Genomic DNA, 144179 nt, shown 5'->3' with positions numbered 1-144179 from the left:
CATTAAACAGAGCTGAATCCGCAAATCTTGTCAGAAAATTGTTCCAACATCCAAACCCATATACGTCCCATGGCTGTACCGTGGGCCGTCGGTCACCAGATGAAAAGTTTTGTTGTCCTCAGGTACGATGTTCTAACTGATTCTTTCACATTGACCGCTCCAAGAATCTACCAATAACACAGATTTTGCTCCCTCACTGGGAAAGAAAAAGATTTTTCAAATATCTTTTGATCTGGTCAAACGTTTTTTTACCAAATTTCGATGCTGTCACAGTGACATTTGAGGGTTCAAAAATGTCCGCCCATACTCATCATTAATCTCTTCCGAAAGAAAGGCGTGTGGTCAATACGAAAACACCGTTCTGAAGACAGGAAAACTTGTTCATCCAGTGATCCCAAAGGGCTCTGTGGTACTTGCACAGTCGTGAGACGTATACGGCATTAGCTGTTGGAAGTAATTTGTGCGATAATTTTCATAGGTGGTGCACATGCTGGTAAAAACCTGGACTATGGTGCAATAGAAGGAAGTCATTCGGGTTCATGAGTCTTCTTTTACATTGTTTTCAACTTGTGGGCGAGATTGTGTCTCAAGAATGAAAAATGGCAGGGTAACAGCCATGATTTGGGAACCCAGGTCGTGGTAAACCAAGAGCCCCGTGGTTACTCCGTAAGATCCCATTACTGCCAGGGACTGTGTGACCATTTTGGCTGATCAGGTCCATACCACGGTATGACGCTTGTTCCCCAGTGGTGATGCTGTGTTCCAAGGCGACAGGACCCCTGTTCAGTCAGTTCACATCGTCCACATATGGTTTTGCGAGCACGAGGATGAACTGTCGCATGTCCACTGGTCACCACTGTCACCAGATAGCAACACTGAGCCTATGTGGCCTGGTTTCAAGAGAATGGTGCAGTGACCGCTATCCTCCTCCACCATCGCTGCCTCAACTTTCCACTTTCTCTGCTGGAAGTGTAGTATCAGTTCTGTATAAAAACATATAGGACGCACATCTTACCAGCTGAAGACGAATGGAGATGCTTTGAATACTAATGGTTTTCCTACACCGTATTAGACGTACTAATCTGTAGTGTTTTTTATTTTTCAAGTTTTGTCTACTCCCTGTTGAAGGTCCCCTTAGAAAAATTAATGAATTACTGTGCTGATAAACCTATTACGCTATTTGCTTTTCAAACAGCTGAGCAAAACTGAACGTTCTCAGACATTACTCTCTTTACTTATTCTGATCAACACTAAACTCAAACACAATATTTTTAGCGCAACGCAATCTGAGTTTCAAAAATCCCTACAAAAGAATGGCCCTGACTAACAATAATCTATACCTTTCATCAGTCACTTACAAAAATCTTCGTTACTCGAACTACTGCAATACAGCGAGCGCCACTACTGCCAGCTAAATAAAAGATTCCATCTACTGAAGGCACTAACTACTGATAGGCATAGTCAGCAAATGAAAGATTTTGATGGAGAACAAACAATGTATTTACCTTACTAGTGTTCAAAAGTCATAATGTATATAGAAGTTCATGACATCCAGTCTTACAAATGTACTGTCTCTGATGGACACACGTCCAGATCATCCGCTCTCAAAACTCCGCCATCTCTCTTCCCCACATCCACCACTGCTGGCGGCTCACCTCCAACTGCGCAACGCTACGCGCTGTTAACAGCCAACTGCCCAACACTACAATAGAGAATATTTCAAGAATGCCAACCAACCACAGACTGCACACAGCACAGCCAGTGACTTTCATACAGAGCGCTACGTGGCGGTGGCGTTACCAATATAAGAACCTAAACAGCCTACTTACATAGCTCCCATGCTCCCCACAAAAAATTTTACAAATTGGTTTGGGCACTGGCCAATACATATTTGTTAAAAAATTTTCACAATTACAATAACAAAGAAATCAAATGCACACACTTATTGATACACTGTTGGTCAAAAGCTAAAATTTTCTCACAGTCCATAAAGACAATCCTGATCATTCATCACAGTAGTAATTACATTGTACAAAGTCTGATCAGAAAAAGAAAGTGCACACGGAAGTAGTGGATTTCCATACAGTCTTGAAGAAGTAGTGTTGTCCTTCCAACGGAAAGACAGTGCTGACTCTTGACATCCTGACAGGTAATGGGCCACTACAGAGCAAACCCACAGCAGAATCAGTCGAAGTTTTGAGGAATATTGCTAAGTAGGTTATCACAGAGCAGACCACTGTAGTCTTGTTAGAGATTACGGTATTGGTGGGCCACCAGAGGTGCAGACCCACTGTAGTCCTTGTAGAGATAATGGTATTGGTGGGCCATCAAAGATGCAGACCCACTGCAGTCCTTGTAGAGATAATGGTATTGGTGGATCATCAAAGGTGCAGACCCACTTCAGTCCTTGTAGAGACGGCCAGCAGCCATCTGTTGCGACTGTGCAGGTGCACAATCACCATCGAAGAGTCTTGCGGACAATATAGCAAGTCCATGGACCACCACTTGTGCAGTTACAAAATTTTTTTTTTGAAATGTCCTTAGAACCAGCAATGCTGTTAACCAGTTCCTTGCTGAATTATTAACACACGTGCAAACACTAACAGTCCCAACTTCTCACATATTGTGCATATACTATGACCAACAGAAAGGTGTGCACTGAAATGAATGCTTACAAGTTACTTAATTTGCTGAACTGGTGTCCATTACAATTTTATAACATGAGAATACATTTACAAAGATACAGAAAACATCATTAAAACATAATAATACAGATAACATTTGTAGTAATACAGGCTTTACAAAACAATAGAAATAAACATATACATCAGTGTTACAGGAATTATGACATAAGTAAATATATAAAATAATGAGAATAGTTTTCGAAACATTAATTTCACACATGAGCATTGAAACAGAACAGATAAATAATGTCTAAACCTCTTTACAAAGTAAATAACATAGTATTAGAAAAATTCTACAACATAACTCTCATCAGCTAAACACATAAAGACAGGAAAAACACAAACACATAGCAGAATAACACAAGAGGAAAGGTCATGGTTTGTTTTCAGTGTAAAATTTGGTACTGCAGTCCAACCCAAAACTTCATTCCATAGATCTTTCGTCTTATTTCAACATTTGTTTCCACCAAAAAAATCCAATCCAAGCTTGCTTTCTGTATTTATATGTTCACTTATTTCTTACCTCATTATTTATTTTCCATTATCTTACTTCATTATTTATTTCCAAGAAAATCCTACCTAAACCTGTTGTCCCTAAACCCAACTTTTTTGTTCATATCCTCTTTCAAAATACTCTATTTGGCCAAACCATTTTCTTATAGCTTCTCAATGCATTTCTTCCAATTCATCACAACTCGTTCTCTTATATAGCCTACCCCATCTTAATCTAACTTAAATCTCAGATGCTAAACTAAGGGACGAGGCAATGCAGCAGCACAAAACAATTTCTAATATTTTTTGTGGGGAGCATGTGGGCTATGTAAGTAGGCTGTTTAGGTTTTTCTATTGGTAACGCCACGTAGCGCTCTGTATGAAAATCACTGGCTGTGCTGCGTGCAGTCTGTGGCTGGTTTTCATTGTTGTTGGCTATTGTAGTGTTGGGCAGTTGGTTGTGAACAGCGCATAGCGTTGCACAGTTGGAGGTGAGCCGCCAGCAGTGGTGGATGTGGGGAGAGAAATGGCGGAGTTTTGAAATTTGTAAGACTGGATGTCGTGAACTGCTATATATATTATGACTTTTGAACACTAGTAAGGTAAATACATTGTTTGTTCTCTATCAAAATCTTTCATTTGCTGACTATGCCTATAAGTAGTTAGTGCCTTCAGTAGATGGAATCTTTCATTTAGCTGGCAGTAGTGGCGCTCGCTGTATTGCAGTAGTTCGAGTAACGAAGATTTTTGTAAGTGACTGATGAAAGGTATAGATTATTGTTAGTCAGGGCCATTCTTTTGTAGGAATTTTTGCAAGTCAAATTGCGTTGCGCTAAAAATATTGTGTGTGAGTTTAGTGTTGATCAGAATAAGTAAAGAGCGAAATGTCTGAGAACGTTCAGTTTTGCTCAGCTGTTTGAAAAGCAAATAATGTAAGAGGTTTATCAGCACAGTAATTCATTAATTTTTCAAAGGGGACCTTTAACCTGTATCTATTAATGAGTAGATTATGATTGTAACAAGTCTACTAGCGTATTCGTTTTGTAAGTTTATATATACTACTGGCCATTAAAATAGCTTCATCTAGAAGATGACATGCTACAGACGCGAATTTTAACCCACAGGAAGAAGATGCTGTGATATGGAAATGATTATCTTTTCAGAGCATTCGCACAACGTACTGACATGAGGAGAATTTCCATCCGATTTCTCATGCCTCTACATCTACATGACTACTCTGCAATTCACATTTAAGTGCTTGGCAGAGGTTTCATCGAACCACAATCATACTATCTCTCTACCATTCCACTCCCGAACAGCGTGCGGGAAAAACGAACACCTAAACCTTTCTGTTCGAGCTCTGATTTCTCTTATTTTACTTCGATGATCATTCCTACCTATGTAGGTTGGGCTCAACAAAATATTTTCCCATTCGGAAGAGAAAGTTGGTGACTGAAATTTCGTAAATAGATCTCGCCGCTACGAAAAACCTCTTTGCTTTAATGACTTCCATCCCAACTCGAGTATCATATCTGCCACACTCTCTCCCCTATTACGTGATAATACAAAACGAGCTGCCCTTTTTTGCACCCTTTCGATGTCCTCCGTCAATCCCACCTGGTAAGGATCCCACACTGCGCAGCAATATTCTAACAGCGGACGAACGAGTGTAGTGTAAGCTCTCTTTAGTGGACTTGTTGCATCTTCTAAGTATCCTGCCAATGAAACGCAACCTTTGGCTCGCCTTCCCCACAATATTATCTATGTGATCTTTCCAACTGAAGTTGTTCGTAATTTTAACACCCAGGTACTTAGTTGATTTGACAGCCTTGAGAATTGTACTATTTATCGAGTAATCGAATTCAAACGGATTTCTTTTGGAACTCATGTGGATCACCTCACACTTTTCGTTATTTATCATCAACTGCCACCTGCCACACCATACAGCAATCTTTTCTAAATCGCTTTGCAACTGATACTGGTCTTCGGATGACCCTACTAGATGGTAAATTACAGCATCATATGCGAACAACCTAAGAGAACTGGTGATATTGTCACCCAGGTCATTTATATAGATCAGGAACAGCAGAGGTCCCAGGACGCTTCCCTGGGGAACACCTAATAGCACTTCAGTTTTACTTGATGATTTGCCGTCTATTACTAGGAACTACTACACAGACAGCAGTTGGGCGGCGTTGCCTGGTGAAACGTTGTTGTGTTGCCTCATCTAAGGAGAATAGCGTACCATGACGTTTCCGACTATGATAATGGTCGGATTGCATCCTATCGCGATTGCGGTTTATACGTAGTATCGCGACACTGCTGCTCGCTTTGGTCTAGATCCAGTGACTGCTAGCAGAGTATGGAATAGGTGGGTTTAGGAGGGTAATAAAGAACGCCGTGCTGGATTCCAACGGCCTCGTATCACTAGCAGTCGAGATGACACGCATCTTATCCGCATGGCTGTAACGGATCGTGCAGACACGTCTCGATCCCTGAGTCAACAGAAGGGGACGTTTGCAAGACAACAACCATCAGCACGAACAGATCGACGACGTTTGCAGCAGCATGGACTATCAACTCGGAGACCATGGCTGCGGTTACACTTGACGCTGCATCATAGACAGGAGCGCATGCGATGGTGTACTCAACGACGAACCTGGGTTCACGAATAGCAAAAGGTCATTTTTTTGGATTAATACAGGTTCTGTTTACAGCATCATGATGGTCGCATCCGTGTTTGGCGACATCGCGGTGAACGCACATTAGAAGCGTGTATTCGTCATCGCCATACTGGCGTATTACCCGACGTGATGGTACGTGGTGCCATTGGTTACACGTCTCTGTCACTTCTTGTTCGCATTGACAGCGCTTTGAACAGTGGACGTTACATTTCAGATGTGTTACGACCCGTGGTTCTACCCTTCATTCGATCCCTATGAAAACCTACATTTCAGCGGGATAAGGCACGACCGCATGTTGCAGATCCTGTACGGGCCTTTCTGGATACAGAAAATGTTTGATTGCGGCCCTGGACAGATCTTTCACCAATTGAAACGTCTGGTCAATGGTGACCGAGCAACTGGCTCGTCAAAATACGCCAGTCCCTACTCTTGGATGAACTATGGTATCGTGTTGTAGCTGCATGGGCAGCTGTACTTGTACACGCCATCCAAGCTTTGTTTGACTCAATGCTTAGGCGTATCAAGGCCGTTATTACGGCCACAGGTGGTTGTTCTGGGTACTGATTGCTCAGGATCTCTGCACCCAAATTGCGTGTAAATGTAATCACATGTCAGTTCTAGTATAATATATTTATCCAATGAATACCCGTTTATCATCTGCATTTCATCTTGGTGTAGCTATTTCAATGTCCAGTAGTGTATATTTAGTTACTCTTTGAGTACCGATATCTGTTTTAAACTCATGAAAAATTATATGAAATATTTAAAATAAAATTTGTGCTGTAAGCCATTAGATAGCTAACTACAAGTGGTGCTATGGCCGGGTTCGTCCAATAGATTTTAAAAACTGTGCTTACGTAAGCTAACGCTAGCACACCATGCAGTAAAGAGGTTGCGAGAAGAACGATAGACGCCAGACGCCAGATGCCCTCTTGGACACCAGTATTTAGATCGCCCCCGTGGAGCCGAGGGCCCAGTCAGTGCTAGTCGGTCATCCAGTCAGTCAACAAGTCGAGTTATCATTCGCAGCCCAGAGGGAGTCGCATCGTAATCACAGGCTCTGTTTCACACAGACATAGTAAATGGAGTAGTGTCCATAGCGGGACTCCTACTTCATGAGCAGTGTGGCTAATGTGGACGATTACTGAAGAGCTTGTACCACAGCAAATAGCTTAAGCAGATTTCTTTATAGAACAAAATTAATACTTGTGTGCAGGTTCTGTTATAGAAAGAGGATACTACCCACCAAACAGCATCATCTCCTTGCTTAGCATGGTACAAGCCTACAGTGACAACGAGATGACACAAAAACAAAACAGAGATGAAAAGATAGCACAGAGAACTACTCTATTCTCAAGGAATCCTTTCCTATCGATGTTTTTATGAATACGCTTTTCTAACGATATTACTCGTTAGTAATGTATCGATAACTGTCGGTCGAATCACGTCGCTGTATAGATTTCACAAACAGAACAGAAAGACAACGAAATTGAACATAACTGTGACGACGCTAAAGCAACTAAACCCAAGACCCCAGTTCGAAATTTATATCATCCCTCCATAAGGCGTGTCAGCTCCCTCACGTACATTCCTCGTTTCTTTGTATACACTTTGGAGGGCCCTTGCCGTCAGTGCAGCTCCGTGATGGCGCTCAGGGCGCTCCCTCAGTAATCTGCACTCAATCCCGTCTCAATTAAGGCCTTTGCACCGCCAGCGTTATGATTAGTTTAGTCTTTCTGGGTTCCCCCTTTGAGCGGCGAGCGTAGAAATATTGCCTGCACGACGGGTGGGGGTCCTCGCGCTTCGCCTGACGACGCCACGACGCTACCCGCCTCGCCGTAGTGCTGTGTGGGTTGCAGACGCGTCAGGCGCCGCTGCTCGTGTAGCGGGCCCTGACCTAGCCCTCTCACAATTTACAAGCGCTTTACCGAGAGGCTTGCTTTGTGAATGCCAAATCACAAAACATGCTCTACACACTGCATAATTCATACTACACTTTACCCTTGCTGAAGATACCGCATTAGCAGTTCATTTCCTTGCTGTTTCTTACGCATCTTTTATTTAGTTGCTGTCAGCAGCTGTTATGCACGGCAAGGAAAGCACTGTGATACCATTTCCTACATTCTGACGGAGCACCTCTCATACCACATACAAGAGTGAAGCTGACACTAAGTATTAGGAGATGGTTCTCGCTGATCTGAGTCTTTGGGAGAAAATTATACGTCCACTAAAGGGTTCCAAAATACGAATTAAGTCATCCGTTATTATGGTTATTGACTTCCGTTGCTGTAGACCCAATTACACGAATAACAGTAGCGACCCTCCAGTTTTGTATAGCATCGTTTACAGCAAGACAGGATTTGTGTTTTCATTTATTTTAAATTCGGTTTAGAAATATACAGGGTGATTCAAATGCATGCACAAACATTGGAGGAAATGATAGGGCAGATAGAATAACTATGGAGTAATTAATTCATGGCCTTGGAAGCTGTTCTGAGCCAGTCTATCCTGTGTATTATTTGAAGATACCTCTAGCCGAAATAGGCCTATCACAGTAAATAAATACAATTGAAGCAGGCTTGAAGATTATGTATAGATATATATGTATATACTATTGGCCATTAAAATTGATACACCAAGAAGAAATGCAGGCGATAAACGAGTATTCATTGGACAAATATATTATACTAGAACTGGCATGTGATTACATTTTCACGCAGTTTAGGTGCATAGATCCTGAGGAATCATTACCGAGGACAACCAGCTCTGCCCATAATAACGGCCTTGATACGCCTGGGCATTGAGTCAGACAGAGCTTGGATGGCGTGTACAGGTACAGCTGCCCATGCAGCTTCAACACGATACCACAGTTCATTAAGAGTAGTGAAATGCGTATTATGACGAACAAGTTGTTCGGGCACCATTGACCAGACGTTTTGAATTGGTGAAAGATCTGGAGAATGTGCCGGCCAGGGCAGCAGTCGAATATTGACTGTATCCAGAAAGGCCCGTAGAGGACCTGCAACATGCGGTCGTGCATTATCGTGCTAAAATGTAGGGTTTCGCAGGGATCGAATGAAGGGTAGAGCCACGGATCGTAACACATCTGAAATGTAACGTCCACTGTTCAAAGTGCCACCAATGCGAACAAGAGGTGACCGAGAGATGTAACCAATGGCACCCCATCACGCCGGGTGATACGCCAGTATGGCGATGACGAATACACGGTTCCACTGTGCGTTCACCGCGATGTCGCCAAACACGGATTCGACCATCGTGATGCTGTAAACAGAACCTGGATTAATCCAGAAAAATGTCATTTTGCCATCCGGGCATCCAGGTTCGTCGTTGAGTACACCATCGCAGGCGCTCCTGTCTGTGATGCAGCTTCAAGGGTAACCGCAACCATGGTCTCCGAGCTGATAATCCATGCTGCTTCAAAAGTCGTCGAACTGTTCGTGCAGATGGTTGTTGTCTTGCAAACGTCCCCATCTGTTGACTCAGGGATCGAGACGTGGCTGCACGATCCGATATATATATATTCTCAGCCTCATTCTGCAGGGGCAATGAAGATGTTCCTGCATCGTTTCAATTGGAAATGTTTGGTTACTCACAATACACCCGTAACTGTGTTCCACTGAGTTTCATCTCTGCTCAAACGTACCGCGGGCTATGAAGACTACATTTTGGCACAGACAACGAGCTTTATGCCAGCGTAGACAACTGGCGGAAAGCATTGGCGGCTGCCTTCTAGAGGGTATTGGAAAGTTGGTACAACGCTACGACGAATGTCTGAGTCAGAACGGCAAGTACGTAGAGAAGTAGCTGGAAGGTGTAGCTAACTGTTACAAATGAAACATTTCTGATTTTCACTGAGATTTTCATTTCGCGATCAATCGTAACTTACTTTCTGGACAGCGCTCGTATATATATATATATATATATATACTACACCTTGCCTCGGAAAATGTGAAGAAGCTGTTTCTGTCGACAGGGCGGAAACAGTGTTTAAAACGCAACCATAGTAACGTGGTATTGAAGAAGGTATACAGTAATGACCCAAAACATTACCACCACCATGTACCACGAGACTAGAACCTCCGTGCTGGTGTTGTGACCTTGTGTCATGATAAGAAAACTACATGGGCAACCACCTACGTTCGACCTCAACGTTCAACATACTATATCCACTCACAGACGGGCAGATGGCATCATCAGCAGTGAAGCGTATACAGAGCAAGTGGGGGGTTACAGAAAACAATGTGATCGTTACCGTAATGAAGAAACAGATCGATTTTTATTTATTTATTTATTTAACCTGATCAGATTAGGGCCATCAGGCCCTCTCTTACATTGGACCAGTGTTCCACACATGCAGCATTTCACACATCAGAGTTACATCATGACAATAGTTTAAATAAGAAAATTAGGTCACTCTAGTGACAATGTGAATAAAGAGTAATGACTAAGACCTGATAAAGTAAATGCTGGCAGTATTTTTACAACAGGTGCTATACATACAAATTATGATAAAAACAGTAATAATAATAATAGTAAAAAATCAAATAATAATGATAAACATGAGAAAAATTGGCAATACTAATGAAGATTTGTGCAGATGTACCTTAATATCTTGGTGTGTAAAGTAGATGTTTACTAGTATAGCGAGTTTTGGGGAAGGGAGATTTAAGGAGGGGGAAATAGGGAAGTAATGAGGTGAAGTGCATTCATATACAGAGGAAGGCATTACTGTTGCTTAAGTAGACACGCCATTGACTGTTTTCTGAAGCCGGACATGTTTTTAAGTTCTCTAACATAATCTGAGGCCAAAAAGGGCATGATCATTGGCTTTTGGATGAAGGTTGGAAGCATTTCCCAAGTGGCTGAGTTTGTATTCACCAGTCTCTGTGAGTAAAGAATGCTGTGCGTGACAAAACAAAGCTATCTAAACTGGCGCTGATGCAACTGTAGTGCAGCGTAAGCTGCAGACGACAGGGGGTGAACGACACCTCTGGAGATCTGTATGGATAAAGCCAGTGACCGCCCAGATGACACTTGGTTCATGCTGACTGTTGTTCATCGGCGATGAAGTCTGGAATTTTCACTCCATTACCGAAACTGTAGGTCCCTTGAGTGACAACAGGTGGCCTTTTCGGATGAATCACGTTTTATGCTGCATCGGGCACAAGGCTGTTGGCGTGTACGGCATGAAATTCTGAAAGCAAACACTCTGCCACATGGTCTGTGGAATGTTTTCGTGGCATTCACTGGGTGAACTCGTCATTCTGGAAGACACAATGAACGAGCAGAAGTATGCATCTATCCTCAGGAACCATATCCACAATTACATGCAGTTTGTTTTTCCTCAGCATGATGGCATCTACTAGCAGGACGACGTGTCACACTGTGGTTCTAAGAGCACCAGCATGGGTTTACCGTACTCCCCTGGCCAGCAGGCTCCCTGGATGTTAATCGAGAATATATGGGATCACCTCGAGCGGTCTGTGTACGCCATAAGTTACTCGAGAAGCTGGCCACGGCCCTGGAGGCCTTGTTCGCATTGACGGCACTTTGAACAGTGGACGTTACATTTCAGATGAGTTACGACCCGTGGCTCTACCCTCCATTCGATCCCTGAGAAACCCTACATTTCAGCAGGATAATGCACGACCGCATGTTGCAGGTCCTGTACGGGCCTTTCTGGATACAGAAAATGTTCGACTGCTGCCCTGGCCAGCACATTCTCCAGATCTCTCACCAATTGAAAACGTCTGGTCAATGGTGGACGAGCAACTGGCTCGTCACAATACGCCAGTCACTACTCTTGATGAACTGTGGTATCGTGTTGAAGCTGCATGGGCAGCTGTACCTGTACACGCCATCCAAGCCCTGATTGACTCAATGTCCAATCGTTTCAAGACCGTTATTACGGCCAGAGGTGGTTGTTCTGCGTACTGATTGCTCAGGATCTATGTACCCAAATTGCGTGAAAATGTAATCACATGTCAGTTCTAGTATAATATACACTCCTGGAAATGTAAAAAAGAACACATTGACACCGGTGTGTCAGACCCACCATATTTGCTCCGGACACTGCGAGAGGGCTGTACAAGCAATGATCACACGCACGGCACAGCGGACACACCAGGAACCGCGGTGTTGGCCGTCGAATGGCGCTAGCTGCACAGCATTTGTGCACCGCCGCCGTCAGTGTCAGCCAGTTTGCCGTGGCATACGGAGCTCCATCGCAGTCTTTAACACTGGTAGCATGCCGCGACAGCGTGGACGTTAACCGTATGTGCAGTTGACGGACTTTGAGCGAGGGCGTATAGTGGGCATGCGGGAGGCCGGGTGGACGTACCGCCGAATTGCTCAACACGTGGGGCGTGAGGTCTCCACAGTACATCGATGTTGTCGCCAGTGGTCGGCGGAAGGTGCACGTGCCCGTCGACCTGGGACCGGACCGCAGCGACGCACGGATGCACGCCAAGACCGTAGGATCCTACGCAGTGCCGCAGGGGACCGCACCGCCACTTCCCAGCAAATTAGGGACACTGTTGTTCCTGGGGTATCGGCGAGGACCATTCGCAACCGTCTCCATGAAGCTGGGCTACGGTCCCGCACACCGTTAGGCCGTCTTCCGCTCACGCCCCAACATCGTGCAGCCCGCCTCCAGTGGTGTCGCGACAGGCGAGAATGGAGGGACGAATGGAGACGTGTCGTGTTCAGCGATGAGAGTCGCTTCTGCCTTGGTGCCAGTGATGGTCGTATGCGTGTTTGGCGCCGTGCAGGTGAGCGCCACAATCAGGACTGCATACGACCGAGGCACACAGGGCCAACACCCGGCATCATGGTGTGGGGAGCGATCTCCTACACTGGCCGTACACCACTGGTGATCGTCGAGGGGACACTGAATAGTGCACGGTACATCCAAACCGTCATCGAAGCCATCGTTCTACCATTCCTAGACCGGCAAGGGAACTTACTGTTCCAACAGGACAATGCACGTCCGCATGTATCCCGTGCCACCCAACGTGCTCTAGAAGGTGTAAGTCAACTACCCTGGCCAGCAAGATCTCCGGATCTGTCCCCCATTGAGCATGTTTGGGACTGGATGAAGCGTCGTCTCACGCGGTCTGCACGTCCAGCACGAACGCTGGTCCAACTGAGGCGCCAGGTGGAAATGGCATGGCAAGCCGTTCCACAGGACTACATCCAGCATCTCTACGATCGTCTCCATGGGAGAATAGCAGCCTGCATTGCTGCGAAAGGTGGATATACACTGTACTAGTGCCGACATTGTGCATGCTCTGTTGCCTGTGTCTATGTGCCTGTGGTTCTGTCAGTGTGATCATGTGATGTATCTGACCCCAGGAATGTGTCAATAAAGTTTCCCCTTCCTGGGACAATGAATTCACGGTGTTCTTATTTCAATTTCCAGGAGTGTATTTGTCCAATGGATACCCGTTTACCACATGCATTTCTTCTTGGTGCAGCAATTTTAATGGCCAGTAGTGTATATGTGCTTCCATGGGATCAGTGGTGGTAATCGAAACCACTATGTCAGCTGAGGACTCAGTGAGCATTATTGCAGACCAACTCTATCCCTTCATGCCTGACGTCTTTCATGGCGACGATGACGTCTCCCAGTGCGGTAAATCTCCGTGTCACAAAACGAGAATCGTGCTGCTGAGTAACATGGTAGTGAACCCACGCTGGTGTCTTGGCTGTCAAATTTGCCAGATACGAATCTGACGGAACACATCTGGAATGATATCGGCTGCCTGCTCTGTATCCACAAACCACGCGCCTTTAAGGAACGGCATTTTCCTGTCCAGTACGTATAAATCTGGTCCCAAACGTCGCCGGAAACTTACTTTGGACTTGACCAATGTATTCAACAACCGATCACGACTGTATTGCTTTTCAAAGCTTAATGAAGACACTAAAAACACGTGGTCACAAAGTTTTGTCTCATCACTGTGGTTCTGCATGACATGCGTAGTGGATACATACAGGGCGGCAATCATTGAACTGAATGAAAAAACAAAAAAAGGAAATTTGTTGCAAACTACGGCGTGTACACACTTTATTCAACATGTAAACATCACTACAGATATTCAGATTTAGGTTATGACATTTTCGATATGCCTGCCATCATTGGCGATGATGTGGCGCAGACGAATAACGAAATTCTGCACGACCCGCTGAAGTGTCGGATCATCGATGCTGTCGACGACCTCCTGAATGGCTGTTTTCAGCTCTGCATTGATTTTGGAGCCATAGCCATACATCTTGTCTTCTTCAACACTGCCCCACAAAATGGAGTTGCATTTGTTCAGATCCGAAAAATATGGTGGCCAATCGAGGCCCATGCTAAAGGCCTCTGGGTCCCCAAAGTGCTCCTCCAGGATATGAACACCCTCATTATTCGACTGGGTCGAGCTGCGCCTCGCATGAACCACATCTTGTCGAATTCAGGGTCACTCTGGATAATGGGGATGCAATCATTTTTCAAAACCCGCACGCACCGTTCGGTAGTCACCATGTCATCAGACCACAGGTCGTGGTCTAGCGGCTAGCGTAGCTGCCTCCAGACCACGGTGTTCTGGCTTAGATTCCCGGTTGGGTTGGGGATTTTCTCTGCCTAGGGATTGGGTGTTTGTGTTATCCTTATCGTCTCATCATCACTTGTCAAATTGGCTAGATTGGACTGTGTAATGCTTGGGTCTGTAAAGGCGCTGATGACCGAGCAGTTGAGCGGTCCAAAAACTAAACATCATCATCACCATACCATCAAGGAATATCGCACTTATTATTCCGAGACCGGACATTGCACACCACTCAGTCATCCGCTGAGGGCTGAAGAGACTTCTCGATCATGAAAAGCTGATTCTCAGTCCCCCAAATGCACCAATTTTGCTTACTGACGAACCCATCCAAATGAACAACAACAGGGCGCATGCGTATACTAATTCCCATCATACACCGCGGCCAGTTGTGCAGTTTGAACGTCCTAACGCAAACTGTTCATAAATTATTAAAATTTTATTTCATATGGTTCAGTACTTGTCATCCTGTATTTGTTGTATGTGAGTGCCCAAATATAGAGGGTCGGAACTTTAATAGTGGCAATTATTTATTTACAACTCGTACAAAATAGATACATGTTTCAAAGTTTTACTGACCTTCAAAGTAGTCACCAGCATTGTGTTTAATCCGCTGCCAGCGATATGGAAGTCGTAGGATATTCTTAGCAGTGCCATTTGTGTTGACAGTTCGAGCGGCGCGGTATATTGCCCGACGAATTTGTAGCAATTCTGAAGCGAATACCGTGAAGTGTTTCCTTCAGTTAAAAACCGAGTGGAACTTACGAGGGCTTCAGTCAGGGGGGGTGCAGTAGGTGGTATAGCACTTAGCAGCCCCATCAGCACTGTACGTGCTTGAGCATTGCCCTGCAAAATGATGGTCAGGTCCTGCAGAAAGTGTCATCACTTCTGTCTCTAAGTTGGTTGTAGATTGTGATCCAAAAATGAGCAGCTTAGAGACAGAAGTGATGACACTTTTTGCAGGACCTAACCATAATTTTTCAGGACAATGCTCAAGCACGTACAGTGCTGATGGGGCTGCTAAGTGCTATACCACCTGCTGCACTCCCCTGACTTAAGCCCTCGCGAGTTCAACTCGATTCCAAAATTGAAGGAAACACTTCACGGCATTCGCTTCAGAACTGCTACAAATTCGTCGGGCAATATACCGCGCCGCTCGAACTGTCAACACAGCTGGCGCTGCTAAGAGTATCCTACGACTTCCACATCGCTGGCAACGGGTTATACACAATGCTGGTGACTACTCTGAAGGTCAGTAAAACTTTGAAACACTTATCTATTTCGTACGGGCTGTAAAGAAATAGATGCGGCTATTAAACTTCCACCCTCATGGCATATACGTTTCTGACTTACAGCACGGTGACTTCTCGAACACGCTGTACAGGACAGAGGATGGACAAAAATATGGAAATAGCAAAAATGAATCAGCGTGGCTAACACGGTGCAAAAGACCTGTTGTCATTCAAAACATCCTCTTTACGAAATGGAAAAATAAGGGGCCTGTACAGTTTTTGTGGGAGTCTCATTCGCCCTGCAAACCAGCCGGAAATTCAGGAACGACGATGGAGGAAGATAGCAGTCTCACACCCTTCTCTTCACAGTAGACCACAAAAAATCAGATATAGTGAAATACGGTGACAGTGATGGGCAGGGGGGGGGGGGGGGGTGAGGGGGAGAGGGGTGCGACAACCCATCCTCCTGCTCACAAATCAGTCCCACACGATGTGGGCTCTGGGAAAAGGGTCCTATCGTCTTGGATCGCAGCAACACCTCATAATCGTTGGCAGTAATGCTACTTTACAGAGCAGTCTGTACCCCATGGTCTAGTGGCTAGCATTGCTGCTTCTGGATCACGGGGTAACTCGGTGGGAGTCTCTAGAGGAAAGGAGGCGTTCTTTTCGTGAATCGCTACTGAGGAAATTTAGAGAACCAGCATTTGAGGCTGACTGCAGTACAATTTTACTGCCACCAACTCACATTTCGCGGAAAGACCACAAAGATAAGATAAGAGAGATTACGACTCGTACAGTGGCATATAGCTAGTGATTTTTCCCTCGTTCTGTTTGGGAGTGGTCGGCCGCGGTGGTCTAGCGGTTCAGGCGCTCAGTCCGGAACCGCGTGACTGCTACGGTCGCAGGTTCGAATCCTGCCTCGGGCGCCGGCCATAGTGGCCGAGCGGTTCTAGGCGCTCAGTCCGGAACCGCGCGACTGCTACGGTCACAGGTTCGAATCCTGCCTCGGGCATGGATGTGTGTGATGTCCTTAGGTTTGTTAGGTTTAAGTAGTTCTAGTTCTAGGGGACTGATGACCACAGCTGTTAAGTCCCATAGTGCTCAGAGCCATTTGAACCTGCCTCCGGCATGGATGTGTGTGATGTCCTTAGGTTAGTTAGGTTTAAGTAGTTCTAAGTTCTAGGGGACTGATGACCACAGATGTTAAGTCCCATAGTGCCCAGAGCCATTTGAACCATTTTTTTGTGTTTGGAAGTGGAACAGGGAGAGAAAATGCTAGTAGTGGTACGAGGCACCCTCCGCCACGCACCATGTGGTGGATTGCGGAGTATGTATGTAGATGAAGATGGGGTTCGATTCCAGGGCGAGTTGAGGATTTTCTCCGCCCGAGGACTGGGTGTTCGTGGTGTCATCATTTCATCACTATTCATGAAAGTGGCGAGATTGGACTCGGTAAGGATTGGGAATTTGTACAGGCACTGATAACCGTGCAGTTGAATGCCTCACAAACGAAACACCGTCATCATCACTTTGAGAATAACTATAGTGCCCATGGATCACCATGTTTTTACCTTTACGAAACCTCCGCCATGTTCCACTCTTGGGATGTAAACGCGGCTAGTGTTTCGAAATATGGCTGTAGCCCCAAGTTGTCCTGTTACGAGGATTTGCATCAGCGAAGTTTTGAAATTCCAGCTAGCCCTGAGATTCCCTGCTTATGGAGCTCCCTTTGCTTTGGTGCCGAGAGGGGTTCATGGCTGCGACGTTCAGCTCCGCAGTGACTTTTGCAGCTGTCGACGTCTTATATTTCGTCACAATCCTCTCAATACAACTTCTATTCCCATTGTGAATTAATCAGATCGCTTTCCCTGTATGTGGTAAAAGTCACCAATATGGTATCTCCTGAAGCACTAAACACTTCAGCTACCTGCGCTGTGGGTGCAGACACCATACGAGCACCAAATATTTGCCCATGCTCGACTTCACTTGGATCCGATATGACTACGCAGAACACTGTTCTGGCCACGGTTGACACTTGACACGTACTGAGGACACCGCTCAACTGCCGGTAGTAGTCTTACACACCCTTGGCCGAAAGTACTGAGCAGCCTAGGTAACTTTGAGTGCTGTAAAAAATAATAAAATAAAATAAACAGAAACAATTGGTTCGAGTTTACATATTTTGTGGGCCCACTTTTTGCCCTTATTACAACAGCAGTTCTCGTTGGTAGAGAGTACACTGCGAACGGCCTTGCTGCAGTGGTGACACCGAAGTTAAGCGCTGTCGGGCCGGGCTAGCACTTGGATGGGTGACCATCCAGTCTACAAAGCGCTGTTGGCAAGCGGGATGCACCCAGCCCTTGAGAAGCAAACTGAGGAGCTACTTGACTGAGAAGTAGCGGCTCCGGTCTCGTAAACTGACATACGGCCGGGAGAGCGGTGTGCTGTCCACATGCCCCTCCATATCCGCATCCAGTGACGCCTGTGATCTGAGGATGACACGGCGGCCGGTCGGTACCGTTGGGCCTTCGGAGGCCTGTTAGGACGGAGTTTTGTTTAGTTTTAGAGAGTACACTTGCTTTCTACAGCCTTCGCCACTTACGGCGTTCCAGTGAAGGTGCAAGCGGTCTTTTAAATCTTCTTTCTACTTGTGTAATGCCTGAATTTGCACTTCAGTAAAACGCGTAAATGCTCCCTATGTGCAGGTCCGGTGATTTATGAGGCCAGTCCAGAAGCTCGATGTTACTTCCCCGAAGGCAAGTCGCGGTGCGGACAGATTTATGACAGGTCTTGCGTTATCATGCTGGAATTTAACGCCATCCACGTTTGCATCGCCAAAAAGAGTAGTAAAAGAGGGCAGTACAGTAGATTTTAGGACGTGTAACGTCTTTCTTCGGATCTTCGGCCTTGGCTAACACTCAGCGGTAGAGCAGTGAGATTGTTATTTCTTATGTATCGGTATTGACGTTACAAACAGAACATTGATGAAGTGAACTCGCGACTTGTGCAATATATTTACTGCACCAAATGTCGTAATTAGATCGTTTATAATCGATGGTTTATCAGTTACCATTTAAATATTAATGATAGGTTCAAATTAGTTTCAGCGACACCAAATTCCCTATAGACTGGTTGTAACCTCAAATTTATAATCAGTCGTAACAGTGTTATTAATTCCTAATGTCAAGGAGTTCCAATATAAGCGCCGAGCGCTTCAGTCAGATAATATCGCAGCACGTTATCTCTATAAATAATATTGTAAAACTTGAATGCTGGTTTATTACACAATATTAGTCACTTCCTAGCAGAGCCGTGACGAAGAAGCTTTCCCAGGTGTTGGAGGGAATTATAAATTATATGCTTCGTAACTATCGCCAAGTTCCCTGGTCCATTGGTTATTACAAATGAAATAATCTATCTGTGTTCACTTCCTAAATAATGTTAACTTCAGGTTATCTAATTAAAAGTCACTTCTGTCTAATATGCAAGTCCTGTATCTGAATTCTAAATAACGTAATATTTGAAGTCGAAGTATCGTTTCACTGCGTCATAGTAGATCGCAATAATCAATTCTGAAAAAACAATCTAATTGCGCCTACATATACGAGCATTCAAAAGTATGACCCGCTTTGGCTAACTCTCCTAACGTAGAGACAATGGATTGAATTATCCTTAGCCGTTACTCACGTATCTCAAAGAGTACTCACACGGAGTATTCTTTGGGAACGTTGGTCCTACTTTGCGAATTTTAATTATAATGATTTTGCGATTTACTATGATTTTGAATTTTGAGTTTGATTTTACTGGAATCGTATCTTTCTTTCGTATGTTAATAAATTACTAAGTATTATATTCCTGATTCAATTACTGGTTAGTATCCAAATAATAGTGTTAACTGTAGGAATCAGCATGGGTTTCGAAAAAGACGGTCGTGTGAAAGCCAGCTCGCGATATTCGTCCACGAGACTCAGAGGCCATAGACACGGGTTCCCAGGTAGATGCTGTGTTTCTTGACTTCCGCAAGGCGTTCGATACAGTTCCCCACAGTCGTTTAATGAACAAAGTAAGAGCATATGGATTATCAGACCAATTGTGTGATTGGATTGAAGAGTTCCTAGATAACAGAACGCAGCATGTCATTCTCAATGGAGAGAAGTCTTCCGAAGTAAAAGTGATTTCAGGTGTGCCGCAGGGGAGTGTCGTAGGACCGTTGCTATTCACAATATACATAAATGACCTTGTGAATGACATCGGAAGTTCACTGAGGCTTTTTGCGGATGATTCTGTGGTATATCGAGAGGTTGTAAGAATGGAAAATTGTACTGAAATGCAGGAGGATCTGCAGCGAATTGACGCATGGTGCAGGGAATGGCAATTCAATCTCAATGTAGACAAGTGTAATGTGCTGCGAATACACAGGAAGAAAGATCCCTTATCATTTAGCTACAAAATAGCAGGTCAGCAACTGGAAGCAGTTAATTCCATAAATTATCTGGGAGTACGCGTTAGGAATGATTTAAAATGGAATGATCATATAAAGTTGATTGTTGGTGATGCAGATGCCAGACTGAGATTCATTGGAAGAATCCTAAGGAAATGCAATCCGAAAACAAAGGAAGTAGGTTACAGTACACTTGTTCGCCCACTACTTGAATACTGCTCAGCAGTGTGGGATCCGTACCAGATAGGGTTGATGGAAGAGCTAGAGAAGATCCAACGGAGAGCAGCGCGCTTCGTTACAGGATCATTTAGTAATCGCGAAAGCGTTACGGAGATGATAGATAAACTACAGTGGAAGACTCTGCAGGAGAGACGCTCAGTAGCTCGGTACGGGCTTTTGTTGAAGTTTCGAGAACATACCTTCCCGAGGAGTCAAGCAGTATATTGCTCCCTCCTACGTATATCTCGCGAAGACACCATGAGGATAAAATCAGAGAGATTAGAGCCCACACAGAAGCATACCGACAATCCTCCTTTCCACGAACAATACGAGACTGGAATAGAAGGGAGAACCGATAGAGGTACTCAAGGTACCCTCCCCCACACACCGTCAGGTGGCTTGCGGAGTATGGATGTAGATGTAGAACTGGAAATTTGTTTGCTTGTTCATTTCTCATGGTATTTGGAACTTGTTTTGGGGAAATCTTTGGGAATTTTGGAGCTAATTTTTGATTTTCATTTCTCGTCCGAGGAAGTGGCGTTACAGACGTTTGTGTAATTTGTGGCATCCATGCGGCCTTCACATGCGACCATTTGTCCCACTCCTCCGCCGCTCATGCAGCCCTATAGCACGACGCTCCCTCTGCCGTGTTTCACGTTAGGTACCACACATTCTAGGTTATATTCCTCACCCATCCGGCGACGGACGTAGGTCACATACTGTGTACCAAAAATCTGAAATATGAATAAATACTCTCATGAGTTTTTAAATTAATTTATCTTGGTTTCTACCCAAATTGGTGTGTGTTCAAAATATCCACGGGTGTACTGCCGGTCTACAGTGTCCAACGGGCACAATATTTCGGTGATCATACATGTCGCCATCATCAGGTGAACTGACGGACTGAGCTCCTGTGAACGTGCCGGCACGGAGATCCGTTCGCTATGGCTGCTCAGCGGGAACTGGGTTCGGTCGCGGCGGCGGCCGATTTAAATACCCTCCGCCCGCGGCGCGCTCACTCCGCCGTCCGCGCCCCGCGCCACGGTCGCGCGGTGGAACAGATTGCGACGGCGTCTGAGATGACGTCGGTGTGATGGCTCTGTCCGCCGTGGTCGTCACAACTATACGTTTGCTCGATTTACTCTCGATTAACCCAATCGCTGGTTCCCAAGCCTTGCTAAGATTATAGCCACAGTCACGGTTTATGAGGTGTGTTGTTAGAGCATCAGTTTGACAAACCTACCTCAACGTTTGCTTCGTCGTACCACACGACATTTGACAAATCTTGTTCGGTGAAAGTTTGGTGTTTTAGAGGTCACTCATACAGTTCCTTTCTGAGACCTGAGTTTCTCCTGGCGTATACAACTTTCAAATAACTTCCGGGAATTCAGCCAGGTAACACTTTCAGCGACCGCCGATGTTTCGGCGGGAGAACACCTCGCCATTTTCAAGGGAAACTGCAACGGACAGGCGACATAATGCAAATTTAAAACCTCGGTTCTCGGACTGAAGCAGGAAAGATAACACACACACTGAACACTAGTGCCACCAAAGTCAGAGCTATCGATAGTGAGACTACGAACTCGCAGGTGAGGTAGCATTGACTCTGCTTTTTGACAAGGGAGAGAGCCGGATTCCAAACAGAGTTTAAACAGAAACCTCCATACCTGTTAACGAGGTTGCTCGCTAATTTAATCTCAACTGTCTCCTTAATAACACTGTCCCAATAGCTGGACGTGCATGCCAATATCTCGGTGTTATATGCCATGCCGCAGCTACAAGGAATGCGATATACACCCGCCTTACGCAGACCAAGATCATCCTTGACAAAACTCAGAAGCGCTCTAATTTTAGATGGAGGTCGGAAAACACATTTCAAATCGTATTTCCGTAAAATACGACCGATCTTGTTGGACGTGTTTCCTACGTAAGGCAAAAAGGCAGTAGACTTAGGTGTTGACTCAGAAGTATCATCAATCACCCGATGTACAGTTGGTCGATAGCGCAACGCACGTTCAGTCTGTCTGCCTGTTGACATCCAGTTACTTTTTATTTAATGACCAGTATTACGAGCAGACGGATGGAGTTGCGATGGGTAGCCCGTTGTCTCCTGTGATCGCAAATTTGTTTATGGAGGACTTAGAGGAACGTGCATTGGAGTCAGCGCCTCTGAAACCCGCCTGTTTCTTTAGATATGTTGACGATTCCCTTGTTTTTTGGCCTCATTGTAGGGAGAATTTGAATGCCTTTCTAGAGCATGTGAACTCGAGCCACCCGAACATTCGTTTCACGATGGAGGTGGAAGAGGAGGGTTGTCTTCCATTTCTTGACGTGTTGGTTTCGAGGAAGGATGATGGATCATAGGGACATGCAGTCTACAGGAAACGTACTCACACCGACTTGTAATTACAGGCTAATAGTTGTCACCATCCGGCTCAGCGTGAAGGGGTACTTCGTACCTTGGTACACAGGGCACTTGTCGTTTCTGACGCTGCGACTTTGCCAGCTAGGATGTCCCATCTTGAAGTTACATTTCCCAAAATGGTTATAGTGATAGACAGATTGAACGTTCGTTGCGCTATCGACCAACTGTACATCGGGTGACTGATGATATTTCTGAGTCGACACCTAAGTCTGCGGCCTTTTTGCCTCACACTTCGAACAAGACCGGTCGTATTTTACGGAAATACGATGTGATATGTGTTTTCTTCCTCCATCTAAAATTAGAGCGCTTTTGAGTTCTGTTAAGGTTGATCTTTGTCTGCATAAGGCGGGTGTATATCGCATTCCTTGTAGTTGCGGCATGGCATATGTTGGTCAAACCATCAGGACCGTGGAGGACCGATGTACTGAGCATAAACGGCACACACGATTACAGCAACCAAGTAGATCTGCTATTGCCGAACATTGCCTTGATACTGGTCACCCCATGTTACACAAAAACGCCGAAATATTGACATACACGTGCAGCTATTGGGACAGTGTTATTAAGGAGACAGTTGAGATTAATTTAGCGAGCAACGTCGTTAACAGGGACGGAAGTTCCTGCTTAAACTCTGTTTGGAATCCGGCTCTCTCCCTTGTCAAAAAACAGAGTCAATGCTACCTCACCTGCGAATTCGTAGTCTCACTATCGATACCTCTGACTTTGGTGGCACTAGTGTTCAGTGTGTGTGTTATCTTTCCTGCTTCAGTCCGAGAACCGAGGTTTTAAATTTGCATGTACGTCGCCTGTCCGTTGCAGTTTGCCTTGAAAATGGCGAGGTGTTCTCCCGCCGAAACATCGGCGGTCGCTGAAAGTGTTACCTGGCTGAATTCTCGGAAGTTATTTGAAAGTTCCTTTCTATTCTTGTCAGAGAGCCACGGCTTCTTCCCGGCTTTACAGCCCTTTAGGCCGCTTCTTGAAATCGTCTACAACTGGTCAGAGCAGATATTATTTTGTTAAAACTTTCAGACAATTCAATAGTGAGGCCTAAAGAGGTTTTCTTCCCATTTTTAATGGCTCTGTTGTTACAGTCATTCGCTCTTCACAGTCTCCTGTGATGTGCGAGCACCTGGTCCCGGGCGTATTAACTTGAGACCCGATCATGGCGAATATCTCAATAGCGTATTGTAGTATTCTCTTGCTCATGCCAAAGCTTTATCTGCACTTGTTTTTCTAAACTAAGTTCGTTTCTTCGAGCGTAACGGAGCATTATCACTGCTGTCACAGATCTCAACACAAAAATATTACTAGATTAGTAGTATGTGTCCACAACGAGCGAATGTTGCGGACTGATTGGTACACAGAAAAACATCCATACTATACTACACCAGATGTTTTATCGGTGGTTTTGAGTTGGATTATTGTTTTTGGTCTTCTTCGATGCCGACAAACAACTTTTTAAACCAAAGTGTTCATTTATTGTTATGTATGTAGCACACCTGAAAAATTTCTGCGGTGCTCAATACTTTCTGCCAGGGGTGTACAAGAGCGCTACTTGCAAGCTTGGTTAGTGTCTGAATTTATGCTCACTCACGCACTTCTAACAGTGCTTGTGTATTTGTTTTTCAGACACAGTGTACGCGGAGATGTGTGACGTAGGGCAGACAGCAAACTCTCACTAAATAGCCGCCAGTGGTCGTAGCGGTATGTTAAGTATAGGGCGCCCCACACAGGGGTGGCATACTGTTGAGCTACCTGCCGCTCCAGTCCCCCAGCCTGGAATAAATCAGGGGGGTGCCAGTAGCAGGAGCAGCCTCAGCCACTGTTGGGGGTGGAAGGGGTGGTGGTCGGCAGTTAACGGCTGTTGGGGGAATAGAGGGGTGGTTGTCGTAATTTAGTGGCGGGCTCCCTCACTCGGCCCCACTCGCGCAGTGTTTCAGGGCTGATGGAGCCCCAGCCGGCTGGACCCTCCAGCAGACTCCAGCGAACCCTCTGGCCTTGCCAGCCGCTCGTCTGGAACGCCGCTGGAGTCCAGCTGAGCGCGAAGCGATAATACGCCGCTCCGGCCAGTGCCTGCATTTCTACCCAGGCTGGCGACTTGAGGGGGTCGCTAATCGTTCGTGTTGCTCGTGGACTGGCGAGGAGGTTCTGCAGAGCGCAATGGAAATGCTTATGGAACACCCTGTGCTTCAGTGCTACAGGGTGGCGCAAAAACTGGTACCTACAAATTCTGCAGTAGCCTGCGTGCAATTGACAGCAACTCGTTATAGAGACTGTGATCTACAACAAATGGTTCAAATGGCTCTGAGCACTATGGGACTTAACTTCTGAGATCATCAGTCCCCTGGATCTTAGAACTACTTAAACCTAACTGCCCTAAGGACATCACACACATCCATGCCCGAGGCAGGATTCGAACCTGCGACAGTAGCTGTCACGCAGTTCCAGACTGTAGCGCCTAGAATCGCTAGACCACCGCGGCCGGCGATCTACAACAGGTATGTTTCTTAGAGAAAGAGACTGCCTTGATGCGGCCTCTGTGCTAATTTCTTCATTTCAGTATAGGGGCAACACTCAGGGTCCTCAGTATTTGTTGCCTATATTACAATTCATGTCTTCCCATACAGTTTCACCTACGTGTACATCTGTACTCCGAAAACCACTTTGCTGTGTGTGGCGGTGGTTATTTCGGGTACCAATGTGATTTTCTCGCTTTCCTGTTCCAGTCGCGAGTAGTTCTCAGGAAGAACGATTGCTGCTGATCCTCCATATGGGCTTGAATCTGTATAACTTTATCTTCATGGCCTCTTCGCGAGATATATGCAGCAGGAGGCAATATAGAGTTCAAGACAAAAAAAATGACGCACCAAGAAGTTTTTCAAAAACAGACATAATGTCTTATGGGATAAGTGCAATAACTAATTTTTCCAATGTTACTTATATTCAGTCTTGATTGCATAAAATGTTTATTCAAATTACCGGTTTCGCTTCCTCTAGAACAATCTTCAGATCTGTAACAATAACGATACTAATTTAGTATTTCACAAATGCAAATCTTTTTATCCTGTCCAGTCAACATCAAATGCACCAGAACGTACCTGCATTTTCGGTTACAAGACTAACCCCTCCGCACACAGCAACCTTCACACGCTGCGTCATATAAAATTGGTTGGCAGAATGCACGTCATTTATGTTAATTATAAATCTCTTACCGACATTTGGCGACTGCTACATTTCTTACATTACATATCCACATACTGTATTTAGTAGATTTTTGTAATTTACTTTTATCCCAAAAAATACTTCATTAAACTCTGCGAGCGGTCTGAGGCGCTGCAGTCTTGGACTCTGCGGCTGGTCCCGGCGGAGGTTCGAGTCCTCCCTCGGGCATGGGTGTGTATGTTTGTCCTTAGGATAATTTAAGTGAAGTAGTGTGTAAGCTTAGGGACTGATGACCTTAGCAGTTAAGATCTATAAGATATCACACACATTTGAAAATTTGAATTTAAATATGCAGATATCGAGGTTAAAATTTGTGCTTGTCAATATTAAAATACATTTTATATACGATATACAAACAAAGGGCTATTTCTATATCCATGACGCTGGTGTAGACTTGTTTTCCTCCATGGTCTGTCTCCGTGGTTCCCACCATTTCGGTGTTGTGCCGCGATCATCCCAGTTGTCTGATGTGCATCGCCGTGGGCAAGAGGGCCGCGCAGGAGGGCCCTGTCAACGACGCCAGGCGCTGCACGCGTCTTCCAGCTTCTCCATCACGCATTATCTCTCATCCCTCGAAAAATGGTTCAAATGGCTCTGAGCACTATGGGACTTAACATCTGAGGTCATCAGTCCCCTAGAACTTAGAACTACTTAAACCTAACTAACCTAAGGACATCACACACATCCATGCCCGAGGCAGGATTCGAACCTGCGACCGTAGCAGTCTCGCGGTTCCGGACTGAGCGCCTAGAACCGCTAGACCACCGCGGCCGGCTCTCATCCCTCGGCCTGGACCTCCACACGTAACAGTTGTCATCACACTAAGTCGTCATAAATACTAAAATAGGCGTTATGATTGAATTCGCTTTGCTCGTTGAGGATTAAATCCAGATCTTTCCTTTTATGGGTGTATATTTCAATTTCTTCCAAAATGTTAAGCTCTATGTCTAAATTTTGTTCAATGCTCGCGGCTGAGTGCCTTAAGGCAGCCATATGCGCCCCAAATGCTGTTTGATATCCTTCCTCCGTCCGTCAATGGTTATTTTGCTCCCCAAATAGCAAAACTCATTTACTACTTTAAGCATCTCATTTCCTAATCTAATTCCCCCAGCACCACCCTATTTAATTCGACTACTTTCCATTATCCTCATGGACTATGTGCTGGCCGGCCGGTGTGGCCTAGTGGTTCTAGGCGCTTCAGTCTGGAACCGCGCGACCGCTACGGTCGCAGGTTCGGCCTCGGCCATTGATGTGCGTGATGTCCTTAGGTTAGTTAGGTTTAGGTAGTCTAAATTCTAGGGGACTGATGACCTCAGATGTTAAGTCCTATAGCGCTCAGAGCCATTTGAATAATTTTTTAACTATGTGCTCGAAATAATTTTCAGAATCTCTTTGCATTTTGTGCTAGGTTTCGAGACAAAGTTTCGTTGTGGCAACTGTTATAGGCATCTTGCATTGAACTCCGCGCTAAGGTTCGAGCTTCTGTAAAAGATCGCCAATCTTGGGGATTTTGCGTCTGTTTAAATTTGGCATGTTTGTGTCGTTGTTTCTCCAACAGTGTTCTAACCCGTTTTATGTACTAAGGAGGATCAGCTCTGTCGTTTGTTAGTTTATTTGGCATAAATCTTTGAATTGTTGCCGATACTATTTCTTTGAATCCAAGCGACATCTTGTCTACACTTATATTATTAACTTGGAATGATTGGAGATTGTCTCTGAGGAAGGCGCCAAGTGAATTTTTATCTGCTTTTTCGAATAAGTATAATTTTCGTTTATTTTTCGAGGATTTGGTGATTACAATATTCAATCTCACTACGACAACCCTGTGTTCACTAATCCCTATATCGGTTTTCATGCTCGTTATTAACTCAGAATTATTTGTTGCTAAGAGGTCAAGTGTGTTTTCACAACTGTTTACTATTCGTGTGGGCTCATGAACTAACTGCTCGAAATAATTTTCAGAGAATGCGTTTAGCACAATTTCGGATGATGTTTTACGGGTACCTCAGGAATTAAACATGTATTTTCGCCAACATATCGAGTGTAAATTAAGGTCATCATGAGCTATAATTGTATGTGCGGAGTACGTGTTCGAGATCAAACTCAAGTTTTCTTTGAACCTTTCAGCAATTGTAGCATCTAAATTGGGAGGTCGGTAAAAGAACCCAATTTTTATTTTATTCCGGTTGCCCATATTGACTGTAATGCGTGTTATGGAAAATACCTCAATATTGATAGGACTATGGAAACAGTAATGGGTCTCCCAGAACTTCATAAGGTTGTATTGGAATCACAGGGAGCGAAACGGCACGATAAACTCAGGTAGGATGAAGGCGACAGTGGGCTAAGACCACTATTGTCTCCCTACGTTTATCAAATCAAATCATAAAATCGAAGGAGAACAGGCGGCGATCAGTTGCAAGTCTGACGACATGAGACGAGTTCTCTGTGTTCCAATGTTCACCCGACAGTATCTTCGGTATTACGATTGCAGTGCACCGTGGATCAACAGAGGCGTGTTGCCTTGTTGGACAAGGTACGTTTCCTGTTCCACCAGGTCAATACTACAGATCTGGAGACATCCAGGCGAACGCCTGCTGGAAACATGTACAGTGCCCCTACCCCCCGCCTCCTCATCGCTTCCACACACATACGGAGCAGAACACTTCGTGACATTCGTTGCTCCCACTCAGCGAATATTCGTACCACGCGACCTGAAGTTTAGAAGTTCGGTTTTGGAATAAACTGCCAGTTTATGACGACGGAGCTCTGCTAGCTGTGAGGATACGCATCGGGCGAGTTACAGTTGGAAACGCGTTCGGAAAAGCTCCTACGCGTGTGCTCGGGCGGCTAAACGAATACTGCCACAGACTGGAAATCTCGCACTGGTCGTCCGTAAATAGAGAGTCTGTTTTAACCGTTTCGTGGTTGGTGGGCTACACATCTCCTACTAAAGTAGTACGCAGTCCTGAGCGCTAGGACGTCTTCTGTCTATCTGTCATCTCACTAGTGACAGCATGTTGCGAGATGCTTTCGGAGCTTGAAGAAAAATACTACGGACCACGGGGTAGATATACGAAAGGCTGTGAGCGATGAAATGGGGAGAGGTGTGTTTATAGCTGGCACAGTGCATCCGTCTCACGAAAATCATATCACCACCATTCCAACGATGTCGAAAGTATCGAAGTGCGTTTCCTTATAAATCGTAGACATCGTTTTGAAACGTTACTATGTATTGTTCTTACTGTTATTACACTGAAGAACCAGAGAAGCTGATACACCTGCATGATATCGCGTAGGGTCCCCTCTAGCACGCGTAGGTGCGACAGCACGCCACGTGGGATTAGCCGAGCCGTCTAAGGTGCTGCAGTCATGGACTGTGAGGAGGTTCGAGTCCTCCCTCGGGCATGGGTGTGTGTGTCTGTCCTTAGGATAATTTAGGTTAGGTAGTGTGTAAGCTTAGGGACTGATGACCTAAGCAGTTAAGTCCCATAAGATTTCACACACATTTGAACATTTTTTGCCGCAGCACGAGGTGGAATGGACTCGACTAATGTCTGAAATAGTGCTGAAGGGAACTGACACCATCAATCTTGGAGGGCTGTCCATGAATCCGTAAGAGTACGAGGGGATGGAGATCTCTTCTGAACAGCACATTGCAAGGCATCCTAGATATTCTCAATAATGTTTATGTTTGGTGACCATCGGAAGTGTTTAAACTCAGAAGAATGTTCTTGGAGCCACTCTGTAGCAATTCTGGGCGTGTGGGGTATCGCATTGTCCAGCTGGAGTTGCCCAATTTCGTCAGACTGCACAGTGGACATGAATGGATGCAGGTGATCAGGCAGGATGCTTACGTACGTGTCACCTGTCAGAGTCGTATCTAGACGTGTCAGGGGCCCCACATCCCTCCAACTGCACACGCCCCACACCATTACAGAGCCTCCAACAGCCTGAACAATCCTCTGCTAACATGCAGGGTCCATGGATTCATGAGGCTGTCTCTGTATCCCATCCGCACGATACAATTTGAAACGAGACTCATCCGACCAGGCAACATGTTTCCACTCATCAACAGTCGAAAGTCGGTGCTGACGGGCCCAGGAGAGGTGTGAGGTGTGCAGTCATCAAGGTTACACGACTGGGCCTTTGCCTCCGAAAGTCCATATCGATGATGTTTCGTTGAATGGTTCACGCGCTGACACTTGTTGATGGCCCAACATTGAATTCTGCGGTAATTTGCAGAAGAGTTGCACTTTCGTCAAGTTGAACGATTCTCTTCAGTCGTCGTTGGTCCCGTTCTTGCAGAATCTTTTTCCCGTCGGAGCGACGTCGAAGATGTGATGTTTTACCGGATTCTTGATGTTCGCAGAACACTCTTGAAGTGGTCGTGCGGAGAAATCCGCACTTCGGGGCTACCTCGGAGATGCTGTGGCCCATCGCTCGTGCACCGACTATAACTGCACGTTCAAACTGACTTAAATCTTGATAACCTGCCACTGTAGCAGCAGTAACTGATCCAAGAACTGCGCCAGACAATTGTTGTCTTCATAGGCGTTGCCGACCGCAGCGCCGTATTCTGCCTGTTTACATATCTCTGTATTTCAATACGAATGCTTACACCAGTTTCTTTGGCGCTTCTCTGTAGTGTGAAGTTTGTAATTGCATGTCTGTGTACTGATGTGTAACACAGTACATTTACTATGTACTCGATAATTGTGATCATCTAACTGTATGCAGAAAGTCTCTCTAGTGCAAAATTATCTCGATAAATAATGTTGTATGTTGTGCATAAGTTTTTACACACACATACAGTACAATCACACAGCCAAATTCTACTTGATCTAAACTGATACTTTAGATTTCTCGACAAAATAAATTTCAGAATGTCGTAGTTAATTCCTGTCGTGACTGCTAAAGTAATAAAGCATATATAAATGGTTCAAATGGCTCTGAGCACTATGGGACTTAACATCTGAGGTCATCAGTCCCCTAGAACGTAGAACTACTTAAACCTAACTAACCTAAGGACATCACGCACATCCACGCCCGTGGCAGGATTCGAACCCGCGACCGTAACGGTACGCGGTTCCAGACTGTAGCGCCTAGAACCGCTCGCCCACCCCGGCCTTTTAAAGCATATGTAAGCAATCCAAGGAACCCTCAGGAAGCTAAAGTAAACTGTACATATTCAATCATTCGACACACACCAGTAATTACACAATTACATCTAATTCTGGTCACCTCCAGGAAAATCAACAATCTGAAAAAGTAATCTGATCGTCGCGCTTTCATATGGACAACCGATAATCACTCATTTTGCATGGGGGCTTAATTATTATTAATGAAAATCATCTTTATTTTCCGTAACTGTATGTCCGATTACGCTGTTTCGTAAACGGTTGGCCCTGACTAGTCTTAGTACGCAATCTGACTGCATAGAACAACAACAAAGAATGAAAGAAAATTTTCGTTAACACAATTAATTAATTAAGTACCCAGCAACTATAAAACCTACGAAACCAAAGCACAAGTATAACTGTTCTGTGTGTGGAAGTATGACTCAACGTACACATCTGGCACGGTTCTTCTTCAATAAGACAAGAAATTTCAAATACCATTTATACTGACGTGATAAAAAAATTAGAAATACTGTAATTGTGCAAGAAAACCAGAATTACACTCTAATACAAGAACACAAGCCAGATGCTTTGTTGACTGAACCTGTAATGACGCATTATTTAAGACATTGAGATAATAAAAAGAAAAGGAAAAATTTTTTTCTTTTACCTTCATATATTGACGAAAATCACTCTAAACATTACAATATATCTCCACACCGACTCTCTACTACCACATCTCAACAAGAACTCTCCACCACGACCTCTCGACAAGCACTCTTCACTACCACATCTCAGCAAGCACTGACTACTACGAGTTCTCAGCAAGCACTTTTCACTAGCACATCTCAACAAGCACTGACTACTACGAGTTCTCCCCAAGCACTGCCAGTGGAGGCAGCTGAATAATACTCTTTGGCGCAATCTCTGGCGCTGTGGCTCAGTGTAGCCACCTTTCAACTTGTGGTAGATCCCTCTCTGAAAGTTCGGCTAATCCTGCAATGTTCTATTATTTCTTTTGTTTTATGATAATTATTAACAATATGGCGTGCATGAACCTGCGCGGATCGTGATACTGCAGAGACAAACTGCTGTGCAGGCGTAGTCGAGTGAACTGAAAACTCTTACAAACTTACGAACTCAACATTCAACTTCGGACTGCGTAATTATTTACACGCACTGCCACCTCACCGAAGCATAAACAACTGAAACTTAATGGCAGATTAAAACTGTGTGCCGGACCGAGACTCGAACTCGGGACCTTTGCCTTTCGCTACCTCTACCAACTGAGCTACCCAAACACGACTCACGCCCCGTCCTCACAGCTTTACTTCTGCCAGTACCTCGTCTCCTACCTTCCAAACTTCACAGAAGCTCTCCTGCGAACCTTGCAGAACAAGCACTGCTGGAAGAAAGGATATTGCGCAGACATGGCTGATCAACAGCCTGGAGGATGTTTCTAGAATGAAATTTTCACTCTACAGCGGAGTGTGCGCTGATATGAAACTTCCTGGCAGATTAAAACTGTGTGCCGGACCGAGACTCGAACTCGGGACCATTGCCTTTCGCGAGCAAGTGCTCTACCCGAATTCGAGTCTCGGTCCGGCACACAGTTTTAATCTGCCAGGAAGTTTCATATCAGCGCACACTCCGCTGTAGAGTGAAAATTTCATTTTAGGAACACTTTTACTGCCGTAAAATGGCAATACGTAATACAGTTAGGTGAAGTGTATAAAACGATTGAGTATAATTTCAGACTTCATTCAGTGATCCATAAACAGTATACTCTTGACTTCAAATTGAGTATGTCTTAGCAATTGCTTCAGATCAGGAATTCTCTTACAGCGATAGCCAGCTTTTGTGGACTGGCAAGACAGCCAATCCACTAGGACGGGAGGCCGAAGGGCACGCGTTTAAGCTCACGCAGGCTGGCGTGAGGTCTGGAATAGGTCAAGGTCTTATAGTAGCAAAAATAGTACGTAGCTTCTGGAATACTTAACTTTAATCCATAATTGGTGAACATCGGTCTGACGGTACATGCATCACAAGATAAATAGCAGTTGATAATGGCGCCTTGGTAGGTCGTAGCAAATGACGTAGCTGAAGGCTATGCTAACTATCGTCTCGGCAAATGAGAGCGTAATTTGTCAGTGAACCATCGCTAGCAAAGTCGGCTGTACAACTGGGGCGAGTGCTAGGAAGTCCCTCTAGACCTGCCGTGTGGCGGGGTTCGGTCTGCAATCACTGATAGTGGCGACACGCGGGTCCGACGTAAACTACCGGACCGCGGCCGATTTAAAGGCTACCACCTAGCAAGTGTGGTGTCTGGCGGTGACACCACACCAGCAACGCGCTTAAAATATTCCGAAATTCCGCACATGTCTTGCTGTTACTAAGCTTCACACCATCGTGACTAAAGTTCAGTCACAAAGTACACATATTACATTTAACTCAAAATAATAATTATTCTGTCAGACAATTGAGCGTCTATCTCGTCTAACACATTGTTAGACTGGCAGTACCATATCCAGTATAACTGGTGTCACACACGCCACCACTTACAATCGCAATTTGGCGGTAAGGGCAGAGGACGTGTAAACGGGTGTTAATTTACTGACAAAAGAGTCGTAAGAAATGGGGACAAACTGAGTAAAGTCCATTACATCTACTGTTTTGACATAATGGTCAATACATGCGTCGTGTTTGGATTTAATTTTACGCAGAGCATACGGAAGGTACAAGGAAAGAAACATGGAACACGCCCCGATCCCATCTGCGTGTGTGAGAGATACACGCAAATTCTCCATGAGGTCAGAAAATCATTTGATACCGTCTCGACTGCCATATACCTACCCAACATCAGAGCAGATTTGTGACCGGATTCAAGACTTTGTAACACTGCGCTATTGCACACGATACTTTTTAAAGCCTGTACTATGGGAAGTTGACGGGCTTCACCTTAAGAGAAAGGATTTTTGTATAGATTTTGACCGCGTGTACCTGAATGGAGGCTAATCAGACTTACACCCACTCAGTAATAACAATGATACGTCAAGCAATTCCGGAGTGCAACCGCACGTTAGAACGGACAGGAAACAACACAGCAGGTGCTACCAAATTGTTAATAATATGGTCGCCAGCCTAATTAGGCATTAACTGAGTTTCTTCCCTGTACAAGTTGATGTAATTTCATACAAAACAGCACGTAATAACACTGCATAATATGGTAAATTTTAGAACCAGAAAATCTACTGAACTAATAATTTCACTTTCTGTACTAATATGGACAAGCCATAAATACACAACAATACACTATAATGTTTACTACAAACTTCGTGCTGTCTATTGATCTGATTAAAATCGGGCATAGGTTACCCTAGAAATAGCACTTTCGAAACACACATACAATGTCAATTTTGAAAAAGGTAAAACACTGATAAATTTTGGTTTTATATTGACTTTAACTTTGCTGGTCAAATCAGTTCAGTACACTGCAGAAGTCAAATGAATAGAAAAGAAAAGAAAAGGGGGGGGGGGACCCTGAAACTGTTATGATCACTGTATTGAAATTTTGATTATTGAAATCATTAAGCACTCAAGATTTCCAATGTATGAGTTACTACTCTTTTTGTATTATTTCCTGCTCATTTAACTACCATTATTTTTGTCTCAAATTAATTAAACTTCATTACTAAACCAATTTCAACATTATCCTCCAACTTTGTCAGACCTTTGTTATTTACCTATATATTCATTAACAACAAAGTTCTTTAAACATCATTCTAACATAGCTAGGTCTGCAGGTAATTATTATTAACATAAAATTTGAATCTTCATTTCAGGACACTCGGATTGCACAACATGTGGAAAGGACCCTGTCTAGGTTAGTTGTATAATTAAATGACAGGACAGTTCTGGCAAAATTTAAGTTGTTATTGAACAGTCAGGAACAAAAGTAACACTGGTCCACACGAATACAGTACTAAAAGTTTCAACCTGTTCGTATCGATGCGGCGGTCGGCAGGCGCCGAGATGGCGAGGCACAGAGCACACATACAATCACAGCAATGGCTCTTGAAGTATCGCCACTTTGCTTCTTCTTAGCATCGCAATACTTTTCCTTTTAGTGCCTATGGAATATTGCCATGCTGTATAGGCGTCGGAAACGGCACATCCGAGGCTCAACGAAATCACGTTTTCCAGGAGAGCCTCCTCGATCCAGAACGTGTTTCTCAGACCGATGCCCAACTCCGACTACTACTGCTGAGCCCTTTATGCCGTGCCGCGCCCGTGTGCATTTTCCCGCGCTCGCCTGCCATCCACCTTTTACCGCTCCCCTACAGAGAGGGTATTCACCCGAGGTTTTGCATTCTACTTATCCTAATACATTACCTACGTATGCATCAGGCGCACAATTACAATTTTAAACATGTTACAATAGATTCAACGTTTGTTACACTTCAATTCTATTACAATATTGCTTGAAATTTGACATAAACATTAATATTCACATCGAAAGTTGTTTATAGTTTCTTTAACACAATGGCAAGAAAAGAAAAAGAAATGAAATCAGAACATCGATTACACTAATTTATCGAAAATCAGAAGAAAAAATTATTATATATACAATAGTATAGCGTTGGTGTTGCTACAACTTCCATTCATCGCTCTTAACGGAACAAGGTTAAAGGATGTGAAGATAAGTTCCGGAGTACCCAAAGGATTAGTGATAGGACCATTACTCTTTATAATGCATATACACTGATAAGCAAAAAGATTATGACCACCTGCCTCATAGCTTGTTTGTCCGTCTTTAGTACGAAATACATTACTGACTGCGTATCAGGGATCCGACAAGTTGTTGGTTGGTTTGTGGAGATACAGAGTGTTTCAAAAATGACCGGTATATTTGAAACGGCAATAAAAACTAAACGAGCAGCGATAGAAATACACCGTTTGTTGCAATATGCTTGGGACAACAGTACATTTTCAGGCAGACAAACTTTCGAAATTACAGTAGTTACAATTTTCAACAACAGATGGCGCTGCGGTCTGGGAAACTCTATAGTACGATATTTTCCACATATCCACCACGCGTAGCAATAATATGGCGTAGTCTCTGAATGAAATTACCCGAAACCTTTGACAACGTGTCTGGCGGAATGGCTTCAGATGCAGATGAGATGTACTGCTTCAGCTGTTCAATTGTTTCTGGATTCTGGCGGTACACCTGGTCTTTCAAGTGTCCCCACAGAAAGAAGTCACAGGGGTTCATGTCTGGCGAATAGGGAGGCCAATCCACGCCGCCTCCTGTATGTTTCGGATAGCCCAAAGCAATCACACGATCATCGAAATATTCATTCAGGAAATTAAAGACGTCGGCCGTGCGATGTGGCCGGGCACCATCTTGCATCAACCACGAGGTGTTCGCAGTGTCGTCTAAGGCAGTTTGTACCGCCACAAATTCACGAAGAATGTCCAGATAGCGTGATGCAGTAATCGTTTCGGATCTGAAAAATGGGCCAATGATTCCTTTGGAAGAAATGGCGGCCCAAACCAGTACTTTTTGAGGATGCAGGGACGATGGGACTGCAACATGGGGCTTTTCGGTTCCCCATATGCGCCAGTTCTGTTTATTGACGAAGCTGTCCAGGTAAAAATAAGCTTCGTCAGTAAACCAAATGCTGCCCACATGCATATCGCCGTCATCAATCCTGTGCACTATATCGTTAGCGAATGTCTCTCGTGCAGCAATGGTAGCGGCGCTGAGGGGTTGCCGCGTATGAATTTTGTATGGATAGAGGTGTAAACTCTGGCGCACGAGATGATACGTGGTCGTTGGTGTCATTTGGACCGCAGCTACAACACGGCGAACGGAAACCCGAGGCCGCTGTTGGATCACCTGCTGCACTAGCTGCGCGTTGCCCTCTGTGGTTGCTGTACGCGGTCGCCCTACCTTTCCAGCACGTTCATCCGTCACGTTCCCAGTCCGTTGAAATTTTTCAAACAGATCCTTTATTGTATCGCTTTTCGGTCCTTTGGTTACATTAAACCTCCGTTGAAAACTTCGTCTTGTTGCAACAACACTGTGTTCTAGGCGGTGGAATTCCAACACCAGAAAAATCCTCTGTTCTAAGGAATAAACCGTGTTGTCTACAGCACACTTGCACGTTGTGAACAGCACACGCTTACAGCAGAAAGACGACGTACAGAATGGCGCACCCACAGACTGCGTTGTCTTCTATATCTTTCACATCACTTGCAGCGCCATCTGTTGTTGAAAATTGTAACTACTGTACTTTCGAAAGTTTGTCTGCCTGAAAATGTACTGTTGTCCCAGCATATTGCAACAAACGGTGTATTTCTATCGCTGCTCGTTTAGTTTTTATTGCCGTTTCAAATATACCGGTCATTTTTGAAACACCCTATATGTGTCATTAGATGTATACATACTAGTCATGTAATTCGTGTAAATAACGGTACACTGATTTGAGTACTCAGTGATGGCGCCCGATAGCGACCCAAACGGGTTCCATGGGATTTGTTTCAGGCGAATTTGTCGCTTGGACATCAACGTGAGTTCACTACAACGCTCCTGAAACCAATGTATCACGGTTTTGTCTCCGAGACATGGGCAGTTACGCTGCTGATAGATGACTTCGCCGTCAGGGAAGACATCAAGTATGGAGGGATTCAGGTGGTTCGCAGTTGCCGGCGTGTCTTCGACAACTACCACTGGTCCCATGCAAGTACCCGATGACAGTATGACACAAGGCTTTACAACTTGCCTGGGCCCATCGACACTGACTGGTCGGAAGAGCCTCGTTTCAAATTGTATGGAGCGGATGGACGTGTACGGGTATGTAGACAACCTCTGCGGACCCTGTGAATGGACTATTCAAGCTGGTGGAGGCTCTGTAATGGTGTAGGGCGTGTGCAGTTGGAGTTATATCGGACCCCTGACATGTCTAGATACGACTGTGACAGGGGACCATTCATATCCATTGTGCATTCTGACAAGCTTGGACAATTCCAGCAGGATAATGCGACTGCACGTAAGTCTAGAATTGCTACACAGAGCCTCCAGGAATACTCTTCTGCATTTAAACGCGCTGTCAACCAACTTCCCCAGAAATCAATGTTACTGACAAGGGACCCTCCCCATCGCACCCCCCTCAGATTTAGTTATAAGTTGGCACAGGGATAGGCCTTGAAAAACTGAACACAGATCAATCGATAAAATAGGAAGAACTTGTGTGGAACTATGAAAAAAATAAGAAAAATATACAAACTGAGTAGTCCATGCGCAAGGTATGCAACATCAAGTAGAGTGTGAGCTTACGAGCGCCGTGGTCCCGTGGTTAGCGTGAGCAGCTGCGGAACGAAAGGTTCTCGGTTCAAGTCTTCTCTCGAGTGAAAAGTTTAACTCTTTATTTTCAGACAATTATCAAAGTTCAGGCACTCACACATAATCAACTTCGCTTTCCAAAATTGCAGAACATGTTCAGATTTGCTTGGACATGTGCAGGATTTGACGGTCTACAAACGGAAACATATGTTTTGACAGAGCACAGGGAAAACTGTGCGATTGTGAAACTCTTGCATTCATTTGTTGCAGTTTATGTGACAAACTCTTATGTTTTCATCACTTTTTTAGGAGTGATTATCACATCCACAAGAAAACCTAAATCGGGCAAGGTAGAAGAATCTTTTTACCCACTCGTCAGGTGTGCAAGTTGGGTGGGTCGACAACATATTCCTGTCATGTGACCCACATGCCGCCACCAGTGTCGTATAGAATATATCAGACGTGTTTTCCTGTGGAGGAATCGGTTGACCTATGACCTTGACATCAAATGTTTTCGGTTCCCGTTGGAGAGGCACGTCCTTTCGTCTACTAATCGCACGGTTTTGGGGTGGGGTCGCAAAACACAGACACTAAACTTTTTATAGTGAACAGAGACGTCAATGAATGAACGGACAGATCGCAAATTTGCGAAAATAAAACTTAAACTTTTCACTCGAGGGAAGACTTGAACAAAGGACCTCTCGTTCCGCAGCTGCTTACTCTAACCACGAGATCACGGCACACCTCAGCTTACATTGTCCTTGTTGCCTATCTTACGCATGGACTACTCAGTTTGTATATTTTGCTTATTTTTTCGTAGTTCCACAAACCTTCTTCCTGTTTTATCGATTGATCTGTGTTCAGTTTTTCAAGGCCTATCCACTGTGTCAATTTATAACTAAATCCGAGGGGGGTGCGATGGGGAGGTTCCCTTGTGAGCATATTTGGGACACTTTGCAACATGCTGTTCAGAAGACATTTTCACCCTCTCTTACTGTTACGGGTTTATGGACAGCCCTGCAGGATTCATAGAGTCAGTTCCATCCACTTATGTGTGCTCTTGCGGGCCCTACACTATATTAGGCAGGTGTACCAGTTTCTTTAACTTTTGAGTGTAGTAAGCAAGTAACATTTCCTGCTACAGTTATATACCAACAATACTGGTATCAATCGTACCATATTGTATTCTGTATAGTGAAGCTAGATGCATTATTGGTGATACAGTTTGGGCCCAGTAAGATCAGTTTGGATTCCATAGAAATGTTGCAACACGTGAGGCAATACTGACCTTACGACTTATCTTAGAAGAAAGATTAAGGAAAGGCAATCCTACATTTCTAGCATTTGTAGGCTTAGACAAAGCTTTTGACAATGTTGATTGGAATACTCTATTTCAAATTCTGAAGGTGGCAGGCGTAAAATACAGGGAGCGAAAGGCTATTTACAATTTGTACAGAAAGCAGATGGCAGTTATAAGAGTCGAGGGGTATGAAAGGGAAGCAGTGGTTGGGAAGGGAGTGAGACAGGGTTGTAGCCTATCAACAATGTACATTGAGCAAGCAGTAAAGGAAACAAAAGAAAAGTTCGGAGTAGGTATTAAAAATCCATGGAGAAGAAATAAAAACTTTGAGGTTCGTCGATGACATTGTAATTGTGTCAGAAACAGCAAAGGACTTGGAAGAACAGTTGAACGGAATTGACAGTGTCTGGAAAGGAGGATATAAGATGAACATCAATAAAAGCAAAACGAGGATAATGAAATGTAGTCGAATTAAGTTGGGTGATGCTGAGGGAATTAGATTAGGAAATGAGGCACTTAAAGTAGTAAAGGAGTTTTGCTGTTTGGGGAGCAAAATAACTGATCATGGTCGAAGTACAGAGGATATAAAATGTAGACTGGCAATGGAAAGGAAAGCGTTTCTGAAGAAGAAAAATTTGTTTACACCGAGTATAGATCTAAATGTAAGGAAGTAGTTTCTGAAAGTATTTATATGGAGTGTAGCCATGTATGGAAGTGAAATGTGGACGATAAATAGTTTGGACAGGAAGAGAATAGAAGCTTTCGAAATATGGTGCTACAGAAGAATGCTGAAGATTAGATGGGTAGATCACATAACTAATGAGGAGGTATTGAATAGAATTAGGGATAAGAGGAGCTTGTGGCACAACTTGACTAGAAGAAGGGATCGGTTAGTAGGACATGTTCTGAGACATGGAGGGATCACCAAGTTAATATTGGAGGGCAGTGTGGAGGGTAAAAATCGAAGAGGGAGACCAAGAGATGAATACACTAAGCAGATTCAGAAGGATGTAGGTTGCAGTAGGTACTGGGAGATGAAGAAGCTTGCAGAGGATAGAGTAGCATGGAGAGCTGCATCAAACCAGTCTCTGGACTGAAGACCACAACAACAACAACTTCACTACTGACTTCGGAGTTACTGTGCATAGACTCCACCTTGAAGGACGCGACGTTGGCAGGCACTTCTGCACAGTTGAGTGTGCTGCAGGAATTCAGTGTGGCAGTGGTGGGGGAGCGGACAGAGGTAGAGATTCACGCCCAACCCCTGCCGAGTAACAAACGGGAATTACGGCGGTCGCTGGCACCTCCCCAGCAGAAGGAGGGGCTGCTGCTGCTAACCCTTAGCCACCCGCACCCCCACCTCCATGTAAATTGGCAGCGACTGGCGTTCCCTAACCTTCCCTGGCTCCTGCGAGGGTCGCCATAATTGGTGACTCAGCACGCCGCGAGGGGGTGTCGTATCTGATCAGCAGCGGTAGCGTCTTCCTGCAGAGCTGTGGAGGGTGGTGCTGTCCCAAGGGCCGTCATGGCACGGGCGTACGTGCTGCAAGGGTAGTGCGGACTGCACTTCCTGTGTTCTGCTGATGTATCTAGCGGGAAGGTAAGTTTTCATTACTTTCGACGATCACACGTTTATAAAAGCTCTCTGTCCTAACATACATCCGAAATATGCAATATATGTCAGCACATAAAAGCAGTTATTTAATTTAGCATGTGTCTTACATACAATCAAAATAATTAGATCTGCTACGTATGTTATGTATGTTTAACATACAGTAATAAACCTTGGTCTCCCGTCATTTATTTTAATATAAAGAAATTAATTAAAAACTGAAACTACTGATCCAAATAATACTTTGTTTCTCTAAAATACTATTACACTACGGCCATTATAATTGCTACACCACGAAGATGACGTGCTACAGACGCGAAATTTAACCGACGGGAAGAAGATACTGTGATATGCAAATTATTAGCTTTTCAGAGCATTCACACAAGGTTGGCGCCGGTGGCGACACCTACAACGTGCTGACATGAGGAAAGTTTAACAACCGATTTCTCATACACAAACAGCAGTTGACCGGCGTTGCCTGATGAAACGTTATTGTGATGCCTCGTTTAAGGAGGATAAGTGCGTACCATCACGTTTCCGACTTTGATAAAGATCGGATTGTAGCCCATCGCGATTGCGGTTTATCGTATAGCGACATTGCTGCTCGCGTTGGTCGAGATTCAATGACTGTTAGCAGAATATGGAATCGGTGAGTTCAGGACAGTAACACGGAACGCAGTGCTGGACCCCAACGGCCTCGTATCACTAGCAGTTGAGATGACAGGCATCATATCCACATGGCTGTAACGGATCGTACAGCCACGTCTCGATCCCTGAGTCAACAGATGGGGACGTTTGCAAGACAACAACCATCTGCACGAACAGTTCGACGACGTTTGCAGCAACATGGACTATCAGCTCGGAGACTGCGGCTGGGGTTACCCTTGACGCTGCATCACAGACATGAGCGCCTGCGATGGTGTACTCAACGACGAACCTGGGTGCACGAATGGCAAAACGTCAATTTTTTGGATTAATCCAGGTTCTGTTTACAGCATCCTGATGGTCGCATCCGTGTTTGGCGACATCTCGGTGAACGCACATTGGAAGCGTGTATTCGTCATGGTATGGGGTGCCATTGGGTGCAAGTCTCGGTCACCTCTTGTTCGCATTGACGTCACTTTGAACAGTGGACGTTACATTTCAGATGTGTTACGACCCGTGGCTCTACCCTTCATTCGACCCTGCGAAACCCTACATTTCGCAGGATAATGCACGACAGCATGTTGCAGGTCCTGTACGGGCCCTTCTGGATACAGAAAATGTTCGACTGCTGCCCTTGCCAGCACATTCTCCAGATCTCTCACCAACTGAAAACGTCTGGCCAATGGTAGCCGAGCAACTGGCTCGTCACAATACGCCAGTCACTACTCCTGATGAAGTGTGGTATCGTGTTGAAGCTGCATGGGCAGCTGTACCAGTACACGCCATTCAAGCTCTGTTTAACTCAATGCCCAGACGTATCAAGGCCGTTATTACTGCCAGAGGTGGTTGTTCTGGGTACTGATTCTCAGGAGCTATGCACCCAATTTGCGTGATAATGTAACCACATGTCAGTTCTAGTATAATATATTTGTCCAGTGAATACCCGTTTATCATCTGCATTGCCTTTTGGTGTAGCAATTTTAATGACCAGTAGTGTAGTAATAAAGCTTAGTCTCATGTCATGTATTTTAATATAAAGAAAATAATTAAGAACAGAGCGTAACTACTGATGCTAATAATACTTCGTTTCTCTATTATACTGTCTATTAGGTGAGTATTGTGTAATCATTGTATTCCAGGTATTATCAGAACTTTATTACAGATGTTTTGCATTAGAATTTATTATTCAGCATATAGTTGGCAGTCTCCAGATTGTATCTGGGTGGCTAGTTCCACTACGAACATTTTATTTCGCAAATGTGTTAATAATAGTCTCGTATACGTCTATGGACTGTTTCAAATCTTTCAGTGCGACATCTGTTTTACAGATTGCATATCTTCGAGCCAACAGCACCTGACGTTTCGAGGTGGTCAACCGTCCAGGCACTAGTCCAGTCTGTCTGCAATTATCAAATGGTGCAAATGGCTCTGAGCACTACGGGACTTAACATCTATGGTCATCAGTCCCCTAGAACTTAGAACTACTTAAACCTAACTAACCTAAGGACAGCACACAACACCCAGCCATCACGAGGCAGAGAAAATCCCTGACCCCGCCGGGAATCGAACCCGGGAACTGCAATTATCAGGCTAGATCCATTTCATCCAACATGGTGACGGTTTTGGCAAGAAATGTGATGAATTGGCGATATTTAGACAGTATGTGTTGCTTAAAATTTCTGCACAGATAGAAGTTATGTGTATTAGGATCGTGTAGGGGTGCTGAGTGGAGACACCACAGCATTCACAGGATGGTTGGTGCTGTGGAACCTGTACAGCGTCTTTCAACTATAATAAAACATGGTTAGCAAGGTAATAGTCATTCATTCAGATTTTCAGTTCGGTGTCTTCCTGTGAGCGTCAGCTGGCGTTTCATACCAATCATACCAATCAATGACCCATAGGGATTCCACAGACTCGTATTACCTCACCTGTATTGACTGGTTGTTTGATTGATTTGAAGAAGTTGGCCATGCCCTTCCAAAGGAACCATCCTGGTGTTTGCCTGAAGCAATTTAGGGAAATCACAGAAAACCTAAATTGGGATAGCCGGATGTGGGTTTCAAAAAAATGGTTCAAATGGCTCTGAGCACTATGGGACTCAACTTCTGAGGTCATTAGTTCCCTAGAACTTAGAACTAGTTAAACCTAACTAACCTAAGGACATCACACACATCCATGCCCGAGGCAGGATCCGAACCTGCGACCGTAGCGGTGTCGCGGTTCCAGACTGCAGCGCCTAGAACCGCACGGCCAGTTCGGCCGGCATGTGGGTTTCGAATCATCGTCCTTCCGAATACAAGTCCGCTATGCTAACAACTGAGCTACCTCGCTCGATGACTGTTGCTGGTAAAGACGACCACACCAGCAGTTCAGCATAAAGTCTTGCCGGATGCCATTTGGCAGGTGAAGACATAGCATGAGATTACGTCCCCACAGAGGTGCCTCTATCAGGTTCGAAAGGATGGTGATGATCCATGGTGCCCCAATGGGCAGTATTGCACTGTCAGAAGTCGTTGGCTGATACTAGCCCCACAAGACAGGTGGGACCTGGTACCCACAAGTACATGGGACCTGCTAGCCATAAGTTCCTTTGACCATGGTCGGCTACAGAGCCACCAGATGGCACTCTTACCCGGGAATGACGATGATGTTAGTATGATAAGCATCAGGAGATGTACTGGAGTAAGGACATCCTCTGGCTCTCCATTGTTAATGTGGTATGTGACCAATGGTAAGCCCAATAAGTGGCAGGTTGTGGTTATCAAGCTGTTCTCATTTCGGTAACACCGAGAAGGGTGTTCATGAGAAGTGCTGGAACATCTAATACATGGGTATCATTAGACCACAATAATAATCGAATCGACTCTGTCAGTATGAACATGAACTATCCTAATGATGAACTGAATCCATATCTAGAGAACTACTGTATTTATGGACACAGGCAGGAGGCAATGACATGAGGCTCTCTTTTTTAGGACCAAATGTCGCCTGCTTCTTTACTGCTGGCCTGCATTTGTCGCTCCACTCTATTTGTTCAACAATTTGTTATAGGCTGTTAAATGCACTGTGAATTCTCTGCCAGGTGTTATTGAGTCTGAGGACTAGTGTCACATGCAGGCCGAGCGGTTCTAGGCGCTTCAGTCTGGAACTGCGCGACCGCTATGGTCGCAGGTTCGAATCCTGCCTCGGGCATGGATGTATGTGATGTCCTTAGGTTAGTTAGGTTTAACTAGTTCTAAGTTCTAGGGGACTGATGACCTCAGAAGTTAAGTCCCATAGTGCTCAGAGCCATTTGTCACATGCAGCTGTGCTAGAGCGAACTTACAAAAATTTTAATTTATTCCCTTTTTCTACTCTGTCACCAAAAAATTGGACTATCTCAGCTGAAACTCCCTTCTAAATACTTTTGATAGAGCACTTTTCTTTTCCAAAATGTATTTGGTTGAAAGGTCCGTGACAGCTGAAAAATTTGAATCCGAGAATATTGTTGTGTAAAATCAAAATCATCTACATACTATATTCTTATAATCCTAATACAGTTAACCATAAACCACTCTTCTGGGAAATACCTAGTAGCAAGTACATTGGTAGTACTTCTGTCGGTAATGCAAATTTATAAATTATCTATTTCTGTAGTGCATACCTTCCATTACTGTTTTATCTCTGTTTGTTTTACTCTCAACTTGTATTAATTGTATCTCGTCATTTACTTAAGTGAATATCTTGTATCTGATCAAAATTAAACAGTTCACTGTAAGAATTGAGTAATAAATACCAAAATATATCTGTAGATGGTTGTATTGATAGAAACTTAAAGGCAATAAAAATGGATCTATTCCACAATCTGTAAATATCATTCTAGCCTTAAAGAGGCGAAAAGACTACCGTTGTCGTTTTATACAACCCGCAATGCTATATCTGGCCTGCAAAAACCACGCGTGAGATTTTCATGTTCTGTCGCTCGCTAAGAGCAAACTGTTAGTCCTACAGAAGAAAATGTCTACATTTTTTACTGGGATATGTTTTCGCTGAAGGCATTAGTTTTAGACTTCTTCAAGAAAGACGTACAAATGTGACCTTTAAATCGCCCCCGCCACTCCCACACCCATCCTTTACCAGCCAGGTTTTCTAGTATGCTATTAAAAAATTTCAGGTTACACAAACAACTCCCTATATTCGACATGTTTTGGCCTCTACTGATTGGGCTATTACGCCAGAGCTCTGCGAGGCGTTTACAATTTCTAACACTCTAGGTTTTATAATATCCCTTCCCCAAGTTAATTGCAAAAGCGTACTACTTCTCTCTTGAATGAATGTGTAGTGTAGTGAGCGACAGTGCAGATAAAAAATGAAAAAAAGAAATAAGAAAATTATGAATGTTTGTGTAGTTAATTGCAGGACTTATACTAATAAAAATCTTGAAGCTTCTCTGGAAATAATAATAATTCTTAATATTATTTTTGTATCTTCAGCAATAGAGATTCGATGCAGGAGGAATTCTTCTTCTGAATCTCGGCGATGGCGATCCCGGGACTCCACAGCTGCGGCGATCGACGATTTAGTATTGGTGGTTCTGCACAGTGTCCAAGAAAAACGGGAGGGGAATGAAAATGGCAGCAGATCCTTAATCATTGCAGCGAGAATAAATCCCCGTTCGGGCTATTGAATGTTACTTTTGAGAAAAGACGGCAATGTCGCTCGTTACTGGTTTTGATCCGTGTTGTTATAAATTCGATGCATGCCCTTGAAATTATTTTTGCTACAGGATGTATATCTTGCTGGTAGAATTTGCCCTTCGTCATCTTCTCTTCAGGTATTGGGCAGGAATTGCCTGTTACGGTATCCATCTCTGTAGGGGTCTTACTCTGTAGTGGAACAGAGAGAGAATATGCTAGGTGTGGTACGAGGTACCCTCCGCCACGCACCATATGGTGGATTGCGGAGTATGTATGTAGATGTAGATGTCTCTTCTCCCATGGCACTTACGATTTCTTGCCTTTAAGGGATGTCTATCATTCTCCGTAGATGTTCGTTCCATTTTCTTCTGTAATGTCGAATTTTATCATTGAGGCTAAAGATTTGCAGTTCTTCTCTAATATCTTGGTTTCTTATCCTGTCTTCTCTTGTGCAACCTTTAAACCTCTAAGGAATTTCTTTTCTTCTGCCTGAATCCGGCTTTCTTGCTTCCTGGTAAATCACCCTGGTCTCACATCCATAGAGCAGTGTGGGAACTGCAACAGTTTTGTAAAATTTAATTTGAGTGTCTTTCCTGGTTTTGTTATCTAGGTTTCTGTTGATTGTTCCACATATATGGCAGAATTTTTTAAGCTAAGTTTCAAAGTCTCTGCTGTAGCCATACGTCATTTCACATCCGAGATAACTGAAATGGTTTACTTGCTCTGAAATCTTCTGATCTATCACTATTTTGTTTCTAATTGGCGAAACTTAAAAATATATAATGTCCAATGTGAAGTGTCGGGTTTTTAAAAGAATGAAATACCCTTTCCTGTTTCGTTGTCTTTGACGCTGATTATATTCGCCGTTTATTCATCATGAGCTTTTTCGGAGTACAATGGTTTTTTAATCCTTACACATTTTCTATATAGACACCAAACCTAAAAGTCACAATTCTGATTGCAATGGCGGACTATTCCTTACCTCTCTCTCCTGCCGCTAGGAAGACAACACAAAAAAATTAGAAATTACATCCAAGTCGGCTAACAAAGCAAGAGATACAATGTACAACAGTCTCTTTTCAGCATCGCTGCTGCCTCTCGCAGCCACTATATCTTTGAGTGTCAATATGACCTTCGTAGGTTCTATCGCACCAAATAACGATTACAGCTTAATTAGATTGTGTACGTGGGACGCAAACATTATCTCTTAGCGTGGCAGTTCAAATCCGGTTACGAAGTAAGTATTTGTTCACTATCAAATTAGTATGAAATATAACACTCTCTCGATACGATATTACATCGTGCTGAAGCCACCTCTCACTCTGGGAATTTCCCTATGTACCGTGAAAAGCATATAAAACACAAACTGATCAAGCCAAGGCAATTTTCTTTGTTAAAAGAAATTCATTTTCGGTTCGTATGCGAAATAATTGCTTGGCAATATATTAGAAGTAATTTTTTGAAATATTTGCTACTAAAATGTACACATACAGTTGCTAATACATCTCTGTAGATACACTTGTTTACGCTTTGAATATCTTCATTTTAAGGAAAATGACGGGCTATATTCGCATAGATTTCTCTGCCATTAGACGCGTAAATTAAGTATCCACGCATACAGAACCGAATTCGAAATCTGACTGATTAGTACAACGAAATACACTACTGGCCATTAAAACTGCTACACCAACAAGAAATGCAGATGATAAACGGGTATTCATTTGACAAATATATTATACTAGAACTGAAATGTGATTACATTTTCACGCAAATTGCGTGCATAGATCATGAGAAATCAGTACCATGAACAACCACCTCTGGCCGTAATAACGGCCCTGACACTCCTGGGCATTGAGTCAAACAGAGCTTGGATGGCGTGTACAGGTACAGCTGCCCATGCAGCTTAAACCCGATACCACAGTTCATCAAGAGTAGTGACTGGCGTATTGTGACGAGCCAGTTGCTCGGCCACCATTGACCAATTGGAGAGAGATCAGGAGAATGTGCTGGCCATTTGCTGTATCCAGAAAGGCCCGTGCATGACCTGCAACATGCGGTCGTGAATTATCCTGCGGAAATGTAGGGTTTCGCAGAGATCGAATGAAGAGTAGAACCACAGGCAGTAACACATCTGAAATATAACATCCACTGTTCAAAGTGTCTTCAATGCGAATAAGAGGTGACCGCGACGTGTAACCAATGGCACCCCATACCGTCACGCCGGGCGATACGCCTGTGTGGCGATGACGAATACACGCTTCCAATGTGCGTTCACCGCGATGTCGCCAAACACGGATGCGACCATCATGATTTTGTAAATAGATACCGGATTCATCGGAAAAAATAACGTTTTGCCATTCGTGCACCCAGGTTCGTCGTCGAGTACACCATCGCAGGCGCTCCTGTCAGTGATGCAGCGTCAAGGGTAACCGCAGCCGTGGTCTCCGAGCTGATAGTCCATGCTGCTGCAAACGTCGTCGAACTGTTCGTGCAGATGGTTGTTGCCTCGCAAACGTCCCCATCTGTTAACTCAGGGATCGAGACATGGCTGCACGATCCGTTACAGCCATGCGGATAAGATGCCTCTCATCTCGACTGCTAGTGATCCGAGGCCGTTGGGATCCAGCACGGCGTTTCGTATTACCCTCCTGAGCCCACCGATTCCGTATTCTGTTAACAGTCATTGGATCTCGACCAAAGCGAGGAGCAATGTCGCGAAACGATAAAGAGAAATCGCGATAGGCTACAATCCGACTTTTATCAAAGTCGGAAACGTGATGGTACGCATTTCTCCTGCTTACACGTGGCATCACAACAATGTTTCACCAGGCAACGCCAGTCAACTGCTGTTTGTGTATGAGAAATCGATTGGAAATTTTCCTCATGTCAGCACGTTGTAGGTGTCGCCACCGCCGCCAGCCTTGTGTGAAAAAGTAATCAGTTGCATCTCAGAGCATCTTCTTCCTGTCGGTTAAATTTCGCCTCTGTAGCACGAGATCTTCGTGGTGTAGCAATTTTAATGGCCAGTAGTATATTCTGACGCTGGTAGTACCGGAATCTGCCCAAAAACAGCATTATTTATTCCGCTCGTTCTAACAAATAAACAAAAATAAGAACGAAGTATCTAATTTTACTGACATGAGAAGTGGATTATTGTCATCTGCTGTCATTGCCATTACACCTCGTATATAACGTGAGTCTTTAACGCAAGGTAATCATCATTGATGACTTCTATAAGCTTGAATCATGATGCATATTTATTGGATAACAATTCTTAACCTTTAGTTCCTTTAGTTTACCAACATAATAATTTTGTGAAATACATTTCTCATTTTGATAAATGCCAGAGGCAGTTGCCTGAGTCACACTTAAATCTGGATGATACTTCTTCTTTCGTGATATACAGCTAAGAACGTTTGAAAACGACGCAGAACTTTTGTACGTAGCTGGCCAGCACCCGCTACGGCGCTGATTTATGTAACATCGGGTGTGCGATAAAACGCGGACCGGAGGGTTCGCACGCAGCGGACAAATGGTGATTAATGCCCCCAATAATTGGACGCAGATCACGTGTACTCACAACCTGGAACAAATGATGCCGCCGTAATGAAGTTTCTGGAAATGAGATCTCTCCGCTCCATTAGCCGTTATCCGAACGCATTTGCCGCGACATCCTTTCTAATGGAGGATTACAAACGGAGTTCCGGACGCAGGCAAGCTGTCCGCATCGGCAGGAGAGAAGAGACTTTAAACAACCCCTTCGCATTCTTTAGTTTATCAGTATTCGAAAATAAATCGTCGGATGACTGTGGGGCGTTTTTCTAAAACTTTTCGTAGATGCGTCAGCGATCAGGGACCTCTCCAGGAGACAGTTGCGTAAACAAAGATGCCGTCATTGAGGATAGTTCATCGTGCTGTTTCTCGTTATTCATGCTGCTCTGTTTCGTCTTCAGCTATATCAGTGCAAATTAATAATTCCTTCAGCAAAGGCGCTACATGAACTACAGCGCAGAGTTCCAAATTGAAAAGTGGGGATCACAGCTCCTGTCGCAACGACGAAAACAAAAACAGCTTCGGCCTAGATGGATACGACAAGAGGGTTTTGGATAAAGGTATTACTCGCTGAATATTTATAGGCATCTGGTAGAAAGAAATCTCGTAGCGCCACATATCGTATGCTCCTACTTAGCCTGCAAACGAAAATGAGCTGATGATGATGATGATGTTGGGGTTGTGGGGCGCTCAACGGCGTGGTTATCAGCGCCCGGAAAATGAGCTCACAACGTTCTTAACACAGGAAAAGAAAACGTTCTTTGTTATGAAATTTACGTGAGGTGCATTTTACATGGTTTTTTTTTTGGGGGGGGGGGGGAGGCCCCAGATTGCAGATTGTAGATCTGATTTAAAACTTCTGCTACTGCCCACTTTCATCACAAAATGACTTAGATATGAACTAGAAAATAAATTAGATAGAAGAATGCAACTGGAATGAGGGTTAAATTAATTTATTTCCAGTTTATCGTGGTATAAAAAAAGAAATTTTTTCAGTTCGTCAGTAGTCATTATGTTGTGGCGTAACAAGACAGCCACGCCACTCGGAAGTAGCCGAAAGGCACGCGCTAACTCAAGCAGTCTAGAGATAGGTCTGAAACAGGATACGTAATGAATGCTATAAAGAAAAGTACGTAGCTGCTGGAATACTTAACTTTAATCCATCATTGTTGTACATCGCTCTTGACGATACAAGTGAGACTCTGTAGATACAAGCAATGTTACTAATGGCACCTTGCTAGGTCGCAGCCATTGACTTAGCTGAAGGCTATTCTAACTGCAAATGAGCGAGGCTTCGTCAGTGTGCATCGCTAGCGAAGTCGTCCGTACAACTGGGGCGAGTGCTAGTACGTCTCTCTAGACCTGCCGTGTAGTGGCGCTCGGTCTGCGATCACTGACAGTGGCGACAAGCGGGTCCGACATGTACTAATGGACCGCGGCCGATTTAAAGCTACCACCTAGCAAGTGTGGTGTCTGGCGGTGACAGCACACATTAGACGTCGTGAGAGAGCAGAATGGGGCGCTCCGCGGAACTCACGGACTTCGAACGTGGTGGGGGATTCGGTGTCATTTGTGTCATACGTCTGTACGCGAGATTTCCACGCTCCTAACCATCCCTAGGTCCACTGTTTCCGATGTGATACTGAAGTGCAAACGTGTAGGGACACGTACAGCACAAAAGCTTACAGGCCAACCTCGCCTGTTAACTGACAGATGAAGAGAGTCGTAATGTGTAATTGGCAGACATCTACCCAGACCACCTCACAGGAATTCCAGACTGGATCAGGATCCATTGCAGGTACTATGACAGTTAGGCGGCGGGTGAGTAAACTTGGGTTTCCTAGTCGAGCGGCTACTCGTGAGCCACACTTCACGCTGGTAAATGCCAAACAACGCCTCGCTTGGTGTAAGGAGCGTAAACATTGGACAACTGAACTCTGGGAAAACGTCGTGTGGAGTGACGAATCACGGTACACAATGTGGCGATCCGATGGCAGGGTGTGGGTACGGCGAATGTCTGGTGAACGTCATCTGTCAGCGTGTGTAGTGCCAACAGTGCCTTCCATGGAAGAGCGTTGCACTCCTTGTTGTTTTGCGTGCCACTAACACAGCACAGGACTACATTGATGTTTTAAGCACCTTATTGCTTCCCACTGTTGAAGAGCAATTCGGGGATGACGATTGCATCTTTCAATGCGATTGAGTATCTGTTCATAATTCACAGCCTGAGGCGGAGTAATTGCATGACAATAACATCCCTGTAATGGACTGGCCTGCACAGAGTCTTAACCTGAACCCTGTAGAACACCCTTGGGACGTTTTGGAACACCGTGCCAGGCCTCACCGATCGACATCGATACCTCTCCTCAGTGCAGCACTCCGTGAAGAATGGGACGCCATTCTCCAAGAAACCTTCCAGCACCTGATGAAACGTATGCCTGCGAGTGTGGAAGCTGTCATCAAGGCTAAGGGTGGGTCAACTCCATATTGAATTCCAGCATTACTGACGGATGCGCCACGAACTTCTATGTCATTTTCAGGGAGGTGTCTGGATACTTTTGATCACATAGTGTATATGGGGTTGGTGCATAAGTATGTAGTGTTTGTCCATTAATTTAGTAAACACATCAGATCACGTATAACAGAGAATTTAGTCATCATTAATATATTCTTCTTCACAATGTACAGCAGTCTGTCAACTTTGGTGTAACTTTTCGGTTCCGCCACTGTAGAAATCACGTGATTCCGACGCGAAGGACTCTTCGAGTCACTTTCGTAGTGCATTTTCATCTGGGAAGGAAATTCAAATATGGCTCTAAGCACTATGAGACAACAGCTGAGGTCATCAGTCCCCTAAATTTGTTGTTGTTGTTGTTGTGTTGTCTTCAGTCCTGAGACTGGTTTGATGCAGCTCTCCATGCTACTCTATCCTGTGCAAGCTTCTTCATCTCCCAGTACCTACTGCAACCCACATCCTTCTGAATCTGCTTAGTGTACTCATCTCTTGGTCTCCCTCTACTACTTTTACCCTCCACGCTGCCCTCCAATACTAAATTTGTTATCCTTGATGCCTCAGAACATGTCCTACCAACCGGTCCCTTCTTCTTGTCAAGTTGCGCCACAAACTCCTCTTCTTCCCAATTCTATTCAATACCTACTCATTAGTTAAGGAGCGGAAAAAGTGGAAATCTGAGGGCTCAAGATCAGATGAATAAGGTGTGTAGGGAATATTCCTGAAAAATATTTTTTGTTAACCTAGCAGAATGCTAGTGGGCGTTATCGTGGACTAGCGTCACTTAACACAGTCTTCTTAGTCAGAAATAGACTGCCTCTGCAAGGTGTCTTAATTTTTTAAATTTGAGCAGTGATACTTACACCTCGGGGGAACAATTCGTAGTACACCACACCGTCACTGTTCCACCAGACGCATAACATTATCGGGGACTGATGACCTTAGCTGTTTAGTCCCCCTTAAACATCCCAACAACCACCACCACCACCATAACATTATCTTTCGTGGATGCGCGCAAGTCTTTCTGTGGGGATTTGCTGCTTTATTTGGCTCGATCATTGTTTTATTTCCGTTATTTTAGCGTAAAGGTACCATTTATCGTCATCAGTAACGGTACCGGATAATTCTGGTGGAGTTGTTCCCGAAACAATTGACGACGAGTAAGCAGAGATGCAGAGGGTGATCAAAAAGTCAGTATAAATTTGAAAACGTACTAAACCACGGAATAATGTAGATAGATAGGTAAATATTGACACACATGCTTGGAATGACATGGGGTTCTATTAGAAGAAAGAAAAAAACAAAGTTCACAAAATGTCCGACAGATGGCGCTAGACAGCAAAACTGCTACCATGGCGGGTAGCCGATATGTTACAGAATCGCATCATCCCCAGCCTGGTTGATAAACACCTGCTGGAACGTACGATGTTTATGCAGGATGGCGCTCCACCCCATATTGCTAGAAGCGTGAAAGATCTCTTGCGCGCGTCGTTTGGTGATGACCGTGTGTTCAGCCGCCACTTTCGTCATGCTTGGCCTCCCAAGTACCCAGACTTCAGTCCGTGCGATTATTGGCTTTGGCGTTACCTGAAGTCGCAAGTGTATCGTGATCGACCGACATCTCTAGGGATGCTTAAAGACAACATCCGACGCCAATGCCTCACCATAACTCCGGATATGCTTTACAGTGCTGTTCACAACATTATTCCTCGACTACAGCTATTGTTGAGGAATGATGGTGGAGATATTGAGAATTTTCTGTAAAGAACATCATCTTTGCCTTGTCTTACTTTGTTATGCTAATTAATGCTATTCTGATCAGATGAAGCGCCATCTGTCGGACATTTTTTGAACGTTTGTATATTTTTGGTTCTAATAAAACCCCATGTCATTCCAAGCGTGAGTGTCAATTTTTACCTCTCTATCTACATTATTCCGCGATTTATTCAGTTTTCAAATTTATACTGACATTTTGATCACCCGGTACATACGGCTTATGATTTTGGGTTAGCGCATGTACTACCCGTATACTCGAAGTCTGAACCTTGCCCACTGCATGCAACTGTCGCACGATGGTTCAGTGATCACAGTTCATCACATATGCCAGTTCTCGACTACAGTGACGTGGATCATTGCGGGTTAATGGGTCTAAACGATTTTAATCAAATCCCGAAGGTATTCCTGAACGTGGAGAGACACTAGTGTCAAACCGATATTCCTCAAAAGCAGGAAGCCATTTTCTTGCCATGCTCTATTCAATGGAAATGTCTCCATATACGATGCAAATATTTGTAGCTACCTCCGCTACTATAAGCCTCAACTGAAGACAAACAGAAAAATATGTCGGAAACGTCCCGATTTCTCCACTTGGCACTCCATGTTCTAGCCTCCACAGCTCCACTCACTACCTCCAAATGACAAAATGACAATGTTGTTGTTGTGGTCTTCAGTCAGAGGATCCGTTTAATGCAGCTGTCCACCCTACCCTAGCCAGCCGCTGTGGCCGAGCGGTTCTAGGCTCTTCAGTCTGGAACTACGCGACCGCTACGGTGCAGGTTCGCATCCTGCCTCGGGCATGGATGTGTGTGATGTCCTTAGCTTAGTTAGGTTTAAGTACGTCTAAGTTTGATGACCTCAGATGTTGAGTTCCATAGGGCTCAGAGCCATTTGAACCATTTTGAACCACCCTACTCTATCCTGTGCAAACCTTTATAACTACTTTCATTTATATCTTTCTGGATCTCTTTGTCTCTTTCTAAGATTTTTAACACCCCCCCACCGCCCCCCCCCCAACCACAAAACCACTCCCCTTCAATACCAAACTGGTGATCCCTTGATGTGTCAGAATGTATCCTCTTTACTGATCCCCCTTCTAGTCAAGTTTTGCCAAAAACTTCTTGTCTCACCAATTTTGTTCAGTACCTCCTCACTTGTTAGCTGTGAAACGTCCCCTTGGAAAAATTTATGAATTACTGTGCTGATAAAACTCTTACACTATTTGATTTTGAAACAGCTGAGCAAAACTGAACGTACTCAGACATTTCGCTCTTTACTTATTCTGATCAACGCTAAACTGACACACAATATTTTTAGCGCAACGCAATCTGACTTTCAATAATCCCTACAAAAGAATGACCCTGACTAACATTAACCTATACCTTTCACAAATCACATACCTCACAAAAATCTTCGATACTCGAACTACTGCAATACAGCGAGCGCTAATACTGCCAGCTAAATAAAAGATTCTAACTACTGAAGGCACTAACTACTGATAGGCATAGTTAGCAAATGGAAGATTTTGACAGAGAACAAACAATGTATTTACCTTAATAGTGTTCAAAAGTCATAATATATATAGCAGTTCATGACATCCAGTCTTACAAATTTACTGTCTCTGTCCAGATCATCCGCTGTCAAAACTCCGCCATCTCTCTCCCCACATCCACCACCGCTGGCGGCTCACCTCCAACTGCGCAACGTTACGCGCTGTTAAGAGCCAACTGTCCAGCACTACAATAGCATATACTCCAACAATGCAAACCAACCACAGCCTTCACACAGCACAGTGAGTGATTTTCATACAGAGCGCTACGTTGCCTTACCAATATAAAAACCTAAACAGCCTACTTACAGCTGATATAACCATCTGATCTTTAACATTCGCCAGTAGCACCACATTTCGAAAGCTTGCATTGTCTTATTCTCTCACTGCTCCGCCGCGACTGCACTACTGGTGCGCCTACCACCCACTGACTACCTGACACAAGACGACCCGGAGATACCATTAGTCGCTCCAGAGATGGTATGACAGCTCGCTTATCGATACGCGCTGCTGCTGCCACTCACAGACAAGTAAGGAAGGAAGCTAGTCACGCCAGTAAATGGAATAAGAAAACGAGGTGGCATAAGCTTAATAAAAAATGACAAACAATTAATGGGATGAACACGAGCCGTGCACAGCTCAAACATCAGATCAGTATTTACATCATTTGCAAACTAAAAATTGTCGCTATTACAAGACGGATGTATTTAGGTTAGTAGTTTCAGGTACGTGTGGCAAGAGCAAGTTTATTTTCCCCTGTGCAGCAGGTGTTGAAGTGCGGAAGCATGGATGCAAAACGGTTGCTCAATGCTGTCAGGCGTAGTTCGGTTAGTGGTGCAGTTACAACCATGCACAAAATATGAGGCCGTATAGTTTGTCACGTGTTTGTGGGAAGACTTGACGACTCAGTGTTCAAAACAACTAAGACAGTGATCTGTGTGCGTATTAATAAAAATATCTGCTCTCATTCCCATTACACCTTGTATATAAAGCGAGTCTTTAACGCAAGGTAATTATCATTGATGACTTCTATAAGCTTGAATCATGATGTATATTAATTGGATAACAATTCTTAACTTTTAGTTTACTAACATAATATGTTGTTGTGAACTTCAGTCCAGAGACTGGTTTGATGCAGCTCAACATGCTACTCTATCCTGTTCAAGCTTCTTCACCTCCCAGTACCTACTGCAACCTACATCCTTCTGAATGTGCTTAGTGTATTCATCTCCAGGTCTCCCTCTATGATTTTTACCCTCCACGCTGCCCTCCAGTACTAAATTGGTGATCCCTTGATGCCTCAGAACATGCCCTACCAACCGATCCCTTCTTCTAGTCAAGTTGTGCCACAAATTTCTCTTCTCTCCAGTTCTGTTCAGTGCCTCCTCATTAATTATATGAACTATCCATCTAATCTTCAGCATTCTTCTGTACCATCACATTTCGAAACCTTCTATTCTCTTCTTGTCTTAACTATTTATCGTCAACATTTCACTTCCATACGTGGCTACATTGCATGCAAATACTTTCAGAAAAGGCTTCCTGACACTTAAATCTATACTCGATGTTAACAAATTTCTCTTCTTCAGAAACGCTTTCCTTGCCATAGCCAGTTTACATTTTGTATCCTCTCCACTTCGACCATCATCAGTTATTTTGCTGGCCGAATAGCAAAACTCATCTCCTGCTTTAAGTGTCTCGTTTCCTAATCTAATTCCCTCAGAATCACCTGATGTAATTCAGTTTCAGTCCATTGTTCTTATTTTTCATTTGTTATTACTCATCTTAAATCCTTCTTTCAAGACACTGAATATTCCGTTCAACTGCTCTTCCAAGTACTTTGCTACCTCTGACAGAATTGCAGTGCCATCAGCAAATCTCGAAATTTTAATGCGTTTCTCTGACCTTTAATTCCTACTCCAAATTTTTCTTTAGTATCCTTTACTGTCTCACTCCATTCTCAACTATTCCTTCCCTTTCCTGTCCCTCGACGACTTATAACTGTCGCCTGTTTTCTGTACAAGTTGTAAACAGCCTTTTTCTCCCCGTATTTTCTCCTGCTACCTTCAGAATTTCAAAGAGAGTAATCCAGTCAACATTGTCAAGAGCTTTCTCTAAGTCTACAGACGCTATAAACGTAGGTTTGCCCTTCCTTAACCTAAGATGAATCGTAGTGTCAATATTTCCTCACGTGTTCCTACATTCCCTCAGAATCCAAACTGATATTGTCCGAGGTCAGCTTCTACCAGTTTTTTCATTCTTCTGTAAGGAATTCGTATTGGTACTCTGCAACCAAGATTTATTAAACGGACTGATCGGCTACATTCACACCTATCAGCACCTGCTTTCATTGGAACTGGAAATATTACATTCTTCTTGAAGACGGTATTTCTCCTGTCTTGCACACCAGATAGAAGAGTTTTGTCAGGGTTGGCTCTCCCAAGGCTATCAGTAGTTCTGACGAAGTGTCGTCTGCTCCTGGCATCTTGTTTCGGTTCAGATCGTTCAGAGCTTTGTACCAAATTCTTCTCGCAATATCACCTCCATCTATGTGCTCTTCCCTTTGTACAATATTGCTTTCAATTTCATCTCCCTTAAATGGACCTTCTACATACTCCTTCGACCTTTCAGTTTTCCCTTCTTCGCTTAGGACTGCTTTACCATCTCATTTGCTGATATTCATACAGCTGATTCTCTTTTCCCCAAGGGTCTCCTTAATTTTCCTGTAGACTGTATCTATCTTTCCCCTAGTGAAATATGCTTCTAAATCCTTATATTTGCCCCCTAGCCATCCCTGCTTTGCAATTTTGCCCTTTTTGTCCATTTCATTTTTTCCACTTCTGTATTCCCTTTCGACTGCTTGATTTTCTGCATTTTAGATCTTTACTTTTAATGAATTAAATTCAATATCTCTTGTGTTATCGAAAGATTTCTACTACGCCTTGTCTTTTTATCTGTTTGCACCACTGCTGCTTTCACTATCTCATCTCTTAAAGCTACTAATTCATCTTCTACTATATTCATTTCCCGTGTTTTAGTCTATCGTTGCGTTATATTCTCTCTGAAACTCCCATCATTCTCTGGTTCTATCAACTTATCTAGGTCTCATCTCCATAATTTTCCACCTTTCTGCGATTTCTTCAATCTTAATCTACAGTTCATCCCTATAAAATGTGGCCAGAGACCATATATGCAACTGAAAAAGTCTTACAATTTAAAATCTGGTACCTAAGTCTCTGTCTAACAATTATATAATCAATCTGAAACCTTCCAGTATCTATAGGTTTCTTCCTGGTACACAGCCTTCTTGTATGCTTCTTAAACCAAGTGTTGGCGATGATTAATTTATGCTCTGTGCAAAATTCTACCAGGCAGCTTCCTCTTTTATTACTCTCTCCTAGTCTATATTCACCTACTACTTTTCCTTCTCTTCCTTTTCCTTCTATTGAATTACAACTAAATTTTCGTTTCTTTTAACTCTGTTCATAATTTCTTTTACCTTATTATACATTTCTTCAATCTCTTCATCAACTGTGGAGCTAGTTAGCATGTAAACTTTAACTACTGTGGTAGGCGTGGGGTTCGTGGCTATCTTGCCTACGATAATGTGTTCACTATGCTGTTCATAGTTGCCTTATCGAAATTCCTTTTTTCTTATTTATCATTAAACCCACTTCTACATTACTAGTACTTGATTTTCGTTTATAACTCTATTCTGCCGACCAGAAGTCCTGTCCCTCCTGCCACCGAATTTCACTAATTGCAACTATATCTAATGTTAACATATGCATATCCTTTTCTAAATTTTCTAACTTATCTACCCGATTTAGGAATCTGACGTTGCATGCTGTAATACGTAGAATGCCAGTTTTATTGTTCCCGGTGACAACATCCTTGTGAGTAGTCCCCCCCCCCCCCTTCCCCGGGGATCCGAATGGAGAACTATTTCACGTCCGGAATATTTTATCCGAGAGGATGTTATTATCATTTCAGCTGTTTGCATCACTTGCACTGCAAGGTAGTTTTGGTTGGTTCGTTCGTTGGATGGAGGGGTCCAAACAGTGAGGTAATCGGTCCCATCGGATTGGGGAAGGGTGGAGAAGGACGTCGGCGATGTCCTCTCAATGGAACCAACCCGGCATGTGACTGAAGCGATTTAGGGAAATCGTGGAAGATCTAAATGAGAATGGCCAAATGTGGGTTTGAACCGTTGACCTCCCGAATGCGAGTCCACAGTGCTAAATAATGAGCCACCTCACTCCGATTCGCAGAACGCCAGTTATCTTTCTCCTGATTGGCTGACTTTACAAGGCCAGATCCGTTTGTCATGCAAATTGTTGCCGTCGCCACTGCTGAAAAGGCTGCTGCCCCTCTTCAGGAACCACACGTTCGTCTGGCCTCTCAACAGATACCTCTCCGTTGTGGTTGCACCTACGGTACGGCTATCTGTATTGCTGAGGCACGCAAGCCTCCCCACGAACTGCGAGGTCATTATTCATGGGGGATATGACAATAAGTAAACTCAAATAGCAACAATGAACCCGCCAGGGTAGCCGAGCGGTCTATGCGCGTAGGCGCGCCGGCCAGTGATCGACGAGGGCCAGTATGCCAGCCAACCTCGATGGGGTTTTTAGGCGGTTTTCCACATCCCGCTAGGTGAATACTGGGCTGGTGCTCACGTTCCGCCTCAGTTACACGACTCGCAGACATTTGAACACGTTCTCACTTTTCCATGAAATACACTAGTCGCAGACAGCAGGGGTACCCTAATTCCGTCCCAGGGGGTACGGGGTGGCGGCAGGAAGGGCATTTGGCCAGCTCTTTCCACTAACCTTGCCAAATCCGTTCCTAACAATACCGACCCTGCGTCAGCGCGGGACATGGCACCAGTGAAGGAAAGAAAGAAAGAAAGAAATAGCAACAATGAACTACAAATTAAAAGTGATAATCGATAAATTAAGCCACAGCAACCGGAATACCAACATGCAAAACAAACGCTTTACGACGTTATTCACCAACCTAAAAACGAACCGACTGTAGTTACCTTTGAGTACATTCTGTATAAAATCTCATAGGATCCCATCAGACAATGGAGCCTTCTTTAGTTTTAGCTGTTACGGTACATCATTAAAATTAATATCCCTATCAGGTTTGTGGTGGTTCGACAAGTAACCTGGAGCATAATGTCTTTATCTTTCTGAGTAAAGAGCCATTGAATACGGTGTTCAGTATTTCTGCTTTTACTTTGCTACTGTTGAAACCTTCCCGTCTCCTCTATATCTCTTTTGTTACACAACCTTCGCTTCTACAATAACTTATGAAACCATCCCTTAGTATACCTATCTCTTGCTTAATAATAACAAATGAAATCTTCCCTTTAAATTTAATTCCCTTTCTCAATAATAATATGTGCAATCTTCGCATACAAATTTAAATGCTGCTTATTAAAAGTGATTTGCTGATTATTTCGAAGAAAACATAGAATGTGTCGTCGTCGTGGCCCTCAGTCGTTATCTGCAATAACCCAAAACTGTTCCTTACCTTTTTTACTGTTACTGGATCGCCATCTGACTGCTACATCAAACTGCGACATGAATATACTTACTCTGGTTTACTACACTCTATTAACTGCTGGTGGGCTGTCATCATAAGTGGCTGTATTTATTACCAAAGCTGACGTTATTCTTTATTAGCAAAGCTGGCGTTATTCTTTAATTAATTTGACTGAAGTTACGTAATTCATAGTTAAACTTTTTCTTCACAACAATAAAATTTTGCAAAGTTTTACGTTGATGGTTTTTGGGATGGATTATAATCAGTAATGCAATATTGTTGGCAAAAATTAATTGTATTCTGAAAACGATTCTTCAAATATTTACTGTCGGTAATGAAATGATTTTAGAAACGTTCAAATGCGTCTTACTTTTTACAATAATCTTACAACTAGCATTGTGCAAACATACCTTCAGTAGTCTTGAGTTTCTAAAAGAAAAAAATAATTCAATAATATTAGTTCCTCTTATGATAATAGTTAGCTGATGTCTCTGTACATCCGTTTATAATCTCTTGTAAATCATAGCTGGTGGCTGGCAGGCACACCGCTCCTCTCAACCTCTCGCTTCAGACCTGCTACCGACTCGCCTCACTTCTTGCTTACTGCCAGAGTTGTAGCGATTCGTGAATGAGTCGTTCATTTGAACGACTTTAAATAAAGAATCGTAAGAATCGAATCGTGATACGGACGAATCGTCGTTCAAAAGAATCGTAAGAACGATTGCGTGTTTCCGATTCGTAACGATTCCAAGTTCCAACGATTCATTGATTCTTAGTACGCTATGCTTCGAAGGCAACTTCCGAATCATGCCGAGTCGTGCCGAATGATTACGACCGCCAGATGGCAGTCAAGTGGAGGATGCGTGTGAACAGAGGAAGCTCGGAACGAACAAACGAATTTCGTGGGCGGTAATATTACTCGTGAAACTGAAAACCTTGCTGACACTTGACGGTGGCTGACGGGAACCAGCGTAAAGGCATTTCCCATTTACTATCGCTACCATCAGCCAGATTCATATTAAATTTTAGTGAAGTAATGTCGCTGTATACGATTGAATCCTACTGTTTAGAAGTATGTCGTCTTCTTACGTAAATAGTAGTGATAGCGTCAAGTTCACAGACAAATTAAAAGCAAAGTATCTATGCTATGTATTTAGAAGAAATGAAAATTAAGCTAAATTTGCTGTGTGGGAGGGCTGTCAGCTGCGTTATGAATTACAAGGCTGATGTGGACTTGGAAAGACATCTTAGCACAGAAAAACAAAGGATGATATGAGCCAAACCACGTCTGCCTCACTGCCAGATTTTGTTACTATAGAACAGACGTCTGTAGTTAAATACGTTCAAGCCACACAACCAAACTGGCATACCACGTAAATTTGCACCACCTTTCGCACAAATCGACTCATCTTTCCTGGCATACTGAAATAAAACAATAGATGCAATCAAATCAGACGTGACCTTTCATGAATTAAGGCATTACACGTATAAATCGAGAATCACACTTGTAACGTCATATGCATGTTTACCCATAAATCAACTATTTCTGGCATATCTTATCATGACACATTTCGATTCTAACCCCATTGACAATTTCAGACATGTCCTGCCATCTGTGAGTAAGATGTAGAACTTTTTGCATTCCGCAAGAATCGTGCCATCGCAGACTAGAATGAATCGTGAACGAATCGTAGGAATCGATTCGCAATGTGGGATTGAATCGTAGGAATCGAATCGGGAAAAAGAATCGTGTTGCCCAACTCTACTTACTACTGACTTTCTGCGAACGATAAAGTGCGGTCTCTCTCCCGCCAACAATGTTTTCTGGTGCAGACAATCCCTGCTACCACTACAAAATGTATCAATGCGCGCTCTTTCCCGCTCTTTTCTTAAAATGTACCCATACGCGGTCTCTCCCGAACTTTTTAAAATTATATCAATGTGCGGTCACTCCCGCCAACAATACTTTGGTGCGGACATACCGTGCTACCACAATTATTTCCAAAGTGACAAATATTAATTATTCCTACTTAATCCTATTAATAAAATATAAATATCTTTCATAGATTATGGTTTGACAATAGACTGTCAATTTCTGTTCCTGTGTCAGGCGTGCCTGTTTGGAGTCTGACTCTGGTACAACTCAGATCTCGGTTGTGGACGTAGAAACAACTTCGCCGGAGCTGCAGCGGCGCTGTTTACGATGCTGACCTCGCAGGCCCGGCCCGACTGACCTGGATATCGACGGACCGCGCCACTCCGCCTCTCCGCGCCGACCCCCCTGCCGCCGCGCACACGTCGCCGCCTTTTCCAGCGGCCGGGCTCCAGTTCTTCTTCTCCGGCACCGCTGGAACCACCCCCTCCGGCTAGGGCGATATTGGCGCATTCCGGGCCGGAATCTGCGCCGGCGAGGGAATTCCGCTCGGCCAAACTTTGCGTTCCGTCCGGTCAGCGACTGCTGCAGCGCGGCCGCTGCAGCCCGGCTGCTGCACGCCAAAGGCCAGAAAGGCGGCAGTGGGGGCGGCAGCGGGGGCGGAGGAAGGCTCTTTGAGAGGAAAGAATCTCGCAGCACCGGCGGCTGAAAGGCGCGTTAATAAGCTGGCCGGCGCAAGACTGCGAGCCGGCAAGGCGGGAAGAAATTCTGTGCTCCGAGTGAACAAGTTGTAGCGCCTTGTAACGCACTAGCCGCGCGACCTGTGGTTAGTTACTGCCTGTTTCCTAATCACTAATCTGTTTCGTTGGGGAAAGTGACATCAAAACGACTATTCACGTTAGTATATAGAACGTATGAGTCTGGCGAAACACCATCTGACTTCCGGGAAAATGTGGTTCAAATGGCTCTGAGCACTATGGGACTTAACATCTGTGGTCATCAGTCCCCTAGAAGTTAGAACTACTTAAACCTAACCAACCTAAGGACATCACACACATCCATGCCCGAGACGGGATTCGAACCTGCGACCGTAGCGGTTGCTCGGGTCCACATTGTAGCGCCTAGAACCGCTCGGCCACTCCGGCCGGCGGAAAAATATCATCCACACAATTCCGAAAACTCCAAGAGCTGATCGATGGAAAAAGGAAGTACAAAAATGTCGAGGAAATTCAGGAATACAGTCGCTGAGGATTGAAATAAAAAGGAAGTGCAGGGAAGCCAAGGCGAAATGGCTGCATGAAAACTGTGAAGAAATCTAAAAAGAAATGATAGTCGAATGGACTGACTCAGCAGTAGGATATTAAAAACAAACTTCGGTAGGAAATTAAAAGCAAGGGTGGTAAGATTAGGAGTACGACGAGAATTCCACTGTTACATACACAGAAGAGACTGGGTAGGTGGAAAGAGTACATTGAAGGCCTGTATGAGGAGGAAGGTTTGTCTGATGTGATAGAAGAAGAAACATGAGGCAATATAAAAAGAGAGGAGATCCAACATTAGAATCAGAATATAAGGGGGCTTTGGAGGACTTAAGATTAACTAAGGCAGAAGGGATAGATAATATTTCATCACAATTTCTAAAATCATTGGAGGCAGTGACAATGAAACGATTATCCACGTTGGTGTGTAGAATGTATGAGTCTGGCGACATAAGATCTGACTTTCGGAAAAATATCATCCACACAATTCCGAAGACTGCAAGAGCTGATCGATGGAAGAAGGAAGTACAAAAATGTTCTGGGAAATTCAGGAATACAGTCGCTGAGGTATGAAATAAAAAGGAACTTCAGGGAAGCTAAGGTGAAATGGCTGCATAAAAATTGTGAAAAAACGGAAAGAGAAATGACTGTCGGAAGGACTGACTCAGCATGTAGGAAAGTCAAAACACCCTTCGGTAAGAAATAAATCAAGGGTGGTAACATTAAGAGTCCGACGACAATTCCATTGTTACATACACAGGAGAGAGTGGGTAGATGGAAAGACTACATTGAAGGCCAGTATGAGGGGGAAAATTTGTCTGATGTGATAGAAGAAGAAACAGGAATCGATATAGAATAGAGAGGGGATCCAGTATTATAAACTGAATTTAAAAGAGCTTTGGAGTACTTCTGCATCTACATCTACATACATACTCCGCAATCCACCATACGGTGCGCGGCGGAGGGTACCTCGTACCACAACTAGCGTCTTTTCTCCCTGTTCCACTGCCAAACAGAACGAGGGAAAAATGACTGTCCATATGCCTCTGTACGAGCCCTAATCTCTCTTATCTTATCTTTGTCATCTTTCCGCGAAATGTAAGTTGGCGGCAGTAAAATTGTACTGCAGGCAGCCTCAAATGCTGGTTCTCTAAATTTCCTCAGTAGCGATTCACGAAAAGAACGCCTCCTTTCCTCTAGAGACTCCCACCCGAGTTCCCGAAGCATTTCCGTTACACTCGCATGATGATCAAACCTGCCAGTAACAAATCTAGCAGCCCGCCTCTTAAGATCCAATAAGGCAGAAGGGATAGATGATATTTCATCACAATTTCTAAAATGATTGGGGGAAGTGGCAACAAAACGACTATTCACGTTGGTGTGTAGAATGTATGAGTCTGGCGACATACCATCTGACTTTCGGAAAAATATTATCCACATAATTCCGAAGACTGCAAGGGCTGATCGATGGAAGAAGGAAGTACAAAAATGTTCAGGGAAATTCAGGAATACAGAAATGCAGGTTGCTGAGGGATGAAATAATTAGGAAGTGGAGGGAAGCTAAGGCTAATTGGCTGCATGGAAATTGTGAAGGAATCGCAAAAGAAATGACTGTCGGAAGGACTGACTCAGAATGTAGGAAAGTCAAAACAGCCTTTGGCAGGAAATTAAAAGCAACGGTGGTAACGTTAAAAGTCCGAGGATAATTCCAGTGTTAAATACGGAAGAGAGAACGGATAGCTGGAAAGAGTACATTGAAGACCTCTATTAGGGAGCAGATTTGTCTGATGTGATAGAAGAAGAAACATGAGTCCATTTACAAGAGACAGGGGAACCAACATTAGAATCAGAGTTTAAAAGAGCTTTGGAGGACTTAAGATCAAGTAAGCCAGAAGGGATAGATAATATTTCATCACAATTTCTAAAATCATTGGAGGAAGTGGTAACGAAACGATTATTCACATTGGTGTGAAGAATGTATGAGTTTGGCGACATATCACCTGACTTTCGGAAAAGCATCATCCACACAATTCCGAACACGACAAGAGCTGACGAGTGCAAGGATTATCGCACAATCAGCTTAACAGCTCATGCATCCAAGTTGCTTACAAGAAAAATACACAGAAGAATGGAAAAGAAAATTGAGGATGCGCTAGATGACGATCTGTTTGGCTTTAGGATAGGTAAAGGCACGAGAGAGGCAATTCTAACATTGCGGATAGCAATGGAACAATACTAAAGGAAAATCAAGACACGTTCATAGGATTTGACGACCTGGAAAAAGCGTTCGACAATGTAAAATGGTGCAAAATGTTCGAAATTCTGAAAAAAAGTGGGATGAGCTATAGGGAGAGGCGGGTAATATACAATATGTACAATAGCCAAGGGGGAATAATAATAAGAGTGCATGATCAAGAACGAAGTGCTGGTATTAAAAAGGGTGTAAGACAAGGATGTAGCCTTTCGCCCCTACTCTTCGGCCTGCACATCGAGGAAGCAATGAGGGAAAGGTTCAGGAGTGGAATTAAAATTCAAGGTAAAAGAATTGGGGTGATGCGATTCGCTGATGACATTGCGATTCTGAGTGCAAATGAAGAAGTATTACTTGATCTCCTGAATGGAATGAACTGTCTGATAAGAACAGAATATGGACTGACAAGTAAAGCGAAGAAATATTAAATTAATGAGAAGTAGCAGAAATGAGAACAGCGAGAAACTTAATGTCAGGACTGATGGTCACAAAGTAGATGAAGTTAAGGAATTGTACTACCTAAGCAGGAAAATAGGCAAAGACCGATGAATCAAGGAGAACATTCAAAGCAGACTAGCAGTGGTAAAAAGGGCATTTCTGGCCAAGAGAAGTTTACTAGTATCAAAGATAGGCCTTAATTTGAGGAAGAAATTTCTGAGGAAGTACGTTTGGGTCACAGCATTGTATGGTAGTGAAACGTGGACTGTGGGGAAACGGAAACAGAAGAGAATCGAAGTATTTGAGGTGTGGTGTTACAGACCAATTTTGAAAATTAGGTGGACTGATAAGCTAAGGAATGAGGAGGTTCTGCGCGGAATCGGAGAAGAAAGAAATATGTGTGCAACACTAACAAGAAGAAGATCAGTATGACAGGACACCTCTTAAGACATCCGGGAATGATTTCCAAGGTACTAGAGGGAGCTGTTGAGCCCAAAATCTGTAGAGGAAGACAGAGATTGGAATACATCCAGCAGATAATTGAGGATGTCTGTTGCTCAGAAAACGGTTCAAATGGCTCTGAGCACTATGGGACTTAATATCTGAGGTCATCAGTCGCCTAGAATTTAGAACTAATTAAACCTAACTAACCTAAGGACATCAGACAAGTCCATGCCCGAGGCAGGATTCGAACCTGCGACCGTAGCAGTCGCGAGGTTCGGATGTCTGTTGCAAGTGCTACTCTGAGCCGAAGAGGTTGTCACGAAGAGGAATTCGTAGCAGGTCGCATAAAACCAGTCAGAATATTTTGAGGTATGTTATGTAAGACGCGTATATTTCTATTGTCTATTGTCAAACCACAATTTATGAAAGATGCTTATAATTTATTAATAGGATTAAGTAGGAATTATTAATTTTGTCATGTTGGAAATAATTGTGATAGCAGGGAATGTCTGTGCCAATGTATTGTTGGCAGGAGAGACTGCACACTGAAATAATTTTCAAAAGTCCTGGAGAAACCGCGTATGGATATATTTTAAGAAAAGAGCGGGAAAGACCGCGTATTGATACATTTTGTAATGGTAGCAGGGACTGTCTGCACCAGAAAGCATTGTTGGCGGGAGAGACCGCACTTCAGCGTTCGTAGGAAGTCAGTAGTAAGCGAAATGTGAAGCGAGTCGGTAGCAGGTCTGAAGCGAGAGGTTGAGAGGAGCGGTGTGCCTGCCAGCCACCAGCTATGATTTACAAGAGATTATAAACTGGTGTACAGAGACATCAGCTAACTATTATAATAAGAGGAACTAATATTATTGAATTATTATTATTGATTTTTTTTTTTTGTTGTTGAGAAATTTAAGACTACTGAAGGTATGTTTGCGCAATGCTAGTTGTAAGATTATTGTAAAAAGTAAGTCCCATTTGAACGTTTCTAAAATCATTTCATTACCAACAGTAAATATTTGAAGACTCGTTTTCAGAACATAATTAATTTTAGCCAGCAATATTGCATTACTGATTAGAATCTATCCCAAAAACCATCAACTTAAAACTCTGTAAAATTTTATTGTTGCCAAGAAAAAGTTTAACTACGAATTACGTAACTTCAGTGAAATTAATTAAAGAATAACGTCAGCTTTGCTACTAAAGAATAACGTCTGCTTTGGTAATAAATACAGCCACTTATTATGACAGCCCACCAGCAGCTAATATAGTAAAACAGAGTAAGTATATTCATGTCGCAGTTCAATGTAGCAGTCAGATGGCGATCCAGTAACAGCAAAAAAAGTAAGGAACAGTTTTGGGTTATTTCAGGTAACGACTGAGGGCCACGACGACGACATATTCAAAGTTTCGTCGAAATAATCAGCAAATCACTTTTAATAACCAGCGTTTAAACTTGTATGCAAAGATTGCTCTTATTATTATTGAGAAAGAGAATCAATTTCAAAGGGAAGATTTCATTTGTTATTATTAAGCAAGAGATAGGTATCCTAAGGGATGGTTTCATAGGTTATTGTAGAAGGGAAGGTTGCGTAACAAAAGAGATATAGAGGAGATGGGAAGGTTTCAACATTACGTTTCTTTTATTGTTGTTGTTGAAGGTATGCGAAATGCTACGCAGGCAGCGGAACTGTACAGAGAACGATATCCTGACAAGAACCCATCTTCCCAACGGATGTTTTCTCGTCTTGTTGCGACGCTTCAGTAAATGGGAAGTTTCAATCCGCGACAACGCAGTCGTCGTAGCACTTGCACAGACGAAGCTGCCGAAGTTACTGTTCTCGCGTCCGTTGCTATGAATCCACATGTAAGCACACCACAGCTCGAACACGAGATTGGCTTTCCTGCAATCAGTGTACATCGTGTTCTTACACGTCACCGGTCCATCCCCACCATGTACACCTACATCAAGAATTGCATGGGAATGATTTCTAAAATGGTGTACAGTTCTGTCAGTGGGCACAGCAGCAAATCCTCGCCAACCTGGACTTGTTCTCCAGTGTTCTATTTACCGATGAACGTTCCTTCTCAAACAAAGGACAGGTAAATACAAGGAACATGCGTTATTGGTCCAGCGACAACCCACGATGGCTTAGACAGGTGGAACATCAGCGTCAATGGAGAGTTAACGTCTGGTGTGGGATGCTAGGTACTACAATTATTGGCCCGTATTTCATCAATGGTAGTCTAAACGACACAGCTTATGCCAACTTACGGAGACGAATTCTTCCTCCTCTTGTGGGTGAAGTGCCGCTAAGAAACAGAATGCTTATGTGGTATCAACACGATGGATGCCCAGCACATAATGTCTTGGGTGCACGTCGTGTTCTGAACCGAAGGTATCCCGCCAGATGGATTGGTCGAGAATGAACAGTTACTTGACCTGTTAGTAGTCCTGATTTAAATCCTCTGCACTTTTTTCTTTCGGGATGCATGAAAGACGTTGTCCATCGCGATATTCCAACAAATTCAGAGGACATGCAGGAACGTATCGTGCTTGCTACTGATTCTCTTCAGCAGGCAACATTGGAAGCAGTAAATAATTCTTTCATTCAACAAGTGCACCAGTGTATGCTTGTGCAGGGTCACCACTTTGCCCACCTTTGAATGTTCTACTCCTGGGCAATGGTACAGGAGAGTCAAGGTCAATTTTGTGTTATGTTTTTACTTGGTTTTTCATTTGTTTTCTGACACCTCGAGCAAGTGGACGAGTTTGTGATCCTGGGCTCAAAGTCAATGTTGTATTATGTAATTAATAACGTTGTGCTACAGTGAATGGTACACTGTGATACATTTTTGAATAGGTATTTAGGAGAGGAACTGAATTACCGAATAAAAAACTACAGGGTGCCATTTAAAAAAGTCATACCGCTGTTCATATCATTGTAAAAAAGAATGTCACAATGAAGGGAATCATGCAGATTGATGTCCCCCTGACGACTAAAGAACATTTGCTTGAAACATTTTTTAATTTGCATCTGGACAAACAGTTGTTTATGGTGGTCAAGATATACTACTGGCCATTAAAATTGCTGCACCACGAAGATGACGTGCTACAGACGCGAAATTTAACCGTTAGGAAGAAGATTCTGTGATATGCAAATGATTAGCGTTTCAGAGCATTCACACAAGGTTTGCGCCGGTGGCGACACCTACAATGTGCTGACATTAGGAAAGTTTCCAACCGATTTCTCATACGCAAACAGCAGTTGACCGGCGTTGCCTGGTGAAACGTTGTTGTGATGCCTCGTGTAAGGAGGAGAAATGCGTACCACCACGTTTCCGACTTTGATAAAGGTCGGATTGTGGCCTATCGCGATTACAGTTTATCGTATCGCGACATTCCTGCTCGCGTTGGTCGAGATCCAATGACTGTTAGCAGAATATAGAATCGGTGGGTTCAGGAGGTTAATACGGAACGCCGTGTGGGATCCCAACGGCCTCGTATCACTAGCAGACGAGATGGCAGGCATCTTATCCACTTGGCTGTAACGGATCGTGCAGCCACGTCTCGATCCCTGAGTCAACAGATGGGGACGTTTGGAAGACAACAACCATCTGCACGAGCAGTTCGACGACGTTTGCAGCAGCATGGAGCATGAACTCGGAGACCATGGCTATGGTTACACTTGACTCTGACTCACAGACAGGAGCGCCTGGGTGCACGAATGGAAAAACGTCATTTTTTCGGATGAATCCAGGTTCTGTTTACAGCATCATGATGGTAGCATCCGTGTTTGGCAACATCGCGGTGAACGCACATTGGAAGCGTGTACTCGTCATCGCCATACTGGCGTATCACCCGGCGTGATGGTATGGGGTGCCATTGGTTACACGTCTCGGTCACCTCTTGTTCGCATTGACGGCACTTTGAACAGTGGACGTTACATTTCAGATGTGTTACGACCCGTGGCTCTACCCTTCATTCGATCCCTGCGAAACCCTACAGTTCAGCAGGATAATGTACGACAGCATGTTGCAGATCCTGTACGGGCCTTTCTGGATACAGAAAATGTTCGACTGCTGCCCTGGCCAGCACATTCTCCGGATCGCTCAGCAACTGAAAACGCCTGGTCAATGGTGGCCGAGCAACTGGCTCGTCACAATACGCCAGTCACTACCCTTGATGAACTGTAGTATCGTGTTGAAGCTGCATGGGCAGCTGTAGCTGTACACGCCATCCAAGCTCTGTTTGACTCAATGCCCAGGCGTATCAAGGCTCTTATTACGGCCAGATGTGGTTGTGCTGGGTACTCATTTGTCGGGATCTATGCACCCAAATTATGTGCAAATGTAATCATATGTCGGTTCTAGTATAATATATTTGTCCAATGAATACCCGTTTATCATCTGCATTTCTTCTTGGTGTAGCAATTTTAATGGCCAGTAGTGTAGATGGGACACCTTGTAAATGAGGGGCGTTAAATAAGAAATGCAACACTCTGTTTTCTCTGTCAGTTTCGATTTGAAAAAAAAAATGAGAAAGCGGAATTTATTGTGGGACACCGTGGGATATTGCCGCTTCATCCCCCATAGTTTCTCGATGCTCCCATAGAAGTCCGCGCTATACCTAGTCTTGAATGCGGCATCTGTAATGGAGGAGGAGGAGCAGGAGATTAGTGTTTAACGTCCCGTCGACAACGAGGTCATAGAGACGGAGAACAAGCTCGGATTAGGGAAGGATGGGGAAGGAAATCGACCGTGCCCTTTCGAAGGAACCATCCCGGCATTTGGCTGAAGTGATCTAGGAAAAAGCCCGCATCTCGTGGTCGTGCGGTAGCGTTCTCGCTTCCCACGCCCGGGTTCCCGGGTTCGATTCCCGGCGGGGTCAGGGATTTTCTCTGCCTCGTGATGGCTGGCTGTTGTGTGCTGTCCTTAGGTTAGTTAGGTTTAAGTAGTTCTAAGTTCTAGGGGACTGATGACCATAGATGTTAAGTCCCATAGTGCTCAGAGCCGTTTGAACCATTTTTTGATCTAGGAAAATCACGGAAAACCTAAATCAGGATGGCCGGACGCGGGATTGAACCGTCGTCCTCCCGAATGCGAGTCCAGTGTGCTAACCACTGCGCCACCTCGCTCGGTATCTGTAATGGAGGTGGGTTCGAAGCAGAGAAGTGTCATTTTCTGTTGGCGGAAAACCAGAACATCGCAGACATTCGTAGGTGATTGCAGAACATCTACAGAGACCTGGAAGTGAACAAAAGCAAGGTGAATCGTTTTGCGAGGGACTGTCATCATCGCATCAAGGTCGCGCAAAATTGTCCGATCTCCCGTGTGCTGGCCAGATGCACATAGCTGTGACTCCTGCCATTTTGGTACGTGCGGACACTCTCCTGAGAGGTCACTGACGGATCACAACCGGACACCTTGCTACTTAACTGGACGTCTCTGTTGGTAGTGCCGACCCACAGGTCTACCAGTTGGGATACTCAAAGGCGTGTGTCTGCTGGATTGCTCGCCGCCTAATAGAAGACCATAAATTTCAACGAAGGACCATCTGAGAGAAGTTGCTCGCTCTTTACGAGGCTGACCGTGAGAATCTTTTGTCAGACATTGTCACAGGTGGTGAAACATGAGCGCCAATTTCAATTACTAGCCACATAAGTCTCCAGACCAAGGCTTACAATGCTTAAACACAGCCCATAATTCCTCTACATCCATATTACTGGTACTAAGTAACGCCAGTTCACTGTATAAGGGAGATATTAACAACTGTTCGTCTGCTCTGCCTATCAGAAACACTTTCCTAGCCATCTTGACTGATTTATTAACTTTCGTAATCATGGTTGCTATAACGACATCATGATCGCTAATCTCCGTCTCTATACGGAAGATGTCGATAAGGTCCGGCCTGTTGCAGCTATGAGGTCTAAGATATTTCCACGGCGTATGGGCTTCAGATCAAGCTGCTCTAGACAATTTTCAGAAAACGTGCTCACAAGTATTTTGAAAGACTGTCTGTTTGTACCACCCAGAATGAATCCACAGACATGCCGGCAGGTTGAAGTAGCCTCCAACTAGTACTGCATAATATGAGTATTTACCAGCTATTGCCAATAGACTTTCTTTGAACGACTCTACAACTATCGCAGCGAAATCAGGAGGCCGGTAACCCGGGTTCCCGGGTTCGATTCCCGGCGGGGTCGGGGATTTTCTCTGCCTCGTAATGACTGGGTGTTGTGGTGATGTCCTTAGGTTAGTTAAGTAGTTCTAAGTTCTAGGGGACATGACCATAGCTGTTAAGTCCCATAGAGCTCAGAGCCATTGGAACCATTTTGGAGGCCGGTAAAAACATCCAACAATTTAGTCTCACCTACACCTGTAATACGTGACCAGATGAATTCACTGTCACAGTCAGCTTCGACCTCAATAGAGAGAATGTTTTTGTCAACTGCAATGAAAACTCCCCCTCTGCCTTCCTGATGTATGATCCACGACTCGCAAAATGCCGGACGTTGTGACCGAGCGGTTCTAGGCGCTTCAAAAAATAGTTCAAATGGCTCTGAGCACTATGCGACTTAACTTCTGAGGTCATCAGTCGCCTAGAACTTAGAACTACTTATACCTAACTAACGTAAGGAGATCACACACATCCATGCCCGTGGCAGGATCCGAACCTGCGACCGTAGCGGCCGCGCGGTTCCAGACTGTGGCGCCTAGAACCGCTCGGCCATCCCGGCCGGCGATGCAGCAGCTCCAAAGTGATTGACCATAGCCAACAGCACATTCAGCTGTTCGCAAACTGCGGCCGGATCCTCTTGCGTCCGCACACAGCACGCACACATCCTACCCATCTTCGCAAGACTAATTGAAGAAGTGAACTATTAAAGCAGAAAATCCTAGACATGCTACTTGCTAACCTAGTAATGTGTCACCAACGAACGATAATGCGTTGAAGTGCTACACAGTTGGTTGTTCAGTGAGCAACTTCTGCGCTATAGACTGAATGAATTTATGCTAAAAAAAAAGCGACATGGTCCCTTGATAGTGACCGGGCCAAATACTTCACGAAATAAGCATCAAACGAGAAAACTACAAAGAACGAAACACGTCTAGCTTGAAGCGGGAAACCAGATGGCGCTATGCTTGGCCCGCTAGATGGCGCTGCCATAGGTAAAACGGATATCCAACTGCGTTTTTTTAAATAGGAACCCTCATTTTCTATTACATATTCGTGAACTACGTAAAGAAATATGAATGTTTTAGTTGGACCACTTTTTTCGCTGTGTGATAGATGGCGTTGTAATAGTCACAAACGTATAAGTACGTGGTATCACGTAAGATTCCGCCAGTGCGGACGATATTTGCTACGTGATACATTAAACGTGTTAAAATGGACAGTTTACCAATAGCGGAAAAGTTCGATGTCGTGTTGACGAATGGCTATTGTTATCAAAATGCGCAACGGGCGTGTGCTATGTATGCTGCTCGGTATCCTGGACGACATCATCCAAGTTTCCGAACAGTTGGCCGGGTAGTTACGTTATTTAAGAAAACACGAAGTGTTCAGCCACTTGTGAAACGTCAACCACGACCTGCAACAAATGATGATGCCCAAGTAGGTGTTTTAGCAGCTGTCGCGATTAATCCGCACATCAGTAGCAGGCAAATTGCGCGAGAATCGGGAATCTCAACAACTTCCATGTTGAGAATGCTACATCAACATCGATTGCACCCGTACCATATTTCTATGCACCAGCAATTGCATGGCGACGACTTTGAACGTCGTGTACAGTTCTGCCACTGGGCACAAGAGAAATTACGGGACGATGACAGATTTTTTGCACGCGTTCTATTTAGCGACGAAGCGTCATTCACCAACAGCGGTAACGTAAAGCAGCATAATATGCACTGTTGGGCAACGGAAAATCCACGATGGCTGCGCCAAGTGGAACATCAGCGACCTTGGCGGATTAATGTATAGTGCGGCATTATGCGAGGAAGGATAATTGGCCCCCATTTTACCGATGGCAATGTAAATCGTGCAATGTATGGTTTCCTACGTAATATTCTACCGATATTACTACAAGATGTTTCACTGCATGACAGAATGGCGATGTACTTCTAACATGGATGACGGGCACATAGCTCGCGTGCGATTGAAGCGGTATTGAATAGCATGTTTCATGACTGGTGGATTGGTCGTCGAAGCACCGTACCATGGACCGAACATTCACCGGATCTGACGTTCCCGGATTTCTTCCTGTGGGGAAAGTTGAAGGATATTTGCTATCGTGATCTACCGACAACGCCTGACAACATGCGTCAGCGCATTGTCAATGCATGTGCGAACATTACGGAAGGCGAACTACTCGCTGTTGAGAGGAATGCCGTTACACGTATTGCCAAATGCATTGAGGTTGACGGTCATCATTTTGAGCATTTATTGCATTAATGTGGTATTTACAGGTAATCACGCTGTAACAACATGCATCCTCAGGAATGACAATTTCACAAAGGTACACGTATCACATTGGAACAACCGAAATAAAATGTTCAAACGTACCTACGTCCTGTATTTTAATTTAAAAAACCTACCTGTTACCAACTGTCCGTCTAAAATTGTGAGCCATATGGAATGTAGTCGAAGTAAACTGGATGATGCTGTGGGAATTAGATTAGGAAATGAGACACTTAAAGTAGTACTTTAGTTCTCCTATTTGGGGAGCAAAATAACTGATGATGGTCGAAGTAGGGAGGACATAAGATCTAGACTAGCAATGGAAAGGAAAGCGTTTATGAAGAAGAGAAATTTTTTAACATCGAGTATATATTTAAGTGTCAGGAAGTCGTTTCTGAAAGTATTTGTGTGGAGTGTGGCCATGTAAGGAAGTGAAACGTGGACGATAAAAAGTTTAGACAAGAAGAGAATCGAAGCTTTCGAAATGTGGTGCTACAGAAGAATGCTGAATATTAGATGGGTAGATGACATAACTAATGAGGAGGTACTGAAAAAAAATTGGAGAAAAGAGAAATTTGTGGCACAACTTGACTAGAAGAAGAGATCGGTTGGTAGGACATGTTCTGAGGCATCGAGGGATCACCAATTTAGTATTGGAGGGCAGCGAGGAGTGTAAAAATCGTTGAGGGATATCAGGAGATAAATACACTAAGTAGATTCAGAAGGATGTAGGTTGCAGTAGTTACTTGGAGATGAAGAAATGCACAGGATAGAGTAGCATGGAGAGCTGCATCAAACCAGTCTGTGGACTGAAGACCACAATAACAACATGCCATGTGTTTGCGAGACAAGTCCTAGACAAATTTGCAATAATGTTTCAGTAAACTGCCAGTCCATGTGTAATGCAGGTCCACAAATCCTTTAGTATCTATTTCTCCTTGAGTCAGCTTGCTGTACTTTGTTACTTAGAACGTATTCGACAATATGAATCAGTGCAATAGAAAGCCTAAACCAAGAAGTGGAGTTGGCAGTCACTACTTTTACTACTCCAAAATTCGGGCATTGATCTAGTATTTTTATTTTCATTTATTTATTTGTGCGCTGTGTATAGTTTTACTTTTCTGATGACATAGCGAAAAATTGCTATAGATATTTTACTTGTATATAAAAAGCAGCGCGCATCTCGTAGTCGCGCGGTAGCGTTCTCGCTTCCCGCGCCCGGGTTCCCGGGTTCGATTCCCGAAGGGGTCAGGGATTTTCTCTGCCTCGTGATGGCTGGGTGTTGTGTGATGTCCTTATGTTAGTTAGGTTTAAGTAGCTCTAAGTTCTAGGGGACTGATGACCATAGATGTTAAGTCCCATAGTGCTCAGAGCCATTTGAACCATTTTTTTTATAAAAAGCAAAAGAGTAAATACACAAAAATTGAAAATAATGATGGACAAGCAAATGGTGCAAATCGGTCGCCGTATGTACTGTAAAAATTTCATAGTTTTAAATGCGTTACTTTTTCGCGACAGTTAGGCGCCATCTGTAGAGTCATTGTAACTTAATTAGGCAGAACACATATTCGACAATATCAATAGGTGCAATAGTAAGCGCCAAAACTATAGTTTGGCAGCTCGTGGTCGTGCGGTAGCGTTCTCACTTCCCGCGCCCGGGTTCCCGGGCTCGATTCCCGAAGGGGTCAGGGATTTTCTCTGCTTCGTGATTACTCGGTGTTGTGTGATGTCCTTAGGTTAGTTAGGTTTAAGTAGTTGTAAGTTCTAGGGGACTGATGACCATGGATGTTAAGTCCCATAGTGGCGGCCAAAGTGGCCGTGCGGTTCTAGGCGCTGCAGTCTGGAACCGCGAGACCGCTACGGTCGCAGGTTCGAATCCTGCCTCGGGCATGGATGTGTGTGTTGTCTTAGGTTAGTTAGGTTTAAGTAGTTCTAAGTTCTAGGGGACTGATGACCTCAGAAGTCGAGTCCCATATTGCTCAGAGCCATTTGACCCATTTTTTAAGTCCCATAGTGCTCAGAGCCAACTATAGTTTGGCAAATCTTATTCTGTCCTCGAAAAAAACATAAATAAAGTGGAATCTGAGCAATGAAACCGTGGCGAGAAAGCAGACTACTATTGGCCTTCACTTCTGTAAGCCTATTTCAGTTTCTGGTATCAAATTGTAGAGATGTCTGTAAAACACATAAGCAATGTTTCGTGATATTTCTGAAGGTGATCTGTCTGTAGCAGCGAAATAACAACACATAAAGACACTGAGCACTGTACAGGCTAAAATGCGTGACTGAGCAATCGGATATGTTGCGGACAGATTTATCGTTCTGAGCACCCGAGTTCTCACTTAATAGGTGTTTTTACTCTGTGGTTTCAATGAGTGAATCAAGACCCATGAGGTAGAATACCATAGACAGGCAACACTGTGACCAGAGTAAGCAAACTGAACAATCCAGAATGAGATTTTCACTCTGCAGCGGAGTGTGCGCTGATCTCATTCTGGAAACCTCCCCCAGGCTGTGGCTAAGCCATGTCTCCGCAATATCCTTTCTTTCAGGAGTGCTACTTCTGCAAGGTTCGCAGGAGAGCTTCTGTAAAGGAGACGAGATACTGGCAGAAGTAAAGCTGTGAGTACCGCGCGTGAGTCGTGCTTCGGTAGCTCAGATGGTAGAGCACTTGCCCGCGAAAGGCAAAGGTCCCGGGTTCGAGTCTCGGTCGGGCACACAGTTTTAATCTGCCAGGAAGTTTCAAACTGAACAATCCTCCTGCTATATTTTCGAAAATCAAAGTGAAGGGGCAAGGTGGATGGTACTGCGTAAGTAAATTACGAAACCTTGGGCGAACCAATAAATTTACGTATTCAGGTAAAGTTAAACACGTAAAAGTTCTTTCTGCGTTTGAATCTACATCCATACTGCACTAACTACCTTTTGGTGCGCGGCAGAGGGTACCCTGTACCACTTTCTTTGCTCGTCTATAACACAAATGTTAAAAATATTAACAGGTAATATTTTTAAACAATACTCACTTAAAACAAGATATATTTGTAGTGTTATTGCTTTTGTACGTAGGGTTATACACTACTGGCATTAAAATTGCTACGCCAAGAAGAAATGCAGATGATAAACTGGTATTCATTGGACAACTATGTTATACTAGAACTGACATGTGATTACATTTTCACGCAATTTGGGTGCATAGATCCTAAGAAATCAGTACCCACAACAACCACCTCAGGCCGTAATAACGGCATTGATAGGCCTGGGCATTGAGTCAAACAGAGCTTGGATGGCGCGTACAGGTACAGCTGCCCATGCAGCTTCAACACGATACCACAGTTCATCAACAGTAGTGACTGGAATATTGTGACGAGCCAGTTGTTCGGACACCGTTGACCACCCGTTTTCAATTGGTGAGAGGTCTGGAGATTGTGCTGGGCAGGGCAGCAGTCGAACATTTTCTGTATTCAGAAAGGCCCGTACAGGACCTGCAACATGCGGTCATGCATTATCCTGCAGGGTATCGCAGGGATCGAATGAAGGGTAGTGCCAAGGTCGTAACACATCTGAAATGTAACGTCGATTGTTCAAAGTACCATCAATGCACGGAAGAGGTGACCGAGACGTGTAACCAATGGCACCCCATACCATCACTCCGGGTGATAATGAATACACGCTTCCAATGTGTGTTCACCGCGATGTCGCCAAACACGGATGCGATCATCCAAAAAAAAAAAATGACGTTTTGACATTCGTGCACCCAGGTTCATCGTTGAGTACACCATCGCAGGCGCTCCTGTGTGTGATGCAGCGTCAAGGGTAACCGCAGCCACGGTACGCATTTCTCCTCCTTACACGAGGCATCACAACAACGTTTCACCAGGCAACGCCGGTCAACTGCTGTTTGTTATGAGAAATCGGTTGGAAACTTTCCTCATGTCAGCACGTTGCAGGTGTCGCCACCGGCTCCAACCTTGTATGAATGCTCTGAATAGCTAATCATTTGCATATCACAGCATCTTCTTCCTGTCGGTTAAATTTCGAGTCTGTAGCACGTCATCTTCGTCGTGTAGCAATTTTAATGGCCAGTAGTGTACATTGCGCAGTCGTTAGGAATGATATCGAAAAGATATTCGGCTGATCTTACAAGATCCGACATGTAACATTTCGCTTCCAAAACGACCACAGAATGAGTTACGAAATTGATGCATAATACTGCAGCGTGACACAATTCCCAAATACTATCAGTGAAGTGCAAATGTCTGTTTGAATACCTTCACTAGAAATAAAACTTTATCGTCAAATACTTTGTCGGAGTAAATCAATTGTATCTTTACTACACAATGTTCATCAGGTTAGTTGTCCGCCCCGATAGCTCAGTGGTCAGCGTGATGGATCGCCGTCCTGCAGCCCAGGTTCGATTCCCGGCTGGGTCGGGGATTTTCTCCGCTCAGGGACTGGGTGTTGTGTTGTATTCATCATCATTTCATCCCCATCCGGCGCGCAGGTCGCCCAGTGTGGCGCCGAATGTAATAAGACCTGCACCAAGGCGGCCAACCTGCCCCTGCCAATGACGCCAAAGGCTCAATTCCTTCAGGTTAGTTGCCTTGCCGTATCTTTTACTCTGACGGACCCACACAATGCTCTGGTTAATCTAAGTCTTCGTAGCAGTTTTTCACCACAGCCCCATGGTAACAAAGCAATATTTTCTTGACTTTTTATTATTTTTCTGTTACACAAAAAGGAATACCGTTTGGTGAAGCTCAGTGGGACACGCATATATGTTTCTAATTCGCTCAGCAGGTTTACTGAATTTCAATGATTTGTTTCGTCACTCTTTAAAATATTTGTCTCTGGAACTCGAGGGAGAATGTTTACTTTTATTCTGGTCTCTCGCTATTCTAATTAATCTCTGCTTATCGAACATACACGCAGGAGGGAAAAAAAAAAAAAAAAGAAACTGTCGAATGTTTCGATGTGTCCCGATTTCCATAGCCCCGCTACGCGCGTTGTATTATTTTTTCCTGTTTTTAGTATTTGTATTCCACTTTTAGCCCAAAACAGCAGTACTCTATTTCTCCTCTGCCCCCACGGACACCCCTACCCTGCTTCCCCTTATATTACTGTTTCATTAAAAAGAAATTGCGTTACCGAGCGCAGTTTTAAATTTTTAAACGGGGCTCCTCGCTCGAAAAATAATTGACTGCGCGGCCCCGTTACTTAGCGAACGCGGGGTGACGCTTTTGGCATTGCGAAAGGGGGGAGGGTTGTTTCTGGCGCGAGCGGAGACAAACAACACAGCACCGGGGGCGGATCTGTCGCTCGGTAAACACATTAGCAATCACCGATAATCACGTACTGGTCCCTCTCACCCCCTCGCTTCCGGTTATGAATTGTTACAGCGCCTGTCTTTAATTATTTCTATTTGCACGCCGTAATGCGCTTATAAATAACGCGATACAGAAGCGGGCTACAACAGAATGCCGGTGTCGGGCAGTGGGGGGGGGGGGGGGGGGGCAGAAGAGGGGGATGGGAGCAGGGTACATACTTCATTGTACCGCTCCCCTCTCTCATAATCCGGACAACACGGCCAGCAGAATATGTACCACGTGAACGACACGTCCGTTGCACCTCACGTTGCGGAACTGTACTCGGCGCGTGACGTGGCATAATTTATTCACGCGGCTGTATTTTCGGCCGGTGCGTAAATCAGACAGGGCAGCTGTGCTTACGGTACCGCGTGCGTACACGACGTATGTGTGTGCGTGGCTCGGTATGGCTGACTTTTTTGTACCACGCCCTGGGAATAAACTCCTACGCACATGTGTTCAATAGGAGTGAACGAAGGCGGGTTTCGAACAGAAACCCATTCAGTCAGTCACTTCCTAACAAGTACTGTTTCGCTTTTACGCTTCCGGATGAATCTTAACTCACAAATCACAGTAATTTGTCATTTTTATTTTTCTTCTGTTTCTGAAGCACTGAATACCCAAATATAAAATACACTACTGTCCATTAAAACAGCTACACCACGAATATAACGTGCTACAGACGCGAGATTAAGCCGACAGGAAGAGGATGCTGTGACATGCAAATGATTAGCTTTTCAGTGCATTCACACAAGGTTGGCGCCGCTGGCAACACCTACAACGTGCTGACATGAGGAAAGTTTCGACCGATTTCTCATACACAAACAGCAGTTGACCGGCGTTGCCTGGTGAAAGGTTGCTGTGATGCCTCGTGTAAGGAGGAGAAATGCGTACCATCACGTTTCCGACTTTGATAAACGTCGGATTGTAGCCTATCGCGACTGCGGTTTATCATATCGCGACATTGCTGCTCGCGTTGGTCGACAACCAATGGCTGTTAGCAGAATATGGACTCGGTGGGTTCAGGAGGGTAATACGGGACGCTGTGCTGGATTCCACCGGCCTCGTATCACTAGCAGTCGAGATGACAGGCATCTTAGCCGCATGGCTGTAACCGATCGTGCAGCCACGTCTCGATCCCTGAGTCAACAGATGGGGACGTTTCCAAGACGACAACCATCTACACGAACAGTTCGACGACGTTTGCAGCAGCATGGACTATCAGCTCGGAGACCTTGGCTGCGGTTACCCTTGACGCTGCATCACAGAGAGGAGCGCCTGCGATAGTATACTCAACGACGAACCTGGGTGGAAGAATGGCAAAACGTCATTTTTTCGGATTAATCGAGGTTCTGTTTACAGCATCATGATGGTCGCATCAGTGTTTGGCGACATCGCGGTGAACGCACATGGGAAGCATGTATTCGTCATCGCCATACTGGCGTATCACCCGGCGTGATGGTATGGGGTGCCATTGATTACACGTCTCGGTGACCTCTTGTTCGCATTGACGTCACTTTGAACAGTGGACGTTACATTTCAGATGTGTTACGACCCGTGGATCTACCCTTCATTCGATTCCTGCGAAACCCTACATTTAAGCAGGATAATGCACGACTGCATGTTGCAGGTCCTATACGGGCCTTTCTGGATACAGAAAATGTTCGACTGCTGCCATGGCCAGCACATTCTCCAGATCTCTCACCAATTGAAAACGTCTGGTCAATGGTGGGCGAGCAACTGCCTCGTCACAATACTCGTGATGAACTGTGGTATGTTGTTGAAGCTGCATGGGCAGCTGTACCTGTACGCGCCATCCAAGCTCTCTTTGACTCAATGGCCAGGCGTATCAAGGCCGTTATAATGGCCAGAGGTGGTGGTTCGGGGTACTGAATTCTCAGCATTCTCCGCGCAGTGCTGCACTGAGGAGAGGTATCGATGTCGGTCGGTGAGGCCTAGCACGAAGTCGGCGTTCCAAAACATCCCAAAGGTGTTCTGTAGGATCCAGGTCAGGACTCTCTGCAGGCCAGTCCATTACAGGGATGTTATTGTGGTTTAACCTCTCCGCCACAGGCCGTGCGTTATGAACAGGTGCTCGATCGTGTTGAACGAAACAACTGCCATCCCCGAATCGCTCTTAACATTGGGAAGCAAGAAGGTGCTTAAAACATCAATGTAGGCCTGTGCTGTGATGGTGCCACACTAAACAACAAGGGGTGCAAGTCCCCTCCATGAAAAACATGACAAAACCACAACACCACCAGCCAAAGCTGCTTAATGTTTTTCAAATACTGTCCTAATCCTGTTCTTTGGAAATGTCTTTAACAGATACAGAAATAAATTTTTCAAACGCTACTTGTTGTATGTGCGACATACTGTAGTTAGTTTGGCAGAAATGTGTGCAATGTCTTGTTGTCTGGTAGTAAGGGAAGGAGTTAAAGCATCTGCTACCACGTTTTGAGGGCCGGTAATATGGATTACAGTATTGTCAAATTGCTGTAAAGATAACTTCCATCGTCCAAGGCGGTAGTGAGAAAATTTTGCGGAAAGCATAAATTGAATGGCACGGTGGTCAGTACAAACACTGGTATGTCTTACAGACAAAAAGTGCCTAATTTAGTAAAAGCCCTAACGACAGACGAGGTTTCCAGCTCTGCAATCGAATAGTTGCGTTCTGCAGCAGACAGAATGCGGCCTCCAAATGCAATGCTTTTAATAACAATAATTCCATCTTCTTCTATCTCTTGGATAATGTATACGCCAAGGGCTGTTTCGGAACTGACAATGGCGATCGAGAACTTGTTAGTGGGATCAGGGTATGATAGTTATTGAGCATTCAAGAGTGCATACTAAGATTCAAGAATTCGGAAAGATAGTATTGTTGCCTGTTAATTGACATAATCTCAGGGTATCCAGTTCAGAAAAATGAAAGAGACGACGAAATAAGTTGATCAGTCCTAGGAAGCTAACAAGTTGCTTTGTTGAAGTAGGATTCGTAATATCTCTAATTGCTTGAAGTTTCTCTGGATGGGCCACTCTGCTGTCAGCAGAAAGGACATGACGTAGAAATTTAATGGAAGATTTACCAAAGATTAATTTACACAGATTAACTGTGACGCCTTTCTGAAGAAATATTTGAAGTAAAGCTTGAAGAGTATTGTTATGGTCAGACCATGTGGTTTCTGCAGGTAAAATGTCAACAACACACGTGGTTGTTCTGTCTTTCAGTTCAGTCGGTATTACCGTGTTCACGCCTAGTATGTAAGCAGCAGAAGATATCGTTAACAAATGGTGGTTTACAAAACTGATAGCAATTGGAAAATTTTTGAAATTTGTGGTACAGGTCATCGGTCCCTAAGCCTACACACTACTTAATATATTTGTCCAATGAATACCCGTTTATCATCTGCATTTCTTATTGGTGTAGCAATTTTAATGGGCAGTAGTGTAAATCTCTTATTACATCTGTTATTAAAATTTCCTGATAAGATGTGGTATCCATGCGAGTTATTACTGTTACTCTTTCGGGAGAAATGTGTATTGACAAAAGGAAAGTCAGAATGTTGAACTTCAAATAGTTGTAAGAGATCTCGAAATGCAGGAATGCTTTCTTTTTTATGCCCTGTTAATGGGGAGACTCGTGATGAACGCTGCAATTTAGATATGTATAGCTGTATTAATGGTGGTAGACTATATGGGTGGGTAAGGAGCTGATTTTCTTGAACCATGAGTTCAAAAAATTGGGTACTGTTTGGAAATTTGGAATTTTGAAAGAATGGTAAACTGATTAACTGATCTTTAATGCCTGGTTGTGAAGTTTCCGACAAATAAGGTGACAAAAAGACATTTTGATATTCTGCTAATGAGTAGCATTGTCTTGCAATGAGGTGTTTTCTGGTGGCGGGCACGCCACCCAAAAACTGCAAATGAGTTCCAATTTATGAGTAGCAATTAGGTGGTAACGAGAATGAAAACAGTTATACCCAGTTTAAGGGATGGAGATCTGTTTTGCTATTGCGGAAGACTTTGAACTTACGTAGTGACAACAAACCATCGAGTCGGAAATGTTGAGTCGGTTCACTACTGTGAAAAAATGGGTTTTGCGGATGTTGTTCCTCGATTAATTATGGAAAAAACTACATTTTGTCAATGGAATGAGTGATGGTTTATATTGTAAAAAATTTTTTGTTTATTTATAGACGCAATGACATAACCGGTTTCGGCCACACAGTGACCATCTTCACATTCTAAAGGCGGCATGCAATGAACACACATTCATGCGTTTGACAACGCGAGTCTGAAGATGGGCATTGTATGGCCGAAACCGGTTATGGCTGTGCCATAAGAATGTGACCGTGTCTAATTCTCTGGCTCGTAGTAACCTGCCAGGATGGTGTTCTATCAGTGTAGCTTCAAATTGTTCTGCCTCGTTATATTCGATTGCATGATGTCTAATCTTTTAACGTGGCAATTTCATGGTGCAAACTGTTAACTTTGCCATTCAGTGCATTGCTATGTGAGTTCAGCTCATTAACAGCACGGTTCATAAACTGAAATCGTTCACACTGAGTGAAAGGAGAAGGCAATTTGACTTTAGATTTAGTATCGGTATTACTTTGTAGAATTTCTACTCTGTTAGAAACGTCATCAAGTTTTTCTGCACGTGGTGAAATTGGAGCAGTATTGTGCGTGTCACTTTCGTCGATGTGTTCCTGCAGTTTCATTGTGCACTTGTTATGTTTGCGTATGTCAGATCTGACTACATCTACATCTAAATACATACTCCGCAATCCACCATACGGTGCGTGGCGGAGGGTACCTCGTACCACAACTATCATCTTCTCTCCCTGTTCCACTCCCAAATAGAGCGAGGTAAAAACGACCGCCTATATGCCTCTGTACGAGCCCTAATCTCTCTTATCTTTTTGGTCCTTCCACGAAATGTAAGTTGGCGGCAATAAAATTGTACTGCAGTCAACCTCAAATGCTGGTTCTCTAAATTTCCTCAGTAGCGGTTCACGAAAAGAACGCCTCCTTTCCTCCAGAGACTCCCACCCGAGTTCCTGAAGCATTTCCGTAACACTCGCGTGATGATCAAACCTACCAGTAACAAATATAGCAGCCCGCCTCTGAATTGCTTCTATGTCCTCCGTCAATCCGACCTGATAGGGATCCCAAATGCTCTAGCAGTACTCAAGAATAGGTCGTATTAGTGTTTTATAAGCGGTCTCCTTTACAGCTGAACCACATCTTCCCAAAATTCTACCAGTCAACCGAAGACGACTATCCGCCTTCCCCACAACTGCCATTACATGCTTGCCCCACTTCATATCGCTCTGCAATGTTACGCCCAAATATTTAAGCGACGTGACTGTGTCAAGCGCTACACTACTAATGGAGTATTCCAACATTACGGGATTCTTTTTCCTATTCATCTGCATTAATTTACATTTATCTATATTTAGAGTTAGCTGCCACTCTTTACACCAATCACAAATGCTGTCCAAGTCATCTTGTATCCTCCTACAGTCACTCAACGACGACACCTTCCCGTACACCACGCCATCATCAGCAAACAGCCGCACATTGCTATCCACCCTATCCAAAAGATTATTTATGTAGATATAAAACAACAGCGGACCTACCACACTTCTCTGGGGCACTCCAGATGATACCCTCACCTCCGATGATCGCTCACTATCGAGGACTACTACGATAGAATCAGTATCATGCTCTAATTTTTCAAGACCACTGGTGACAGTTTGTCTGTCTCCTTGGTGATTTTCGTGTTGTTGTCTCAAACGAGTTTCTACTTGTGTTTTATGCTCTGTAAAATCGCTTTGAAACTGTGTGTTCGTATCACCGGAAACCTAACTGTAGCAATTGCCTATGTATTTTTCTACGTGAGCTACTATGTTTTGCTGATTTCATGTTGTTCGTTAACGAGAGTTTCGCGAATCTGTTCAGTCTTTTTGTTTTGTTGGTGAATGGTCTCATTCTGTGCTTGGACTGCAAGTGTAACTTGCTCTTGAAACTGATTACACGCCTCTGCGTTCATTAAGTCGCGTACCTTGTTGCTCAAAACATTCATAATTTGTTGTTCTATACTGTTTGTCAGTTCCTCTTATTTTTATGAGACCTTATTAACTTCGTCACTGAGTTTTTGTGTCTGTTGGTTCATCGCGTCACTAATTTGAGTGAAACGTTCGTCTTGTTTCTGCTATGACGTCTATTGCCATCGATGATTTGTTGAAACATCATCATAAAGGCATTATTCGATCACTGACCATCAGTGTCAGCATTTGACATGTCTGTTGAGGTTTCGGTATTGTCATTTTGACTGGATTCAAAAGGTAAATGATCGGAAAGCAAATTTTATACATGGGTAGTATGTGTATTGGCGGGTTCCGCATTTGTGGACTGTGCCGTCTGATTAATTCCGACAAGCGTAGGTAAAGCAAAATTCAAGGTAGTTTGACTGTTAGGCATTGAAGATGCAACTTTCATTGACTGTCGTGTGATGCACTGTTGTCAAAACAGTATTGCCGGAACTGGTATTCACTGCAACAGAGTTCTTTGGCACATGAGTATTTTCGGCATTGTCTATGACTGAGCTACGCGTAGTATTATTAATCATTTTACGCGGCATGATAGACAGATCAATAAAAGAACAAACAAATAGAGAAGAAATAAAGAGCAATTTGCATTTAACCAGTCAGGAATAATTGATACAGATTATTAAATTTCTAGCTACACTTACTACCAAAGTAACAAAGAGCAGAGCATATGCCTGACTGAATTTTATTAAAAGATTCTAAAAGGAATTTTGATCTGCACAAAGTAGTCGCTAAGTGAGACACGTACGTTTGAAGTATGATTGAAATTACTTATCAGACAGTAGTCTGTTAGAATGGGAATGGGATGTGAACGTGTATTTTATCTCGTCGCTTCCGCGCTTTGCCCTGTACTGAACTTTTCTGGCTGCGAGCATGTAAATTTAATTTAGCTGCGAGAATGTAAACTGTCAAAAACTTTAAACCAAACCGAAACCGCACGAATTTACGTCACAAAAACTGAATCTGATGCAACACTTCTGATTTGAAATTGGCCCTGGTAATAAAGCGAAACTTGATCAATTTGAAAATAATAGTCCCTGTATTTAACGAACGCTATCTCTGAAATAATAAAATTTCATACCTTCAACTGCGCAATGGTAAAGCTCTTCGCACTGCTCTCTGTTAGTACTTTAAATTGTATAGTTAGCAAACAGCTATTGCGCAAGGCTGTTGCTTAGCAAACATTTTAATTAAATCGAGTATGACTGAGAAAACCAGTTAATCAAAAATGACATGGATCTGAGAACTAGTATTGACTTGGGGCAAGTAACAATAAGCCACTAACTTTAAAACTTGTATTTTGACTATTTGAAAATTAATAATGCTCACATTTAACAAGCTCAATAAACTGATTATACATTAACAATTAGCTTTACAAAATCTTTGAGTGTGAGTGCTATACATTGTCTCAATCATCACTTATAAATAGACTTATTTCAACCACTTTCTTTACCTTAATTATTTCCAACTTCCGTTGAGATTCCTTTTACAGTTAGTATCTTGGAAATAAAAATCATGACTGCCTGTAGCGAGAAAGTATATATCCAGCACACATCAGATACAATACGTCTTGACGCTTGAGAGTCCTTCATACATCTCCCGATCTAAATTTACTCTAACACTTTCCCCATAACAATCAACACTACATTTGATCATCTCTGGGTCAATCTAATATTTTCTTCAAAAACTTGAATTAATTTACCTTTCAACGAAATTAAGAAAATACAATTTAATGAATTAATTGAATAAAGATATAAAAATAAAAAAAATACTGCAACTGATGAAATTCGAACCCACAACTTCTACCCATTATACCAAGCAGAAAATACAGTATGAGTCACTAACTACTGCCACCAAGAATAACTCCGAAAGTGAGATAGGAACTGAAAAGTTTGTGGAACAAAAGTTGCATGGGACAATGGGGGTCCATACTATGACGTTTCGTTTCTTGTTGCTAGGTGGGATCGCGTCAGAGATATGAAGGTCAACTTTTTTTTATGGGGTGCTATGATTTCGTACTTATTTTCTAGTAGCGGCTATAGAGACCAATCGAGGTCTTTGAAGGTCAACGTAGGTCAAAAAGTTGGCATGAACTTCCATCTACGAAGTGATGACCATTGGTATCAATGCAGTGCTGCGATCTTCTTATCGTAGATTGAGTGGTTCAAAAATGGCTCTGAGCACTATGCAACTTAAATTCTGAGGTCATCAGTCACCTAGAACTTAGAACTAATTAAACCTAACTAACCTAAGGACATCACACACATCCATGCCCGAGGCACGATTGAGACCGTAGCAGTCGCGCGGCTACAGACTGTAACGCCTAGGACCGCGCGGCCACTCCGGCTGGTTCTTCCTTGTTCCTAAATGTATTTCTTCCAGTAACTGACCTAATGTTTCTTGCAGAAATGTGGTGTACTTCCTACCACGAAGATTTCCTTTGATGAAATAGGGGCCTATAAATCTGTCCTCTAGAATCCCACACCATACATTCAGCGACCACTGTTTTTGGTATGCAACTTCCCGCAGGCAACATGGACTTTCAGTTGCCCAATAATGCATGTTATGCAAATTAACATTTCCACGGTTCGTGAATGTAGCATCGTCAGTAAATAAAATCATACTAATAAATGTGTTAATCCCTCTGAATCTGAAGTTGAGCCCATGGGCAGAATTCAATGCGACGCATACGATCCGTACCAGTTACTTGTTGCTGGAGACTGATATGGTAAGGATGACATTGATGGCGATGCAGAACACGAACAACACTACTCTGGCTCATGTCAGATTCCTTTGCGATTTGACGCGAACTAACAGTAGGACCTCGAACCACTGTGGCATGAGTACAAATTTATGTTAGTACCTTTCTTTTGCCGGATATGTTTCCGATGCGTTAAAGATCTAGTTGTTCTCAATTTATCATACCCGTATTTAAATGTACGACCTGTAGGGTGAGTACGTTGGGGATATATTTCAGCCTATAAGTCTTTAACGCTTAGACCGACCGCATAGGAGAATGGCGCGGCAAGAAGGCCAGCCATAGATGCCATTATTTAAAGCGTCACTAGCACATGTGTAATTGACATATCTTCAAGAGTAATACATACTAAAAAGAGGACCAAGCCTCAAGATTTGTTTTTCATTTTTATTTCACTTCTTTGGTAGAGTACAAGTTTTAGAACATTGAAGGTATAGAAAAAGATAAAGGTGAATTACTTTACTATGCAATTTCTACTTCATTAGCTTCCAAAATTTTTGTTCTTCCTTAGCAAACGTGACGTATTTATAGCAGAACTACAGCCAACTGCGAAACCTAACGAGTATATGCACGAAATTACATCAGTGCGATGACATACTGACTCAGCCATTCACGACAGCAGTTCTTACATTCAGTTATGACTCTTTCGAAATAATCTGAAATTTGGAACAGTAAGCAGAACCTGTCAAGGGACACATACTGAGACGTCCGTACATTGTTCTCCAGCTTTCGGGAGACAGGTGGCTCTTGCGCCGAGAAAATCGCAGCCGAACTATATTCGGGCGCGGTCTTTTGAACACAGTAATGTGGCCAGAGCTTTGCTCGGTCCTGGTCTCCAAAGTGAATTTCGCTGGCATTCTCCACATATGAGAAGTATATCGACTTGTTCTTCGAAGAAATACATAATTCACATTCGCTTGATTCGACGATACTTGTCTTACCGTTCCTATTAGTGTTGTATTGCGATACCGTCGAATAGTATTTACCTGTCGATGGCACGTTAGAGGGATACACGGCGTTCGGCGAAATTTTACTATCTCCACTATACAGTGTGGTCCAATGATCGTGACCGGGCCAAATATCTCACGAAATAAGCGTCAAACGAAAAAAAAACTACATAGAACGAAACTTGTCTAGCTTGAAAGAGGAAACCAGATGCCGCTATGGTTGCCCCGCTAGATGGCGATGCCATAGGTCAAAAGGATATCAACTGCGTTTTTTTAAATAGGAACAGGAACCCCAATTTTTATTACATATTCGTGTAGTACGTAAAGAAATATGAATTTTGTAGTTGGACCACTTTTTTCGCTTTGTGATAGATGGCGCTGTAGTAGTCACAAACATATGGCTCACAATTTTAGACAAACAGTTAGTAACAGGTAGGTTTTTTAAATTAAAATACAGAACACAGGTACGTTGTTCCAATGTGATACATGTACCTCTGTGAACTTATCATTTCTGAGAACGAATGCTATTACAGCATGATTACCCGTAAATACCACGGTAGTTCGCCTTCCGTAATGTCCGCACATGCATTGACAATGCACCGACGCATGTTGTCAGGCGTTGTCGGGGGATCACGATAGCAAATGTCCTTCAACTTTCCCCACAGAAAGAAATCCCGGAACGTCAGATCCGGAGAACGTGCGGGCATGGTATTGTGCTTCGACGACCAATCCACCTGTCATTCAAGATGCTATTCAATACCGCTTCAACCGCACGCGAGCTGTGTGCCGGACATCCATCATGTGGGAAGTACATCGCCATTCTGTCATGGAGTGAAACATCTTGTAGTAACATCGGTAGAACATTACGTAGGAAATCAGCATACATTGCACCATTTAGATCGCCATCGATAAAATGGGTGCCAATTATCCTTCCTCCCATAATGCCGCACCGAACATTAACCCGCCAAGGTAGCTAATGTTCCACTTGTCGCAGCCATCGTGGATTTTCCGTTGCCCAATAGTGCATATTATGCTGCTTTACGTTACCGCTGTTGGTGAATAACGCTTCGTCGCTAAATAGAACGCGTGCTAAAAATCTGTCATCGTTCCATAATTTCTCTTGTGCCCAGTGGCAGAACTGTACACGATGTTCAAAGTCGTCGCCATGCAGTTCCTGGCGCATAGAAATATGGTACGGGTGCAATCGATGTTGATGTAGCATTCTCAACACCGACGTTTTTGAGATTCCCGATTCTCGCGCAATTTGTCTGCTACTGATGTGCGGATTAGTCGCGACAGCAGCTAAAACACCTACTTGGGCATCATCATTTGTTGCAGGTCGTGGTTGACGTTTCAGAAGTGGCTGAACACTTCCTGTTTTCTTAAATAACGTAACTATCCGGCGAACGGTCCGGACACTTGGATGATGTCATCCAGGATACCGAGCAGCATACATAGCACACGCCCGTCGGGCATTTTGATCACAATAGCTATACATCAACACGATATCGACCTTTTCCGCAATTGGTAAACGGTCAATTTTAACACGAGTAATGTATTACGAAGCAAATACCGTCCGCACTGGCGGAATGTTACGTGTACCACGTACTTGTACGTTTGTGAGTATTACAGCGCCATCTATCACAAAGAGAATATGTAGTAAAAAATGGGGGTTCCTATTTAAAAAAAACCTTGTTGATATCCGTTTGACCTATGGCAGCCCAATCTAGCGGGCCAACCATAGCGCCATCTGGTTTCCCCCTTCAAGCTATACGAGTTTCGTTCTTTGTAGTTTTTTCGTTTGACGCTTGTTTCGTGAGATATTTGGCCCGACCACTATCAATGGTCCACCCTGCATACGAGAGAGAATTGCCAGAGTATGTTTGTCGGTAAGTGCCGATGTGATAAGGAATACCACTCAATCCGTGATAAGAAGATTGCAGCACTGCATTGATACCAATGGTCATCACTTCGAACACTTTCTGTAAATGGAAGTTCATGCCACATTTGTGACCTTCATTGACCTTACTTTTACACATCATTGGATTCGTCTCGATAGCCGCTATTACAAAACAAGTACCAAACTATAGGATCCCGTTTGAAAAAACAAATTTGACCTTCATATCTCTGACGCGATCCCACCTAGCAACAGAAAAACCCCCTTTTGTCCCATGCAATATTTGTCCCACAAACTGTTCAGCTACTATCAGTGCTTTTTTTCTGAAAAAACGTTTGAGGGTACTCCGACATTAGATATAATGCAGCGAACTTATATCTGAAGCATGGGATACCATCCCTCTGCTTTTAGCCATGACGTAATCAACCTGTCGAACTACGCAAAAATAAAAAAAAATGGTATCGGGCTCTTCAGTTGACTCCATTTCGAAGCTGCGGCAACCGTTCTTGACAACTGAATCGCTGGCAGGCAGTTCGACAAGCGTGTAGTGCCCTCGCCCGATAGCAGTGGGCGATGGTAGTGATAAACGGATATGCGATATGATACAGTTTAAAATATGCGTTGGGTAATATTTCCTTGTATTGTTTTGTATGTCGGAGGGTTGGTTGGACTCACCTGTTTCATTTGAGGTGTATTATAGGTCAATTGAAGTGTACGATACCATTATCTTTTATTGTTCAGGGGTTGATGGGAATCGCATGCTTCATTTGAGGTAATGTAAACTGAAGCGTTCATTACCACATTCTGTTGTTTGGGTGTTTCTTGGTATCGCCCGCTTCATTTGAGCTTCTAAATGCTTGAAACAGTGAATAAACATCGCTTTTCCCACCAAAAACTGCACTGGTATCGTTCGTATTGCAATCACCAACACGAAAAAATGGAATAAAAGATTTACGTCCGTGAAAGAAATCTTTGGCACTCTTCCAAGTTCTGAACATCGTAAAAAAATTACTTTGACGACGAAAAAGTTTAGGGGTACGCAACCCCCAGCGTTCCTCCAGAAAAACAGCATTGGCTACTATCGTACTTTCGGAGTTTTTCTAGGTGGCAATAATTAGTGACTTACCCTGTATAGCTCAAGTTTTTAACGCTATTGACTGTCACAAAAAATTGTGAATTTGTTTCGCCAGTTACTCACAAACAACTGCCCACGATGGTTAATGCCTGCAGTGACTGATACCTGGGATCTTAACCTACATCACCGTACAGATAGTTTCAAAAAGTCGATCGCACCGCTGACGACCTCTCCTTGTTAATACAGCAGCCTGCCAAGGTGTTAAAACTTTCTGAGCTAAGACTTCAGAGTTAAAGTTTCTGAAGCATTCAGCAGACAGCTCAAGTCGTCTGCATCCCACCTCTGTACGCTGCAACGCTGTGTGGGAAAGGAGGCGGCTACAGTCACGTGTTTCCCCGTGAACCTTGGAGAAACACTCGAGGTTTTCTGCGCTTTGTGACCGCTGCTGAAAAAATGCCACACTGACAGATGACTGTCAGTGATAAAGCTTTAACAATGGTTTGTGACGTAGATAAACTTGCGGGTAATCAATGCACGTCATTATTTTAACACTCTGGTGCTTAGACAGTGCTGGAATAGCTTTCCCATTTCTGTTTTTATTTTCGCATTTTCTGCAACAAGGCCTATTGCATAACCAGAGCTACCATAATAAACACAGACAAAATAGGTGATGAAACAAAACAGTTAATGAAAGTGATTACACGGGTACAGACAAACATTCTGAGCGGTTCAAAAATGGTTCAAATGGCTCTGAGCACTATGGGACTGAACATATTGACTCATATTTACTATTCCTCTGGGGTCCAGTTAACTTCAACAATTGCTTTATCTTGAATCTCTGTTAAAACGGTGTACCTCAATGCTGAGCTCACTACGGCATGAAAACGTTTACTTGATAATGTTGTATAGCACTATAATAATTAACGAAAATGGTTCAAAAAATGGCTCTGAGCACTATGGGACTCAATTGCTGTGGTCATCAGTCCCCTAGACGTAAAACTACTTAAACCTAACTAACCTAATGACATCACACACATCCATGCCGAGGCAGGATTCGAGCCTGCGACCGTAGCGGTCGCGATGTTCCAGACTGAAGCGCCTAAAGCCGCTTGGCCACCCCGGCCGGCTCATGTTGAGTGGTATAGACAAGTAAGTATACAATTTTCGTTAATTAGTCGGCCGCGGTGGTCTCGCGGTTCTAGGCGCGCAGTCCGGAACCGTGCGACTGCTACGGTCGCAGGTTCGAATCCTGCCTTGGGCATGGATGTGTGTGATGACCTTAGGTTAGTTGGGTTTAAGTAGGTCTAAGTTCTAGGGGACTGATGACCACAACAGTTGAGTCCCATAGTGCTCAGAGCCATTTTTTGAACCATTTTCGTTAATTATTATAGTGCTATAAAACATTATCAAGTAAACGTTTTCATGCCGTAGTGAGCTCAGCATAGAGGTACACCGTTTTAACAGAGATTCAAGATAAAGCAATTGTTGAAGTTAACTGGACCCCAGAGGAATAGTAAATATGAGTCAATATGGTATATTGCTGTACATATATGAAACAACCACGGCGAGGAACACTCCCAGGAAAATACACTCAACGCAAGCTGATTCCACATGCTCACTTACACGCAATACTAGAACCTGAGCGTGGCCCATCTTGTAAAAAACCGGAGGGAAGAGTGGGGGGAAGGAATGGGAGAAGAAACACCGAACCTCATGACAACGTGTTCCGTTCGCAATATGGACTACGAATATATAGCAGAATCAAAAATGCTCGTCTCATAGCGGAAAAGAGTGGCAGTGTTAGGTATGTGAAAAGAGGGGAAATAGCACATCAACATTTCTGGCACCTTCAAAGACATTGAAGTCAAAACTTCAAAGACATTACAGTCAAAACCTTCTGCGTGCTCGCGGGAGCCCTACACAATATTTGGCAGGGGTGCCAATTTCTTTGGCTTTTTAGTGTATGTTGTTTGTTATAACCGGCCAACCTCGGGGCATAGGATTTCGGACATAGGATCAGTGACTTTAGTCAATAAATTGAATGATGCAAGTGTGCCAACGCCTTGCAGTTAAGGGAGTTCACTGCGTTTATAAATAATCGTGAAGATATCAAGACGTTTCGATTTAAAAGTCTTTAAGCTGCCAGGAAATTCGAAAAGTTAGTTACCCTCCTTTGAATCCCTAACAGTGTCCAGGATATATTGGGCTTTTTTTTTTGTGCTATGCTTCCCAGGTTTTACTCTGCCGCGAAATGTTACGACAACCAATCCCAGTTATGTGTGAGTATGTTAGGCTGAAATACGCTGAAATGTGAAACAAAGTACGCACAACAAAATATTATCAACTTTTCCATTCTGTGCGTAAAATGACGAACGTCAGTTTGTTTTGTCCGAAAATAAACTTCGTACAAGGTAGCATAGTAGTTTTTCAAAATTTTACATGCATTTAATCTGTAACTTTAGATCACTGTATCATGACCTCCATAGAGGTTTCACAAAATAATAGGACAACTATTAATTAAACGTATTTGCCTATCTCCTTAGAAAATTTCAACCGATTCACAGAAGTCTGAAACACAAAAGCGGCGCGTGAAAAACGAAAGACGTGTTTTTTAAACAAAGGTTTTAATTTAATAGCAAGAATGCATTTTTTATATTTATTTGATTCACTTTAAATGGATTCCGTGCATTCAGTTCACGTAAGAATGAATTTTACGTGCCATACTTAGCTCGACTTTAGGCCATCATATCTCTAAAATGAATAAAGAATACTCGATAAAAAATTTCGTTTCGACTTTATCCATTTATCTATCTTCTTGCGAAGTTTGGATCGATTGGGCCAAGTTTAAGTTATAGAAGTGGGGCGCTTCAGATGCCTTCCAGAAAAACATGGCCGGCCGAAGTGGCCGTGAGGTTAAAGGCGCTGCAGTCTGGAACCGCAAGACCGCTACGGTCGCAGGTTCGAATCCTGCCTCGGGCATGGATGTTTGTGATGTCCTTAGGTTAGTTAGGTTTAACTAGTTCTAAGTTCTAGGGGACTAATGACCTCAGCAGTTGAGTCCCATAGTGCTCAGAGCCATTTGAACCATTTTTGAACCAGAAAAACATGGTTTTTGCGAGCCTTCGCGCGTGCATTCCGAATGGTGCATAAAAATGGTTTAACTAACCTAAGGACATCACACACATCGATGCCCGAGGCAGGATTCGAACCTGCGACCGTAGCGGTCACGCGGTTCCGGACTGAAGCGCCTAGAACCGCTCGGTCGCAGAGGCCGGCAACGGTGCACATACAAACGGTGTCACTAGCAGAGCGTTAATTTCAGTCCATTTAACAATCTTTTGCCAAACGAATTAATCGATTCGTCCTATTTGCCTGGGCGCAAACCTCGGTTCGTTGTACAAACCTCGCTTAATATAGGAGGGTAACTCAGTTATTACCCCAATTTAGTTATATCTTTGTTTATTTCGGTAGTACTGTCACTTTACGTTGATGACGTGTGCTTTGTTTATTTGTTGTTATATCTTTACAATTTTCAAGCTCCTAGGTTAGTTTCGTTATCGGTGCCGTGCTGTTAAACATTGACGTTGCATTGTCTATTTGCGCCAAAGATCAGCAACGTTCAGTAATCCGTTTTCTCTCTCTTTTTTTTCTTTTTTGTGGTCGGAATGCGTATCAGGGGCCGAAATTCATTGAAGACTTTCGGTACAGTACGGGAACAGTGTTTTGCCACAACGGAGTTGAGATCTGGTTTCGCACAACAGAGCGAATAAAGTTGAGGAAAAGGCCCAAGATCAGTTAGTGTTAGTTACACAAGAACACGCAACTTTATTGCTCGAAAACCAATGCACAGTTTTCTCTTTAAAACAACCAGGCTCAATTCACGGCTGAGGGCCCAAGTAACTTCTCAGTAATAAAGTTTCAATAGTTCCTTTTAAAACACAAGGATTTAGAGAAACGGCTGAAGGCCTTTAAAATTAAAATATTGTAAGAGGTCCATGATTAAGAAATTTGTTGCTAGCGCACTCGAGCAGATGTAATTTCGATGGATTGCTCACGCGCTGCCTGCGATATGTAAGGTATAAGAGAATCTCAGACCAAAGAGCAGTGTTGTATGCAGTAGGAACTGTGTGTTAGTAGCAGTAAGTAGTAGCTATCAGTCTGGTGTATCGTGTTGGCTGGGCCGGTCGTGGGGAGCGATGGTGGAGCCTGAGCGTTATTGTATAAGGTAAAAGCAGCCTCGCGCATATGTACTATTGTTATATCAAGTCCTAAGTAACTGTTTAAAAAAAAGATCTCTTAATAATAATCTTTCTCACAAAAAGTAACTTTTGACAACCATTCATTTCAATTTAAAGAATTTACTAATTTCTCCAATCCATGATCATCCCGATTATTGTAAAGAAGAATCAGTTGTTTCCTTTTATATAAGACAAATCTATCCGCCAGCATTGCACTGAGCTGCGGGAGAAAATTTTCTTATAGGAGCAGATATACACGCGTTATCCAGCGACCTAATTGAGGTAAGAGTTTTCAATTTATTCAGAATGAATTTTCAGTGCCATAACGCAGCACTGCTGACCTTCTAAATTTACCAGTTTAGATTCACAGTCCATTATTGAAAGGTTATAAGTGAGCGACAATTTTTTATTGAGAGATTAGTCACATTTTTATTATTGATAGGTTACGCAATTTTCCTGTTGGTAGGTTATACTGAATGTGAACGACATAATTATATTTTTAATTTTTTGTGGGGAGGTTACAATATCTTCTTTGATAAAAGTCCAAATAATATTTCAGGTCAGCAAAGTAAATTCTTTAAAAGGCAAGCATTTACAAATTTCGGCTAAAAGCCATATTGAAAATTTAAATTAATTCCTCGGCTGAAAGCCCAATAATATTTCAACATGATAAAAGGCAACCTTTAAAGACAAGCATTTACACAGTACAACAGAAAACCATCTTAAGACCCAAACAATTATTCAAAATAATTAAAGACAAACCTTAAGGCAAGCATTTACACAGTACTGTTGAAGGCCATTTTAAGAATTCAAGATACTTAAAGAGAAACCTTACAGACAGGAATTTACACATTACAGCTGAAAGCCACAGATTTGGAAACAAACGCAGCTGAAGGCCTCACCCTAAAATACTTCACATAGAGTTCGGCTGAAGGCCATATACTGAACATAGAACAGGCAAAATTAATACACGGCTGAAGGCCTGGCACAGCACTTGCGACAAAAAAAAAAATCACAAACACAAACAGCAGAATAGTGGTGCTCAGAAGTGTTCCAAGGGTCGGCCTGTGGAGGAAACTCTAACAACGGTTTAGGTGAGACAGGCAGCCAGGCGTAACACTAAATAATCAGGTGGCAGCATGACCTAGAGACGGCTGAAAAACCAACCCACAAACTAATTAATTCCCTTCCACCTGACTAATGGGACGACAACCAAAAATAACAGCGAGGACGAGGATCGCAGCAGGACTATGTCTTAATAACTGGTGTCTAAACACAAGTGCTGGCGTAAGCTGTCGCCATATATATATATATATATATATATATGACCGGTATATTTGAAACGGCAATAAAAACTAAACGAGCAGCGATAGAAATACACCGTTTGTTGCAATATGCGTGGGACAACAGTAAATTTTGAGGCAGACAAACTTTCGAAATTACAGTAGTTACAATTTTCAACAACAGATGGCGCTGCGGTCTGGGAAACTCTATAGCACGATATTTTCCACATATCCACCATGCGTAGCAATAATATGGCGTAGTCTCTGAATGAAATTACCCGAAACCTTTGACAACGTGTCTGGCGGAATGGCTTCACATGCAGATGAGATGTACTGCTTCAGCTGTTCAATTGTTTCTGGATTCTGGCGGTACACCTGGTCTTTCAAGTGTCCCCACAGAAAGAAGTCACAGGGGTTCATGTTTGGCGAATAGGGAGGCCAATCCACGCCGCCTCCTGTTTGTTTCGGATAGCCCAAAGCAATCACACGGTCATCGAAATATTCATTCAGGAAATTAAAGACGTCGGCCGTGCGATGTGGCCGGGCACCATCTTGCATAAACCACGAGGTGTTCGCAGTGTCGTCTAAGGCAGTTTGTACCGCCACAAATTCACGAAGAATGTCCAGATAGCGTGATGCAGTAATCGTTTCGGATCTGAAAAATGGGCCAATGATTCCTTTGGAAGAAATGGCGGCCCAGACCAGAACTTTTTGAGGATGCAGGGACGATGGGACTGCAACATGGGGCTTTTCGGTTCCCCATATGCGCCAGTTCTGTTTATTGACGAAGCCGTCCAGGTAAAAATAAGCTTCGTCAGTAAACCAAATGCTGCCCACATGCATATCGCCGTCATCAACCCTGTGCACTATATCGTTAGCGAATGTCTCTTGTGCAGCAATGGTAGCGACGCTGAGGGGTTGCCGCGTTTGAATTTTGTATGGATAAAGGTGTAAACTCTGGCGCATGAGACGATACGTGGACGTTGGCGACATTTGGACCACAGCTGCAACACGGCGAACGGAAACCCGAGGCCGCTGTTGGATCACCTGCTGCACTAGCTGCACGTTGCCCTCTGTGGTTGCCGTACGCGGTCGCCCTACCTTTCCAGCACGTTCATCCGTCACGTTCCCAGACCGTTGAAATTTTTCAAACAGATCCTTTATTGTATCGCTTTTCGGTCCTTTGGTTACATTAAACCTCCGTTGAAAACTTCGTCTTGTTGCAACAACACTGTGTTCTAGGCGGTGGAATTTCAACACCAGAAAAATCCTGTGTTCTAAGGAATAAACCATGTTGTCTACAGCACACTTGCACGTTGTGAACAGCACACGCTTACAGCAGAAAGACGACGTACAGAATGGCGCACCCACAGACTGCGTTGTCTTCTATATCTTTCACATCACTTACAGCGCCATCTGTTGTTGAAAATTGTAACTACTGTAATTTCGAAAGTTTGTCCGCCTGAAAATGTACTGTTGTCCCAAGCATATTGCAACAAACGGTGTATTTCTATCGCTGCTCGTTTAGTTTTTATTGCCGTTTCAAATATACCGGTCATTTTTGAAACACCCTGTATATACAGGGTGAGTCACCTAACGTTACCGCTGGATATATATCGTAAACCACATCAAATACTGACGAACCGATTCCACAGACCGAACGTGAGGAGAGGGGCTAGTGTAATTGTTTAATACAAACCATACAAAAATTCACGGAAGCATGTTTTTTAAGACAAACCTACGTTTTTTTAAATGGAACCACGTTAGTTTTGTTTGCACATCTGAACATATAAACAAATACGTAATCAGTGCCGTTTGTTGCATTGTAAAATGTTAATTACATCCGGAGGTATTGTAACCTAAAGTTGACGCTTGAGTACCACTCCTCCGCTGTTCGATCGTGTGTATCGGAGAGCACCGAATTACGTAGGGATCCAAACGGAACGGTGATGGACCTTAGGTAAAGAAGAGACTGGAACAGCATATTACGTCTGCATGCTAACACCTTTTTGTTGGTCTTTTTCACTGACGCAGATGTGCATTACCATGAGGGGTGAGATAACGTACACACGTGGTTTCCGTTTTCAATTACGAAGGGGAATAGAGTGTGTCCCACTGGAAACGCGTCGACGTATGTGGTATCAGCATGATGGTGCACCTGCACATTCCGCAATTAACACTAGGCTGACCCTTGACAGGATGTTCGACGGGCGTTTCATAGGACGTGGAGGACGCATAAATTGGCCATCCCGTTCTCCTGATCTTACACCTCTGGACTTCTTTCTGTGGGGTCCGTTAAAGGAGAATGTGTACCGTGATGTGCCTACAAGCCCAGAGGATATGGAACAACGTATAGTGGCAGCCTGCGGCGACATTACAACAGATGTACTGCGGCGTGTACGACATTCATTACGCCAGAGATTGCAATTGTGTGCAGCAAATGATGGCCACCACATTGAACATCTATAGGCCTGACATGTCGGGACACACTCTATTCCACTCCGTAATTGAAAACGGAAACCACGTGTGTACGTGTACCTCACCCCTCATGGTAATGTACATGTGCGTCAGTGAAAAAGACCAACAAAAAGGTGTTAGCATGCAGACGTAATGTGCTGTTCCAGTCTCTTCCGTGCCTAAGGTCCATCACCGATCCCTTTGGATCCCTACGTAATTCGGTGCTCTCCGATACACACGATCGAACAGCGGAGGAGTGGTACTCAAGCGTCAACTTTAGGTTACAATATCTCCGGATATAATTAACATTTTACAATGCAACAAACCGCACTGATTACGTATTTGTTTATATGTTCAGATGTGCTAACAAAACTAACGGGGTTCCATTTAAAAAAACGTAGGTTTGTGTTAAAAAACATACTTCCGTGCATTTTTGTATGGTTTGTATTAACCAATTACACTAGCCCCTCTCCTCACGTTCGGTCTGTGGAATCGATTCGTCAGTATTTGATGTGGTTTACGTGGAACTTTACATGCCACGATTACTGCATGCGATTAATGATGACAACCCTGATCGCCGAATTGCGAATGGTATCAGCAAATGGTACCAGCAAATGGTACCTAATGGCGAACAATTTGTGGCGAAGGAAGTCGGAGTAATGAGGCACAATTTAAACTTATGGAAACGTGAATCGGCATAAGAGTGTGTACTAGGTACCGGAAAATCCGCATGTTTATGTGGATAAAGCGGTCAGTGTACCAGGGGTTGATGTGTGGTGTGGAATATCATCTAGGGACTTAGTAGGACCCTTTTTCTTTGATGCTACTATCACTGGAGAAGCGTACCTGGAAATTTCACGCACATCAATTTTTCCAGGTATACGTGCGCTTTATGGAGCTGACGAAGAGGTCTTCTACCAACAGGATGGGGCACCACCACACTACCACAGTAGTACGATCTTTCCCGGATGACAACTTTACGGGGCACCGGATTCGGCGAAGAGGGCCCATTGAGTTCCCTCCACAGTCGCCATATCTACCACCTATGGACTTTTACTTATGGGGAACTGTGAAAGATAACGTCTATCGACGTGAGCCACGCACGCTGGAGCAACTTTGCCAGGAGATTACAGCGACGTCTACAGCGATCTCTACTGTAACACTGACTGACGTAGTTGTGGCGACCGCTTGTCGTTCTGTTATGTGTACAGACGCCAACGGTGAACATTTTGAACATTTAAAGTAACCATGCGCCAAACTGGAGGTTGTACAACATCTGTGATCAATTATCAAATGTAAAATAAATACATAAGTAATACTTTTCGTTCCTTAAAGTGTGTATTCCTATTTATGACGGACTCTGTAGCTCATAAACAGTGAGACGCGTGAAAAAAATGCTGCATCATACACGACGTTTATATTTATAAACGAACCGACTTCTATGTAATGTTGGTAAAGAGATAACTTGAATTCTGAGGAAGACCAATAGCTGCTTTAGAAAGTGTGTAGAACAAGATTCTTATTGGCTTGAAGAATATTACATGAAGAAGGGAAAAATACACTGCTGGCCATTAAAATTGCTACACCAAGAAATTGACGTGCTACAGACTGGAAATTTAACCGACAAGAAGAAGATACTGTGATGTGCAAATGATTAGCTTTTCAGAGCATTCACACAAGGATGGCGACGGTGGCGACACCTACAACGTGCTGACATGAGGAAAGTTTCCTCCCGATTTCTCATACACAAACAGCAGTTGGCCGGCGTTGCCTAGTGAAACGTTGTCGTGATGCCTCGTGTAAGGAGGAGGAATGCGTACCATCACGTTTCCGACTTTTATAATGGTCGGATTGTAGCCTATCGCGATTGCGGTTTATCGTATCGCGACATTGCTGCTCGCATTGGTCGAGATCCAATGACTGTTAGCAGAATATGGAATCGGTGGGTTCAGGAGGGTAATACGGAACGTCGTGCTGGAACCCAACGGCCTCGTATCACTAGCAGTCGAGATGATAGGCATCTTATCCGCATGGCTATAACGGATCGTGCAGCCACGTCTCGATCCCTGAGTCAACAGATGGAGACGTTTCAAGACAACAACCATCTGCACGAACAGTTTGACGACGTTTGCAGCAGCACGGACTATCAGATCGGAGACCATGGCTGCAGTTACCCTTGACGCTGCATCACAGACAGGAGCGCCTGCGGTGGTGTACTCAACGACGAATCTGGGTGCACGAATGATAAAACGCCATTTTTCGGATGAATCCCGGTTCTCTTTACACCATCATGATGGTCGCATCCGCGTTTGGTGGCATCGCGGTGAACACACATTGGAAGCGTGTATACGTCATTGCCATACTAGCGTATCACCCGGCGTTGATGGTATGGGGTGGCATTGGTTACACGTCTCGGTCACCTCTTGCTCGCATTGATGGCATTTTGAACAGTGGACGTTACATTTCAGATGTATTACGACGTGTGGCTCTATCCTACATTCGGTCCCTGCGAAACCTTACATTTCAGCAGGATAATGCACGACCGCATGTTGCGGGTCCTGTACGGGCCTTTCTGGATACAGAATATGTTCGACTGCTGCCCTGGCCAACACATTCTCCAGATCTCTCACCAATTGAAAACGTCTAGTCAATGGTGGCCGAGCAACTGCATCGCCACAATACCCCAGTCACTGCTCTTGATGAACTGTGGTATCGTGTTGAAGCTGCATGGGCAGCTGTACCCTAACACGTCATCCAAGCTGTGTTTGACTTAATGCCCAGGCGTATCAAGGCCGTTATTACTGCCTGAGGTGATTCTGTGTACTGATTTCTCAGGATCTATGCACCCAAACTGCGTGAAAATGTAATCACATGTCAGTTCTAGTATAATATATTTGTCCAATCAATACCCGTTAATCATCTGCATTTCTTCTTGGTGTAGCAGTTTTAATGGCCAGTAGTGTATTTGCTGTGTTAGAAGTTATTTACTTTTCCATTTTGTGCTTTATCACATGTGCCACAATGCTTTCCTTCGTTGATATGAGCTACGTGATACTATTCAAAGTAATGATTACGTTGTTTATGCAATTCTGAATGTGTTTTTTTCCGTATTTCCACACTGTGTGTTGCGCAATTTAAGCGTTCCATAATGTATTGCTACTCCTCGCACTATGCAGTATTTGAGAACGAGTGAACACTTGCTACAAAACTTTAAACCTTTGTCAAACTTTTCCTCGCTAACAATCCTCACACAATTATCAAAGGGAAACCGTTTATCGCTTACTGCATTTTCGCTTTTCAGGCACCGAAAATGTCGCACCAGGCATGAGGCGATGACGTTTACAGTTACTGCTTATTTTATACAAACTCTGTTCGCTACCATTTCGCAGACAATATGCACACATAATGCTGAACGTATGTGCAAAATTATATCATTGTGTCACACGTACTTCAGGAGGTAAGAGGGTAAGAGGAGACGAACAAAGCAAAGGGGTGGAGGAGATGGACAGAGAGAGAATCGCAGAAAGACAGAGAGAGCGGCATGGGGAGATGAACAGAGAGTGGGGGCGGAGGACGTCAGAGAAGGGGGGAGGGAGATGGACAGACAGAGGTGAAATTTGGAGGTCGACTAGTAGAGCTCAAATAAATACGAGGTCTGTTCAAAAAACCAGGAACATTCATATTTCGCCCCAGTGGTGTCCTGGAGCGAAACACGGTTGGCACCCCTGCACACGCCCCTGTTTAATGTGTAACTGGCAGAAGTTTCATTATTCTACGTCTATCTGTTACTTTTCAGATCTGTATTGGGTAGAACGTTGTGTCGCACAGTGTGCGAAAATCGAGACGGGAGAGCAGCAACGCATCTGCATTAAATTTTACGTGAAACTCAAGAAAATCTTTACAGAGACACACCAAATGATATAGGAAACCTACGGTGTTGAGTGCTGAAGCCGTACTCAGTGTTACAAATGGTTCACTCAGTTCAAATGTGAACCGACGGAAAGATGACCATCGATCAGGACGTTCAAATGGTTCAAATGGCTCTGAGCACTGTGGGACTTAACATCTGACGACATCAGTCGCCTAGAACTTAGAACTACTTAAACCTAACTAACCTAAGGACATCACACACATCCATGCCCGAGGCAGGATTCAAACCTGCGACCGCAGCGGTCGCGCGGTTCCAGATTGAAGCGCCTAGAACCACTCGGCCACACCGGCCGGTATTCAGTCCTGAGATTTTCACTCTGCAGCGGAGAGGAGACGAGACTCTGGCAGAAGTAAAGCTGTGAGTTCCGGGCGCGAGTCGTGCTTCGGTAGGTCAGATGGTAGAGCAGTTGCCCGTGAAAGACAAAGGTCCCGAGTTCGAGTATCGGTCGGGCACACAGTTTTAATCTGCCAGGAAGTTTCACATGACGTTGAGACCATGATTCAATCTTCACAATGGGTCGGAAAACATTCTCCACAACCAAAGATCGTCACGTCAGGTCAAATGCCAAAATTATGCTGATAGTTTTCTTTGAAGGATTAGTTCATCATGAAATCGTGCGACAGGGACACTGATAATCGACGGTACTGTCGGGAAGTGTTGCAATGCCTGCGAGAAAATGTGAGAAGGAAACGGACTGAAATATGGCGGGCTGTTCATGGCTCTTGCATCACGATAACGCACCCGCACATTCATCCTTGTTGGTGCGTGACTGTTGCACAGGAAACAAAATCACTGTGCTACCTCATCCTACGTACTCTCCAGACTTCGTCCCCGCAGAGTTGAAAACCCGGGCGAAGATTTGCAAAGATAGACGAGATAAAGGAAAATTCGTAGACGACGCTTCGCGCAATCCAGCAAGAGGCCTACCAAAACTGCTTCCGGAAGTGGATACGTCATCGTGAGCAGTGTAGCAACTGTGAAGAAGAGTATTTCGAAGGAGACCATACGCCCGCCGCAATAGACGAACGGTTCTACATCTACATCTACATCCATACTCCGCAAGCTACCTGACGGTGTGTGGCGGAGGGTACCCTGAGTACGTCTATCGGTTCTCCCTTCTATTCCAGTCTCGTACTGTTCGTGGAAAGAAGGATTGTCTGTATGCTTCTGCGTGGCCTCTAATCTCTCTGATTTTATCCTCATCGTCTCTTCGCGAGATATACGTAGGAGGGAGCAATATACTGCTTGACTCTTCGGTGAAGGTATGTTCTTGAAACTTTAACAAAAGCCCGTACCGAGCTACTGAGCGTCTCTCCTGTAGAGTCTTCCACTGGAGTTTATGTATCATCTCCGTAACGCTTTCGCGATTACTAAATGATCCTGTAACGAAGCGCGCTGCTCTCCGTTGGATCTTCTCTATCTCTTCTATCAACCCTATTTGGTACGGATCCAACACCGCTGAGCAGTATTCAAGCAGTGGGCGAATGAGTGTACTGTAACCTACTTCTCTTGATTTCGGATTGCATTTCCTTAGGATTCTTCCAATGAATCTCAGTCTGGCATCTGCTTTACCGACGGTCAACTTTGTATGATCATTCCATTTCAAATCACTCCTAATTTATGGAATTAACTGCTTCCAGTTGCTGACCTGCTATTTTGTAACTAAATGATAAGGGATCTATCTTTCTATGTATTCGCAGCACATTACACTTGTCTACATTGAGATTCAATTTCAATTCCCTGCACCATGCGTCAATTCGCTGCAGATCCTCCTGCATTTCATTACAATTTTCCATTGTTACAACCTCTCGGTACACCACAGCATCACCCGCAAAAAGCCTCAGTGAACTTCCGATGTCATCCACAAGGTCATTTATGTATATTGTGAACAGCAACGGTCCCATGACACTCCCCTGTGGCACACCTGAAATCACACTTGCTTCGGAAGACTTCTCTCCATTGAGAATGACATGCTGCGTCCTGTTATCTAGGAACTCCTTAATCCAATCACACAATTGGTCTGATAGTCCATATGCTCTTACTTTGTTCATTAAACGACTGTGGGGAACTGTATCGAACGCCTTGCGGAAGTCAAGAAACACGGCATCTACCTGGGAACCAGTGTTCTAGGAGCTTCTACATCTACATCTCCATTTATACTCCGCAAGCCACCCAACGGTGTGTGGCGGAGTGCACTTAACGTGCCACTGTACCTACCTTTCCTGTCCCACTCGCGTATGGTTTGCTGGAAGAACGACTGCGGGAAAACCTCCGTGCGCGCTCGAATCTCTCTAATTTTACATTCGTGATCTCCTCGGCAGGTATAAGTAGGGGGAAGCAATATATTCGATACCTCATCCAGAAACGCAAACTCTCGAAACCTGGATAGCAAGCTACACCGCGATGCAGAGCGCCTCTCTTGCAGAGTCTGTCACTTGAGTTTGCTAAACATCTCCGTAACGCTATCACGCTTACCAAATAACCCTGTGACGAAACGCGCCGCTCTTCTTTGGATCTTCTCTATCTCCTCTGTCAACCCGACCTGGTACGGATCCCACACTGATGAGCAATACTCAAGTATAGGTCGAACGAGTGTTTTGTAAGCCACCTCCTTTGTTGATGGACTACAGTTTCTAAGGACTCTCCCAATGAATATCGACCTGGCACCCACCTTACCAACAATTAATTTTATATGATCATTCCACTTCAAATCGTACCGTACGCATACTCCTAGATATTTTACAGAAATAACTGCTACCAGTGTTTGTTCCGCTATCATATAATCATACAATAAGGGATCCTTCTTTCTATGGATTCGCAATACATTACATTTGTCTATGTTAAGGGTCAGTTGCCACTCCCTGCACCAAGTGCCTATCCGCTGCAGATCTTCCTGCATTTCGCTGCAATTTTCTAATGCTGCAACTTCTCTGTATACTATAGCATCATCCGCGAAAAGGCGTATGGAACTTCCGACACTGAGTCATTTATAAATATTGTGAAACGCAATGGTCCCATAACACTCCCCTGTGGTACGCCAGAGGTTACTTTAACGTCTGTAGACGTCTCTCCAATGAGAACAACATGCTGTGTTCTGTTTGCTAAAAACTATTCAATCCAGCCACACAGCTAGTCTGATATTCCGTAGGCTTTTACTTTGTTTATCAGGCGACAGTACCGAACTGTATCAAAGACCTACCGGAAGTCAAGGAAACTGGCATCTACCTGGGAGCCTGTATCTAACATTCAGACTGGAACCGCGCTGCTGCTACGGCCGCAGGTTCGAATCCTGCCTCGGGCATGGATGTGTGTGATGTAATTAGGTTGGTTAGGTTTAAGTAGTTCTAAGTCTAGGGGACTGATGACCTCAGATGTTAAGTCCCATCGTGCTGAGAGCCATTTGAACCAATTTTTTGGACACAATGTACAATAGGTGGAAGGTAAGCGTAGAAAAATTTTGTGGATAAAGTTCCAGAATTCTTTCAACCGTCCTCTTATATACCAGGTCAGTGCCGGGTACTCAGCTAGTGAGGAATTAGAAGCAATCGCAAGCAGTAGTCTGCTATTTTTTAGGGAATCCAACTTGGCGACCTAGGTTTCAATGCAACGTGCACACTAAGTCCGTAGCGCCGGCTCCCCTTATTTTACCAACACGTATAAGGTCCCCTGTCGTACACATCTATGAACATGGCACACACCATTAAACGATTGCGTGAAACAACTGTATGAAATGAAATGAGGCTGACGGCCGCTTACTCGTATACTGTGGGCACTGCCTTCCTCCAAGGTTATTGTGCCCATGCTGGGAGGATTACACGTGTGCGAATATTCTGCGGTTGTTGAGTACTGCACTTCTGGTGGCCCACTAAATCAGCAGATGTTAATTCCACACACAGTACTCTGTCGTATAGCTTCTGATAGTATATACACTACTGGCCATTAAAATTGCTACACCAAGAAGAAATGCAGATGATAAACGGGTATTCATTGGACAAATATATTATACTAGAACTGTAAAGTAAAGTTGTTCAAATGGCTCTGAGCACTATGGGACTCAACTGCTGAGGTCATTAGTCCCCTAGAACTTAGAACTACTAACTCATCTAAGGACATCACATACATCTATGCCCGAGGCAGAGTTCGAACCTGCGATCGTAGCGGTAGCGCGGTTCCGGACTGTAGCGCCTAGAACCGCTCGGTCACTCGGAACTGACATATGATTACATTTTCACGCAACTTTGGTGCATAGATCCTGAGAAATCAGTACCAAGAACAACCACCTCTGGCTGTAATGACGGCCTTGATACGCCTGGTCATTGAGTCAAACAGAGCTTGGATGGCGTGTACAGGTACAGCTGCCCAAGCAACTTCAACACGATACCACAGTTCATCAAGAATAGTGACTGGCGCATTGTGACGAGCTGTAAACAGAACCTGGATTCATCCGAAAAAATGACGTTTTGCCATTCGTGCACCCAGGTTCGTCGTTGAATACACCATCGCAGGCGCTCCTGCAGCGTCAAGTGTAACCGCAGGCATGGTCTCCGAGCTGATAGTCCATGCTGCTGCAAACGTCGTCGAACTGTTGCGGCAGATGGTTGTTGTCTTGCAAACGTCCCCATCTGTTGACTCATGGATCGAGACCTGGCTGCACGATCCGTTACAGCCATTCGAATAAGATGCCTGTCATCTCGACTGCTAGTGATACGAGGCCGTTGGGATCCAGCACGGCGTTCCGTATTACCCTCCTGAACCCACCGATTCCATATTCTGCTAACAGTCATTGGATCTCGACCAACACGAGCAGCAATGTCAAGACACGATATACCGCAATCGCGATAGGATACAATCCGACCTTTATCAAAGTCGGTAACATGATGGTACGCATTTCTCCTCCTTACACGACACATCACAAAACGCCGGTCAACTGCTGTTTGTGTATGAGAAATCGGTTGGAAACTTTCCTCATGTCAGCACGTTGTAGGTGTCGCCACCGGCGCCAACCTTGTGTGAATGCTCTGAAAAGCTAATCCTTTCCATATCACAGCATCTTCTTCCTGTCGGTTAAATTTCGCGTCTGTAGCACGTCAACTTCGTGGTGTAGCAATTTTAATGGCCAGTAGTGTAAGTTCATAATCTACAAGATATTAATGTCCAGTAGAAGAGGCGAGGATAGTGATGATGATAAAGAAACTCACTTTCCAGGTCGAAGAAGATAAGGGCTAAATTCACATGTTTTGAAGAAGTGTATCAGTAATGGTCGATAAACGCGATACTGGCTAAACGAAACGGAGCGTATCGCACAGCATCCGAGATATCGGCTTAGCTGCACCCGTTTATAGACTTAATAATTGCCGCGGGGCATCAGTCGCATTACTGTTTACGTTCAATTGCGCGGGGCAATTGCGAATTTGCACGTGCCAGAGCTCTCGGCCGTCGCTGCGTTCCAACGACGTCATCAGATTTTGGCCGACGTAACAGTTGAATCGATAGAGAATCTGCTTGCCGTCAGGACCATACCGACTTCATTCCGTGCCTCCGGTAGAACCGTGAAATCTGACAACCCCTCCTCCTCCTCAGCACCCGTTAAACAACATTTCTGTAGTTTTTTTCCACACAGATTTAGCAAGTTTGGTAATTACGTGAAAAAGCGAAAATGAAGATGTCCTACAGTGGAATGAATAGTCTAATGACTACACAGTATAGATCGAGAGTGAATCAAAGGAAGCCGAAAGTAAAGAAGACCATCAGACGTGATATTAACGATAAAATTAGAGCAAAATCGAGGACCACGAATTAGAGTTAACAAGTTCTGGTGCCGTGGAAGGAAACAAAATGACAGGTGAAGGAAACAGCAGATAAGAAAAGCGAACTAGCCCATGCCAACAAGCCATTCGTGGTCGTGAAATGTGTGCTAGTATCAAAACATAAAGCGCCAAAGAAATTAGTGTAGGTGTGCGTCTTTAAATGCAGAGATACTGCATGTAAACAGGAAGAATACGGCGCTGCGGTCGGCAACGCTCATACGAGGTGCGACAATAAAGTAATGAGACTGATGTGAAAAAAATGCTTACCGTTTTGCTAAAGTTTAGTGTTGTCTTCTTCAAAGTAGTTCCCTTCTCATTGCACACACTTTTTCCAGCGCTTCTGCCATTGATGGTAACTTTTCTGGAACTCATTTTCTGTATTATCCTCCAGGACCCTTGTCACAGTTTTTTGGACATCTTCTGTTGTTTGTAAATGGTATCCCTTGACTGCCGTTATGACTGTTGGGAATAGAAAATAGTCGCATGGAGCGATACCTGGTGAATAACGTGGTTGTGGTAGCACTGAAATTTGTTTTGAGGCTAAAAATTACTTTGCTGACACAGTAGTATGTGATGGCGCATTATCGTGATGCAGCAATGTTCACATGGACATGAAGAACTCTTTTGCGAAGTCTTTCTAAAATTTCTTTGTACTAATATTGGTTACGAATGGAAAAACTGGTAGAAGCGGACCTCGGGGAAGATCAGTTTGGATTCCGTAGAAATGTTGGAACACGTGAGGCAATACTAACCTTACGACTTATCTTAGAAGAAAGATTAAGAAAAGGCAAACCTACGTTTCTAGCATTTGTAGACTTAGAGAAAGCTTTTGATAACGTTAACTGGAATACTCTCTTTCAAATTCTGAAGGTGGCAGGGGTAAAATACAGGGAGCAAAAGGCTATTTACAATTTGTACAGAAACCAGATGGCAGTTATAAGAGTCGAGGGGCATGAAAGGGAAGCAGTGGTTGGGAAAGGAGTAAGACAGGGTTGTAGCCTCTCCCCGATGTTATTCAATCTGTATATTGAGCAAGCAGTAAAGGAAACAAAAGAAAAATTCGGAGTAGGTATTAAAACTCATGGAGAAGAAGTAAAAACTTTGAGGTTCGCCGATGACATTGTAATTCTGTCAGAGACAGCAAAGGACTTGGAAGAGCAGTTGAACGGAATGGACAGTGTCTTGAAAGGAGAGTATAAGATGAACATCAACAAAAGCAAAACGAGGATAATGGAATGTAGTCAAATTTAATCGGGTGATGCTGAGGGGATTAGATTAGGATATGAGACACTTAAAGTAGTAAAGGAGTTTTGCTATTTAAGGAGTAAAATAACTGATGATTGTCGAAGTAGAGAGGATATAAAATGTAGACTGGCAATGGCAAGGAAATCGTTTCTGAAGAAGAGAAATTTGTTAACATCGAGTATAGATTTAAGTGTCAGGAAGTCGTTTCTAAAAGTATTTGTATGGAGTGTAGCCATGTATGGAAGTGAAACATGGACAATAACCAGTTTGGACAAGAAGAGAATAGAAGCTTTCGAAATGTGGTGCTACAGAAGAATGCTGAAGATAAGGTGGGTAGATCACGTAACTAATGAGGAGGTATTGAATAGCATTGGGGAGAAGAGAAGTTTGTGGCACAACTTGACCAGAAGAAGGGATCAGATGGTAGGACATGTTTTGAGGCATCAAGGGATCACAAATTTAGCATTGGAGGGCAGCGTGGTGGGTAAAAATCGTAGAGGGAGACCAAGAGATCACTAAGCAGATTCAGAAGGATGTAGGTTGCAGTAGGTACTGGGAGATGAAGAAGCTTGCACAGGATAGAGTAGCATGGAGAGCTGCATCAAACCAGTCTCAGGACTGAAGACCACAACAACAACAACAATATTGGTTAACTGTTTGTCCAGGAGGCACCCACTCTTTATGAACAATTCCCTTGGAATCAAAGAAGCGCACAAGCATGCTTTTTATGTCTTCATCTTCAACATTCGTTCTGCCTCCACTAAACATTTTATGGCAACGAAAAACATGGCCTCTTGACATAACCCCTTCTCCAAAAGCATTCTGATGTTTGCCGGTCGAGGTGCCTGAGCGGTTCTAGGCGCTACAGTCTGGAACAACGCGACCGCTAAAGCCGCAGGTTCGAATCCTGCCTCAGGCATGGCTGTGTGTAATGTTCTTAGGTTAGTTAGGTTTAAGTAGTTCTAAGTTCTAGGGGACTGATGACCACAGAAGTTAAGTCCCATAGTGCTCAGAGCCATTTAAACCATTTTGAACCTTCTGAAGTTTACTGTAAGCTGTGGTCGCGTTCTCACCCAATTTAACGCAAAAATAAGTGGCATACTGTTGCGCAATATTATGCGTTTCCATTTCCGTGACGAGAGACACAAACATGTGTCAACTTATTGCAGCACAACTCACGACTGAGCAGTTGCATCGATGTGCCGCTTGGACCAGAGGCAGCTTATAGACCAAGGTCAAAGATATTGTGCCTATGCAAGCCTGCAGGGTTGCCACATCTTGCAAAGAAAATCAGTCTCATTACTTTATTGTCACACCTCATATAAGACAACAAGTGCCTGGCATAGTTGTTAGATCGGTTCCTGCTGCTACAATGGCAGGTTATCAAGATTTAAGTGAGTTCCAACGTGAACGTGGTGTTATAGTCGGCGCACGAGCGATGGGACACAGCAACTCTGACGTAGCGATGAAATGGGTATTTTCCTGTACAACCATTTCACGAGTATCAGGAATCTGGTAAAATATCGAATCTCCGACATTGCTGCTGCCATAAAAAGTACCCCCATAAACAGAACCAACGAAGACTGGCCAGCCGGGGTGGCCGAGTGATTCTTGGCGCTACAGCCTGGAACCACGTGACTGCTACAGTCGCAGGTTCGAATCCTGCCTTGGGCATGGATGTGCATGATGTCCTTAGGTTAGTTAGGTTTAAGTAGTTCTAAGTTCTAGGGGACCTGATGACCTCAGAAGTTAAGTCCCATAGTGCTCAGAGCCATTTGAGCCATTTGTTTTGAACGACAACTGAAGACGACGACTCAACGGAATCGTTCAACGTGATAGAAACGCAACCCTTTCCCAAATTGCTGTAGATTTCAATGCTGGGCCATCAACAAGGGTCAACGTGCGAACCATTCAATGAAACATCATTGGTATGGGCTTTCGGAGCTGAAAGCCCACTCATGTACCTTTGATGTCTGCATGACACAAAGCTTTACGCCTCACCTGGGCCCGTCATCACCGACATTCGACTGTTCATGACTGGAAACATGTTGACTGGTCGGATGAGACTTCTTTCAAATTGTATGGAGCGAATGGACGTGTACGAGTATGGAGACAAAATCATGAATCCATGGACCCTGCATGTCAGCAGGGGGACTGTTCAAGCTGGTGGAGGCTCTGTAATGGTGTGGGGTGTGTACAATTGGTGTGGTATGAGACCCCTCATACATCTAGATACGACTGGGACAGGTGATACATACTGTAACACTCCGGTTTATTCTACTGACTTATCCCGCTCGATTGGGATCTGATAGCAGCCCAAAACAGACATTAATTAATGTGACCGTGTACCTAATGGGGCTGGCAATCGGATTGGACTGCTACGGAGTTGTTACATTCCATTTTGTCCTTCTCAAATGCTGTAATAATGATATGTCTGGTGCCAAGAAGAACAACAACACAGCTTCATTAATCAGCGACCTATATTCATCATAAAAACACCAAAATAAGGAGACAGCCACTGCCTTCGTCGTACAGAATTAATAACGGCTAATCTCAGCACAGGCCCTTTCGTTATTCCTTATCGTCACACGCAATTTCAATCACTGTAATCCACCACTACAATCCAACACTGCAATCCAACACTGCAATCCAACACTGCAATCCAAATAATGCCGGCGCGGTAGACGCGTAATTACAAATATCGGCACTGAAATATCACTGAATCACACTAGTAACTATACTTTTTCACTTTCCCGAATATTCCTAACACAAAGGGGTTAAACCACGGCGATGGCCACTCCCTTTGTCGGTACGGTCTTGCATTCCAGCAACCGACCTCCACCCGGCTCGGCCCACAGCGTGTACCACACTCCACTATTCTCTCAACACCTGCTCTCGCTCTCGCAACCCGACACACACTATCGATTGTTTGTCCTGTCGACCTGTGCTGTCGCAAAACTTATAGTAAGGGCCTACGGACCTCTTACATCCCCGCCCTCGAAAACTTCTTTGAAGCCACAGGTGTAAAAGAATCGGCTAGGGAATTAGACACCACTACATATGAACAAAACACACAGTGCAAATAAGTAATGAAATTACAATCACCAAGAAAATCCTTGACTCCGGTAGTGGGCTGCCTCTACAATAATATTCTACAAAAAGTTATTACATCTCAAAAATATGGCATTGTCCAAATAACACACAACATCAATCCTACTTACTTAACATAGCATGGTAAATATTTTTTAAAAACTTATCTTACCAAAAATTTCCAAAAATTTTTCACTTTCAAAGGTTAGTACGAGTCATTAACTACATATCTGTTATAACTTGCTATAGCAAAGACAAGAAAAGAACTAGTTGAATGCCAGCTACCCCTTTGGTATGCCGTCCTTTCAGCGGGGTTCGTGCCATCCATACTACTATCACTCTAATTCATAATTCACTTGGCCAACACTTATAAAAATTAAGGAAGAAATTCACAACTTGTTCATTACAGATTCCATAAATTTAAATGCTACATTGTACCGCTAAGCATGTCTTACATAATTATTTGCAACACTACAACTAATGTGGTCACCCAATAAAAAATTTTAAACTACTGATCATTTCATTTTGCCAAACATCACTTCCATACGTGAATTGTTATCAAGAAAGCTTAGATGAGAGGTACAATATCTCCTGTTATATTCACACTAATTTAAATCCACTATATGGATATTTGTCATTCATTACTCAGTGCCAGAATTCTGCTTCTAAAGCTTGACCTACGTATAACCATAATTGACTCTGATAGCTAATTGGATACATGAATTACTAATTATTCATTAGTTACACCTTGTTTTATCAGCATACTTCAGATAAACATGTATACCTACAAATAACTTGCAAACAGATGTTGCTCATGTGCTAAATGACATACTTCAATATTTCAAACATCTCATACTCCATACTCTTCATTACACATAACTTAACACCAACTTCACTGCAAATACATATATATCTTCAACCTATATCAATCCTCCATATACTTCAACACTTCAAACCTCTCATACTCAATATACATCATTACACATAACTCCCTCAACTTAACAGCAACTTTAACTGCATATATATATCTTCAACCTACATCAACTCACCATATTCGCTGCAATAACCACATAAAAATACTACTTCAGGCTCCTTAGCCTCTCCATTCATCACATTTCACATCATTTATCCGAACAACTATCTCCTTGTGTATTTGTTTCTTTATATGTTCATCTGCTTACAAGCTGATACATTACTTCAATTTTCTTACAACAGTTTGACCTTTTCATGCCTCATAAAACAACTCTATAAGATTACCCAAATTCTTGTTTAACCAATTAGCTTACCACGACATTATGTAAACATTCGCTTTCTGATATGGTTCTCATTTTATTCCTTCTGGCATTATTAATTTTGGTTATTTACTCACAGTAAACTGAGCTTTTTTTTTAAGTTATTGATTCTCTGACATCTCACACTCTACATCAACAGCAACTACTTATCCTTATTTTAAGCCAATTATAAATTTACTACATGGTTCCTGACTGAATTACTTGGATGACCACTACCAATCCTAACTACTACTCACTAACTTTCTTAACCTAAGGATAGAGAAAGATGGTAGAGGAGTGACACTTGAAATTAGAAATAAAGTCTCACCCAGCTGGGAGTGTACCAGTCGCCACTTGGTATACCAGCAAAAGAGTTGCTAGCTCCCTACACCTTAACTACTTCTCCATATATGAGTGAACTATAAATTTGCTACAAGATTCCTAACTATCATTTGTACAGCCACTACCTATTCTAACTACTACACACTAACTTTCTTAAGGATAAAGAAAGATGGTAGAGGAGTGAAACTTGAAATTAGAAGTAAAGTCTCAGCCAGCTGGGAGTGTACCAGTCGCCACTTGGTATACCAGCAAAAGAGTTGCTAGCTCCCTACACCTTAACTTTCTTCAACTCGTACCTCTTCCTCATCTGGGTTATCCCTGTTCTCGTGTGAGTAGTACCTTTTTATGTTTTCCACATGTTCCTTACCATGCACTCTCTTTGTCTGTGCATACTACAACTCCACAGTGTTAGGATGACCAATTTTTATAATCCTGTATGGTCCCTTATAAACGTGGTTGAATTTATTTATTTCAGAGTTTATTTTCTTTGATTTTGCATGAACCTTAGTCCCTTCCTTCTTCTTGATTCCCCAAGTGAAGGCCTCACCTTCCATTCTATCTATTGCAAATTGAATCTTGTCTGAGTCTTTAAGATGTGCTGGGAAAACTCCTTTTAACCACTTCATAAATATCATTGGGTGCAACCCTCCTTTCGGTCTAAATTTCTGCCCTGTATGATTTTGGACGTACCGATTATCACTGCTCATCAAGGTAACTACTCTACCTTCCCCAATGGTTAAAGTGGCATTGCTAATTCGCTTATCAATTTCTTCTGTCTTGCTCTCCAATTGCTGCACTCCCTGTTGTAATTGCCTGACCTCCATTGCAACCCTCTTGTTATCCTCTTCCCGTTGCACGGCTATAGCATTTCTCAGATTGACAGCTAGTTGGTTTTGCCTATCTCCTATCCCCTTAACTGCATCATTGCATTGTTTCTGCATCTGCGTCACCTCGGCGATCCTTTCTCCCAGTTTGGCTTTAGTTTCTTCAACATCGTCTTCTATCTTTTTTGTTAGCTTCCCTTCTATCTTCTCCACGTCTCCCGGGACTTGGTCTATGTTCTTCTGTAGCTTCCTCTCTCTCTCGTCGACGTCCATCTTCTGTTGTTCGGGTAACTCCTGCATTTCCTTCTTCAGATTACATTCCATCTTCGTGTATGATGTTTTGCTATCTTGTGAACCTTCCTTTAATGATTCTTGGAACATTTCTCTCCTTTCTCTATCTTCTTGGAAAACTTTCTTTATTGTTTTTCGTAAACTTTCCTGTAAACTCTTCCTTAATGATTCGTAACTCTCTTGCAAACTTTTTAGTGACTCTCTTGTTTCTTGTGAACTCTTCTTTATCAAGTCTACCAACATCGACCATCTATCGGCATCCTCTGAAACTGGCCTAGCTCTCATCGTTTGTCCCGATGTCTCAGGATAACTAGTTGAATGCGCTGATGGGCTTCCTAATGACAATCCACAATCACTGATTCCTGAATCATCTCTGTTTTCCTGTCCTATCCCTTTCCTTTCAACCACTGCCTCACAAACCTGCTTATCTTCAGTAGACATGTTTGTTTATTTTTAATGCACAGGTAAGTAATATAGAATAACCTCTAGTAACCCAAAAACACTCCTAATTACCATGAAACTAATCAAACAGTACCTGAAGTATTTTTCAATTAATCCCTAAATTGATACAATATGCAGGAGCATCGAACATAACAACTCTCAAAACCTAATCACTTCAAATATCAATTTTCACATACACAGCTTATGTAAAATGTTTTAAATAAGATAAATCATACTATTCATAAAATCTATACATATAAAATCTCCCAAAAACAATAAGCATATCTGTATAATTATCATTTAGACCGTGCAGTATGCATAAATAAGTATGCTCAATTTCAGAGTATTTTTCGCAAACTTTTCGGAAATTACTGCAATTGGGCAATTTTCTAACACACAATTCAGTTTACAAACGTTCATTTACCGCGAAAACTGCACATTGCAATTTAATGTTATGTCAACCAGTCGTCTCCACTCACCAACCAACGTTACCACGAGTCGCGATGTTTTGACGTTTGAAGTGGGAGTGGCGCTGTACTGCCGCCGGAATGCGTGAAAGTCTCGCGGCTCGCTGTGGCGGGACGTTGTAGTTCTCAGCCGGCCGCTCCGTGGCGCTGCAGGCGGGCGTAGTTTGTAGTTCGGCTGCTAGATGTCGAGACGGCGCTCGGTGTAGTACGTCTGTACTTGAACTACTCTTTGCACAGGTAGTTGGGATGATGTGTGAAATCACCTCGCACATCGAAACTCTTTAGCACAAGTGCTACATGGGTCTGTGTGACGTCACTCAACAATTGCGTCGCCACACGAATTGTTGTCCGCATACCAGTTTATGGGTCTGCATGAAGCTGTCTGAATTTCACTATTCAAAAAACAATTTCAGTCACAATATTACTATTAAACACTTCTGTAAAGCTTTCGTGACGAATTCTTGGCCCGTTTGTCGTGATAATGTTCACACGTGTCTTTCTTTGGTGTTCACTTTTCACAGTTTTTCGCGCGGATTTACGCATTTGCACATTATAACACAGTTTATTGACACTATTATTCTCATCTAAAATGGCAAGAAAAAGTTTAGTCACAATCGTAAGGTGCTATTACTTCGTATTGTTCAAAATGCACTGTTTCTTGTCGCGATTTGAAAGTTTATGCTCTGTCTCGATCCAACATTGGAAAATTTTTTCTCACACTAAATAAGATAATATTACCTATTGTTCTTTATGATTCGTCCGAAAATTGCACTTGTCCTTTCACGGTGAGCCAAGGGTGTAACACTCCGGTTTATTCTACTGACTTATCCCGCTCGATCTGGATCTGATAGCAGCCCAAAACAGACATTAATTAATGTGACCGTGTACCTAATGGGGCTGGCAATCGGATTGGACTGCTACGGAGTTGTTACATTCCATTTTGTCCTTCTCAAATGCTGTAATAATGATATGTCTGGTGCCAAGAAGAACAACAACACAGCTTCATTAATCAGCGACCTATATTCATCATAAAAACACCAAAATAAGGAGACAGCCACTGCCTTCGTCGTACAGAATTAATAACGGCTAATCTCAGCACAGGCCCTTTCGTTATTCCTTATCGTCACACGCAATTTCAATCACTGTAATCCACCACTACAATCCAACACTGCAATCCAACACTGCAATCCAAATAATGCCGGCGCGGTAGACGCGTAATTACAAATATCGGCACTGAAGTATCACACTAGTAACTATACTTTTTCACTTTCCCGAATATTCCTAACACAAAGGGGTTAAACCACGGCGATGGCCACTCCCTTTGTCGGTATGGTCTTGCATTCCAGCAACCGACCTCCACCCGGCTCGGCCCACAGCGTGTACCACACTCCACTATTCTCTCAACACTCGCTCTCGCTCTCGCAACCCGACACACACTATCGATTGTTTGTCCTGTCGACCTGTGCTGTCGCAAAACTTATAGTAAGGGCCTACGGACCCCTTACAATACGTAAGCATTCTGTCTGTCACCTGCATCCATTACATCCATTGTGCTTTCCGGCGGATTTGGGCAATTCAAGCAGGACAATGCGACACCTCACACAACCAGAATTGCGACAGAGCGTCTGCAGGAACACTTGTCTGAGGTTAAACACTGATGATGGCCACCAAACTCCCCAGGCGTAAACATTATTGAGCATATTTGGGATGCCTTGCAAATTATGGGCGTATGGGGTGTCGCATTTTCCTGCTGGAGTTGCCCATGTTCGATGGAATGCACAATGGACATGAATGGATGCAGGTGATCAGATATAATGCTTACGTACGTGTCACCTGTCACAGTCGTATCTACAGGAGACGTATCAGGGGTGCAATACCACTCCAGCTGCACACGCCCACGCCATTACAGAGCCTACACCAGCTTGAACAGTCGCCTGCTGGCATACAGGGTTTATGGATTCATGAAGTTGTCTCCATATATGTACACGTACATTCGCTAAATACAACTTCAAATTACACTCGTCCGATTAGTCAACATGTTTCCAGTCATAAACAGTCGAATGTTGGCGTTAAAATGTAAAATGTAAATGTCGTGTGACTAGGATCTCCCGTCGGGTAGACCGTTCGCCCGGTGCAAGTCTTTCGATTTGACGCCACTTCGGCGACTTGCGCGTCGACGGGGATGAAATGATGATGATGAGGGAAACACAACACCCAGTCCATGAGTGGAGAAAATCTCCGACCCAGCCGGGAATCGAATCCAGGTCTTTAGGACTGAGATTCTATCGCGCTGCTGGCGTACAATGTTGGCGTTGAAGGGCCCAGACAAGGCGTAAATCTTTGTGTCGTGCAGACATCAAGGGCACACAAATGGGCCTTCGGCTCCGAAACCCCATGTCGATGGTTTCTTTGAATGGCTCGCACAACATTGAAATCTATAGCAAATTGTGGAAGCGTTGAACGATTCTCTACATTCGCGGCTGGTCCCGTTCTTGCAGGATCTTTTTCCGGCGGCAGCGGTGTTGGAGATTTGATGTTTTACCAGATTCATAATATTCACCAGTGAAATGGTCGTCCGCGAAATCGCCACTTCACTGTTACCTCGGAGATGCTGTGTTCCATCCCTGGTGCGTGGACTATAACACACGTTCAGACTCACTTAAATCTTGATAACCTGCCATTGTAGCAACAGTAACCGATCTGACAACTGCGCCAGATACTTCATGTCTGCGTTGCCGACCGCAGCACCATATTCTGCCTGTTTACACAGCTCTGTATTTGAATACGCATGTCTATATCAGTTTCTTTAGCGCTTCAGCGTTGTATGTGGTGTAACCTCCATGGGCGGCAGAGCAGTCACTGATTCTGGAATATGGGCGAACGTACAGATGACGAATACTGTCCTGGGACAACTTATGCTACAATCTGCTCGACCTTTTCTCGTAGTTGTGCAAGATTTGGTGGTTGACAAGACGCATGAGTCACTTCTCGCCCCTTCACGTCGCACACGTACTGGACTACATCTACATCTGCATGATTACTCTGCAATTCATATTGAAGTGCTTGGCACAGGGTTCATCGAACCACAATCATACTATCTCTCTACCATTCCACTCCCGAACAGCGCGCGGGAAAAACGAACACCTAAACCTTTCTGTTCCAGCTCTGATTTCTCTTATTTTATTTCGATGGTCATTCCTACCTATGTAGGTTGGGCTCAACAAAATACACTCCTGAAAATTGAAATAAGAACACCGTGAATTCATTGTCCCAGGAAGGGGAAACTTTATTGACACATTCCTGGGGTCAGATGCATCACATGATCACACTGACAGAACCACAGGCACATAGACACAGGCAACAGAGCATGCACAATGTCGGCACTAGTACAGTGTATATCCACCTTTCGCAGCAATGCAGGCTGCTATTCTCCCATGGAGACGATCGTAGAGATGCTGGATGTAGTCCTGTGGAACGGCTTGCCATGCCATTTCCACCTGGCGCCTCAGTTGGACCAGCGTTCGTGCTGGACGTGCAGACCGCGTGAGACGACGCTTCATCCAGTCCCAAACATGCTCAATGGGGGACAGATCCGGAGATCTTGCTGGCCAGGGTAGTTGACTTACACCTTCTAGAGCACGTTGGGTGGCACGGTATACATGCGGACGTGCATTGTCCTGTTGGAACAGCAAGTTCCCTTGCCGGTCTAGGAATGGTAGAACGATGGGTTCGATGACGGTTTGGATGTACCGTGCACTATTCAGTGTCCCCTCGACGATCACCAGTGGTGTACAGCCAGTGTAGGAGATCGCTCCCCACACCGTGATGCCGGGTGTTGGCCCTGTGTGCCTCGGTCGTATGCAGTCCTGATTGTGGCGCTCACTTCACGGCGCCAAACACGCATACGACCATCATTGGCACCAAGGCAGAAGCGACTCTCATCGCTGAAGACGACACGTCTGCATTCGTCCCACCATTCACGCCTGTCGCGACACCACTGGAGGCGGGCTGCACGATGTTGGGGCGTGAGCGGAAGACGGCCTAACGGTGTGCGGGACCGTAGCCCAGCTTCATGGAGACGGTTGCGAATGGTCCTCGCCGATACCCCAGGAGCAACAGTGTCCCTAATTTGCTGGGAAGTGGCGGTGCGGTCCCCTACGGCACTGCGTAGGATCCTACGGTCTTGGCGTGCATCCGTGCGTCGCTGCGGTCCGGTCCCAGGTCGACGGGCACGTGCACCTTCCGCCGACCACTGGCGACAACATCGATGTACTGTGGAGACCTCACGCCCCACGTGTTGAGCAATTCGGTGGTACGTCCACCCGGCCTCCCGCATGCCCACTATACGCCCTCGCTCAAAGTCCGTCAACTGCACATACGGTTCACGTCCACGCTGTCGCGGCATGCTACCAGTGTTAAAGACTGCGATGGAGCTCCGTATGCCACGGCAAACTGGCTGACACTGACGGCGGCGGTGCACAAATGCTGCGCAGCTAGCGCCATTCGACGGCCAACACCGCGGTTCCTGGTGTGTCCGCTGTGCCGTGCGTGTGATCATTGCTTGTACAGCCCTCTCGCAGTGTCCGGAGCAAGTATGGTGGGTCTGACACACCGGTGTCAATGTGTTCTTTTTTCCATTTCCAGAAGTGTATTTTCGCATTCGGAAGAGAAAGTTGGTGACTGAAATTTCGTAAATAGATCTCGCCGCGACGAAAAACGTCTTTGCTTTAACGACTTTCATCCCAACTTGCGTATCATATCTGCCACATTCTCTCCCCTATTACGTGATAATACAAAACGAGCTGCACTTTTTTGCACCTTTTCGATGTCCTCCGTCAATCCCACCAGGTAAGAATCCCACACCGCGCAGCAATATTCTAACAGAGGACGAACGAGTGTAGTGTAAGCTGTCTCTTTAGTGGACTTGTTGCATCTTCTAAGTGTCCTGCCAATGAAACGCAACCTTTGGCTCGCCTTCCCCACAATATTATCTATGTGGTCTTTCCAACTGAAGTTGTTCGTAATTTTAACACCCAGGTACTTAGTTGAATTGACAGCCTTGAGAATTGTACTATTTACCGAGTAATCGAATTCCAACGGATTTATTTTGCAACTCATGTGGATCACCTCACACATTTCGTTATTTGGCGTCAACTGCCACCTGCCACACCATACAGCAATCTTTTCTAAATAGCTTTGCAACTGATACTGATCTTCGGATGACCACAGTCAAATCTGGAGGTTGTGCTTGCAAGTGAAGTTGCCGCAGGGCCCCGCAGAGCACGTTGAGTTTCAAAATGGTTCAAATGGATCGGAGCACTATGGGACTTAATATCGGAGGTCATCAGTTCCCTAGACGTATAACTACTTAAACGTAACTAACCTAAGGACTTCACAGACATCCATGCCCGAGGCAGGATTCAAACCTACGACCGTAGCGGTCGCGCGGTTCCAGACTGTAGCGTCTAGAACCGCTCGGCCACACCTGCCTCCCGTAGAGTTTCACGGACAGTATGTGACCGAGCATTTTACCTCCCTATTGCATGAACGGGAATATAAAGAGTCTAACAACATTCTGCACATACCGAACGCTGGTTAAGATTTCTTCCACAAACACTACACGCGACGGAGAGTTTTAGCTTTATCGCACCCCAAATTACGGGGTGTTCAAAAAGTCTGTCCGCAGTGCCGCATGATTGTTAGCCGCGCGTGCCGTATGCCGGAGTGAATATACCGAAATGAAACTCAGTGAAATACGTGTTATTAATTTATTGAATATTCATTTTTACTTACCAACTTTCACATTAAATGTTGAAAGTATCCCCCCCCCTCCCCCCCCCTCCCCCCCCCCCCCTGTTGTTGGATACATAATTCAATTCGCCTGATCATGTTTCGAAACACAAGCTGTAACATTTCTTCTGTAACAGAAGCAGTGAAAGTGGATGTTGCAGATTTCAATTCATCTATGGATTTTGAACGGTTTTTATTGACAGTTGCTTTCGCTGCATCCCAGAAGAAAAAGTCGGGTAGTGTTAGGTCAGGCGATAGTGGAGGCCAAAGTCCCTGTGAAATTATGCGATCACCAAAAATGTCAGCAAGCAGTGACATTGAAACGCGAGCTGTATGCGCGGTTGTACCATCTTGTTGAAAATAACCGTTCAGTATTTTGCTGAATGGGTACAGAATGTCACTGCAGTATCGTTGTGCTTTTATTGTTTCGTTGAAAAATGTGGGACCTACAATCCGTCATCCAGAAATTGCAATACAAACTCCTATTTTCACAGAATAAAGTGGTTCCACACGAATACATAATGGATTTACAGTGCTCCACATACGAGAATTTTGCTAGTTCATGTAACCAGATAAATGAAACCACGCTTCATTAGTGAAAAACGTTTCGTTAAGAATATTCCTTGCATTTTGTTGAACGAAATTTTTGAACCATTGACAATAATGCAGTCCCCTCCCATAATCAGTATTCTACAGTCCTTGCACGACTGTCACTTTGTAGGGGTAACGTTCAAATTTTTTCCTGTGTGGGCCGTTCCGACACTAACATCGATTTCCTGGGCAATCTTTCACACTGACTTGTTCGAACTCGTGGACATTTTATCGGGAATATCGAGTAGTTTATCCTCAGACAAAACGCTAGGACGACCACTTCTCGGTGCATATGTCACTGAACCCGTGCTTCGAAATTTGTTAATCAATTCTCGCACAGTATCGTGATGTGGGAGTGTTGTCTCTGGAAAAACTGAATTAAATGTTTGACGGATTGAAACTATGTATTTACCGCCAGCTTTGAACACTTGATCGACTAAAAACACATGTTCTTCAATGGTTAGCTTTTTAACAGTGACAAAAACGAAACAAACGAACAAAGGAACTAAACTTGAACGTTCACGTCAACACGTAACGACACACACCAACGACACTACTGACGCTGGCTGAGATAAACGAAACAGTGGAATGTTGGGAGAGTCCACTTGAAGGGGAGTAACCCAGGCAGGCGAACAATCATACGGCACTGCAGAGAGACTTTTTGAGCACCCCGTAGAAATCCTGGAGTGGGGCCAGTGTGTCCCGTTTTCAAGAAGGGACATCGAACAGATGTGCAGAACTATAGACCTATATCTCTAAAGTCGATCAGTCGTAGATTTTTGGAAGACGTATTATGTTCGAGTATAATGACTTTTATGGAGACTAGAAATCTGCTCTGTAGGAATACAATGGGTTTCGAAAAAGACGGTCGTGTGAAACCCAGCTCGCGCTATTCGTCCACGAGACTCAGAGGGCCATAGACACGGGTTCCCAGGTAGATGTTTCTTGACTTCCGCAAGGCGTTTGATACAGTTCCCCACAGTCGTTTAATGAACAAAGTAAGAGCATATGGATTATCAGACCAATTGTGTGATTGGATTGAAGAGTTCCTAGATAACAGAATGCAGCATGTCATTCTCAATGGAGAGAAGTCTTCCGAAATAAGAGTGATTTCAGGTGTGCCGCAGGGGAGTGTCGTAGGACCGTTGCTATTCACAATATACATAAATGACCTAGTGGATGACATCGGAAGTTCACTGAGGCTTTTTGCGGATGATGCTGTGGTAACAATGGAAAATTGTACTGAAATGCAGGAGGATCTCCAGCGAATTGACGCATGGAGCAGGGAATGGCAATTGAATCTCATTGTAGACAAGTGTAATGTGCTGCGAATACACGGAAAGAAAGATCCCTAATCATTTAGCTACAATATAGCAGGTCAGCAACTGGAAGCAGTTAATTTCATAAATTATCTGGGAGTACGCATAAGGAGTGATTTAAAATGGAATGATCATATAAAGTTGATCGTCGGTAAAGCAGATGCCAGACTGAGATTCATTGGAAGAATCCTAAGGAAATGCAATCCGAAAACAAAGGAAGTAGGCTACAGTACGCTTGTTCGCCCACTGCTTGAATACTGCTCAGCAGTGTGGGATCCGTACCAGATAGGGTTGATAGAAGAGATAGAGAAGATCCAACGGAGAGCAACGCGCTTCGTTACAGGATCATTTAGTAATCGCGAAAGCGTTACGGAGATGATAGATAAACTCCAGTGGAAGACTCTGCAGGAGAGACGCTCCCTAGCTTGGTACGGGCTTTTGTTAAAGTTTCGAGAACATACCTTCACCGAGGATTCAGCAGTATATTGCTCCCTCCTACGGATATCTCGCGAAGAGACCATGAGGATAAAATCAGAGAGATTAGAGCCCACACAGAGGCATATCGACAATCTTTCATTCCACGAACAATACGAGACTGGAATAGAAGGAAGAATCGATAGAGGTACTCAAAGTACCCTCCGCCACACACCGTCAGGTGGCTTGCGGAGTATGGATGTAGATGTAGAATGCACTTTGCGAACAATGCCCATCAGGCCTTCATTGCAGGGACAAACAACCATCACTTGGGTGGAACCAGAATCTGCTTTCACAGCTGAAGACCACGGTGTGCCATTCCATATTCCAAGTGATCCTCGGACTGCAGTAGTAGAGCCCTGCACATCGATGCTGCAGTGTGAGTGGATGACGGGCTAGAAACGTGCGTGCCAGTAGTCCCACTGCTAATAACAAGTTCGCGGCAGTTTGTGTTGACACGTTGGGCTCACAAGCTCTATTACCTCTGCTGTGGTAGCTGTACAATCTGCCACTACTCCCCTTACAAGCCGGCCGTTGTGGCCGAGAAGTTCTAGGTGCTTCAGTCCAGGACCGCGCTGCTGCTACGGCTGCAGGTTCGAATCCTGCCTCGGGCATGCGTGTGTGATGTCCTTAGGTTAGTTAGGTTTAAGTAGTTCTAAGTTCTAGGGGACTTATGACCACAGATGTTGAGTCCCGTAGTGCTCAGAGCCATTTGACCCATTTTTAGCCATCACCTCGCGGTATCACCATGCAGTGCATTTGACCTGCGGTCGTCGTACAGTGGCGCTGGTAACAGACCACATACACAGAGGGATGGATATGTTGGCGCAGATCATTTGACCATTTCTTCTGCTGATCTGTCAGGATGCGTCAGTCGCACGGCATAGTCAGTGTTCGACTCGTACGCAACCACTTGTTCTGTGTGGGTCTTAGAGCACTGTCTACCTGCGATCATTATCAGTATACCCCTCGGCCATCAGAGGACTTCCATGTCAAGTGTGATGAACCATGACACATTTCTCTAAATGAACGAATGATGTACTCCATTCCCCTGTCACATGTTAAGTGTAAAATCGATACTTCAGTCCCATAACTAAGTTAGCGATAGGTGTTTGTGAGACACTGCAATCCCCATGTATACATATGCTTGATAGATGTGCTGTTTACAGAGTTAGGGGCGGCAAGACTTGTAATTTCACATGTCGTACACCACTGCTATGCGTTTATCTGTTTCCTTGTAAGAGGTATTATACACTCCTGGAAATGGAAAAAAGAACACATTGACACCGGTGTGTCAGACCCACCATACTTGCTCCGGACACTGCGAGAGGGCTGTACAAGCAATGATCACACGCACGGCGCAGCGGACACACCAGGAACCGCGGTGTTGGCCGTCGAATGGCGCTAGCTGCGCAGCATTTGTGCACCGCCGCCGTCAGTGTCAGCCAGTTTGCCGTGGCATACGGAGCTCCATCGCAGTCTTTAACACTGGTAGCATGCCGCGACAGCGTGGACGTGAACCGTATGTGCAGTTGACGGACTTTGAGCGAGGGCGTATAGTGGGCATGCGGGAGGCCGGGTGGACGTACCGCCTAATTGCTCAACACGTGGGGCGTGAGGTCTCCACAGTACATCGATGTTGTCGCCAGTGGTCGGCGGAAGGTGCACGTGCCCGTCGACCTGGGACCGGACCGCAGCGACGCACGGATGCACGCCAAGACCGTAGGATCCTACGCAGGGCCGTAGGGGACCGCACCGCCATTTCCCAGCAAATTAGGGACACCGTTGCTCCTGGGGTATCGCCGAGGACCATTCGCAACCGTCTCCATGAAGCTGGGCTACGGTCCCGCACACCGTTAGGCCGTCTTCCGCTCACGCCCCAACATCGTGCAGCCCGCCTCCAGTGGTGTCGCGACAGGCGTGAATGGAGGGACGAATGGAGACGTGTCGTCTTCAGCGATGAGAGTCGCTTCTGCCTTGGTGCCAATGATGGTCGTATGCGTGTTTGGCGCCGTGCAGGTGAGCGCCACAATCAGGACTGCATACGACCGAGGCACACAGGGCCAACACCCGGCATCATGGTGTAGGGAGCGATCTCCTACACTGGCCGTACACAACTGGTGATCGTCGAGGGGACACTGAATAGTGCACGGCACATCCAAACCGTCATCGAACCCATCGTTCTACCATTCCTAGACCGGCAAGGGAACTTGCTGTTCCAACAGGACAATGCACGTCCGCATGTATCCTGTGCCATCCAACGTGCTCTAGGAGGTGTAAGTCAACTACCCTGGCCAGCAAGATCTCCGGATCTGTCCCCCATTGAGCATGTTTGGGACTGGATGAAGCGTCGTCTCACGCGGTCTGCACGTCCAGCACGAACGCTGGTCCAACTGAGGTGTCAGGTGGAAATGGCATGGCAAGCCGTTCCACAGGATTACATCCAGCATCTCTACGATCGTCTCCATGGGAGAATAGCAGCCTGCATTGCTGCGAAAGGTGGATATACACTGTACTAGTGCCGACATTGTGCATGCTCTGTTGCGTGTGTCTATGGGCCTGTGGTTCTGTCAGTGTGATCATGTGATGTATCTGACCCCAGGAATGTGTTAATAAAGTTTCCCCTTCCTGGGACAATGAATTCACGGGGTTCTTATTTCAATATCCAGGAGTGTATCAACGATCATTTTATATAGGAGTGATGTGGGCATAGTATAATTTCTCAACCATGATCTGATGTGGACTGTATACATCTCACGAAAGCTATGTTGTCCATGTATCACACAGAGCCACTGTTTCACAGATTGTTACCGTAGTTTATCGTAGAGAAATCTGCAAGAAGGATGTGTGTCATGGGCTGGAAATATATTTCTTACATTGGAATATTAACAGCGCAGCATTCCACACAACTGACAAGTCAGAAACTCAAGCGATCTAATATTATAGCCCATTTTAAGTGCGGAACGTTGTAGCCTTAGGAGTGCTGGTGTTTATGTTCTCTCTTACCAGTACCTTCCAGGGACTGATCCTGGGTCTAGAACCGTACTTTAGAGTTGATAGCATAGTTGATTTACGTAAAATGCTTCGAACTCCATCCGTCTGGAGCTCCATCATGCATAAAAATCACCTGTTCTTCTTAACCCTGTGCTATTTCATCTCAACACTCAGATCTGTTACTATAAACCGATAAGGGGTGCTAACGTCCTCGATATGCGTGCATCTTGGATGGGTGGGGACTCAGCTGACTCCATTCATTCATGAGGCATGGAATGTAGCGGTCTATTTCTAGTCAGCTGCAGTTTAAATCGTTAACAGTGGTGCAGACTACGGTGCAGCGAGTAAGTGTGCAGACGTTTTCAGACGTGCTACTGCTGACTGTGTGTTGAAAATGGCTGAAAGAAAACACACTGATGACGTTATGAGGGGTAGAATACTAGGGCGACTGGAGGCTGGTCAAACTCAGAAGGTCGCAGCACGGGCCCTCCGTGTGCCACAAAGTGTGATCTCTAGTTTACGGCAACGATTCCAGCAGACAGGAAATGTGTCCAGGCGCTATAGTACGGGACGTCCACAGAACACAACACCACAAGATGACCGATATCTCACCATCAGTGCCCGCAGACGGACACGGAGTACTGCAGGTAGCCTCGCTCGGGACCTTACTGCAGCCACTGGAACAATTGTCTCCAGACACACAGTCGACTGAGCAGACACGGTTCATTCGCCCAGAGACCTGTAAGGTGCATTTCACTGACCCCTGGTCACAAGAGAGCCCGTAAAGTCTGGTGTAAAGAACACAGTACATGGTCATTAGAAGAGTGGTCCCAGGTTATGTTCGAGTCCAGGTATAGTCTGAACAGTGATTCTCGTCTGGTTTTCATCTGGCGTGAACCAGGGACCAGATAACAACCCCTTAATGTCCTTGAAAGTGACCTGTATGGCGGTCCTGGTTTGATGGTGTGGTGTGCGATTATGATTGGTGCACGTACACCCCTGCATGTCTTTGACAGAGGAACTGTAACAGGTCAGGTGCATCGGGACGTCCGCCTTTTCAGTGGTGCAGTTGGTCCCACTTTCCTCCAGATGGATGATAATGCACGGCCCCACCGTGCTGTCATCCTGGAGGAGTACCTTGAAACAGAGGATATCAGACGAATAGCCTGCCTGTTCTCCAGACCTAAGCCCCATCGAGCACGTCTGGGATGTTCTCGGTCGACGTATCGGTGCACATCTTCAAACCCCTACAACACTTCAGGAACTCCGACAGGCTCTGGTGCAAGAATGGGAGGCTATACCCCAGCAGCTGCTCGACCACCTGATCCAGAGTATGCCAACCCGTTGTGCGGCCTGTGTACGTGTGCATGGTGATCATATCCCACATTGATGTCGGGGTATATGCGGAGGAAACAGTGGCGTTTTGTAGCACACGTATTTCGGGACGGTTTTCTGAACTTATCACCAATACCGTAGACTTAGAGACCTGTGTCGTATGTGTTCCCTATGTGCCTATGCTATTAGCGCCAGTTTTGTATAGTGCCACGTTGTGTGGCACCACATTCGCAATTATCCTTAATTTATGAGCATGAGTGTAGTTCGTAACTGATGGCCTGAGGTGTTAAGTCCCATTTTTTTTAAAAATCTCATTTTGTTCGTTGTCGTTCGTTGATCTGCTCGTGGCGGACGGCGTGAGACACCAGTTTAAGTTCGTTGATGAGCGATTAACTCAGTTTTTTTTATTACAGAGGGCAGCTAACCCTCTGACCGAACACCCTGAGCTACCATGCCGGCGTCCCTTGGTGCTTGGAGCCATTTGAACCAATTGAATCCCCTTACAATACGACGATCCTGGCAGGTGTCTTTGCTACATGGACATCCAGAACCGCGTCTGCAGGTGTGAGAATGTTCACGTGACCACTGAGACAGGCATCGTTGCACGACTGACGCAGCTCGTCCGAGTCTTGTGGCAGTTCTCCGAAAGGACCTTCCTGGCACTCGGAAGGCCAGAATTCGGCCTCACTCAAGCCCCCTCTGATGGCTGTAGGAAGCACGAGTATACCTTTGTGGTATGCCTGGCTGCTTGCTTCACACGTCTGCACCACACTGACCTTTCTGGCTGCGAGCATTCCCTACTAAAGATGAACACTGATGGCGCTCTGGGGGCAATGCCACTACGCTATTTCCAGAATGAGATTTTCACTCTGCAGCGGAGTGTGCGCTGATATGAAACTTCCTGGCAGATTAAAACTATGTGCTGGACCGAGACTCGAACTCGGGACCTTTGCCTTTCGCGGGCAAGCGCTCTACCAGCTGAGCGACCCAAGCACGACTTACGCCCCGTCCTCACAGCTTTACTTCTGCCAGTACCTCGTCTCCTACCTTCCAAACTTTACAGAAGATCTCCTGCGGACCTTGCAGAACTAGCACTCCTGAAAGAAAGGATATTGCGCAGACATGGCTTAGCCACAGCCTAGGGGATGTTTCCAGAATGAGATTTTCACTCTGCAGCGGAGTGTGCGCTGATATGAAACTTCCTGGCAGATTAAAACTGTGTGCCGGACCGAGACTCGAACTCGGGACCTTTGCCTTTCGCGGGCAAGCGCTCTACCAGCTGAGCGACCCAAGCACGACTTACGCCCCGTCCTCACAGCTTTACTTCTGCCAGTACCTCGTCTCCTACCTCCCAAACTTTACAGAAGATCTCCTGCGGACCTTGCAGAACTAGCACTCCTGAAAGAAAGGATATTGCGGAGACATGGCTTAGCCACAGCCTAGGGGATGTTTCCAGAATGAGATTTTCACTCTGCAGCGGAGTGTGCGCTGATATGAAACTTCCTGGCAGATTAAAATTGTGTGCCGCACCGAGACTCGAACTCGAGACTCCCGAGTTCTAGTCTCGGTCCGGGACACAGTTTTAATCTGCCAGGAAGTTTCACTACGCTATTTGTTGGCGGACGTTGTACATCTCCTACCTCACAGGTGGCGTATGCCGTCATCGGATCAAAATCGACGTCGTCATTCCCAGTGTACAAAGTTTTTTCCTGCACTGTATTTTATGGTAATTTAAGTTAAAAATACAATGTAGATGAACCGTGCTCCTGCTCGCCTTCGTGCCACTGACAGGTTGGCGTCGTTTTCTTACAAGGGAACCTCCCCATCGCACCCCTCTCAGATTTAGTTATAAGTTGGCACAGTCGATAGGCCTTGAAAAACTGAACACAGAGCAATCGAGAAGACAGGAAGAAGTTGTGTGCAACTATGAAAAAATTAAGCAAAATATACAAACTGAGTAGTCCATGTGCAAGATAGGCAACATCTAGCGCCATATGAGCTCAGGAGGGCCGTGGTCCCGTGGTTAGCGTGAGCAGCTGCGGAACGAGAGGTCCTTGGTTCAAATATTTCCTCGAATGTTATTATTTTATTTTCAGTTTATGTGACAAACACTTATGTTTTCATCACTTTTTGGGAGTGATTATCACATCCACAAGAAAACCTAAATCGGGCAAGGTTTTTACCCATCCGCTAAGTGTAGATGTTAGGTAGGTCGACAACATTTTCCTGTCATGTGACGCACATGCCTTCACCACTGTCGTATAGAATATATCAGACGTGTTTTCCTGTGGAGGAATCGGTTGACCTATGACCTTGCGATTAAATGTTTTCGGTTCCCATTGGGGAGGCACGTCCTTTCGCATGGTTTTGCGGTGCGGTCGCAAAACACAGACCCTAAACTTATTACAGTGAACAGAGATGTCAATGAACAAACTGACAGATCATAACTTTGCGAAAATAAAGTAAACTTTTCACTCGAGGGAAGACTTGAACCCAGGACCTCTCGTTCCGCAGCTGCTCATGCTATCCACGGGACCACAGCGTTCCTGGGTTCACATTATCCTTGATGTTGCCTATCTTGCGCATGGACTACTCAGTTTGTATATTTTGCTTATTTTTTTCGTAGTTCCACACAACTTCTTCCTCTTTTCTGGATTGCTCTGTGTTCAGTTTTTCAAGGCCTATCCATTGTGCCAACTTATAACTAAATCTGAGGGTTCCCTTGTTAGTCTGTTCACTGGCGCCACTACGTTTGTTCGCTTTCTCTGTCCGTGAGTGGCAGCAGCTGCGTTTGTCTATACCAGGTACTGCGATACTGTCTTTGGAGCGACCTCTAGTTTTTCGTGCCGTGATGTGTCAGGGCAGTGCGGTTGGGACCATGGAGGTAAGAATAGAGGGAGACGCCGTGACGTCACAGCTGTGAAGCTATATGAAGCCGAGGGTAGCCATCTCAATCCGACCAAAACATTGCTGCTGTAAGTTTGTGTGCATAGGATTGTCGCTCGCTTTTGGAAGGATTTAGCGCTATTATGGTGACATGTGTGGTGTTCGGATGTACGAATCGTTCTGATTGTGATGCGAAATCGAAGGGAATAACATTTCGTGTGTAAGTTGTCTCGTTAAGTGTGATTTTACAACTTCATTGAGAATGAACGTGTGCTACATCGGTACTTGTACTATAGCGTGTTTTTCTCCTGTATGATTTTAGATTTCCTAAAAATGAAAGTCGGAAAGCTCTGTGGGAGAATGCCGTGAGAAGGAAGAATTGGCGTGGGTCTAAATGGAGCACTATATGTTCTCAGCATATCCGAGAAGAGGACATAGACCGAACTTCCCTTTCAACAGTAAGGCTGCGTGAAAATGCTGTACCATCAGTTTTCCCTACACACCCAAAACATTTGCAAAAGGTATGTTAATTCAAAGAATTAAATTCTTAAAGTTCACGTTTCAGTATAATACGTACGTATCGTCGATAATCGAAGTGTTGAGTAACTCACTTTGTCTTCATCATGTACCAAATTAAAAGCTAACACTACATTAACTGGCGTAAAGTATAGGCCTAAACAGGACACTGTGTAGATTTGCCATTCTATGTGTGGTGTCACCGCCAGACACCACACTTGCTAGGTGGTCGCCTTTAAATCGGCCGCGGTCCGTTAGTATTCGTCGGACCCGCGTGTCGCCACTGTCAGTGATTGCAGACCGAGCGCCGCCACACGGCAGGTCTAGAGAGACTTCCTAGCACTCGCCCCACTTGTACAGCCGACTTTGCTAGCGGTGGTTCAGTGACAAATTACGCTCTCATTTGCCGAGACGATAGTTAGCATAGCTTTCAGCTACGTCATTTGCTACGACGTAGCAAGGCGCCATTATCAATTGCTATTTATCTTGTGATGCATGTACCGTCAGACCGATGTTCACCAATTATGGATTAAAGTTAAGTATTCCAGCAGCTACGTACCTTTTTTGCTAGTCTCAATTCCTTGTCATTTCCAGACCTCACGCCATCCTGCGTGAGCTTAAGCGCGTGCCCTTCGGCCTCCCGTCCTCGTGGATTGGCTGTCTTGCCAATCCACAAAACTATGTACCGTATTTCAGTAAATATTGGTGGTAATGAACAGTGTTTCCCAGTAGTGCAACGTAACTGAAATGTCCCAGTACATATTACAAACAAGATGTATTTATGGGGCTGTGGAGGGAGGGTATAGCTAACTTAGTTTTCAGTTTCTTATATTTAGTTTGTGGTACACGTTTATTACGGAATTAACAAAATTGTATCGTTTACACTGAAGGCTAGCTATTCGTAATATTACAATAAAAACAATTTTTAATCAGAAGAAACGCGAAATTTCGCCTTTACGAGATTTTATTTTAAACAAAAACTTTGAAATAACCAATCTGATGACGTTACATGCGTATATGGTGCAGTTAGCGACTGTAATACACGCAGCGCTATAGCACACTGGCAATGTTTTGGTCAGAGTGTCGTGGCAGCGAGCCACGCCCCCATGGCTTCAAAACGTAGTACGGCTGGGATACGTAGCGCCATCTCCCCTTATTCTTACCTCCATGGTTGGGACGGAGCACAAGTGGTGTCCGCACAGCCCCAGTTCTCGCCGGGACAGCTTCCAATACGTGCAATACCTCATGGAAGGCTATGGTCGCGAGAGTGCACGTCCACATCGAGATCCGGATTCAGCGAGTTTAAGTTGAGTGGATCGTTAAATCCGAGTAGTGAAACCGCCACCATTGTGTGTGTGCGTGCGTGTGTGTGTGTGTGTGTGTGTGTGTGTGTGTGCGTCCGCTGAAGAGAGAACATGGTAGCAAGCTGTGAGTTGGCGATTCAGACTGGGACGTTTGCCTTGCCTGACTTGATCGGTAGCGACCGTTGGTGGTTCGTTCGGTCGGTCGTCTTAACGGACGACGTATATCTGGTCTTCCGACCACTTCTGGATTCTCTGTGTTTGTGTCGACTTGTAATTTGTCCTTGTCGCTCCACAGTGACTGGTTTTAGTATTGTTTGAGTTGTTTGTGGAATTGTTTTCGCGGATCCGTGTGTATCTATGGTTCAAATGGCTCTGAGCGCTATGGGACTTAACATCTTAGGTCATCATGAAAGTTTACCGTCATACCTCCTTGCCTAGGGACGCCAGACGAAACTTGATGTCGTCAAGGCCTGAATCAAAATTGCGCAACGGATAACTGGGGAGGGGAGGTTGAGAGCGCTAACTACAGAGCTTGTCCTTTCTGTACGACACTAGGCAAGGGGTTGGAGGGCTCACACGCTGATGTGTGGGTCCCTGCATTCTATATCTTTTATTTTTAAACGAATTCCTTTAACTTGACTTCTTTGTGATTTTTAAGGTATGTTAAAGATTGATGACAATTGATTACCTATTTATTTTAAATATTATCACTCGATTTTACAGCGATTGCAACAATTGTTCCAGTTTACAGATATTACAATTTTACAACTTATAGCTCGGGTGTATTATATAGGAATGTGCTCGCACTTTTCTACGGGAATTGCGTTGGCCAAATGTATACCACCAAAGCCTTTACATAGGACATCCACTACGTGAGGAGGATAACAGGCAAACTGGGGACCAGATACATTAACACAGGGGTCAAATTTCCTAAATTAACGAGATGATTCATTTCCTTACACAAATAAAAGAATTAATACAAATATTCAAATACCTTCCATGCTGTCCGCAGCTCGTGGTCGTGAGGTAGCGTTCTCGCTTCCCACGCCCGGGTTCCCGGGTTCGATTCCCGGCTGGGTCAGGTATTTTCTCTGCCTCGTGATGACTGAGTGTTGTGTGCTGTCCTTAGGTTAGTTAGGTTTAAGTAGTTCTAAGTTCTAGGGGACTGATGACCATAGGTGTTAAGTCCCATAGTGCTCAGAGCCATTTGAACCATTTGAACCACCTTCCATGCGTGAACATTGAGACAGACGCACTGAGGACGCGTCTGCTCACTTACCCGTCTTCTGTAACACTCCCCATGAATATCTGGCGGGCACCCAGAGGTCTTCCTGGGCCCCGGTGGAGGGGATGGTCGAACCACTTGGCCGTGACCAACCTCTCCACGCCAAATCTTGTGACACTGGAAAATCTTTGACTTTTACCTGCCTGTGCTGTCTCTCTGACCCCCTACCCAGGAGTAAGGTTGGCACTACTGTACTACACAACTACCTCCCAACAAAAATTTGGCCACGCTTTACGGAAAGGTGTGAGGAGGATTAGGAAAGTTCGTGTGCAGATTCACATCCACGTACAAGAAATGCATAATACATATAACATATAAATACGTATTATGAAGCCTGACACATTTCTTTCCACCCGTCCACATTGGTTCTGTTGCATCCGCGGCCGGCCGCGTCGTGTAATAAAATTGGCTGTGGAGCCGCCTCTGTTTCTATTTCCCGGCGCGAGCGAGCAGCGAAACCTGCTGCTTATAGAGCGGAAACTACTGTACCGTTTCAATCAGTCCCCTAGAACTTGGAACTACTTAAACCTAACTAACCTAAGGACATCACACACATCCATGCCCGAGGCAGGATTCGAACCGGCGACCGTAGCAGTCGTGCGGTTCCAGACTGAAGCGCCTAGAACCACACGGCCACCGCGGCCATCTAGTGTGGTTTTGAATGAGCAATCATTTTAACGCTGTCTGGTCACTGGATTTGTGGAGGTAACTTGTTGTGATTACCTAGGATTACTCTTGGGTTTGAACATGTTCTCTTTTATAATGTTTGTCATTTTACGATATCTGTAGTCCACCCGACTGCCTGGTATGGGTTATTCCACCGGACGTTAGGTAGATTTTGCGGGAGTGTTGGCCTTGCGTTTAAACTGTGACTGGTTTGAGACGCCATCATGTTAAGTTAGTATAACACTGGGCGGCCTGTATCATCTCACATTTGACAGACTTCCGCAGGTCGAACCTTGGAGCACTGTCTGTGGATCACTCCTTATTTCGTCGGATTATGTTAGTTGTTTAAAAAATAATATTTTGTTTAAATTGTTCCTATTGCGGCCTTCAGCCTACAAGTGATTTGAATCTCTTCTTAATAAGGCCTTCAGCCGGCAGTGTAGCTTATGTTACAGTCAGTAATTTAATCATTGTTTTAAAATTTATTTTAATAGTTTCAAGGTGTAATTATCTTCCTGATTTGTAATACAATCCTTCAGCCGTTAATCGTTCTGTGGTATTGCTTGTGGTCTTCAGCCTACAAATAATTTGAATTCTTGAATGAGATTTTCACTCTGCAGCGGAGTGTGCGCTGATATGAAACTTCCTGGCAGATTAAAACTGTGTGCCCGACCGAGACTCGAACTCGGGACCTTTGCCTTCCGCGGGGAAGTGCTCTACCATCTGAGCTACCGAAGCACGACTCACGCACGCTACTCGCAGCTTTACCTCTGCCAGTACCTCGTCTCCTACCTTCCAAACTTTACAGAAGCTCTCCTGCGAAACTTGCAGGACTAGCACTCCTGAAAGAAAGGAAGTTCCGAACGTAGGAGACGAGATACTGGCAGAAGTAAAGCTGTGAGGAGAGGGCGTGAGTCGTGCTTCGGTAGCTCAAATGGTAGAGCACTTGCCCGCGAAAGGCAAAGGTCCCGAGTTCGAGTCTCGGTCGGGTACACGGTTTTAATTTGCCAGGAAGTTTCAATTTGAATTCTTTCTTAACAATCCCTTCAGACGCCAGTGTAGTTTGTGTTACAGTTAATTCCTTTAAAATGATTGTTGAAAATTATTACCTTAAATAAAGTTATGTGTTTACTGTGCAACGAACGGTAACTGAGTGAGGCCCCGTCCACACCTTTTCCTGCTTTCCCTAAGTCCCACGTTTCAGTCTTTTCAATTGCAACAAAATTTTGTATTTCCCATCAAATTTAGTTCTTGTCGGGTTTTTCCAGACGTCCACGTCACCGGTGTAATTCTTCTAATCAAGAAGTTTGACTGTACCATTCATGCTGTTTAATGGTATTATCTGCAGCATCGATAGGGATCTGTTGCATTGCGGGTTATTTTATCAGTTTCGTTTTGAGAGTGCACTATAATTCTGTAATATATCGCAGTGGCGAGGTTACGGAGACACTAAAGTGAGTAATCGAATTGTTGAGACAGCGGCGGCGCGCAACGTGATTTTCGTTGCAGCGCTACGCTTTTAACTCGCTATCAGGACGCGCCGCACTGCAGAGCAGCAGCCATAAGCGGATTAACTGCAATGGGAGTGGATGCAGGCCCACATCGCCCGGTTGCTATATTGGTTCGTGGTAGTCAATTTTTAGGGAATTTTGTTTTCTCTTAATTTTCTTCATATCAATATTTGTGTCTCATTCTGATCACCCATGATCAGAACTCTATCTTAGACTCTCGCACAACTAAGCAAACGTGATGGGAAAATTTACTGTCGTGCAAAATGTTATTTTCGTCCTAGTGCGTTCCTCTGTAGCTACGGAAACGTGGAGCGATCCTCTGACATTGATGCTCCAAATATACACTCCTGGAAATGGAAAAAAGAACACATTGACACCGGTGTGTCAGACCCACCATACTTGCTCCGGACACTGCGAGAGGGCTGTACAAGCAATGATCACACGCACGGCACAGCGGACACACCAGGAACCGCGGTGTTGGCCGTCGAATGGCGCTAGCTGCGCAGCATTTGTGCACCGCCGCCGTCAGTGTCAGCCAGTTTGCCGTGGCATACGGAGCTCCATCGCAGTCTTTAACACTGGTAGCATGCCGCGACAGCGTGGACGTGAACCGTATGTGCAGTTCACGGACTTTGAGCGAGGGCGTATAGTGGGCATGCGGGAGGCCGGGTGGACGTACCGCCGAATTGCTCAACACGTGGGGCGTGAGGTCTCCACAGTACATCGATGTTGTCGCCAGTGGTCGGCGGAAGGTGCACGTGCCCGTCGACCTGAGACCGGACCGCAGCGACGCACGGATGCACGCCAAGACCGTAGGATCCTACGCAGTGCCGTAGGGGACCGCACCGCCACTTCCCAGCAAATTAGGGACACTGTTGCTCCTGGGGTATCGGCGAGGACCATTCGCAACCGTCTCCATGAAGCTGGGCTACGGTCCCGCACACCGTCGTTAGGCCGTCTTCCGCTCACGCCCCAACATCGTGCAGCCCGCCTCCAGTGGTGTCGCGACAGGCGTGAATGGAGGGACGAATGGAGACGTGTTGTCTTCAGCGATGAGAGTCGCTTCTGCCTTGGTGCCAATGATGGTCGTATGCGTGTTTGGCGCCGTGCAGGTGAGCGCCACAATCAGGACTGCATACGACCGAGGCACACAGGGCCAACACCCGGCATCATGGTGTGGGGAGCGATCTCCTACACTGGCGTACACCACTGGTGATCGTCGAGGGGACACTGAATAGTGCACGGTACATCCAAACCGTCATCGAACCCGTCGTTCTACCATTCCTAGACCGGCAAGGGAACTTGCTGTTCCAACAGGACAATGCACGTCCGCATGTATCCCGTGCCACCCAACGTGCTCTAGAAGGTGTAAGTCAACTACCCTGGCCAGCAAGATCTCCGGATCTGTCCCCCATTGAGCATGTTTGGGACTGGATGAAGCGTCGTCTCACGCGGTCTGCACGTCCAGCACGAACGCTGGTCCAACTGAGGCGCCAGGACTACATCCAGCATCTCTACGATCGTCTCCATGGGAGAATAGCAGCCTGCATTGCTGCGAAAGGTGGATATACACTGTACTAGTGCCGACATTGTGCATGCTCTGTTGCCTGTGTCTATGTGCCTGTGGTTCTGTCAGTGTGATCATGTGATGTATCTGACCCCAGGAATGTGTCAATAAAGTTTCCCCTTCCTGGGACAATGAATTCACGGTGTTCTTATTTCAATTTCCAGGAGTGTATTTCATAGTTCAAATATTGCTCCTTAAATTTTATTAATATACAGGGTGTTACAAAAAGGTACGGCCAAACTTTCAGGAAACATTCCTCACACACAATGAAAGAAAATGTGTTATGTGCACATGTGTCCGGAAACGCTTACTTCCCATGTTAGAGCTCATTTTATTACTTCTCTTCATATCACATTAATCATGGAATGGAAACACACAGCAACAGAACGTACCAGCGTGACTTCAAACACTTTGTTACAGGAAATGTTCAAAATGTCCTCCGTTAGCGAGGATACATGCGTCCACCCTCCGTCGCATGGAATCCCTGATGCACTGAAGCAACCCTGTATTGTATCACAGCCGTCCACAATACGAGCGCGAAGAGTCTCTACATTTGGTACCGGGGTTGCGTTGACAAGAGCTTTCAAATGCCCCCATAAGTGAAAATCAAGAGGGTTGAGGTCAGGAGAGCGTCGAGGCCATGGAATTGGTCCGCCTCTACCAATCCATCGGTCACCGAATCTGTTGTTGAGAAGCGTACGAACACTTCGACTGAAATGTGCAGGAGCTCCATCGTGCATGAACCACACGTTGTGTCGTACTTGTAAAGGCACATGTTCTAGTAGCACAGGTAGAGTATCCCGTATGAAATCATGATAACGTGCTCCATTGAGCGTAGGTGGACGAAACTAAAATGAGCTCTAACATGGAAATTAAGCGTTTCCGGACACATGTCCGCATAACATCTTTTCGTTATTTGTGTGTGAGGAATGTTTCCTGAAAGTTTGGCCGTACCTTTTTGTAACATCCTGTATATTTTATGGTTGACTGTGGACTCTGCTTGTATTTCCGTAAAAATGAATACATGATGTAATCACATAATTTGGACAAATTACTTCGTATATTTAGCTACAATTGCTTTAATCATCACAAAACAATTTCACTAGTCGTAGTCTATTAGTTTAAGTTAATTTATTTGTCCGGATATGTTCATTAATATTGTTACTACCTTTTCTCTAACAAATTTTTAGTTTTTCCAATATACCGTTCACTCCTTATGAATAAAAAACAGTATCGTTAATCAACGTAATTTTTTTTCTTGAAAGTTGCTCATACACAGTACATACCCACCCGATTCACCCGACCCATCTACACACACACACACACACACACACACACACACACACACACACACAAAACTTCCTGCAGCCATCAAATTCAAAACCGTCAGTTCTGTCAATCTCTTGGCAGATGAAACTATGCAGATCGCAAAATGGATGTAAAATCTCACATTTGGTCCATTTCGAATAATACAATTTCTTTTTCTTTAGCAATGCACACTAATTAGTCCTTTTAGGTTCCTGTTCGTGCCTAACCACACACTCGGAAATCGCCACATATTCGGAAATGAAGAGCCGTATATTTGTGACAAGGGAGAATACAAATTATATTGCCATCCTCTTAGGTTCTAGCCCAAGCGCACACTCAGAAATCGCCACATATTCGGAAATATTTATTTCATGCTTCGTTTCCTAATCAGACACATATGTAAACAACATCTA

Source organism: Schistocerca piceifrons, chromosome 10 (assembly GCF_021461385.2).
Source record: "Schistocerca piceifrons isolate TAMUIC-IGC-003096 chromosome 10, iqSchPice1.1, whole genome shotgun sequence".
Taxonomy (NCBI): domain Eukaryota; kingdom Metazoa; phylum Arthropoda; class Insecta; order Orthoptera; family Acrididae; genus Schistocerca; species Schistocerca piceifrons.
This window is presented reverse-complemented; position numbering follows the sequence as displayed.